Below are 144,179 nucleotides of genomic sequence, written 5' to 3'. Positions count from 1 at the left end.
TAATTGCTAAGTGTGGAGCAGTATTTTAAAATGGCATTTCTGATTAAAGACTTTTTAGAATTTAATGAAAATGAAGGTCAACATACCCAAACTTAAGGGAAACAATGAAAGCTGTGCTAAGAGGAAAACTCATAGCGCTGAGTGCCTGCAGAAAGAAACAGGAAAGAGCATATGTCAGCAGCTTGACCGCACACCTAAAAGCTCTAGAACAAAAAGAAGCAAATACACCCAGGAGGAGTAGAAGGCAGGAAATAATCAAACTCAGAGCGGAAATCAACCAAGTAGAAACAAAAAGGACCATAGAAAGAATCAACAGAACCAAAAGTTGGTACTTTGAGAAAATCAAAAGGATAGATAAACCCTTAGCCAGACTAACGAGAGGACACAGAGAGTGTGTCCAAATTAACAAAATCAGAAATGAAAAGGGAAACATAACTACAGATTCAGAGGAAATTCAAAAAATCATCAGATCTTATTATAAAAGTCTATATTCAACAAAACTTGAAAATCTGCAGGAAATGGACAATTTCCTAGACAGATACCAGGTATCGAAGTTAAATCAGGAACAGATAAACCATTTAAACAACCCCATAACTCCTAAGGAAACAGAAACAGTCATTAAAGGTCTCCGAACCAAAAAGAGCCCAGGTCCAGACAGGTTTAGTGCAGAATTCTATCAGAACTTCATAAAAGACCTCATACCAATATTATCCAAACTATTCCACAAAACTGAAACAAATGGAGCACTACCGAATTCCTTCTATGAAGCCACAATTACTCTTATACGTAAACCACACAAAGACCCAACAAAGAAAGAGAACTTCAGACCAATTTCCCTTATGAATATCGACGCAAAAATACTCAATAAAATTCTGGCAAACCGAATCCAAGAGCACATCAAAACAATCATCCACCATGATCAAGTAGGCTTAATCCCAGGCATGCAGGGATGGTTTAATATACGGAAAACCATCAACGTGATCCATTATATAAACAAACTGAAAGAACAAAACCACATGATCATTTCATTAGATGCTGAGAAAGCATTTGACAAAATTCAACACCCCTTCATGATAAAAGTCCTGGAAAGAATAGGAATTCAAGGCCCATACCTAAACATAGTAAAAGCCATATACAGCAAACCAGTTGCTAACATTAAACTAAATGGAGAGAAACTTGAAGCAATCTCACTAAAATCAGGGACTAGACAAGGCTGCCCACTCTCTCCCTACTTATTCAATATAGTTATTGAAGTTCTAGCCAGAGCAATAAGACAACAAGAGGAGTTCAAGGGGATACAGATCGGAAAAGAAGAAGTGAAAATATCACTATTTGCAGATGATATGATAGTATATTTAAGTGATCCCAAAAGTTGCACCAGAGAACTACTAAAGCTGATAAACAACTTCAGCAAAGTGGCTGGGTATAAAATTAACTCAAATAAATCAGTAGGCTTCCTCTACACAAAAGAGAAACAAGCCGAGAAAGAAATTAGGGAAACGACACCCTTCACAATAGACCCAAATAATATAAAGTACCTCGGTGTGACTTTAACCAAGCAAGTAAAAGATCTGTACAATAAGAACTTCAAGACACTGAAGAAAGAAATTGAAGAAGACCTCAGAAGATGGAATGATCTCCCATGCTCATGGATTGGCAGGATTAATATAGTAAAAATGTCCATTTTACCAAAAGCGATCTAAAGATTCAATGCAATCCCCCTCAAAATACCAATCCAATTCTTCAAAGAGTTAGACAGAACAATTTGCAAATTCATCTGGAATAAAAAAAAACCCAGGATAGCTAAAACTATCCTCAACAATAAAAGGACTTCAGGGGGAATCACTATCCCTCAACTCAAGCAGTATTACAGAGCAATAGTGATAAAAGCTGCATGGTATTGGAACAGAGACAGAAAGATACACCAAAGGAATAGAATTGAAGACCCAGAAATGAACCCACACACCTATGGTCACTTGATTTTGACAAAGGAGCCAAAACCATCCAATGGAAAAAAGATATCATTTTCAGCAAATGGTGCTGTTTCAACTGGAGGTCAATATGTAGAAGAATGCAGATCGATCCATGCTTATCACCCTGTACAAAGCTTAAGTCCAAGTGGATCAAGGACCTCCACATCAAACCAGACACACTCAAACTAATAGAAGAATAACTAGGGAAGCATCTGGAACACATGGGCACTGGAAAAAATTTCCTGAACAAAACACCAATGGCTTATACTCTAAGATCAAGAATCAACAAATGGGATCTCATAAAACTGCAAAGCTTCTGTAAGGCAAAGAACACTGTGGTTAGGACAAAACGGCAGCCACCAGATTGGGAAAAGATCTTTACCAATCCTACAACAGATAGAGGCCTTATATCCAAAATATACAAAGAACTCAAGAAGTTAGACCGCAGGGAAACAAATAACCCTATTAAAAAATGGGGTTCAGAGCTAAACAAAGAATTCACAGCTGAGGAATGCCGAATGGCTGAGAAACACCTAAAGAAATGTTCAACATCTTTAGTCATAAGGGAAATGCAAATCAAAACAACCCTGAGATTTCACCTCACACCAGTGGGATTGGCTAAGATCAAAAACTCAGGTGACAGCAGATGCTGGCGAGGATGTGGAGAAAGAGGAACACTCCTCCATTGTTGGTGGGATTGCAGACTGGTAAAACCATTCTGGAAATCAGTCTGGAGGTTCTTCAGAAAATTGGACATTGAACTGCCTGAGGATCCAGCTATACCTCTCTTGGGCATATACCCAAAAGATGCCTCAACATATAAAAGAGACACGTGCTCCACTATGTTCATCGCAGCCTTATTTATAATAGCCAGAAAATGGAAAGAACCCAGATGCCCTTCAACAGAGGAATGGATACAGAAATTGTGGTACATCTACACAATGGAATATTACTCAGCTATCAAAAACAACGAGTTTATGAAATTCGTAGGCAAATGGTTGGAACTGGAAAATATCATCCTGAGTGAGCTAACCCAATCACAGAAAGACATACATGGTATGCACTCATTGATAAGTGGCTATTAGCCCAAATGCTTGAATTACCCTAGATCCCTAGAACAAAGGAAACTCAAGACGGATGATCAAAATGTGAATGCTTCACTCCTTCTTTAAATGAGGAAAAAGAATACCCTTGGCAGGGAAGGGAGAGGCAAAGATTAAAACAGAGACTGAAGGAACACCCATTCAGAGCCTGCCCCACATGTGGCCCATACATATACAGCCACCCAATTAGACAAGATGGATGAAGCAAAGAAGTGCAGGCTGACAGGAACCAGATGTAGATCTCTCCTGAGAGATACAGCCAGAATACAGCAAATATAGAGGCGAATGCCAGCAGCAAACCACTGAACTGAGAATAGGTCCCCTATTGAAGGAATCAGAGAAAGAACTGGAAGAGCTTGAAGGGGCTCGAGACCCCAAAAGTACAACAATGCCAAGCAACCAGAGCTTCCAGGGACTAAGCCACTACCTAAAGACTATACATGGACTGACCCTGGACTCTGACCCCATAGGTAGCAATGAATATCCTAGTAAGAGCACCAGTGGAAGGGGAAGCCCTGGGTCCTGCTAAGACTGAACCCCCAGTGAACTAGTCTATGGGGGGAGGGCGGCAATGGGGGGATGGTTGGGAGGGGAACACCCATAAGGAAGGGGAGGGGGGAGGGGGATGTTTGCCCGGAAACCGGGAAAGGGAATAACACTCGATATGTATATAAGACATACTCAAGTTAATAAAAAAAAAATACAAAGTACCAACTAAAAAAAAAAAAAAACAAAGAGTTAATGAAATTCGTAGGCAAATGGTTGGAACTGGAAAATATCATTCTGAGTGAGCTAATCCAATCACAGAAAGACATACATGGTATGCACTCATTGATAAGTGGCTATTAGCCCAAATGCTTGAATTACCCTAGATGCCTAGAACAAATGAAACTCAAGACTCATGATCAAAATGTGAATGCTTCACTCCTTCTTTAAAAGGGGAACAAGAATACCCTTGGGAGGGAAAAGAGAGGCAAAGATTAAAACAGAGACTGAAGGAACACCCATTCAGAGCCTGCCCCACATGTGGCCCATACATGTACAGCCACCCAATTAGACAAGATTGATGAAGCAAAGAAGTGCAGACCGACAGGAGCCGGATGTAGATCGCTCCTGAGAGACACAGCCAGAATACAGCAAATACAGAGGCGAATACCAGCAGCAAACCACTGAACTGAGAATAGGACCCCCATTGAAGGAATCAGAGAAAGAACTGGAAGAGCTTGAAGGGGCTCGAGACCCCATATGTACAACAATGCCAAGCAACCAGAGCTTCCAGGGACTAAGCCACTACCTAAAGACTATACATGGACTGACCCTGGACTCTGACCTCATAGGTAGCAATGAATATCCTAGTAAGAGCACCAGTGGAAGGGGAAGCCCTGGGTCCTGCTAAGACTGAACCCCCAGTGAACTAGACTGTTGGGGGGAGGGCGGCAATGGGGGGAGGGTTGGGAGGGGAATACACATAAGGAAGGGGAGGGGGAGGGGGATGTTTGCCCGGAAACTGGGAAAGGGAATAACACTCGAAATGTATATAAGAAATACTCAAGTTAATAAAAAAAATAAAAAATGGCATTTCTGTCTTCCACCCCTACTATATTTTAATAAGATAGATAGATAAAAATATATTATAGAGTGTGATAATTGAAGCATATATTAATATCATTGGGGAAAATAGTCACAAGAAGAGAACAAAGAGACAGCAGCCAGCTGCACTTCATACCCTAGAGTCATAATCAGAACAGTTCAAAGAGAAACAGAAGTTTTCTTTTTTTTCTAGATAGGCACACTATAATCCTAAGTACCCCCTGGCATTTTAAGCCCCCATCATCCTTTGTTGGTATTCTGTATTGTTAATTGAAGCAAGAGCTTGGGGTAAATTATGCTTTTTGTTTTGTGCTGTTTTCCTGACTTCCTTTTTCACTTTCTTTGCTTCTGCAGCAACACAGAGGGTGGAGGCAGAGATAAATGAATCAGCAGCTCTAATGGAGATCTCCAAGGTTACTGCAGGCTCTGCTTTGTATTCTCACACTTGAAATCTCTCTGCTCATTGGTTCTTAATCCATTCTGTATTTGCATGTACACACTCTTGTAAACAGAAGCAAAGGGAGTAATAAAATCACCCCCACCCTCTGACTGCACGGCTTTTTTTCCTGTTGGGCTTCTGGCTAGAGTCCACTAATCGGCTTGTACCTAATCTGGCCAAAGCCTGACTATAACCTGCTCCAGAGATGAAGACTGCTCCTGCAGGAGACTCAGACAGTGGAGATGTAGCATAAGCAGGGACTTCTTGAGATTCCTCCTCTCCGGCTCTGACTTACTGGCTCCTGTTTCTTATCCAGATCATATGTTTCTCCCAGTGAAGCTACCTTTTCTCCTTTAAAATTTTCAACTTTTTTTCACTCTTGGGGTCCTTCATCACCTGAAAGGAGGATTATAAACTTTGCTAGTCAGTCTTTGACAGATACTGGGTGTGTTCTGTTCCTACACTCCCTTTGAGGACCCGCTGTGAAGAACTGCTCTCAGAAGGATAGTTCTTACAGGACCCACTCATGTAGCCTGAGAGACCAACCTTTAGCATTTCCAGACCACTATCTTACCTGTCTTTCAAAGCCTTTTTGGAAAAAATATATAACATTAGATATATATTATATTGAAAAATCCCACGCAGAGAGACCCTTACTCAAGTCTTGGGAAATCGCGGATCCCAGACACAGAGAGACCATTTTGGATGTAATAAGCAAAGGCGAGGTTTATTACAGAGACTTATTACAGAGATCTCCGGGCTGACACGTATCCCGCGCAGGAGACAGAGGTGTCGGCCCCAAAACTCAAAAGTCAGAGGGTTATATAGAGAAGGCTAGGGGGTTTTGGCGTGGTTACATACAATTGGCTCATTCAAACATAGCAGTGAGAACAAAGCAGAAAGAGTACGTGTTAGAAGTCAGGGGCTTATCAGGGTCTGGAGGATGGCCCTGAGTGATCTGGGGGGAGATGTCTTCCTGCTAGACGTCCCATGAATCAGTCCCATTAACTCAGGCTGGTTCTTGCATTCCTTTTCTTTATGGCTTGCCAGTCCTGCCTGGACAGTGTTTCCTGTGCTCCTTTATCTTTATGGCCTGCTAGTCCGGGCTGCAGGGCTTAGCCCTGGGTCTGTGGCCTTCTGGGGTTTATTCTTTTAATTTTATATTTCTAAACCTAGAATTCGTATAATTCTCTTTTCAATATCATCTCTCTGCCTTTAAGATTCTCAGAGGTTCAGAGTTCCATTGGTGTAGTACAGTAGGGATTATATTGTCATGACACTTTGGCAGATAATAGTAGAGTTTGTTCTTGTTTTTCCAGCTTTCCATTCTTTCTATGATGTCAGTCAAAATATTACACAATTGTCTGTCGTATCAAATTAGGATTTTGTATTCCCCTCAAAACAAAATTATCTACCAGATTTTCTTGTCAATCTTTGCAGTGAATCTCCACTGTCTGACCAGTATCTCTTCATGACCGTTCTCCTCTCCCCAATCACATCTCTATGATACTTCTGGTATGTTTATGCAGTTATACTGTTTGTTTAAAGTAGTTCCTTGCAATCACAAAATTTTTCCAATTCATATATTATACATTATTTGGATGTTTGTATGTCCTATGCAGTTTCATCCTCTCCATATTAAACTTCCCATGGACCACTTGAGAGGGAAAGAATTTAGGATTTTACCTGATGGTCAACTGAGATATAATAGAAAAAATCTGCAAGTATTACACACATAGAAGTAGATATTTACTTGACTCACAGAGTGATACATGGATAGCCAATTTTGGTAAAGTTTATTCTGTTTTGCTATAGAGGTAGATATAGAGATGGATATAAGAAAAATAGAAAGAAAAAAGAAAAAATCAGGAAAAAGCAATATCTTTATTAGTCAGTACAGCCTTTCTCAAAGGCTTTTGTTATACAGTAGCTTTCAATAAAGAAATCACTATGCCCATTTTTAATATATATGAGGGACAAGGTTAACCAGAACAACTGAAAGGTTGAATCTAATTTCTGATGTGAGCTGAACACTGTGTTAAAATCCCATGGGTTCAGTGCCTGAATCACTTTGATGAATGTGGTGTAGGTAGAGACCTTGAAATTGTCAAATGTTCAGATGTTAACATTCTGATTTTGAGTATTGCTTTTCCTGGAAGGTATTTCTAGGCGGAATTAAGAGAAGGTCTATCAAGAAGTTTCTGAACAGGGATACTAGTGCATATGGGTGGGCCAAAGGAAGTATTGAAACGTCTCACCAATGGTCACTCAGCAGATTTAAGGATTCATAGCAATTCTATCCTTTACTAACACTCCAAAAGACTTGCTAATTTTGCTTTCTCCAAGATTAATAATCTGGATTTACCAGGAAATTACCTCAGCAAATATCTAATTGACCAACACACCATGAGTTAGCATCTTTAGCAATTCATATCCATAATATTAGAGAATTTATAGTCATGTTTCTACTCCTTAGTGACAACTATGCAGATAGATATGGATGTGGTTATCGCTGTCATGCAATCATGAGGGCCATGAGGGCTTTTTCTGAGTGAGCAGAGATAGCACCATGACTAATACACTGAAACCCCTTGTGAGTTTCTAACTCTGTATTCCGACTCTGTAAAGGTTAAGAGAGTAGGGATATTCTGCTTCACTGTTGGATATCTGTGACTTGGTATCCTGTGTACTACCATATAAGATTTATGGAGCAGGGGTTAAAAGCAGGTTCGAATCAGCTTGCCTGTTTGGCAGGTAATAGCTGGGTTTTCAAGATTACTTGTCTATACATGTGATCCTTCTGTGTTGTAGGTTTTGTCTGTCCCATAATAAAGGCAAATACCTCTCCTAGCCTTGCCAATGTTACTAGGCTCACCTGATAGTAGGGGATAAGACAAGAATATGTTAAGAAAAATAACTGTAGTGACTATTTGGCTCAGTGGTAGACTGCTCTACTGCACACATGAAACTGTGGCTTTTCTCTGCAGCATTCAGTCAGTATTGAGGGAACATAAATTTAATTTTGCTAGTGGAGACTTACCAGTTTTCCCAGGCCTGTGACTCTAATACTAATTTGACCAAAATTCCAAAGCTCAGTGAATTTGCAGTGGCTCAGGACTAAGTGGTAAATAACTGGTACCAGTAATGTCCAAAAATTAAGAGGATCTTATAGCCTGAGTTGGCTGTTGGAAAAACTAGAGCTTCATTGAATCTTAATACTAACTTTTTCTCTATAACAATATCAACCACTCCACATGTTGGGGTCCAAAATATCAGAATAACCCAAGCAGGCACAAGAGTCCCACAAAGCAATATCTCTATTTCAGTTAGGCAACAAAACCTGTCCACTCAGGAACAACAGCATAGACTCTGGAGGGAGCTAACTATATCTTTGAAAGTTCATTTTAATACATATTTAAGATGAGATACTCAGGCCACTGTTATTAATCCAAGAAACAGAACAGAATCAGAAGTTGGACTGTGACCCTGAAGAGACATTACACAGCCTTTTTAAAGACAAGAACGCAAAGCAAGTTGGGTTGTAGTATTGTCCATTCTTATTGGCACAATGGTGCAGTAATGAATTAAATGCAGGGGAGTGGGTATTACCTAGGTTATCAGGTTTCAAAACTTTGAATCAGAACCTTGGATCAGTCCTAAACATTTTGAACATAAATCAAAACGGTATGGGAGCAAAGGGGTGATCCAGTTGCACATAGGTATTTACAGCACTATAGGTAATGCCTTTACAAATTATGTACCTTAGTTTAGATAACAGACATATTCTTTCTTTATATTCACTTGTAGCTTATGATCAACAGTCAAACAAGGCACATCAAGTGAAAGTTGGTTCCATGGACTCAGTTTCACCCTGTAAGAGGATGGAGTTATCCCTGAGATGGCTTCTTTCAGACTATTTTCTCTTTCTTCCCATTTTTAAAATCTCTGAGATGGAATACTCTTTTTTTCTCCATACAGCCTCTTTGATTTCTAATCACCCCTGCCTTGTGATGATACACCATTTTTCATTTTCCAATTGATGTTCAACCAAAATCCAACCATTTAATTATCAAGGCAATATAGGTATATAATATAAATTGTTGATTGACCCATCCATTATTTGCTTGCTTACAAATTATTAGTTTGAGGAAAAAGGCATCAAAATGAAAACATATTGCACGTGTTTTCATAGTTGCTCTTAAACAGGTCAGAAAATATTGTTATTTTATAAGGTTATTGGCATTAGAATGAGAAATAATTTTTAAGGTGTCCAACAAGTTCAACAGAGAAATGAATAGATCTAGGTCTAGTCACACAGTCTCCAGGGGGAAAAGAACAGGAATAGGTTAATTTATTGAGAACTGAAATCAGACAGCTTTGTTTTGAGCACTTGGGTTTCTCCTTCTAAATCCTAGTTACACCAAGTTAATGACTGAGATTTAGTGTCTAACCTCACTTTCTTCCTTTTTCACACAGTGTGTTTCTACCCATGATACCATTGGTGAGCATATATCTTGTCTTATTTTTATAACTTGGGCTTCTCCTGCAATAAGAAATCATAGTATCATAATGCTAAGCAGTATCCTTACAGATATGCACATAAGCCATGGATTCTTCATTCCACATGATTCTTGAGTTTATTACATCCATCCCAAAATTTATATACGCCATCCCAGTATGACTTTAGAAGAAGTACCCTATTTGAATTTCACCCTCTCTGTGACTTCTATCATTTGAGGAACTACTTTATCAAAACTTGAATACTTCATCTCATGGTTCTGTACAAAAATATAATGAGAGAGGCAGATGTTAATAGCCAATTCATTGTCTTTTAAAAATATTATTTTTATTTATTTACACTTATACTGTTGCCCCTGTATCTCCTTTTAGAGTTCTTTATGTCATTCCCACACCCATTTGCCTCTAAGAGGTTGCTCCCCCAGGCATTCCCATACCTGGGACTTCAAGTCTCCACAGGATTAGGTGAATCCCCTTCCACTGTGGCCAGACAAGGCAGTCCTCTGCTACATAAGTGCTAGGGGGGCATGGGCCAGCCCATGAACGCTCTTTGGTTAGTAGTTTAGTCTCTGGGAGCTCCCAGGCATCCAGCTTAGTTGACGCTGTTGTTATTTCTATTGCGTTGTCATCCCCTTCACTTCCTTCAAGCCTTCACATAACTCTACCATAAGGGTCCCCAATTTCAGTCCTATGCTTAACTATAAATATCTGCGTCTGTCTCAGTATATTGTTGGTACATCCTAAGAGAGGATAGTCATGCTAGGCTCCTGTCTGCGAGCACAACATGGCATCATTTATAGTATCAGGGTTTGTTGTCTGCCAATGGAATAAATCCCAAGTTGGGTCAATCACTGGATGGCTCTTTCTTCAGTTTTTGCTCCAGTTTTTTTCCTTAATTTTTTTTAGAAGGAACAATTCTTGCTCAAAAATGTTGAAGGTAGGTTAATGACTCCATCCCTCTATTGGGGCCTCTATCTACTGGAGGCTGTCACTTCAGTTTCCATTTTCCCACTGTTGGGCATTGTCGAAAAGACATCCCCACTGAGTCCTGGAAGCCTTTCACATTCCAGGTCTCTGGGGGATTCTAGAGGTTCTCCCAATTCCCAACATTGCCAGCTGAATATTTCCATTCCTTCTCCTGTCTCCCGAACCCCTACCCAATCCTGTACCTTTCCCCTCCTCTACATTCTCCCAGTCAAGTCCCTCCCTTCCTCTGGCATCCATGATTATTTCCCTGCTTCTGAGTGACATTGAAGAATCCTTGCTTGGGTCTTACTTCTTGTTAAACATCTTATGGTCGGTGGGTTTTATCATGGGTATTCTGACATTTTGGGTAATATACATTTACCAGGGATTGCAAACCATGCCTGTAATTTTGGGTCTGGATTACTTCTCTCAGATTGATATTTTTTAGCCCCACCTATTTGCCAAAAATGCATCATGTCCTTTTTTTTAAATAGCTGAATATTATTTTATTGCATAAATGAGCCACATTTTCTGGATCCATTCTTTGGCTGAGAGACATCTAGGTTGCTTCAAGCTTCTCCTTAATAGTAGACTGCTATGGACATAGTGGAGCTTGTTTCCTTTTTGGATGATGGACTCTTTTTTGGGGTATATGCACAGAAGTACTACAACTGGGTCTTCAATTTGAACTATTTCCTATTTTCTGCAGTACAGGCAGATTGATTTGCAGAGTGGTTGTACCAGTGTATAATCCCACTCCCTGTAGAGGAGTGTTCCTCTTTCTCCACATCCTTGCCTGCAGGTGCTATAACGTGAATTTAGACATCACTTATATTTCACACAAAAAAAATGGAATTTTAGGAGCACTTACAGTAAGTGGTAGGGAATGACAAACTTGATAATGAGTGTGAGAAGAGAATTGATATTGTCCTTGAGGTAGGAAATGTGTCATGGAGCTGAAGAAATGTTGAATGTGGAGCTGATATGGACAGGACATTTTTATATTGTTCTTTGTCTCTATTCTTTTGAGAGAAAATTTATGTTAATGCTAAGTATGTTGCGTTGTGATACCTGCCAATAATGTGGGGCACTGGTCATCTCTAGGAAAAGTCCCAGGACAGCTGTATTTTTTTTCGTGTACTATGCACTGCCTTTTCTTACTGAGGGATGTTTACCATCTGTTCGGGGGGTCATATATATTAATATAGAAGTATCACTGATAATCTACAGAGTCATTATGGCTCCTGCTGTATGTACTAAGAGATCATTTTCTGGGTAAGTAGAAAAACCTGGGAGATAGTACTTCTTTCTATGTTAGTAATTGTGGGAAAGTGGAGTACAGCACAGAAATTTCAAAGAAAGGATAAACCTAGGTATTTTCTGATTTTTTTTCAAGAAAAACAAAAATACAACACAGATCAAATTTGATAAATGATAAAAATCACAGCTTTGTTTCCCAAATCTTGAATCTTAGTACTCTACTATTGAGATGTTGTATATTAGTAGGGGAGGAAATGACCTAGAAAAGGTAAATACTCATTGATACTCAAGTTTACACACATAAACGAATATCAATGTAGATATCAATCTTAATTATGGTTAATATGCAGAGGTAAATATAATCAAAATACAATTAAGCACTGAAATTTCTGGATTTATGGAAAACTTTTACCATAGCAAAAAATGTTCTCTCACCGACTGGCTCTTTATATTGTGGAACATGGGGAAAGAAATGCCCGGACTGGAGTCTGTGGAAGCAGAGAAACTGAAACAAGATTTGTGCTCAGCACTGTTTTCTAAGTAAAAGGTGAAAGAATGTTAATTCTGTGCTAGTTGTGCTCATAGTATTATAGAAAGTTTTAAAGAGGGACAAAGTTTATATAGGAGATCGAGGAAAATTCAATATAGGTGAATATGATTTTGAAATGCATGCAATGATTTTGTTCAATAAGTAACTCATTTTTTAAACATGAACTGGTGATTAATGTCTACCTTCCCTCTTACATTATATTTAATAGACCTTAGTTCAAAGTTCATGGTTTGAAGAAATAAGACCTGTAAATATTAAGGAGAGGAATTAAGCAGTTTTTAATCAAGGGTTGTGTCTAATGAGTAGAGGAAGATTTATTAGTTTCAAGATTAGTCTTAGATATGTCTGTCATATTAGGTGTATATCACGGTATCACTGTGAAGAGATAAAATGGTCTTTTCCAAAAATTAAAACAAAACCAATAACTATCCAACACTGAATGTACAAATGTTCCACCACTTGTTAAATTGTTTCACTCAAAGTATTTAGAGGTATTTTTCATTTATTTGGACTGGCAAAGACAAAGAAATTTCTTTCTTTTTTTTATTAACTTGAGTATTTCTTATATACATTTCGAGTGTTATTCCCTTTCCCTGTTTCCAGGCAAACAGTCCCCTAATCCCTCCCCCTCCCCTTCTTTATGTGTGTTCCCCTCCCCATCCTCCCCCCATTGCCGCCCTCCCCCCAACAATCTAGTTTCCTGGGGGTTCAGTCTTAGCAGGACCCATGGATTCCCCTCCCACTGGTGCTCTTACTAGGATATTCATTGCTACCTATAAGGTCAGAGTCCAGGGTCAGTCCATGTATAGTCTTTAGGTAGTGGCTTAGTCCCTGGAAGCTCTGGTTGCTTGGCATTGTTGTACATATGGGGTCTCGAGCCCCTTCAAGCTCTTCCAATTCTTACTCTGATTCCTTCAACGGGGGTCCTATTCTCAGTTCAGAGGTTTGCTGCTGGCATTCGCCTCTGTATTTGCTGTATTCTGGCTGTGTTTCTCAGGAGCGATCCACATCCGGCTCCTGTCTGCCTGCACTTCTTTACTTCATCCATCTTGTTTAATTGGGTGGCTGTATATGTATGGGCCACATGTGGGGCAGGCTCTGAATGGGTGTTACTTCAGTCTCTGTTTTAATCTTTGCCTCTCTATTCCCTGTCAAGTGTATGCTTGTTCCCCTTTTAAAGAAGGAGTGACGCATTCACATTTTGATCATCAGTCTTGAGTTTCGTTTGTTCTAGGCATCTAGGGTAATTCAAGTATTTGGGATAATAGCCACTTATCAATGAGTGCATACCATGTGTGTTTTTCTGTGATTGCGTTACCTCACTCAGGATATTTTCTAGTTCCAACTATTTGCCTACGTATTTCATGAAGTCATTGTTTTTAAAAGCTGAGTAATATTCCATTGTGTAGATGTACCACATTTTCTGTATCCATTCCTCTGTTGAAGGGCATATGGGTTCTTTCCAGCTTCTGGCTATTATAAATAAGGCTGCAATGAACGTAGTGGAGCACGTGTCTTTTTTCTATGTTGCGGCATCTTGTGGGTATATGCCTAAAAGAGGTGTAGCTGGATCCTCAGGCAGTTCAATGTCCAATTTTCTGAGGAACCTCCAGACTGATTTCAAGAATGGTTGTACCAGTTTGCAATCCCACCAACAATGGAGGAGTGTTCCTCTTTCTCCACATCCTCGCCAGCATCTGTTGTCACCTGAGTTTTTGATCATAGCCATTCTCACTGGTGTGAGGTGAAATGTCAGGGTTGTTTTGATTTGCATTTCCCTTATGACTAAAGATGTTGAACATTTCTTTAGGTGTTTCTCAGCCATTCGGCATTCCTCAGCTGTGAATTCTTTGTTTAGCTCTGAACCCCATTTTTTAATAGGGTTATTTGTCTCCTTGCGGTCTAACTTCATGAGTTCTTTGTATATTTTGGATATAAGGCCTCTATCTGTTGTAGGATTGGTAAAGATCTTTTCCCAATCTGTTGGTTGCCGTTTTGTCCTAACCACAGTGTCCTTTGCCTTACAGAAGCTTTGCAGTTTTATGACATCCCATTTGTCGATTCTTGATCTTAGAGCGCAAGCCATTGGTGTTTTGTTTAGGAAATTTTTTCCAGTGCCCATGTGTTCCAGATGCTTCCCTAGTTTTTCTTCTATTAGTTTGAGTGTGTCTGGTTTGATGTGGAGGTCCTTGATCCACTTGGACTTAAGCTGTGTACAGGGTGATAAGCATGGATCGATCTGCATTCTTCTACATGTTGACCTCCAGTTGAACCAGCACCATTTGCTGAAAATGCTGTCTTTTTTCCATTTGATGGTTTTGGCTCCTTTGTCAAACATCAGGTGCCCATAGGTGTGTGGGTTCATTTCTGGTCTTCAATTCTGTTCCATTGGTCTATCTGTCTGTTTCTGTACCAATACCATGCAGTTTTTATCATTATTGCTCTGTAATACTGCTTGAGTTGAGGGATAGTGATTCCCCCTGAAGTCCTTTTATTGTTGAGGATAGTTTTAGCTATCCTGGGTTTTTTTTTTTATTCCAGATGAATTTGCAAATTGTTCTGTCTAACTCTTTGAAGAATTGGATTGGTACTTTGATGGGGATTGCATTGAATCTGTAGATTGCTTTTGGTAAAATGGCCATTTTTACTATATTAATCCTGCCAATCCATGAGCATGGGAGATCTTTCCATCTTCTGAGGTCTTCTTCAATTTCCTTCTTCAGTGTCTTGAAGTTCTTATTGTACAGATCTTTTACTTGCTTTGTTAAAGTCACACCGAGGTACTTTATATTATTTGGGTCTATTTTGAAGGGTGTCGTTTCCCTAATTTCTTTCTCGGCTTGTTTCTCTTTTGTATAGAGGAAGGCAACTGATTTATTTGAGTTAATTTTATACCCAGCCACTTTGCTGAAGTTGTCTATCAGCTTTAGTAGTTCTCTGGTGGAACTTTCGGGATCACTTAAATATACTATATCATATCATCTGCAAATAGTGATATTTTGACTTCTTCTTTTCTGATCTGTATCCCCTTGACCTCCTTTTGTTGTCTGATTGCTCTGGCTAGAACTTCAAGAACTATATTGAATAAGTAGGGAGAGAGTGGGCAGCCTTGTCTAGTCCCTGATTTTAGTGGGATTGCTTCAAGTTTCTCTCCATTTAGTTTAATGATAGCAACTGGTTTGCTGTATATGGCTTTTACTATGTTTAGGTATGGGCCTTGAATTCCTATTCTTTCCAGGACTTTTATCATGAAGGGGTGTTGAATTTTGTCAAATGCTTTCTCAGCATCTAATGAAATGATCATGTGGTTTTGTTCTTTCAGTTTGTTTATATAATGGATCACGTTGATGGTTTTCCGAATGTTAAACCATCCCTGCATGCCTGGGATGAAGCCTACTTGATCATGGTGGATGATTGTTTGGATGTGCTCTTGGATTCGGTTTGCCAGAATTTTGTTGAGTATTTTTGCATCGATATTCATAAGGGAAATTGGTCTGAAGTTCTCTTTCTTTGTTGTGTCTTTGTGTGGTTTAGGTATAAGAGTAATTTTGGCTTCGTAGAAGGTATTTGGTAGTGATCCATCTGTTTCAATTTTGTGGAATAGTTTGGTTAATATTGGTATGAGGTCTTCTATGACGGTTTGATAGAGTTCTGCACTACACCCGTCTGGACCTGGGCTCTTTTTGGTTGTGAGACCTTTAATGACTGCTTCTATTTCCTTAGGAGTTATGGGGTTGTTTAACTGGTTTATCTGTTCCTGATTTAACTTTGGTACCTGGTATCTGTCTAGGAAATTATCCATTTCCTGCAGATTTTCATGTTTTTTTTGAATATAGGTTTTTATACTAAGATCTGATGATTTTTTGAATTTCCTCTGAATCTGTTGTTATGTCTCCCTTTTCATTTCAGATTTTGTTAATTTGGACGCACTCTCTGTGTCCTCTCATTAGTCTGGCTAAGGGTTTATCTATCTTGTTGATTTTCTCAAAGAACCAATTTTGGTTCTGTTGATTCTTTCTATGGTCCTTTTTGTTTCTACTTGGTTGATTTCCGCTCTGAGTTTGATTATTTCCTGCCTTCCTCTTCTCCTGGGTGTATTTGCTTCTTTTTGTTCTAGAGCTTTTAGGTGTGCTGTCAAGCTGCTGACATATGCTCTTTCCGGTTTCTTTCTGCAGGCACTCAGCGCTATGAGTTTTCCTCTTAGCACAGCTTTCATTGTGTCCCATAAGTTTGGGTATGTTGTACCTTTATTTTCATTAAATTCTAAAAAGTTTTTAATTTCCTTCTTTATTTCTTCCTTGACCAGGTTATCATTGAGTAGAGCATTGTTCAATTTCCAAGTATATGTGGGCATTCTTCCTTGATTGTTATTGAAGACCAGTTTTAGGCCGTGGTGGTCCGATAGCACGCATGGGATTATTTCTATGTTTCTGTACCTGTTGAGGCCCGTTTTTTGACCAATTATATGGTCAATTTTGGAGAAAGTACCATGAGGAGCTGAGAAGAAGGTATATCCTTTTGCTTTAGGATAGAATGTTCTATAAATATCCGTTAAGTCCATTTGGCTCATGACTTCTCTTAGTCTGTCTACATCTCTGTTTAATTTCTGTTTCCATGATCTGTCCATTGATGAGAGTGGGTTGTTGAAATCTCCCACTATTATTGTGTGAGGTGCAATATGTGTTTTGAGCTTTAGTAAGGTTTCTTTTACATATGTAGGTGCCCTTGTATTTGGGGCATAGATATTTAGGATTGAGAGTTCATCTTGATGGATTTTTCCTTTGATGAATATGAAGTGTCCTTCCTTATCTTTTTTGATGACTTTTATTTGAAAATTGATTTTATTTGATAATAGAATGGCTACTCCAGCTTGCTTCTTCTGACCATTTGCTTGGAAAATTGTTTTCCAGCCTTTCACTCTGAGGTAATGTCTGTCCTTGTCTCTGAGCTGTGTTTCCTCTAGGCAGCAGAATGCAGGGTCCTCGTTGCGTATCCAGTTTGTTAATCTATGTCTTTTTATTGGGGAGTTGAGGCCATTGATGTTGAGAGATATTAAGGAATAGTGATTATTGCTTCCCGTTATATTCATATTTGGACGTGAGGTTATGTTTGTGTGCTTTCATTCTCTTTGTTTTGTTGACAAGACGATTAGTTTCTTGCTTCTTCTAGGGTATAGCTTGCCTCCTTATGTTGGGCTTTACCATTTATTATCCTTTGTAGTGCTGGATTTGTAGAAAGATATTGTGTAAATTTGGTTTTGTCATGGAATATCTTGGTTTCTCCATCTATGTTAATTGAGAGTTTTGCAGGATACAGTAACCTGGGCTGGCATTTGTGTTCTCTTAGGGTCTGTATGACATCAGTCCAGGATCTTCTGGCCTTCATAGTTTCTGGCGAGAAGTCTGGTGTGATTCTGATAGGTCTGCCTTTATATGTTACTTGACCTTTTTCCCTTACTGCTTTTAATATTCTTTCTTTATTTTGTGCGTTTGGTGTTTTGACTATTATGCGACGGGATGTGTTTCTTTTCTGGTCCAATCTATTTGGAGTTCTGTAGGCTTCTTGTATGCCTATAGGTATCTCTTTTTTTAGGTTAGGGGAAGTTTTGTTCTATGATTTTGTTGAAGATATTTACTGGTCCTTTGAGCTGGGAGTCTTCACTCTCTTCTATACCTATTATGCTTAGGTGTGATCTTCTCATTGAGTCCTGGATTCCTGTATGTTTTGGACCAGTAGCTTTTTCTGCTTTACATTATCTTTGACAGTTGAGTCAATGATTTCTATGGAATCTTCTGCTCCTGATATTCTCTCTTCCATCTCTTGTATTCTGTTGGTGAAGCTTGTATCTACAGCTCCTTGTCTCTTCTTTTGGTTTTCTATATCCAGGGTTGTTTCCATGTGTTCTTTCTTGATTGCTTCTATTTCCATTTTTAATTCCTTAAACTGTTTGATTGTTTTTTCCTGGAGTTCTTTCAGGGATTTTTGCGGTTCCTCTCTGTAGGCTTCTACTTGTTCTCTAAGGGAGTTCTTCACGTCTTTCTTGAAGTCCTCCAGCATCATGATCAAATATGATTTTGAAACTAGATCTTGCTTTTCTTGTGTGTTTGGATATTCCATGTTTGTTTTGGTGGGAGAATTGGGCTCCAATGATGCCATGTAGTCTTGGTTTCTGTTGCTTGGGTTCCTGTGCTTGCCTCTCGCCATCAGCTTATCTCTAGTGTTACTTTGTTCTGCTATTTCTGACAGTGGCTAGACTGTCCTATAAGCCTGTGTGTCAGGAGTGCTGTAGACCTGTTTTCCTCTCTTTCAGTCAAATATGGGGACAGAGTGTTCTGCTTTCGGGCATGTAGTTTTTCCTCTCTACAGGTCTTCAGCTGTTCCTGTGGGCCTGTGTCTTGAGTTCACCAGGCAGCTTTCTTGCAGCAGAAAAGTTGGTCTTACCTGTGGTCCCGAGGCTCAAGTTCACTCGTGGGGTGCTGCCCACGGGCTCTCTGCAGCGGCAGCAACCAGGAAGACCTGTGCCGCCCCTTCCGGGAGCTTCCGTGCAGCAGGGTTCCAGATGGCCTTTGGTGTTTTCCTCTGGCGTCCGAGATGTGTGCACAGAGAGCAGTCTCTTCTGGTTTCCCAGGCTTGTCTGCCTCTCTGAAGGTTTAGCTCTCCCTCCCACGGGATTTGGGTGCAGAGAACTGTTTATCCAGTCTGTTTCCGTCAGGTTCAGGCAGTGTCTCAGGCAGGGGTCCTGCCGCTCCTGGGCCCTCCCCCACGGGAGCCCAGAGGCCTTATACAGTTTCCTCTTGGGCCAGGGATGTGGGCAGGGCTGGGCAGTGTTGGTGGTCTCTTCTGCTCTGCAGCCTCAGGAGTGCCCACCTGACCAGGCGGTGAGGCCTCTTTCCCAAGGGGTCTGGGAGCAGAGAGCTGCTGCGGGCCGGGATCTGCGGGCGTGGGACCGCCGGCAAACACAGGATGTGCCCGGTCCTAGATGAACTCTGCCTCTGTGTGTCCTGATCTCACCAGGCAGCTCTCTTGCAGCAGACAAGTTGGTCTTACCTATGGTCCCGAGGCTCAAGTTTGCTCGCGGGGTGCTGCCCACGGGCTCTCTGTGGCAGCAGCAACCAGGAAGACCTGTGCCGCCCCTTCAGGGAGCTTCAGTGCACCAGGGTTCCAGATGGCCTTTGGTGTTTTCCTCTGGCGTCCGAGATGTATGTACAGAGAGCAGTCTCTTCTGGTTTCCCAGGCTTGTCTGCCTCTCTGAAGGTTCAGCTCTCCCTCCCATGGGATTTGGGTGCAGAGAACTGTATATCCGGTCTGTTTCCCTCAGGTTCCGGTGGTGTCTCAGGCAGGGGTCCTGCCGCTCCTGGGCCCTCCCCCACGGGAGCCCAGGGCCTTATACAGTTTCCTCTTGGGCCAGGGATGTGGGCAGGGCTGGGCAGTGTTGGCGGTCTCTTCCGCTCTGCAGCCTCAGGAGTGCCACCTGACCAGGCGGTGAGGCCTCTTTCCCAAGGGGTCTGGGAGCAGAGAGCTGCTGCGGGCCGGGATCTGCGGGCATGGGACCTCCGGCAAACACAGGACGTGCCCGGTCCTAGATGAACTCTGCCTCTGTGTCGAGAATCATTTCATGTCGGGCGTTCTGAGCTCCTCTCACAGCACCCTGAAGAGTGACTCAGAAAGTACCACACGCAGCCTATTTTAATTTTAAGTTAATAGTTGTGATACCTTTTGTGTAGAAATACATCTGAATATATAATTTGATTATATGCATCAAAGCAGTATCAAGCATGCCTTATATTGTAAAAAGAGGTTTGTGAGTTTCTTAGGATTTTTATATTTATGAGGTTGTATCATTTTCACAAAGGTGTACTATGATATGTGTATCATTAATTAATGTCTACAATAAGTAAAGGATATTTTTATTATTACGTCACCTAGTACACCTGACAGTAGATTTAGAATACATATTAAATAGAAATGTAAAAGGAATTCACAACATTTTTTCCTTCAAACTTTAAAACTGGCCTTTTGCAGATAAAATGATGTGTGAGAATTTTTGTTATTAAGATTAACATATTCACTTGTCTACATATTTTTCTGTGTTTTATTTTAGATCAGTTTTGAATCTGAGAATATTTTCTGTTTTCTTTAATATCACCATTTAATAAAATTTATGTGTATAATGAAACTTTTCTTTGAATATTAGGCACATACTTGTGGCTTTCTCCTCCCAAAAGTAGTTTGGTTTGAACCTATGCAAATCTTATATGTGCTGCCCCAGTCTCTGTGACTGCCTACATGTACCTCTAATGTTGTATAAAGAAAACATATCTAAGACTGAACCCCCAGTGAACTAGACTGTTGGGGGGAGGGCGGCAAAGGGGGGAGGGTTGGGAGGGTAACACCCATAAGGAAGGGGAGAGGGGAGGGGGGAGGGGGATGTTTGCCCGGATACCGGGAAAGGGAATAACACTCGAAATGTATATAAGAAATACTCAAGTTAATAAAAAAAAAAAAAAGAAAGAAAACATTGGTTCCTTGGAGTTATCCACCACCTCAGAACCTTTACAATCTTTCTTCCTCTATTTCCACACAAATCCATGAAACATGAAGGGAGACATTTGCCAAAGTGATTCCACTAAGGATTTAGTACTCCAAGGTCTCTCTTTCAGTATACATACCCCACTGAATATCCTTCTATTATTTCACATGTAGTGCAAGAAGAATATTTGATATGATTTAAGGAATCACTGATATATGGGTGTAGTGTTTTGTCATCAATAGTCATTTTATTTCGATGTTGCCTTTAAATAATGATAGAAGTGGGTTTTTAGCCTGTGACCTATCTAATCTATGGTTCTTAATTAGATTGTAGTGTCCAGTAGAGCTTTCCTTCCCTGGAGCAAAGCTTATATCCAATAAATGTAGGTGTTAGAGCCCATAATATTTGTGCCAGGTTGTAGCTTATGATCTTGTTATTTTTCCCAACTCAAATAACATGCAGCATACCTTCATGTGCAGTCTATAATGGGAAAATTCTGTTTGGACAACAGACTGGTTTTTCCCATTCAATAATTTGAATATATAGTTTCTTCAGTAATTTTTAGCTTAACATCAGGTAATTCAGATTTAAAAATAGATTTGTGTATGGTTTGTGGTGTTTCAGTCAGGTAATAGAGTTCCACATTAGCAAATTACTCAACAAAGCAACCTATTCCTGTCAGGAAACATTATGTATGAAGAGATAATTTATCTCTCAATATATCTACCCCTGTATTTTTGTTAACCTTCAATACAATATTTCAAACTCTAGAGCATTGGTACAGAAAGTTATGTTTCCAAAATTACTGTAGTGGCCAAGCAAACACTGAGATCCTTTGTTTTCTATAATTGAATTATAGCATGCTGTCTCTTTTCTATCATCTAGCACTTGTATCCTTAGGAAATTTTAAAAAATCCACCACCTCAGAACCTTTACAATCTTTCTTCCTCTATTTCCACACAAATCCATGAAACATGAAGGGAGACATTTGCCAAAGTGATTCCACTAAGGATTTAGTACTCCAAGGTCTCTCTTTCAGTATACATACCCCACTGAATATCCTTCTATTATTTCACATGTAGTGCAAGAAGAATATTTGATATGATTTAAGGAATCACTGATATATGGGTGTAGTGTTTTGTCATCAATAGTCATTTTATTTCGATGTTGCCTTTAAATAATGATAGAAGTGGGTTTTTAGCCTGTGACCTATCTAATCTATGGTTCTTAATTAGATTGTAGTGTCCAGTAGAGCTTTCCTTCCCTGGAGCAAAGCTTATATCCAATAAATGTAGGTGTTAGAGCCCATAATATTTGTGCCAGGTTGTAGCTTATGATCTTGTTATTTTTCCCAACTCAAATAACATGCAGCATACCTTCATGTGCAGTCTATAATGGGAAAATTCTGTTTGGACAACAGACTGGTTTTTCCCATTCAATAATTTGAATATATAGTTTCTTCAGTAATTTTTAGCTTAACATCAGGTAATTCAGATTTAAAAATAGATTTGTGTATGGTTTGTGGTGTTTCAGTCAGGTAATAGAGTTCCACATTAGCAAATTACTCAACAAAGCAACCTATTCCTGTCAGGAAACATTATGTATGAAGAGATAATTTATCTCTCAATATATCTACCCCTGTATTTTTGTTAACCTTCAATACAATATTTCAAACTCTAGAGCATTGGTACAGAAAGTTATGTTTCCAAAATTACTGTAGTGGCCAAGCAAACACTGAGATCCTTTGTTTTCTATAATTGAATTATAGCATGCTGTCTCTTTTCTATCATCTAGCACTTGTATCCTTAGGAAATTTTAAAAAATCAGTTTTAAATTATATATTTAGTTTCATTGATAATCTATTTTGTGTGCAACTAATTTTTTAACTATGAGTTTAATTACACAATTTCCTTTAATAGTCATTACAAGCACACACACACACAAACCCACACACACACACACAAAACACACCAACACACACACACACACCCTCACTATATATATATATATATATATATATATATATACACATATCCATATATTGATGATTGCCTGTGTGTACAAATATTCCTAAATGCAAAAACAAAATATGTATGTCATGTAAACTAAGAAGTTGATTTTATTTTGTTATGTACTTCATCCCTTCTTCCTGATCTTTTGAGAAGTATTTTACCTATTTTATCTTTGAGTAAACAGTCAATAAAATGCATTCAAGTTTCAGGACTAAAAGCCTCATTGACCTTTTGGGACCATTTGGATCATTTGGTATACTTTCATATATATAGGGAATTTCTTCTATGCAAGAAAGCTGTAGTACAGTAGTTTTATATTGGATCTCCCCCTCACACATGTCTTAATTTTCCAAGGATCAAATAGTATATTTTACTATTAGTCCATTAGTATTCTCCCCATTTAGTCCCACATTCTCTGTTAAGATTCTTTTCATATAACATTACCAGGCATTATAGCAAACTTCTAGTGTCATTCTAAGAAAATTGCCTTTCTACTATACAGTTTGTGTAGTGGATTTGAGTAGTCAATCTGAAGTTTCTTTCAATTTGTATTTCAGTATGTCTTAAATATTTAAGAAATAGGTTTTCCTCTTTATTAAGAGGATTAGTTTGGAAATTGTCTTTGAATATAATTTTCCTTTTAGTTAAGATATTCTTTTGAAAACTTTACGTGGTTTATTACATATGCTGGACAGTGGATGCTCATCCATAATCATAATATGGTTTACAAATATGTTACTCCACTGATTCATCTATATGCTTACATATGATGATTTCTTACTTTCTTTCTCAAGAATAATTTTAGTCCCACAACATGGCTTCTCAGGCATGGGATCATATCCAAAGACCTTCTGGGTCTATGTACCAGCTGGAAGGCAGACAGATATTTAATACACTCTTTTAATCAGTAACATTGAAAATAATTTAATTTGTACAAAGGAGCAACCATGTTTCAAAGTGATATCTAACTAAGGGTCATAGTGACAAATCAGATGAAGATTCAACAGAAGAATGCACAGGAGAAACGTATAGAAACAGGCTATTTAAGGAGAGCACGTGGAGAGAAAGGGTATGTGCAATTTTACATGATGGTTTTATAGACAACTTGCAGAGAGAACCAGCTAGACCCTGAAGAGAAGTGAGATAGAGAATGAGAGTGAGCCAAAAGATTAGAACATACTAACACATTTAATAAGATGTTGTACAGAGCAATTCAGTCAGAAGCCTAAATAGCCAGAGTAAATGAATCAACTTGGAATATTAGATTATATGGAGGCTTCAACTTTCAAGACATAGGTCTAGGGATAGAACAGAGAAAGAAGTGCTGTGGGCTCAACCCAAGTCATGTGTTTGTACAGGATGGGTAGGGCTCGATTCTAATCCCTTCATCTGAGGAAATAAAAGTGACATTTACATTTTTTATTATTGTCAATGTACTTTTGGTCTTTGTGCAACTTGTGGGCGTTGATAATTTAGAGGTAGGATTTTACTGGTATTCATGAGTTGGAGAATGAGGTTAAGGTTTAGTAGTCACCAGAAACTTGTGAGTACACCTGGTAAAATATATATTTTTTGATGGGATATCTCTGCAGTGTTTGTGCAGGATAGTGTCACCTATGTGATTGCTTTCTTCTCTGTAATCTGTGTTGAATAAATAAAAATTGGTGTAATACACAGGCTTCTTACACTTGTAAGTCATATCACAACTATATCTTTTTACGTGCTTTGCCTTGAAGCAAATGGTGGACCAAGTGAATGAGGAAGAGACAGACATATGAATATACAAGTTGGGATTGAGAGGGCTATACTTCTGAAGGAGAATTGTATGCTGTTGCTATCCTAATGAGTTTATCTTAAACATCTGGTGTAAGGAAAGGATATACTGTTTACAGCAGAACAAGGATACACATTTATAAAAATCTAGAAAGGAATACTGTTCTGGGGAGCATTCTGAGGTAGCAGGTATCCTCCTAAGAGGAGGCTGTAGTTGACAGTTTTTGGAGTATACTATCAGCCCTCAAACTACTAACATTTCAAGCCTTTATTATCCTACTGTTCTTCAGCCAAGGAAAGCTTTTGAAATCTATGGGATTTGACGCAATGTAATGTTTTCCTTTATAAGACATTTACTTAGTACTTTACATCTCTCCACAATTTGTAATTCTCTTTGGTTTAGTTTATTCAATGTGCGTTAGTATTTCTGTTTATATCTGTAGTTTCCTATATTGTCCAGATTTGGTCACATTTCTGAATAGGGGTCTTGTCGTTAAGTGTAGTCACATGGTTTAAACTGCCAAATAGGCATAGGAATATGTGAGGTGGACATGCTTGAATATTAGGAATCTCAGAAATCTTAGATGATCAGAATGGAGCTACCCCTTCCCTGCTCTCCATGCCTACTCTATGATGCATAACCATGATCCCCAACTGAGAACAACATGGGAAGTCAGTCAAAAATGCAGCACCTATAATACCTCTCCATGCTAATGAAATATTTCAATAGTCTTATCTTTCAGCCAGTAATTTTCCCTTCATATATATTTCTCACACTCATCTCCAAAATTATAAAATCTTTGGTTCACCAAAAACAAAGTGTGTTGATTTGTAACTACTCCTCACTAAAGACATATCGATAAGCTAAGATCATTACAGAGAGCTTCTTCGTTAGAGGTTGCTACAGGGAAGGCCTTTGCCTCAAACAGCCATGGCATTATGATTCCCAAAGTCAGGGTTCTCTCATCTGTCCACAACCTCTCAAACTCTCGGCATAAATTCCCAACTGGACTGGATTCTACTCATCTCTGGCCCCATTTTACTCTTCATGTTTCCTGTGCCGCAGTACTCTCATGGTGTGAAGGAAAACACAGACCATGGACCAGGTAAATGTGTGGCCCCTGGACACCTCAAGAGAAGCTGTGGGAATTATAGCATTTGTCCCAGATGCTTCCTTCCCCTTCCATTCTGGAGTATAGCAGGATTATCATGCCACAAAGTTAAAAGCTCTTTGTCTCAGATTTTACCCTGCTGGTGTATTGGTGGTGTCCAAACACCCGTGTAGGGAGTCAGAATCCAGATCCCACAGCTAAGGGACATGTGAGCTCTCTTTCTATATTGGACTCCATATTCCTTTTTATATGATTGAATTTCTGACCAAAATTTCTTTCATTGTGTGTCTAGATCAGCTATGCAATAACACCTGAAGTAAAACTTAACTCTTTTCAATGCCAGAGTAGTCTTGGAACACTCATATGCTTGATTTTTTCATTCCTGTATTCCCTATGTGTGATACTTATATGGTATTCATATGCCAATGGCAATATCAATCTCTGATTGGGAAGCTATTGTATTACCTCTAAAATGAAATGTTTTCAATTATTTGAGACTTGTTATTTTGCATGTATGTATAAAATATTTGTGTTAATTCTTTAACTCATTTTTTAATAAAATTCATTTTTAATGATCAGGAATGAAAAAAGAACAAGCACATTAACATTGAACGACCTGTATACTGATACTAAAATTCACACCTCAGCCTTGTTCATGATTCATATCTGCCTTCTGACCTAGAAGGACTAGCAGATGATTTAAAACATGAAGAGCAGACATGTTTATTTTTTAATGTACAATCTGGGAACAATAAAGCTGCTAATAAGACTTACTTAGTATGATTTTTATAAATGGGTGTAAATATGCTCAAACTAGAGGGGAAGTTTTAACATTAGTGCATATTAGTGATTTCACAATAGTTTTTGAACCCTGACCTCAGCAACTTTCATTAAAAAAAAAAACTATGCATACATTAGGGTTTTCTAGAAGACCAAATCTGTCATAATGCATATAATAATCAGATTCACTTATTTGACCTCTCCATATCATTTATCCATCTTTTATAGAACCTGTTTTTGTTTTTGTTTTGTTTTGTTTTTTTCAGAGCTGGGGACCGAACCCAGGGCCTTGTGCTTGCTAGGGAAGCGCTCTACCACTGAGCTAAATACCCAACTCTGAACCTGTTTTTTTTTTTAACATATGTTATATTACCACTCTTCCACTGATATATATCTAAAGCCCTTTCCTGCTCTAAGCCATGGAGACACCATCCAAAATACTTCCATGAGCAGTAGGCTCGGATTTAATATTTAATTACTCATTAATTTGATTTTAACCCATAATGTTCCATAAATATTCTGTCTTTAGAAATGGTTGTGGAATCATTCACTGGCATATTGGCATCCTATGAAGAACAACCCAAACTCCAACAAATGTGACTTTCTTTCCTGTATTTATAAACTAGTCAATCAGCATTTATAAAAAAAAAACTGTATATATAACTACTCTACCTTGCATTGTTGGAATTTTTAACCCACTTGTTTTTGCAAACGTTCTATCTAAGATTTCTTTTGGCCTTATATTGCAACAGCCATGCTAGCTAAATCAAAAGGACAGTATTTCCTACCTGTATTTTAAGGTTCTTGCTCTAACATAGTTCCTATTTTAGTAATTCTACTTTCTTTCTCCTTCCCTTTTGTTGATATATCTATATCTATAACCATATCTATATCTCTATCTATTTATCTTTAACTCTATCTATCTCTATCTATCTATCTCTATCTATCTATATATATGTATATATACATATACATATATATGTATATGTATATTACATCAATGACAGAGTGAGGCAGACATGGAAAGACATAAGAGTATAGATAAAGCAGAAATGAACAGTGTGAAATGAGACAATTCTATTAGTAAAACATTTCTAGAAGAAATAAAGAGAATACCCAGAGTCAGAGTTCAAAAGAGTAGCGATATGGGAACTAGGAGATTCCACGGTGCTTTTCAACATCTATTCGAAAAGCCACTTAGAATCTTGCATGAAATAATTATTGACTTATTGCTTATATTATTCCGAACAGTTTAAGAATTTGGAAAAATAGTTGAGGAGAACACTATTACTGAGGGATTTTTGAATGGTGGCTCTTCAATAGGCAAGGCAAGATTATGAATTATTCAAGATTATTGAGCTTGGATTAAGTAATCAATTTCATAGCATCAACTACAAGAAATCAACAGGTGTAGGAGGTGTAGATGCTAGTCATTCAGTCCTGTAGAGGCAGGAGCACCAGCAGAGTTTAAGAAATGGGGATGTAAAATCAGACTGCCCTGTACCAAGCACTTGGAGTGATTCTTCTTCCAAAGTCTTGTTTTCTTAAACTATGGAGTATGTATCCTGTCTAGTTTTACCTCTTTTCAGCTCCCCAAGAACCAATATCAATTCAGACATTATGGCTTAGCAAAACTCTAGTGTGATTTGTATCAGTATTGCCACTCCAGATGTGAGAAATCATTATTACCCTCATGCTAAATAGTGCCAGTTAAGAGTTATCTACACATCATGGCATGGGTCACTATCGTGTTGATCTTTCTGACTATTATCTCTTTTCCCCAATTAGATTCTCCTTGCCATTGTGGCTCTAGAAATCTCCTTGTGGATAATGCACCATCTCTAGGACTGCATCCTCTGCAGGCACTACTTGATTCAGGATTTTCTCTTCCTATCATGGTTGTGTAGTAAAATATGATATGGAAGTGAACATTGACATATCACATATTTTTCTTTTTTCTTTTTTTTTTCTTTTCTTTTTTTCGGAGCTGGGACTGAACCCAGGGCCTTGCGCTTGCTAGGCAAGTGCTCTACCACTGAGCTAAATCCCCAAACCCCATAGCACATCTTTTTAAAAATAATAGTCATCATCAAATTAGCTATGAGTGCATGTCAATGATGTATGTGAAAGCTCACTACATATGTAAGGATCAGTTCGTTATATATCTGTTTATGTTGCTTGTTTCTAACTCCATGGAAAGTTATAATAAGAAGGAAGAATCAGTAGCTGTTGACTCTCAGAGAGACCGTCAGCCTAGTCTTCTGGAAATCAGATAGGAATATGATGGACTCCAAAAATACAATAATTGTGTGGGAATATCTAACCTCATCTATTAGCTGTAGTTCATAATTCTAATGATTTCTTTGGATTTCTACAAATAACTATTTTTTATACTGAACTATACTTGAACTATACTCTCAGCCACACAACTAATATCTTGGGGAGGGTAGATGTTACAGCTTGTAAAAGATTTTCCAAGCATGGTTCCATAACTGTTTCTGTTCCCACGAAAAATCAGGAGACACTTAGATGAGTATCCAGGCTCTCACATACAACTGTTACATACAGCTCTGTCCTAAATTAACATGTCCTCAGACAGATGAAGCATAATTATAAAGACTAATAGAGAAAAGATACATATATGTAGATATGTTTCTATACAACTATGGACCCTGATTTTGATACATTTTTGTAATGTAAAAGGGGCATTGTGAAAGGGGTAGTGAGGGGAAAGGTATGCCTGCAAACCTTAGATACATATATGTAGATATGTTACTATAGAACTATTGATCCTGATTTTGACCCATTTCTGTAATGTAGAAGGGGCATTGTGAAAGGGGTAGTGAATAGAAAGGTATGCCTGGGATAAGTACCTTAAAGGAAAAAAAAAGTCTGAAGATAGTGAAGAAAAGGTGCTTTGGCAACTAGCTGATCTTGAACCTTATATTTAACCCCCTTGAAAGCTTTTTTTTTTAAATCTTTATTAACTTGAGTATTTCTTATTTACATTTCAATTGTTATTCCCCTTCCTGGTTTCCAGGCCAACATCCCTATAGCCCCTGCCCCACCCCTTCCCTATTGGTGTTCCCCCTCCCCATCCTCCCTCCATTACCGCCCTCCCCTCAACAATCATGATCCCTGGGGGTTCAGTCTTGGGAGGACCAAGGGCTTCCCCTTCCACTGGTGCTCTTACTAGGATATTCATTGCTACCTATGAGGTCAAAGTCCAGGGTCAGTCCATGTATAGTCTTTGTGTAGTGGCTTAGTCCCTGAATGCTCTGGTTGGTTGGCATTGTTGTCAGGGTCCGGCGGTCTCTGGCAGGGGTCCTGCCGCTCCTGGGCCCTCCCCCACGGGAGCCCAGAGGCCTTATACAGTTTCCTCTTGGGCCAGGGATGTGGGCAGGGGTGAGCAGTGTTGGTGGTCTCTTCCGCTCTGCAGCCTCAGGAGTGCCCACCTGACCAGGCGGTTGGGTCTCTCTCTCACAGGGTCAAGTCGGGCATTCAGATCTCCTCTCACAGCCGTTCTTCAACTTTTAACCTTGATGTTCAGGACTCATCATGGAAATTTGGTCTGTAACTCAAAATGACAATGAAAGAGAGGTGTGGGCCAATTGCATGAAGTCAATTAAACATTATGAGAAATAATTTTACAACATGTATATCTTAGATTAAATAATAGATAACTTCCTTCTTTACATTCTAATTCTCTGGTTAACAGACAAGAGGAAATAGCAGCAGAACCAAGAGAGGAGTTGTTTCCCTGAGCTTGGTTTACCTTCCAGCTAGATGGAGAAATTATTCCTGAGATGTCTAGATTCAGACAACTCTTGGACTGAATTATTCCTAAGGTTTTGAATACAAAGTCAGCAGTGCCAGCAAATAAATATAATGTAGAAAATGACTTGAGTGTGTAAGAAGGGAAGGTTCTGTTTCTTCGTAGATGGCATTTGTTGTGGACATAGGGATTTGACTTTTCTGGAACAATAACAGACGCTGGTACAAGCTAATCATTTTTCTCCCATAGAAAGTCAGAAAGAGAAGCATGAATATGCTGGTTCAAATGTTCTAACCACAGTGCTGATGTGTAGATGAAGATCTGGGTTTTAATTTTCTGTCAGCTTCATCTGGGATAAAAAATATGACATCTAAGGTAGGAAATGGTAACCAGGACCAGGGTCTGAGGGATTGGACTGTCTGGCAGATAACAGCTATATAGATTCACCCTCAATTCGTTTGCTATTGCAGTCTTCCTACTTCACTTTCATGTGGGAGAAGAACTTTGCTGTCCTTGGGAAGGACAATAGATAATAGTTCCCAACGCTGATCTGGGACAAAGAAATGGCAAGAAAGAAAAGCTTTAAGGCTGAAGGATGTTGTTTCATTGTAGAAATTGACTGGATACATTAAGACTCATGTTCTCTACACAGTACAACAAGAATTGGAGTCTGAGTTACCTGTAATAGAATATTTTCCCAGATCAATAAATCAGCCTGCACATTTTATGATTCTATCGCTTTTAATGGTTGAGTAATATGTAATTGTGTTAGAGTATTGAATTTATCAATTTTCAGTTGAGGATCATCTTGATTGCCTGTAATTTATGTCTCTTTGGAAGAGAAAAACGATGAACATAGTTGATCAAGTTGTCTCTGTGTTGGGATGAATCACAATTTGGGTTTCTTGCTAAGCTGGTTCAAACTGGAGCATAAAGACTGAGTTTTGTCTTCCTGATGAACTGCCACACTGATTTTCATAGTAGCAGTGTAAGTTTCCATTCCCACAAACAATTTATGAGAGATTTTCTTACTCTACATAACAGGTAGCATGTGATTTCACATATTTTGTTGTTCTTAGCCATTCTCAACATGGAAAATGAAACCACAAACTAGTTTTCTTTTGATTTACCTGATTTCAAAGTGTATTAAACATTTCTTTAAATGTTTATCAGATTTTCATGTTTTCTTATTGAGAATTCTTGGTTTTGATCTGCACTATAATTTTTTTAAAAAATCTGCTTCTTTAGTCTGTATTATTTCTGTAATATAGAAGAAGGGTTACTGTAAAAAGGGAGATTGTAGGAAAGCTGTGTCTGAAAATAGTTACCTTCAAGAATAAAAATGTTTGAAAAAAAGGTTGCCTAAGAAACAGGCTGATGAACTAAGGAGTCAGACTGCAGGGAGATAAATAACCCAGTTAAAAATGGGTTTCAGAGCTAAACAAAGAACTCACAGCTGAGGAATGCCGAATAGCTGAGAAACACCTAAAGAAATGTTCAACATCTTTAGTCATAAGGGAAATGCAAACCAAAAGAACCCTGAGATTTCACTTCACACCAGTGAGAATGGCTCAGATCAAAAACTCAGGTGACAACAAATGCTGGCGAGGATGTGGAGAAAGAGCAACACTCCTCCATTGTTGGTGGGCTTGCAGACTGGTACAACCATTCTGGAAATCAGTCTGGAGGTTCTTCAGAAAATTGGACAATGAACTACATGAGGTCCAAGCTATACCTCTCTTGGGCATATACCCAAAAGATGCCCCAACATATAACAAAGACACATACTCCACTATGTTCATAGCAGCCTTATTTATGATAGCAGAAGCTGGAAAGAAACCAGATGCGCTTCAACAGAAGAATGGATACAGAAAATGTGGTAGATCTACACAATGGAATATTACTCAGGTATTAAAAACAGTGACTTTATGATATTCATAGACAAAGGATGTAACTGGAAAATATCATGCTGAGTGAGGTAACCCAATCACAGAAAAACACCAGTGGTATGCGCTCATTGATAAGTGCATATTAGCCCAAATGCTTGAATTACACTAGATGCACAGAACACATGAAACTCAAGAAGGATGACCAAAATGAGAATGCTTCACTCCTTCTTTAAAAGGGGAACAAGAATACCCTTGGCAGGGAATAGTGAGGCAAAGTTTAGAACAGAGGCAGCCCCACATGTGGCTCATATATATACATCCACGCAATTAGATAAGATGGGTGAAGCAAAGAAGTGCAGTCCAACCTGAACCAGATGTAGATCTCTCCTGAGAGACACAGCCAGAATACAGAAAATACATAGGCGAATGCCAGCAGCAAACCACTGAACTGAGATTGGGACCCTCGTTGAAGGATTCTTAGGAAGGATTGAAAGAGCTTGAGGGGCTTGAGACCCCATATGAACAACAATGCCAACGAACCATAGCTTCCAGGTAATAAGACACTACCCAAAGACTATACATGGACTGACCCTAGGCTCCATCTGCATAGGTAATAGTGAATAGCCTAGTAAGGGCACCAGTGGAAGGGGAAGCCCATTGTCCTGCCAAGACTGAAACTCAAGTGTAAGGGTATGTTGCAGGGAGGGTGGTAATGCGAAGAGGATGGGGATGGGTTAGGAGGATGTCGGCCTGTAAACCGAGAAATTTAATAACAATTGAAATATAAATAAGAAATACCCATTTTAGTAAAGATGGAGAAAAAAAGATATATTACAAATTTTTAACAGACAATGGTCTGAGGGGAAAGTCTTTAAAAACCTTGTTGGTAGAATTTGCAAATTCCCATGGTGTAAAAATTTCCTTTGTGGTTTATCTCATGTTTTGAGATTGGGGGATGCATAGATGTGGATACCTCCTACGCCCTGTTACCCAACTTATCAGGCTCCAGCACACAGCCAATAGTGCCCCATCTCTCAAAAAAGTTTCTGGTGAAGTTTTAGATACAAATCCCACATTCTACAATTTACTTTTCATGAAGAGACAGTTATGAAGGCAGAGCTGTGTATCAAATTAAACTAAGGTACATTTACATGCCATCTGTGTGCACTGTGCCCTAGATAGTACAACAGTCTGTGGGAACTCCAGATCAGGTAATGCTGTGTGATAAAACATTGAGGGAATCAAAAGAAAAAAAATGTTTTCTATCTGTATGAATTAATAGCACCAAACTGAAGAGGAAAAAAGCTTGAACTTCACTTTTGATATTGTAAGCCTGTTGAATTTATGTGGCTAATAGGATGGCTGTAAACATACATTGCGGATTATCTTTCTGTACATAAATACCCCATGACTTTCTGTTGTTCAAGCCCAAAACCTCAGCTATTCTCTGGAGAAAAATGTTATGCTATTCACTTGCTCATCTAAATCGTGCTCAGACCTTAGCAGCAAACTGTCACGACAGTCCTATCATCAAGGCTGACCAGGCTTAGGTTGTATTCTTGGTAACAAAAAAATTATATCTGAACTTCATTAACTTTACGGTGAAGTGAAATTTCCTTCCTCGTTAGGAAATAACTAAAAACCATGAAATGTAGAGAGTACAAATACAAAATGTATTAGACATAGTTTCTCGAAATTCAGTATTGCTCTTTTTGTTTAAATAAAATCAACTAAGGGACTGATTACACCTTAACTCCAGGAGCCATTTGTGACACCCTGAGTCTAGCTTATTGTACCAATTAATGTTAGCGTAAGAGTAATGAAGGCTGGCAATTGCCCACGTATGTCTGACAGCAAATTGAGGAAATAATTTGCAGAAGCTATATGCACTAATTCATGTCTTTGAGTTCCTTGGCTCAAAAAACTTTGGATACTTATGCCAGTAGCCAAGCCCACTTATACACCCTCTGTCTCAGGTATGTTTCAGGAATGTCAAGTCCACTTACACCCTCTGAGAAACCTAACCAGTTAGATGTTCTCATCAGTACACCTGCAATTTATGGTTTAGGGTTACAGGAACCAAAGAACAATGGGGGAGTTTGGGGTGATGGTGACCATCATGAATTGGTCTTGGGCCCTGCATGGCCTTCCTGCTTGCTTGCTTGTCTTTGTAAGCCCCTTCCCAGAAATGAAGTTTGAGAGCTTGATCTGAAAAAAAAGCCATCTTTTCTCAGGATGAAAAGGATATACTCTCTTTTGATGACCAATGCAGACACCAAATGCATGAGGTACACAAACCAACCTATAGGCAAAACTAAACCAAACCAAAAAAAAAAAAAAAAAACACGAACATACACATAAAATTAAAATTCATAGATCACTGTATGCCTTTTTCCCATCTTTATTAGATGGGCAATTCTTATTTACATTTCAAATGTTATTCCCTTTCCCGGGTTTGTTAATCTGTGTCTTTTTATTGGGGAACTGAGTCCATTGATATTGAAAGATATTAAGGAATAGTGATTGTTGCTTCCTGTTATCTTCCAATTTGAGGTGAGATTATGGTTGTGTGCTTGTCTTCTCTTTGTTTTGTTGCAAAGTGATTGGTTTCTTGCTTTTTCTACGGTGTAGCTTGCCTACTTGTGTTGGGCTTTACCATTTATTATCCTTTGTAGGGCTGGGTTTGTAAAAGATATTGTGTAAATTTGGTTTTGTCATGGAATATCTTGGTTTCTCCATCTATGTTAATTGAGAGTTTTGCTGGATACAGTAACCTGGGCTGGCATTTGTGTTCTCTTATGGTCTGTATGACATCTTTCCAGGATCTTCTAGCTTTCATAGTCTCTGGTGAGAAGTCTGGTGTGATTCTGATAGGTCTGCCTTTATATGTTACTTGACCTTTTCCCCTTACTGCTTTTAATACTTTTTCTTTATTTTGTGCATTTGGTTCTTTGACTATTATGTGACAAGAGGAATTTCTTTTCTGGTCCAGTCTATTTGGAGTTCTGTAGTCTTCTTGGATGTTTATGGTCATCTCTTTCTTTAGGTTAGGGCAGTGTTCTTCTATGTTTTGTTGAAGATATTTACTGGTCCTTTGAGTTGGGAGACTTCACTGTCTTCTATACTTATTATCTGTAGGTTTGATCTTTTCATTGTGTCCTGGATTTCCTGTAGGTTTTGGGCCAGTAGCTTTTTCTGTTTTACATTATCTTTGACTGTTGTGTCAATGATTTCTATGGAATCTTCTGCTCCTGAGATTCTCTCTTCTATCTCTTTATTGTTTCGATTTCAATTTTCAATTTCTTCACCTTTTTGATTGTGTTCTCCTGTAATTCTTTCGGGGATTTTTGTGTTTCCTCTCTAAGGGCTTCTACTTGTTTACTTGTGTTTTCCTACATTTCTTTAAGGGAGTTCTTTATGCCTTTTTTAAAGTTCTCCATTATTATCAAAAATGTGATTTTAAATAGAAATCTTGCTTTTCTGGTGTGTTTGGATATCCAGTATTTTCTTTGGTGGGAGAATTGGGCTCTGATGATGCCATGTAGTCTTGGTTCCTGTTGCTTGGGTTCCTGTGCTTGCCTCTCACCATCAGGTTGTCTCTGGTGTTACTTTGTTCAGCTATTTCTGACAGTGGCTTGACTGTCCCTGTAGGCCTGTGTGTCAGCAGTGCTGTAGACCTGTATTCCTGTTTTCTTTCAGCCAGTAATGGGAACAGAGTGTTCTGCTTTCAGATGTGTAGTCATTCCTGTCCACTGGCTTTCAGCTGTTCCTGTGGGCATGTATCCTGAGTCAACCAGACAGGTCACTTGGAGCAGAAACTTTGGTCTTAGGCCTGAAGTCCCTCCTCCAGACTCTGTTTCAGCTCTTCATGTGGGCAGCAACCAGAAGGCCCTTTTGCTTCTTCTGGGTCCCTGTGTAGAGGGGCCCTTGATGGTACTAGCTGTTTTCCCCTCATGTCAGAAATGTGGGCAGATAGTAGTCTCCTCTGGTTTCCCAGGCGTGACTGCCCCTCTGAAAGTCTAGCTCTCTCTCCCACAGGATTTGGTTGCAGGGAGCTGTTTGACCAGGTCCCTTCATATCCGGGTGCAGTCTGGACCAAAGGCCTCCTGCAGCTTTACTGTCCCTATCTTCCTGTGCCTAGAGTCCCTATACAGTTTCCTCTTTGGCCAGGGATGTGGGCAAAGGTGAGCAGAAGTGGCAGTCTCTCCTGCCCTGCAGTCTCCTTTGGTCACATGTCTGGGTAAAGTGCTCTCTCTCTCTCCCATAGGGTTTGGGAACAGGGAGTTGTGAGCCTGGATCAGCTAGGTTCAGGCACTAGCTAGAAAGTGGAAGTGTCAGGTCCCAGAGGTATATTGCCATTTTGTGCCCTGAGTCCACCAGGCAGGTCACTTGGAGCAGAAAAGTTGGTCTTACCTCTGGTCTCAGACCTGAAGTTGCTTCTTGGGGCTGGGTTTCTGCTCTGTGAGGGCAGCAACCAGAAGGGCCTCCCCCTCCTCCTGGATCCCTGTGAGCAGGGGGGGCAGACAGCGCTAGGCATTTTCCGTTAGAGTCAGAGGAAAGAGTCTAGGGGAGAGAGTAGTCTCATCTGGTTTCCTAGGCATGTCTGCCCCTCTGAAGCTAAAATTCATAAAACTTATGAAAAAGAAACAATAAACCATCTGAGGATATTACATAGGAATCAAGTTAACAGTCTAAGCTGAATTTGAAGGCATTTCTGCTAGGATGAGAATAAGATTGAAGCCTGAATATATAATTTCAAATGGTCAAACTGAAGCAATAGATGTCAACCAAGTGATTTTAGGAAAAGAAAGAAAGAAAGAAAGAAAGAAAGAAAGAAAGAAAGAAAGAAAGAAAGAGAGAAAGAAAGAGAGAAAGAGAAAGAAAGAGAGAAAGAAAGAAATAGAGAAAGAGAGAAAGAAAGAGAGAAAGAAAGAAAGAAAGAAAGAAAGAAAGAAAGAAAGAAAGAAGGAAAGGAGAGAAAAACATTTTATAAACCATAGTCGCCTTGCTGAAATCCTCAAAGATTTGGTCAATGTTACGGAGCTGTGGTAAATTCCAACAAAGTGTTCATTATTTTTCACAAAGGGTTATATAATACAAAATTACATTTTATAAAAATAGGACGAGACCAATTGGCAGAGAACAACATTCTTCTAGGGTCATTACTTCTTCAAATATATGCTCAGATTTTATTTTCCCTAAAAACTGTTTAACTATGTATTAGTCAAACTGGCCTTAGATCAGATTGAGAGGACAACTTCATTTCAGGAAAGTGATGGCCATTTCCTTATTTACGTTTCAATAGCAGTGGTTTTGGCCATTCTTCTGTTTCTGTGCATTGCTGTAACAAACCTGCTTGATTTTCTCATGACCATTGTAGTACATTTTTTTTTCTCTCCTGTTATCTTGGATTCAATTGGCTCATATCCCGTTGTAAAGTTTGTTAAGATGTGATGGTGGCATCATATTTTATGTTTGTTAGAATAAACTAAAAGATTTTTAAAGCATACACATAATCATGTCACATAATGACATTTTAAATGTAAATAAGAAATCCTGAATTTATTAAAGATGGAGGAAAAATAAGAGAAAGATCTGTTCATTTGTAGACAACTTCATTGGGACTGATAGACCTGAAGTCATTTAATGAGTTTTTCAGAAATCAAAGAAGATAGTTCTTGAACTAACTTATGGATCTCAGGAGAACATGCATGAACTTTTTCCCCACAAAAGAATTATCACCAGAATACTGATGCATAGATGGATATCTGTACCATTAGTTTCCTGTAGCCTCCATAAGGAATGTAATGTATGAATTATGAGGGAGAGAAACAGTTTACCATGAGTAGCATTTTTTTAAACGGACTGTTAAAACAATGACTACTATGAATGAGCAGATAGTACTCTGCTGATCTTGTTACCCATTATTACACGCGAGAAGTTAAAAATGTAAGAAAAAATATTTCTAGGGACCCAGGATATTGTTCAGGTTAGAAAAATTGACTGAATTGACTAAGTTCTGTTTCACTCTGTAATAGTAGAAATTTCAGTATAATTAAAAAATATATTGACTCGGTCAAAAGGAGACAACGTGTGTGTGTGTGTGTGTGTGTGTGTGTGTGTGTGTGTGTGTGTGTGTGTGTTTGTGTGTGTGTGTTCAAAAACATCAAATTTCTCTTAGACAGAACTCTTTTCCACAATCAGGGGACAGGTGGATAGCATATGAAAATTGGATTCCATACTTCACATAATTGATTATAACCACACACATTTACCTAACATTAGAAACTTTCAAAAGACAACAGTAATATATGAGTTAATCACTCACAATGAAATCAAATTATAACTAATACAGGATCAAAATAGCCAAAGAAAATGTATATAATAGCAATTTATATAAGTATGCACTTTTTTTTTTGGTTCTTTTTTTCGGAGCTGGGGACATAAGTATGCACTTTTAAAGTGTGGCTTAGACATTCAAATGGGTGGTATAACACAAATAAGGGACTTTGCTAGAATGACATTTGCCAATGAGATGGTAAGGTGATGAGGCTCAGAACCAGACAGACTGAGATGCACATATACCCCATACAATGAGGTACTTCAACAACTGTATCTTTAAAACTTTCCCTCAATTAAACTGTGCTCACATTTACAACTGGAGATTTTTCATATTTGTTTGTTGCTTTTTAGAAGAGAATGAAAAGTTCCTATTTGTAAGAAGGTTGATTGGGTATGGTATTTGGTAATTAAACTTAGTAGTGGAACAAAATATCTACTTTATATGAGCTAGCTCCTCCATAGTAGCGCTAATGATGCTTTAGAGCAGTAAACCTGAGGACCATGCTCAGCTGTGGATTCTGCATGTTTATTAATAAATTTGAGAATCAAGATGTCTTACCTAGTTTAATAATGGCATGCATTATATACATAAATTCAAAGTTCCTGTTGGAGTCAATGCCAGTTCCAGGAAGGAAAAAGTCACATGTAATATGGGTAACATAAACATATATTTGAGGCAGAGGGAGCCATGGCATCCTCTAAAGAACCAATAGCTATTGATTATTTAAATGAAGCGCTAGGTAAAATTCTTCCATTAAAATGTGTTTGCTATCACAGGTTATTGCTATACTATGTGTCCATTTCTTAATTTTCATCATTTCTCTCACTTGTACTTCTTAGCAGTAAATAATCCTCAAGACACCTCAATACCCCTCTTCTAGAGAGAGAATTAATTGGAAAATTCTGTAGAGTTCAGCAACCTGCTGGAACTTACAAATTGTCAAACAGCCAAGTGAGACCATCCTACTCTTAGGGACTCTTGAGGAAAAAGTGCTGGAAAGAATGGAAGTGCTCTCAAATGTTTGTATAGTGCCAGTCTCCAAGAGAAATTTTTGACATTTTCAGGCAATCTTCCCCATGAAACATGACAAAGAAATATCTTAGATTGGATTTGGACTTTTTACATTTCCTCTTTAAATATCACGAAGGATAGGATACTTAATTGAGTAACATATGCTCCAAAAACTCTTTGTACTAAATCTACTGTGACTGAATGTGTCCAAGGAAGTCCTGATTGTGATTCTATCAGTGGATCCCTGAACAAGTCATCATTCTTACAGAGTACAAACATTTTGTTGTATATTTTGGGTCAGACTCAAACACAGGTGTAAGCAGCCAATCACCAAAGTTTTGTAAGTTAATCTAATAAACTTAACTGTTCCCTAGAAAGGACAGTGTTGGAATTCTCTCAGTATGTTGTTAGAATGCTATGTGGTTGCTGGACACTACTTCACCTCCATTAATTGGAGAACGAAATTCATGTATGTATGCATATCAAATATATTGTACACATTGGGTTTATATTTTTAGAATAAATTAAATTATATTTCACATATTCTTTTCTCCCTCCATGTCTCCTTTATTCCATTCTTGCTTGTTTTTAAAATTTCTTTCTTCATTTTTTCATACATGTATATATATATACATATATACATATATGTATATATATATGTATGAATGTTTATCATGTTTATTCTAAGACATAAATATAACCTTTTAGTCAACATAATATTATATATGTATGGTGGTTTTGGGGTAGACCTTTGTGTGTTTGAAATGAAATGGCATGTTCTTCCTTGTGTAGGAAATAACTACTGCTTTTACCCTTCCTTGAGTACTTGAAATATTCTATAGGGTTCAAAGTACCCTAAGATTTTTGGGTCCACTTTAGTATCCTAATATTGCCTCTGTCTCGATCAGGTGCTTGCCCAGACTCTTGGAGGATAACCATGCTTGTCTCTCAAGTTAGGCCATTCAATGGGTCTTCCTTCCTTTGATCTCTTCTCTACGTTTGTCTCCGTAGTTCGTTTAGACAGGAAGAATTATGGGTCAAAGTTTTTGACTGTGGCATGGCGACCTCACCCCTCCACTTGATGCTCTGGCTTTCTACTGTAGGTCAATTTTCTATAAATTCCCTCTCCCCATTGTTGGGCATTTCATCTAATGTCCCGCTTCTTGATTCCTGAGAGCCTCTCACTTCCCCAGTCTCTAGTACACTCTAGAGAGTCCCCCACCTCCTACAACCTGAGGTTGCCTGTCCCCATTAATTCTGCTGGTCTTCATTGCTTCTCTTCTGATCCCGGCTATTACCGTGTCATGTTCCCCTTTTACCCTGTTCCTCCCCTCTCCTTCCCAGTTCCTTCCTTCCCTCAGCAGCCCATGATTGCTTACTTCTCCCTCACAAGTGGGATTGAGGCATTCTCACTTGGGCCCTTCAGCTTGTTAACCTTCTTGAGTTCTGTGGATTTTGTCCTGGGTATTCCGTTTACTTTTGGCTACCCTCCACATATTAGTGAGTACATACCCTGCATCTTCTTTTGAGTGTGATTTGCCTTACTACGAATATTTTTTTTGATTCTTTTTTTTTTTTCGGAGCTGGGGACCGAACCCAGGGCCTTGCGCTTCCTAGGTAAGCGCTCTAACCACTGAGCTAAATTCCCAGCCCCCACTACGAATATTTTTTAGTCCCATCCCTTTGCCTGCAAAACTCATGATGTCCTTGTTCTTAATAACTGCATAGTATTCCATTGTTTAAATGAACCACTTTTTCTATAGTATATTTATCTCTTTTCATCTTCTACAATTAAAGCCCTCCTGATTTCCCATTGTCCACATCTTATCATTTGTAACTCCTATGTTCTGTCCACTCTGATAACAATTTAGGCAGATAAGTTACTCATCACTCCCATAACTATTGATTTTGATCTCTGAGAAGAAAATAAAGACAAATAAAGGCCACACAGCTCAATGAGGCAAATAATATCTGACTTATGAAGATGTAACTATAATGGTTTGCAAGGAGAAAATACTAGGCTTGAGGCTTGCATCAAAACTCTAATAATAAGGAGAAGAGAAGGATACACAGCCCCAGAAATAATCTTTGAATTTTAGTCTTTGCATGAGCATATGTTCGATTTTTGTTCATGGCAGGGAATAAACTCAGTGATCCTGTAGGTAAGCATATCTAGTGTAGAAGGTAATAGTATGTGCTTTTAATATCAGATAAAACTGCATAACTGAGAATTTCAACTCTAATAATGCATATATAGAAATACCTTGTATACATGTGAAAACACACACACACACAGCGATAGAGGCGATAGAGGCACACATTCACACACATGTATTAAGGAATCAGAGCTTTAATTGACTTTAAAAAAGAATTATGCTACAAGTAACTATTTTAATATAGACTCAGTTGTAGACTCTTTGTACCATATTATAAATCCTTCTGCTATATTTTTTCGAGATTAAGCCTGTGTGAAAAGTATATTGCATTGATGAAAAGCTAGATGATTTTCCTGAAAAAGTAATACTTAGTAACTTAACATGTAATCATGGTCATATCATCTATCAGCAACACTATGGTGTATGAACATTTAGATACCATTGATTTAATAGATTAATGAATATAATGATTTAGAATCCATTGGTGTATAAAGAGATCCTTTAAGAAGGAAAGAAATAAGGACACAGACATCAAGCAACCCCATTTATAGAGGCAGAAATGAAGGAACTAAGCACAGAGTAACTAAAGCATTGACTTACACAAACTAGATGCTTAGAGGAACCATCAATTATGTGGACCTGTCACTGTAATCATATAGGCTCTGTTTGCACCCAGTGCTCTCTGTTGGGGAGTACATGGCCAGGAACCATGTTAACAGAAAAAGTTTTAAATCCATGAGGTTTCACTGTGTAGACAACTACTATCTACAGAGCTAGTACCCTTGTTTGGATAATGTCAAATCACTGGATACATTCCACACACGTTATTCATAGGATTAATGAATACCCTATGTTCTAAAAACCACAGAACAGTGGTGATATAAATATTAGTGATCATGATTGCAGGTAGAATATATTTCCTTTGTACATAATAATGTCCTTTTAACTGGGAATGCATGCAGGAATACATTGCTATTTTAATCGCCTTAAAGTCCAAACTGAATTTTAAAAATTTCAGAAAACCATCCTTGTATTTTAGTACAAAATCAACAGACAATTTTCAGAACTGTACTTCCATGATTGTCAGTATCCACAGTAGGTAACTTATGTGACCTTTATGTATTAGTGTGACATGTGCATACTTTGCTTTTAAATTTCCAGTCATAGCTGTAGCTCAATCCTTCATCGTTGATTAACTTGTAAATCTGAGATATTATAGGGACTGTACTAAGCACTTATTACAGCTATTTACTCTGTGTTACTCCCAGGCAGAAATATTTCTATATCTAGTTGAAAAGTATACAAAAGGAAATGTTGAGAGTAAGCTTTATACTTTAAAAAATGGCAAAAGAAAAGACCACTCTTATAGGAAGTTAGGCAGCTAGTGCTTAGCACATAAAAAAAACCAAACAATTTGACCCCTGATTATGAATATGAAGATAATAATTGGAAGGGTGTTCTACACAGGTGAAGGAAAGACTAGGTAATATAAAGGAACAAGATAATTCTACTCTGTAAAAAGTATGTTAATACTCTATAAGAAGTACACCATTCCATTAACCTCTTATTAATGCTTATGAGGCTTACTATAACAAACAGCCTGAATGAGTTCTTACATTAGATACTTCACAACAAAGCATGGTTAGGTAGAATGTCAGAAATGAACCACAAGTAGATGAGGAAAAGAAGGAGAATATGTCTGCAACAAGTAGGAGTTAGTTGGTCATACATGTTCAAAATTATATATTATGTGAAAATAGGACAAATCATGGTGCTAGTTTGATATCAAAATAAACAAAATAGAAAAAGTTTTGCATTTAACCAATATTTCTATGTCTACCTCATGTCCAGAATAATTACATGCTTATTTATTTATGAATTATGACCTAGGCCTTAAACTACGTTTCTTTCTGGTCTAGCCTATAACTCAACCAATTTATATTTTATTTGCCTGCACATGGCTGGTTACATCTCTATAGTTTCCTAGTCCGACTTCTGCATCTCAGTGGCTAATCTCCTATGGCTCTCTTCCTTTCTCTCTCTCTCCCTCCCTCTTTCCCTCTTCCCCCCCCCCTCTCTCTTTCGCTCTTGCTCTCGCTCTAGCTCTTGCTCTCACTTTCTCTCTGTCTGGATGTCACACCTTCTTCCTACATTTGCTATAGACCATCCATTTTCTAATAAAGCTATCAGAAAGTGAGAAAAGAGTGTTTATGAGATCTGATGTAGCCATGTATCTGTCCTTCAGCAAGAGACTTCTATGTATTATTCCACTACAAATTTAGAGATGACAGGGGAATAGCACAGACACTCGTGCATTTCCTAATATTTAAGTCAAGAAACTATAGTGGAAATGGAAGAAACACTTAAGACAGCATCAAGCTAGGAAGTAAGCATAGATGATTCCATACAGTAAGTAGAAGTATTACCCTCATGGTTTATTAAACTTTATCATGATTATTTAGAAAGACTGGATGAGTTAGACATCAAATGTTTGTATTGCAGATAGTATCCTGTCCAATTTATTTCTTGAATTTACATATTAATATGTAATATATATGTATATATGCATACTACATATATGTATATGCATATATGTGTGTCTGTGCATATGAATATGCATATAATGTACGTATATGAGTGTATATACACAAATATATGTCTGTGTTTCTATGTGTGTTTAAATGGAATTAATTGGATTTTCTTATAAACTGGTACTAATTCCTATTAATCCAAAAAACGCTGGCAGTGAATGAAAAGTTCAGTTATCTAGGGGTTGGTCAGTACCATAAGTCTGTGTGTCTCAACTGTTCTTCTGTATATGCTATATTCCCAAACAGGATCTAATGAGGGTTAAGGGCTGGATGTGCTAGCAAGCTGTCTTAGTTAGTGTTTTACTGCTGTGAACAGATGGATGCCATGACCAAGGGAATTCTTGAAAGGAAAACATTCAATTGGTCTACCTTACAGGTTCAGAGGTTCAGTCCATTATCTTCACGGTGGGAGATTGGCAGTGTCCAGGCACTCATGGTGAAAGAGGATCTGAGAGTTCTACATTGTCATATGAATACTGCTAGCAGAATCTGACTTCCAGGGAGCTAGGATCAGGTCTTAAAGCCTGTGCTCACAGTGTCACACTTATCCCAACAAGGCCACAGCTCTAAATTGTACCACTCCCTGAGTAAAGCATATTCAAGCCATGACACAAGTGATTCCAAGTAGGCAAAGTGCTTCCTTCTTCTGTGTTACCACATAAGCTTCCAGCAGAATGCATGATTTAGATTAAGGGCATCTCTTCTCAACTCTAGATCCAGAATAATGGTTTGTAACTTCCTACTTTCATATCTGAATTAAAGACATATATCTTCCTTCCTCAAGATCCAGATCAAATGTATGCATCCATACCTCAATAGTTCAGATTAGAAGTGGGTTCACACATTTCAAACAAAGTAGAAAGGTATTCACACGTATGCCCACCATCTCTACATTGTAGCTTTTCAATATATATGATACAATTAATTGAAAAGTAAATTGACACTATGTATAAAATAAAAAGATAAAAATTCCACTTATTCACTTTCCTTAATGAATGCCCAGAGAATGCCTTCTATGACAATGTACAAAGAAAAGAAAAACAAACAAACAATCAAATCAAAAAATAAACAATAAAACCAACAACTGATACCCTTTAATTTTTTTATTACAGGCATAGTGAATCATTTAAAAACTATATATGCAGTATTTCCACTTAACATTATAGGAATTCATTTTTCTAAGAAATACTTGAATAATTTTCCTCAAAACAAAAGTGGTTAAAAATTCTTAGATATTTTTCCTTTGTACTTTGAGATGATCATGTATCCTGTTGGTCTTTGGTCTTTGGTTGCCTGCCCCTTTCTGAACAGGAAATTGACGGGTAGTGAAACTGGAGGAGAAGGGAATTGGCAGATGGAGCTAAGAGGAGTGGAGGGAGGAGAACATGGTTTAGATGAATTGTATGCTAGAAGGACCTATTTTCACTAAAAACGAGACGATGTGGTAGATTTGTCACTCCGTGTATTCATGTAGTTCACTACATGGACTCTTTATATATGTTAAAATTAAACTAATCCTACATATAAAGGTCATATTTGCTTTATCATAATATAAAAGCATTGTATGTAAATAGTGTTTTTATCTCACACATATATATGTCACAGATATATATGTCACATATATATATATATATATATATCTTCACATGTGAATGTATTGCACCATTTTCAAATAAATATTTTCATCAGATTTTTTTCCTTTTTCAGCCTAGCTAACTCCCTGATAATACTTCCACTTTTCTGCAAAGTCCCTTTCTCCCACTCTCTGTCCGTGTACTCTCCCAGAACAATAAAAAAAGTAAAAAGAAAGAAGAAAAGAGATAAAGAATAAAAGGAAATAAAGAAAGAGAGGAGGAAAAATACTGTCACCACCACCACTACCTCCACCACAAAAGCAACTACTCTACTTAACAATAAAACAGTTATTAATGAACTCCAAAATAAAATAAAATTCTAACCACCACACATATACAAAAAACATGAAAGAAAATGTAGAACTTTTGTCTCTGCAAATATGTACTGCTTTGTAGTGTGGTTGTTATAACCAGTGACATTCGGCAGATATCAACTGTATATAACTTCTTCTTAGGGATGACAAATTTGTCTAATTTCCCTCCTCAGTGCTTGTATTTCTGTCTATTTTGAACCACTTTCTTTAGATCTCATGTTTGTTGCCACAGAATCTGTGAGTACCTATACTGCTAGGAAGTTATATTTGATAAACATTTTTTTCATTGGACATATCAACCGCTTCAGGCCTTTTAAAATTTTCCTACCTCCTTTGCAATACAGATATACCAGGTTTGAGTGGAAAGGTTGGATGATCACATCACACTTAGGACTTAGTACTTTACAGTCTCATTTTCTACACACAATACACCAGGACATCTCTTTTTCTATTTCCTATCTAGTCCAAGCAGAAAACCTCTGATGAGTTTCAAGTTATGCAGTTTTATGGATAAAATAATATGTAATTAGGATTTTTATTTTTATTTTTTGTCAGAATAAGACGTTTTGATTTTTTTGTTTTTTGTTTTGTTTTTACCTAGTTATTTTACCTATTAGACTCAGGTTTGTGTCCATATTAGCACTGTGAGGTATGGCTTCTATCTCATGGAAATGGAAGCCAGCTCCTTACTTGATAGCAAGTAGAGGAACTAGACCTAACAGTGATGGAGAGAGGGAAAAGTGGATTGCAAGTATTAAGTTTTTAAGAATCAAAAGTAGTAAATTAAGTCAGACTGCATGTCTGACTCTCTGCTGGTATGCCAGAGTGCAGCCATGCGACTCAGAGAAGGTAGAACAAAGTCCAAGATAGGGGGTCCCAGCCTGTTTCTCCACGGGAGAGAAACAGAGTGTTCAGGGAGTGGTGCTCTGATTCTCAAAATCCTGTATACCCAAAAGCTGCTGGGGAACAAAGAGTTGAGAACAATGGTCAAGGTATCTCTCCTCCCATAAGCAGGCAGTAAGGAGATTGCTGACCCTAGGTCAGGGTAAAATTGTGTCTGGTTCCCATCGAGTGAATAAAGATGTGCTGACAGAGATACAGTCTTCTCAGGGAGAATTAGGTGTGGCTGTTTCTGAGGACAGGTCTCCCCACACACTCTCACCCCCACTCCTCCACAGTCATCCTTGATGAATGAGATAGCCTTGCTCATCCAATCTGCCTTATTTATGGCAAGTGTGATTGTTTATGTCTTACTTAGGGTGAATTGGGAATTAAAAACATTTTATAGGAGTGGAGGCCCAGGAAAGGAAGATCATTGAACAAACACTTGGGGCCTATCTAGATTCCTAATTAGAATGGAGAATTTAGTTTTTTAAGCTATATTGTCAGATATCATGGTCATCTCATTGATAGTCATGGTTATATGTGCCAGGATAAGGAGGGCTTGGCCAGGTGCTGATTACAAAACTTGCCATTCTCAATTATAAGTTTCCCTGGGATTTTTTTAATCTACTTCAACCTTACCGGTTCTTTTGTCTGGTGTCAGGGTCCACTTGATCAACAGATTTCTCTCATAACAAGTAAGTATGGCAACAATGTATTTTGAATACTTCTTACTAGTGGATATTGAAGACCTTTTAGATTATATTGATTTGTTTTCTCCTCTAGTAACATGCAGCTTCCCTTTCATCCATATTAAATGGAGTCAGTAGCAGTGAAGCTTCAAATCTGGTACTGGATATATTTCTTCTTTTTCATGATAAAGTCAGTAGTATCTTATACAATAGAGTCTTACAATGTGGAGATTTAACCATAGCTTTGACAATACTGGGTGATGCTTGGTTGGCAAATGATGAAACCCATTTTGTCAACAATTCATCAAAACAATTAGTTGCTTTCCCTGGAGATTTCACTTCATGATATATGATACATATTTGCGTAAATATATCTCTCCAAATATAGGGCATTTCCATTAATTTACACACACACACATACACACACACACAAACACAGAGAGAAAGAGAAAGAGAGTGAGGGAGAGAGAGAGAGAGAGAGACAGAGAGACAGAGAGACAGAGAGACAGAGAGACTGAGAGACAGAGACGAGAGACAGGGACAGAGATAGAGACAGAGTAGGTGCTTCTTTTATTTATGTTTGAGTTTCATACAAGAATACTCTGCACTTTACTTCCACATTTCCTTCTCCTAACATCTGCCCATTATATTTCTTTCCCATTCATTATCAAAAAGATTTCCACTTCTTATTAATGACTATGTTTCTTAAAGATATAAATGTACACAAATCAACTTCAAGCTGGGTAAAATATGTGGCTATCATATCTATGTATAATGCAGATTTATTGGGAATGAATGGCCTATCAGATATCATATCCTTGAAAAAAGAAGAATTCACTCTCTTTTAGCATATATCATTTGCCATCAGATTTTTCAGCTAAATGGGAGCTCTTGAGAAAATTTTCCATCAGATTTAGAAAAATGATTTATAGACAAATGATTTTTAAAAATCAGTTTCTTCCAGCTTTCCCTAATTTAAACACAGGCTTCAGCAGCTTCTGTCCATTTGTTTCGTCTAAACATTTGCTTTTGACTCTTTTAGCAGCTTCTTGTGTCTTTGGGAGCACTGTCATAATAGACTCATTTTTGTGAGCATATCATATCCTCAGATATAATGTCAGGCCTTGAGGCCTCTCTTTGACCTGAGTCCTAATTTGGGCCTGTTGCTGGACCCCCTTTTCCTAAAGCTCTTCTCCATTTTTTTTCCTGAAGTATTTTCAGAGAGGAACAATTCTGGGTCAGAGTTTTGACAGTAGGATGGCAATCCCATCCTTCCCATGAGGCCTAGTATTTCTACTGGAGGTTGGCTCTACTAGTTCTGTTTCCCAACTGTAGGATATTTTACCAAAGGTGACTCGCTTTGAGTCCTTAGAGTCTCTCACCTCCCAGATTTTTGGTATTCTAGAACCACCCCCCACCTCCTGTGGTTGCCTGTTTCCATTCTTTCTGATGGAATTCAGTACTTCAGTCCTGTTCTCCCCATCCAGTACCTGATCATGTTCCCCTCTTCCCTCCCTTTCCTCTTTCCCACCAAGATCCCTCACTCCCTGTCCTGGGTTTGTTTTGTTCTACCTCTCATGTGGAATTGAGGCATCTTCACTTGGGTTCTTCAGCTGTTAAACTTTTTGAGTTATATGGATTGTATTATGGGTATTCTGTACTTTTTTTGGCTAATATCTATTTTGCAGCTTGCTTATAGTATCAGATACCTATTTTACTCTGGGTCTTATAATCTATGTATGCATTTTCTGAACTGCTGTCACATTCTTGAAATAATCATGAGTTTTTAGAATTCATGAATCAGGTTAGAAACAGCACTATCAGTTGGTCCTTGAAACTCTACAAGTCATGCAATACTGTAATGGTATTTGTGTGATTCAAACTGAAGATTTTGCTAAGGTCGATAACGAGGCTTGTTTGTGAGTGTAAGGCTAGATATTTAAAACATATTTAATATTATGCTGTATCAGTAAATTTAGCTGTAGAAGAGTTTCTTGAAGGACTTCTCATCTCAAAAGACATGTGCAATAGCTAGATTTGCTGCATAGGGCACACATCAATTTTCTTCCTGGCCATAATATAGGTCTGTATTACTCACCAAGGATATAATGAAAAATTGATATTTTCTTTGAGAACTATGGCACTAATACTTTTGCAAGAACTCAGATTTGACAAAATTTAAGACTTGAAAACATAAGTAAAAATATGAAGTTTACATTGAAATTTTGAAGTACTTTTTTGGGGGGTAATGATAATCTTTATTTTAATATACCATTGTGGTCTGGAATAGAAAGATAACAGTATGAGTGACATTGCAAACAGTCTTAAAGACCATGGAATTATAAAATATACTTAAATAGAATTTATAGGAAAATACAATTAAAAATGTGAGGATTTTGAATAAGTCTGAGATGGAATATACAGGAGAACACAGTGTGCTACTCTTGTACCATCATATGTGTGGGGATCAAAGGGAAACAGCACAGTCACTTGCCTGTTACATAAAATTTCCATCCAGTATTTAGAAATAAGTTAAACTGGTGGAGTACAAATGACAGAATCAGAACTAGGAAAGAAGAATAATATATTGTCCCATAGCATGGACAGCAACGTGTGTTGAGAGTGAAAATCTTGGCCCATGTCCAGACAGAACACACAAAACTAACATGGTTCCACGTGTAGAGGTTTGATGAGACAAGGAGAATAGAAGAGGGGACAAGTAAGAGAACGTGGAGGGAGGTGGGGAGATGGGGAGAGGAAGAACCGGGACAAAGGGGGGGACATAAGCACAGAAGAGCAAGAGCAAGAGAAGGAGAGATCAAGACATAGAGGAAAAGGAGGGGTCAAGCAAACCCATTTATAGTCAGGGACAGCTGGCTGTTGCCAGGCAACTCTGGGGTGGAGCATAAATGGCTGTTTTCAGGTTGCTGTGGGGATGGAGTTTAGACAGAATACCAAAATTCCCCCATTTTTTTTTTAAAGAAAAATTAGAAAGGCAATGGTGGAGCAGGAATAGGGCAGTTGTGATCTCTATTTCCTGCTAGAAAAATGAGTATGTGATGTTTGTCCTATCTTAAGAGTTGGCTGTTTTCTTGTTGTCAAGCATCTGTGGAATGATCTGAGGTTAGGTCAGAAGGAACAGGACCAATAAGGGTGTCTGTCTCTGTGACAGGAGATTGGGACTTCTAGAGGTGGCTTCTCTGGAGATATCCTGGGTGTAGTAAACACCTGGACTTGACCAGATGCTGGAACACACAAACACACACACACACACACACACACACACACACACACACACACACACACACACACACACACATATATATATATATATATATATATATATTTATAGGTGAAGAATAAAATTAAGTGTGTTTGGAAGAAAATAAATATTTTCATACATGTACATTTGAAACCCAGAGCAATCTCACCTTTTGGAATAGGTTATAAATGGGAACTTGAGGCAGATATACTAATTTGTATATGAGAGGTAGGTCTGAGTGGGGTTCCTGTAGTTTATAACGTTACAAAAGAGATAATATAAGTTAATAACATGGATAGTCTTTAAGATAAGTTTTCTGTGAAGAAGAAGGAACAATTTGTCTTACAGAACATGTCCTGGATGTCTTAAAACAGTTAGCCATGACAAAGAGACCGAGAAAACAGAGGACGAGAAACCACGTCCTATTTTGAAAGACTTTAGCAACAAAGGGGTTCCGGATCGTCCCAGATTTGGGGCCTACTTGAGAAGCTGGTAAGGGAAGCAACATGCTCATGTTAGTAGGTTGGCTGACTAGAAGGAGCAGAGGAGCTTTTGACAAGCTTGGGTTTAGGCAAATGTGTGGAACAAAGGAAATAAAGACTCAGAACATAGCTAGAAGATCCCTTCCCAAAAAGGAGACAGGGCTTGTTGGCACTACCAGAGAGGAAAGGTTGAGAGGTACATTCCTAAAATTGTAAGTAACCAGTGGGGTTTGGTGAGGAAGGCAAGGTTGCCTCCTACCCTGACAGTGGGGGAACATGAGAGATACATGGATCTACAAAACTCCATTAGGAAAGAGTAAATGGCCCCTGTGTCCAAAAGGAAGGAGTTATGACACCCACATAGCATGAGAGTTACCCAGGGCTCCTTGGTGGTGATGGCAGTCCAGGGATCTCAGGCCCCTTCGGAGTCCATAGCCAAACCTAGGAGTTCCACTGTAGGGTTATTTGCATGTGTTGTCCCCCTGTGCTGTACAATATGAGGGTAATTGACAGCCTAATGTCCATCTTGATGGAACCTAAAACATAGCCCCTTGGCTTGCAGAAGTTAGGGCAAGCCTTTGACCAGTGACTTTGTTGACCACATCTGTAGCCGAAGCCTGGTGGTCTCTTAGTCTTAGAAGACCAGGAGTCCCACAGCAATAGCTGAGGCTGGCCAGACAGCCTTTCCTAGCATATGGTATTAGTGTGCAAGCCTTCTTATCACTCTCATGGTACACCCAAAAGGCCAACACAAAATCTTCTGTAGAGTTTGAAGCCCCCTCTCTAGCTTTTTAAGTTTGCCTCTCATGTTGGTGTAGCTCTGGGAGAAGAAACGTTATCAGAAGTTGCTTACCTTCTGAGTTGTCAGGGTCCAAATAAATGTACTGTAATAAAGCCTTTGTAAGTCATTCTAAACTTGGGATGGGTTTTCCTGTTTTTTCTAGATGACCTCTTGCAATTTTTAAAAATGCACTGGTTTTAAGACTGTCCTGTAAAGACTGGCCAGGAGAGAGGTTGTGAAACTACCTGTGGAAGTATAATTCCTTTGGGGATCATGCTCAGTTACTACCCCAGATCCAATTGGGGGGCAGTGTGAGCATGCTGGAAAAGACAATGTGAAAGCTGTTTTTCTTGAGGCTGTGGCAGGCTAAGCACAGGAGCAAAGGCCCTGACAGTAAGATAGCTTGCTTGCACATAGGTCTTAGCAAGAAGAATTCTTATCAGATGCAAGGGACAGGACCAGACTTGCTTATCCTCCTGCTGTGATCCAGGGTCTGCAGTAGGCAGAGCATAGAAGCAAGTGTGCAAAGTGTAGGGGTTGCACATATGTGGGAATGCAGGTCTCACAGACAGAGTCCTTGGCAGACACAAAGTATGCGGCCACATCTGATTTTCATGGGGCAACAAAGATCGCTAGACCTGTGAATGTGACTAGTATAATTAATTGCCTATGACAGTGCTGGGGCTACACTCAGAGCTGGTGCTCTTGAGCCAGAAAGCAGTTTATCCAGGCCCAGCCTGCCATTTTCATCAGAGAGAAACTGTCTCAAAAAAATGGAGGAATAATCTCACCAAAGGGAAAAGGTCCTAGAATGAGAGTCAGTGTAAGGATCCATCCCCAGGGTCAGCACAGGTAGCTCCAAGCTCAAGAACACTCCCCTGATATCACATGTACATCATGGAAAGTCAAGCTCTCAGATAAAGAAAGCACACAGAGGTCGAGTTAGTCACCACTCACCAGCATGTGCTTGAAGAAAGGGCTTTCCTTAGCAGGATTGCATGCAGGGTATCACAGTGATGGGGAGGCCTGCTGGACTGACCAGCCAGTACCCAGAGAACAGATTAACTCAGCGGGATGCCACCGGAACTGAAAAACAGAGAGGGGTTAGACCAAATGTGTATCAATGTTTCGGCATAAGGAACCTTCCATTTACCAGACTGCTAGCAGTGATTGTGAATATCCTCTAAAATTGAGGAATTTAGCATGCTATTATGTGGCCATTTTGAACCATTACCTAATGAATACTAGATCATTCTAGTATTTTGATGTCCTCAGGAGAGGTATTAGTTTTAGAGTTTTGAAATTCTCTAGAAATCAAAATCTTGAAGGGATGTTCAAAGACAATGAATAGCTCACTAGGGAAAGTTACTGAGTAATCCTGACTGGCATCCCAGGAGGATTTACTGGTGGTAACAGTAGCACTATGTGAGGCCAGGCATCTGAGTCATTACTTAGAATCCTATAGGCCATTAACGGCAGGTCCCAGACACACCAGAAAGCATTCCTCCCCAGGCCTGGGATTTTATGATCGTCTGCAAGAGTCTGGAGTAGGAGGGAAGCTAGGAACCGCTTTCAGGGGAATCTCCACCCAATGATTGAAGTCCTATCTTGTATTTTAGCTAAGGGTGTTTCCTTTACCCGAGAAAGGATGGCCAAGGCATATTTTGGGAATTTGGGGTTCTCCTTGTCAACTGAAATAGATCTACCAATGTGCTAGTATTTGTGCAGAAATTGTAGCTACAGTCTGGTAGCAGGAGAAGAGGGACTGAGTGGTTGATGAGGGCTTGTCTAAGTGATGCATGTGACAAGAGCAGGCAACACGTGGTGAAACATAGAGGGCAGTGGCTAAGGCAGGAGTCTGCATGTGCACTAGCTGCAGCAGGAACTCAAGTGGTGGAAGTCCTGAGTCCCACATCAGCCAACAGGTGGTGGTGTCCAATGGTGAAGCAGACACATGAGATTTATTTCTAGAATACTCATATTAAAAAAAAAACAAGCATAAACCTAGTAGCATGTAATTCCATGTCATGAGCTAGAGACACAAAAATCTTTGAGTTTTGAGGGCCAGCTAGGTTAGAATGTTTGGCAAAATCCATTCCTTGGTTAAATATTATCTCAAAATATGCACACTGACATTAAACCAGTATATGGTCAATATGTATACTCAATAGCAAGCAAGAATTTCCATCATTTGAGACTGTATGCATAATTCCTCTATTATGTACATCCAGGCAAAATCCCAGTATGCTAGAAGCAGAACTTATGAATCCCCACTGGTATAAGTCTGTCTTTTGTTATTTAATAAGATGGTGGAGGAAAAGAGGCAGAATTTTCTCAGGGATCCTTACTTGAGAGACTACAAATTTCCCAGTAGATGGTGCCATATCCATGTACAGGCAAGTGCCTTAAATGAACTCAGATTTATTAAAGAGACAGAACACATATTACCTTTGATGCAATAGGAATAGCTGTGATTGGAAATGAAATGTAGTGTAGGGAAATGGAGTGCTTTTACAATATACAATTTCATATAACAATTCCAAATAAAAAATTTTTAATTGTCATCTGTATCTAAGAAAGAAAAAATGATAGAAAGACACCTGCATTCAAACCTAATGTACAATCACAGAGACAGCAGCCAGCTGCACTTCATACCCTAGAGTCATAATCAGAACAGTTCAAAAAGAAACAGAGGTTTTCTTTTTTCTAGATAGGTACACTGCATTCCAAAGTACCCCCTGGCATTATAAGCCCCCAGAGTCATTTGCTGGTATTCTATATTGTTAATTTGAGCAAGAGCTTGGGGTAAATTATGCTTTTCATTTTGTTTTGTTTTCCTGACTTCCTTTTTCACTTTCTTTGCTTCTACAGTAACACAGAGGGAAGAGGCAGAGATAAATGTATCAGCAGCTCTAATGGAGATCTCCAAGGTTACTGCAGGCTCTGCTTTGTATTCTCACACTTCAAATCTCTCTCCTGATTGGTTCTTAATCCATTCTCTATTTGTATGTACACACTCCACTAAACAGAAGCAAAGGGAGTAATAAAATAACCCACACCCTCCAGCCTGAGGGCTTTTTTTTCCTGTTAGGCTTCTGTCTAGAGTCCACTAATTGTCTGGACTCTAATTGTACCTGATCTGGCCAAAGCCTGTCTTTAAACCGTTTGATTAAAGTAGTTCCTTGCAATCACAACTATTTTCAATATCATATATTATACATTATTTGGATGTTTGTATGTCCTATGTAGTTTTATCCTCTACGTATTACCCTTCTCATGGACCACTTGAAAGGGAAAGAATTTAGGATTTTACCTGATGGCCAACTGAGATATATTAGAAAAATTCTTCAAGTATTACATACATAGAGGTATCAGAGGAAGATATTTACTTGACTCACAGAATACATTGATAGCCAATTTTGGTAAAGTTTACCGTGTGTTGTTATAAAGGTACATATAGAGATGGGTATGAGAAAAATAAAAAGAAAAAAGAAAAAATCAGGAAAGAGCAATATCTTTATTATTCAGCACAGCCTTACTCAAAGGCTTTTGTTATACAATAACTTTCAATAAAGAAATCACTATGCCCATTTTTAATATATATGAGGGACAAGGTTAGCCACAACAACTCAAAGGTTGAATCTACTGTGAACTGAATACTATGTTAAAAGGCCATGGGTTTAGTGCCTGAATCACTTTGATGAATGTGGAGTAGGTAGAGACCTTGAAATTGTCAAATGTTCAGATGTTAACATTCTGATATTGAGTATTGCTTTTCCTGGAAGATATTTCTAGGTGGAATTAAGAGAAGGTCTATCAGGAAGTTTCTGAACAGGGATTCTAGTGAATATGGGTGGGCTAAAGGAATATTGAAAAGTCTCACCAATGGTCACTCAGAAGATTTAAGGATTCATATCAATTCTCTCCTTTACTAACACTCCAAAATCTTGTTAATTTTAGTTCTCCAAGATTAATAATCTGGACATCCTAGGAAATGACCTCAGCAAATATCTAATTGACCAACACCCCATGAATTACTATCTTTAGCAATTCATATCCATAATATTAGAGAATTTATATTCCTGTTACTACTCCTAAGTGACAATTATGCAGAAAGACTTGGATGTGGTTATGGCTGTCATGCAATCATGACGGCCATGAGGGCTTTGTCTCATTGAGCAGAGAGATAGCACCATGACTAATACAGTGAAACCCCTTGTGAGTTTCTACCTCTGTATTCCACCTCTGTAAAGGTTAAGAGAGTAGGGATACTCTGCTTCATTGTTGGATATGTGTGACTTGTTATCCTGTGTAGTACCATATAAGATTTATGTAGCAGGGGTTAAAAGCACGTTCTAATCACCTTGCCTGTTTGGCAGGTAATAGCTGTGTTTTCGAGGTTACTTATCTATACATGTGATCTTTCTGTGTTGTAGGCTTTGTCTGTCCCATAATAAAGGCAAATACCTCTCCTAGCCTTGCCAATGTTACTAGGCTCACCTGATAGTAGGGGATAAGATAAGAATATGTTAAGAAAAATAACTGTAGTGACAATTTGGCTCAGTGGTAGACTGCTTTACTGCACACATGAATCCCTGGCTTTTCTCTGCAGTATCCAGTCAGTATTGAGGAAACATAAATTTACTTTGGCTAGTGGAGACTGAGCAGTTTTCCCAGGCTTGTGATTCTAATACTGATTTGACCAAAATTCCAAAGCTCAGTGAATTTGCAGTAGATCAGGACTGAGTGTTGGTAACTACTACCAGTAATGACCAAAAATAAAGAGAATCTGATAGCCTGAGTGGGCTCTTGGAAAAGCTAGGTCTTCATTGAATCTTAATACTAACTTTTTCTCTATAACAATAACAAGCACTCCACATGTTGGGGTCCAAAATATCAGAATAACCCAAGCAGACACAAGAGTCCCACAAAGCAATATCTCTATTTCAGTTAGGCAACAAAAACTGTCCACTCCGGAACAACAGCAAAGATTCTGGAGGGAGCTAACTACATCTTTGGAATTTCATTTTAATACATATTTAAGATGAGATAGGCCACTGCTATTAATAAGAGAAACAGAACAGAATCAGAAGTTGAACTATGACCCTGAAGAGAAATTACACAGCCTTTTTAAAGACAAGAACGCAAAAAAGTTGGGTTGTAGTATTGTCCATTCTTATTGACACAATTGTGCAGTAATGAGTTAATTGCAGGGGAGTGGGTATTTCCTAGGTTTCAAAACATCAAATCAGAGCCTTGGGTCAGGCCTAAACATTTTGAACATAAATCAAAATGGTATGGGAGCAAATTAGTGATCCAGTTGCACATAGGTAATTACAGCACTATAGGTAATGCCTTTACAAATTATATACCTTAGTTTAGATAACAGACATCTTTTTGCTTTATATTCACGTTTAGTTTATGACCAACAGTCCAACAAGGCACATCAATTGAAAGTTGGTTCCATGGATTCAGTTTGATCCTGTGAAGAAGATGGAGTTTTCCCTGACATGGATTGTTTCAGACTATTTTCTATTATTCCCCTTTTTAAATTTCTGAGATTGAATACTCTTTTTTCTCCATGCTGCCTCTTTGATTTCTAATCATCCCTGCTATGTCTTCACATAGCACATAGCACATAGTACACCGTTTTTCATTTTCAAATTGATGTTCAGCAAAAAGCCGAGCATTTATTTATCAAGGCAATATAGGTATATGATAAAAATTATTGATTGACCCATCCATTATTTGCTTGCTTACAAATTATGAGTTTGAGGAAAAAAGCATAAAAATGAAAACATATTGCATATGTTTTCATAGTTGTTCTTACACAGGCCAGAAAATATTAGGATTTTTAAAGGTTATTGACATTATAATCAGAAATAATTTTTAAGGCGTCCAACACATAAAACAGAGAAATGAATAGATCTAGGTCTAGCCACACAGTCTACAGGGGGAAAAGAACAGGAATAGGTTAATTTATTGAGAGCTGGAATCAGACAGCTTTGTTTTGAGCACTTGCATTTCTCCTTCTAAATTCTTGCTACACCAAGTTAATGAATGAGACCTAGTGTCTAACCTCACTTTCTTCCTTTTTCACACAGTGTGTTTCTACCCATGATACCATTGGTGAGCATATCTCTTGTCTTATTTTTATAACTTGGGCTTCTCCTGCATTAAGAATTCATAGTATCATAATGCTAAGCAGTATCCTTACAGATATGCACATATGCCATGGATTCTTCATTCCACATGATTCTTGAGTTCATTACATCCATCCCAAAATTTATATATGTCATCCCAGTATGACTTTAGAAGTAGTATCCTAGTTGAGTTTTCACCCTCCCTGTGACTTCTATCATTTGAGAAACTACTTTATCAAAACTTGAATACTTCATCTCATGGTTCTGTACAAAAAAATAATAAGATAGGCAGATGTTAATAGCCAATTCATTGTCTTTTAAAAATACTATTTTTATTTATTTACACTTAAACTGTTGCCCCTGTATCTCCTTTTAGAATTCTTTATATAATTCCCACATCCATTTGCCTCTAAGAAGGTGCTCCCCCAGGCATCCCCTTCCCTGGAGCATCAAGTCTCTACAGGATTAGGTGAATCCCCTTCCACTGTGGCCAGACAAGGCAGTCCTCTGCTACATAAGTGATGGGGGGGGGGGCATGTGCCAGCTCATGTATGCTCTTTGGTTGGTAGTTTAGTCTCTGGGTCCTCCCAGGCATCCAGCTTAGTTGATGCTGTTGTAATTTCTTTGGCGTTGTCATCCCCTTCACTTCCTTCAAGCCTTCCCCTAACTCTTCCATAGGGGTCCCCAATCTCAGTTCTATGCTTAACTATAAATATCTGCGTCTGGCTCAGTATGTTGTTGGTGCATCCTAACAGATGATAGTTATGCTAGGCTCCTGTCTGCAAGCACAACATAGCATCATTAATAGTGTCAGGGTTTGTTGTCTGCAAATGGAATAAATCCCAAGTTGGGCCAGTTATTGGATGGCTCTTTCTTCAGTCTTTGCTCCATTTTTCTTCATTTTTTTAGAAGGAACAATTCTTGCTCAAAAATGTTGAAGGTAGGTTAATGTTTCCATCCCTCTATTGGGGCTCTATCTACTGGAGGTTGTCTCTTCAGTTTTCCATTTTTCTACTGTTGGGCATTGTCAATAAGACATCCCCACTGAGTCCTGGAAGCCTTTCACATCCCAGTTCTCTCTCTGGGGCATTCTAGAGGTTCTCCCAATTCCCAACATTGCCAGCAGAATATTTCCATTCATTCTCCTGTCTCCCCAACCCCTACCCAATCCTGCCCTTTTCCCCTCCTCTATATTCTCCCAGTCAAGTCCCTCCCTTCCTCTGCAACCCATGATTATTTTTCCTGTTTCTGAGTGAGACTGAAGAATCCTTGCTTGGGTCTTAAGTCTTGTTAAACATCCTATGGTCAGTGGGTTTTATCATGGGTATTCTGACATTCTGGCTAATATACATTTACCAGGGAGTGCAAACCATGCCTGTAATTTTGGGTCTGCATTACTTCTCTCAGATTGATATTTTTAGCCCCACCCATTTGCCAACAAAATGCATCATGTCCTTGTTTTTAATAGCTGAAAACTATTATATTGCATAAATAAGCCACATTTTCTGGATCCATTCTTTTGCTGAGAGACATCTAGGTTGTTTCAAGATTCTCCTTAATATTAGGCTGCTATGAACATAGCTGGAGCATGTTTCCTTTTTGGATGATGGACTCTTTTGGGGGGTATATGCCCAGGAACACTACAACTGGGTCTTCAGTTTGAGCTATTTCCTATTTTTGAGGAACCGGCAGATTGATTTGCAGAGTGGTTGTACCAGTTTATAATCACACTCCCTGTAGAGGAGTGTTCTTCTTTCTCCACATCCTTGCCTGCAGGTGCTATAACGTGAATTTAGACATCATTTATATTTCACACAAAGAAAGTGGAATTTAAGGAGCACTTACAGTAATTGGTAGGGAATGACAAACTTGAAAATGAGTGTGAGAAAAGAATTGATATTGTCCTTGAGGTAGGAAATGTGTCATGCAGCTGAAGAAATGTTGAATGTGGAGCTGATATGGACAGGACATTTTTATATTGTTCTTTGTCTCTATTCTTTTGAGAGAGAATTTATGTTAATGCTAAGTATGTTGCGTTGTGATACCTGCCAAAAGTGGGAGGCACTGGTCATCTCTAGGAAAAGTCCCAGGACAGCTGTATTTTTTTTTCGTGTACTATGCACTGCCTTTTCTTACTGAGAGATGTTTACCATCTGTCCGGGGGATCATATATATTAATATAGAAGTATCACTGATAATCTACTGAGTCATTATGGCTCCTGCTGTGTGTACTAAGCGATCATTTTCTGGGTAAGTAGAAAAACCTGGGAGATAGTACTTCTTTCTATGTTAGTAATTGTGAGAAAGTGGAGTACAGCATAGAAATTTCAGAGAAAGGATAAACTTAGGTATTTTATAATTTTTTTTATTCAAGAAAAACAAAAATACAACACAGATCAAATTTGATAAATGATAAAAATCACAGCTTTGTTTCCCAAATCTTGAATCTTAGTACTCTACTATTGAGATGTTGTATATTAGTACGGGAGGAAATGACCTAGAAAAGGTAAATACTCATTGATACTCAAGTTTACACACATAAACGAATATCAATGTAGATATATATCTTAATTATGGTTAATATGCAGAGGTAAATATAATCAAAATACAAGTAAACACTCACATTTCTGGATTTATGTAAAACTTTTACCATAGCAAAAAATAATCTCTAACCGACTGGCTCTTTATATTGTGGAACATGGGGAAAGAAATGTCCAGACTGAAATCTGTGAAAGCAGAGAAACTGAAGCAAGATTTGTGCTCAGCACTGTTTTCTAAGTAAAAGGTGATAGAATGTTAATTCTGTGCTAATTGTGCTCATAGCATTATAGGAATTTTTAAAGAGGGACAAAGATTATATAGGACATCTAGGAAAATACGATATAGGTGAATATGGTTTTGAAATTCGTGCAATGTTTTTGTTCAATAAGCGACTCACTTTTTAAACATGAACTGGTGTTTAATATCTACCTTCCTCTTACATTATATTTCATACAACTTAGTTCAAAAGTTCATGGTTTGAACAGACCTGTAAATATTAAGGAGAAGAATTAAGCAGTTTTTAATCAAGCGTTGTAGCTAATGGGTGGAGGAAGATGTATTAGTGTAAAGGTTAGTCTTAGATACGTCTGACATATAAGGTGTATATCACCGTATCGCTCTTAAGAGATAAAATTGTCCTTTCCAAAAATTAAAACAAAACCAATAACTATCCAACACTGAATGTACAAATGTTGAACCACTTGTTAAATTGTTTCACTAAAAGTATTTAGAGGTTTTTTTCATTTATTTGGACTGGCAAAGTCAAAGAAATTTCTATTGGTAAAATCCATATTACACTGTTCCCATACATATTTGATGTACTACGCCCTGGTATGCCTGGGAAGAAATAATCTAAAACTCAATACCTCTTCATTATTCTAGTATTACCAATATAAAAGGTTTATAATGAAAAGTTTATCAATTCTAATAAAATGAGATGCTTAGAGAAATATTGAAGGAAAAAAAGCCTGTACTCTAAATCTGAAAGAACTCAATAAAAGATATCTGTTTTTTCACAGCCCCACTATAACCCAGAAATATATCCTTTAAGGGTTCCTTTCCTATTATCTGGGATGAATAACTATTAGACTCTTCCAACTCCAATCACAAATTAAATAGAACAGTCACTGCTACATCCCATAACACTCGCTGGTGTGTTTCTCTGAGAAGAAATTAAGGACAATTAGAAGGGCATACCGAAATATAGGAAGTAATATCTGACTCCTGAAAGGCAGACTCTTGTACTTTAAAATTTGCCAGGAGAAACTGAGGGAAGACATGAGGCTGACATAAAAATCAGATTAATATGAGGAACAAAAGAACACCCAGGGGCCAAGAAAATAAATGCCAAACTTCAGTATTCTGATTTCCAAACATTCAATTATTTATCTAGTATAGGAAATGAACTTGCTAATCCTGAAGATGGTGCTGTCTAGCATAAAAATATTTCATGGTATTCTCTTTAAATTTCAGATATAATTGTATCATTAATTATATGTATGCACAACATTTTTGTGGCTATATGAACACATACACACACATAAAAACAAACACAAACACAAACACAAATACACAAGTGCATACATTTTGAAGCATCATCACATTAATATATAAAGTATACTATTGTCCTCAATTTTAATCTGTAACCTATAGATAAACATTGAGGTGTCTGATTTGTTTCAAATCATACAATTACATTTTGCAAGGATGAACCTTAATAAAATAAATTTTACTGTTAAAAAACTGCAAATTTCAACTATAAAAAAGTCAAATAAAATTAAAATGAGTTTGTGGCCATTTTTTCCATCAACAGTGCAAAGAGTGACCATTTACACTGCATGATTTTCATAAATTATTGATTTACAATGTGTTGTAAACGGGCAAGGTCATTGGATTGCATGAGTAAAGAAATAAGGAGACAAGGAACAATTTGTCCTTTTTAGGGAACTGTGAGGGTTACTGAAAGTAGAGTCTGTACATGAGCTGGAAAACAAAATTCTGCAGATGTACAAATGGTCATCATTGTTTCAGTCTGTTCATACTCACTGCATCCTTCTGGGGAGCATATGTGCTATGTCTAGGGACAATGCTAGAAAAGCTTGGAAAGTCACTTAATTTACTCTGTGAAACATGGTCATCCATGAAGAAAGGTTCATTGGTTTAGTGGTGTCATATCATGTGCTACATCACCATACTACAGCAGTAATGAATATTCTAGATTCTAGGACCACATATCTGTAATGATGGAAAGGAATAGTGTTACGATTGCAAACAGCTGTGTTGTGTTATTAGTTTGCACATTTGGAACACAGTGCACCATAGAAAAATACACAAAGAACATGCTAACTTAATGAACACAAAATTTAAACAGTGCTTAAAAAGTTCAGGATCCTATTATATCTTTACATTGTAGTGGGGCTGCAAAGACAATTATGATCAAAATGTTGCTATTGTGATTGCCAATCATCACAATAGGGAAAAGAAGTCAACTTTATGCTTTAGTGAGTTCTCAGTGTATAATTCTTTAAAGATATAAGACATATCTACTGTAGCTTAATCTGTATAATTAACTAAGTAATTTTATTATGCAGAATGTACTAATTATTTACTAATGCTATTCACTCTGTTGCATTACATGTAGATATTGTATTTTCCATACCCAATACTAAATGCATGGAAAGGAAGTGTTGGGAAGTTGTTTTTAACGCTATAAAAATCATCAGATAAAAACAATATAAACAATTTATTTCATCATATAAAACACATATTTGCATATCATATGTTTAACATGGAAAATTTAACGCTTTATTTTTATTGGGTATATGTTAAACTGTATAACATGAGTATATTCCTATGTACATCTCACAAAATTATGGCAAGTGGACTCTCAGAAAAGAGCTACACATCATCACAAGGAATCATAATCTGTTAGTTACAAAGAATCAGTGAGTTACACTTTCACAGAATTAAGAGAACCATATGACATATACTTGTCATGATGTGATACCATTGGCAAAAGTGATCCTGTGCTATGCAGTCTCCAAATAAGGTTTACTGAGAAAATTGTGTTTAAAGCTACCTGATAAACTATCTGTGAAGTATCACAGAAGCTGGATCCAATAATTCAGAGAAAAAACATTAAAATAATTTAAATCATTACCACATGATATGGTAAGATACCTTCACCCTTCACAGACCTAACTATACCTGAATATATATTTGATACCTAAATAAAAATATAAGCACACGATTGGGAAATATGAAATAATGAAAACTATATGTTCCATTTTTGCCAGGAAACAAAAACCTACTTTGTTTGCCAAGTATTCAAATAGAGAAGGATAGCACCATAAATGAACTGAGAACACTCTCGACTGAATGTTATTTTCTCCCTATATAACTATTAAACTAATATTTAAATAATTGTCAACCCATCATAAATAGCAAGAATTAATGAAGTCATTCACATTGTTGCCTTGATCATCTTAAAACTGTTTAAATGTACTAATCAGTATATGAGGGAAAATTTCTTTCCTTTTTTCTCAATAATTTATTTTCCATTCAGTTGACATCCTGATTGCAGCCCTGTCCTCTTCTCCTGGTTAAGGAATATGGCCACTGATCAATCTCAAACATAATAGTCCAGTATCCTCCTGTCAAAAGGAAATGCAGGGGAAAGAATGGAGCAGAGATGGAAGGAAAGGCCATCCAGAGGCTGCCCCACGTAGGGACCATTCCATCTGCACACACCAAACCTAGACACTATTGCTGACAAAGTGCTTGCTGACAGGAGCCTGATATAGATGTCTCCTGTAAGGTTCTGCCAGAGCCTTACCGACACAGATGCAGATGCTAAGCACAGGGCTTCAATGGGGGAATTAGGAGAAGGACTGAAGGAGACAAGGCGTTTGCAATCCCATAGGAAGAAGAACAATATCAAACAACCAGTCCCTTCCAAGGTTCCCAGGGACTAAATCACCAACCAAATTACACATATGGATGGACCCACGGCTCCATTTCCATATGTAACAGAAGATTGACTTATCTGACACTTAGTCCTTTTGTGGCTCTGTGATCTAGCAAAGGTGAATGCTAGAGCTCTCATGTAGGAGAGGGTGGTTGAGGGAGGAGGAAAGGGATATGGATTTTGTGGAGGGGAAATTGAGAAGTGGGATAAAATATAAAATAAAAAATATGTCCACTGAAACCTTATTTCTCTGAACTGCTTTGGCACTTCAATAATTGTCATCAAACAGACAATATACCATTCAAGAGACAAAAAAATTATGGATATTATTATGTCTATGATACATACAAAAACAGGTAAACAGAAAAAAATATAGCATTACCTTTTTTTGCTATCTGATATTTACATACACTTAAAAACAGAAAACTATTTTATTACTCTATGCTTGATGAAAGCGTTGCCTTCATAAGTGAAGTGAATCATCAAAATGCCACAATTTCTAAGACTAATAATTTCCACATGTATGCTTCATGTAATCCCTTGTTGCCTCCCTACTCAAAGGATTTACTGAAACTAAGCTTTATTAAATGTGTCCTATATATACTCTTAACCTTTAAATTTGTCAGTATTATTGTTCCTGCAAGAAAACAAATCCAGATCTCAGAGACCTATGAGGAATTTACTTACATACTGAGAGACAATTTTGAGATAGTCCTCTCCTATGTGGAGGTCATAATGCATTCACAGGTCTTTGAGTTCCTGTCTCATATTTCTATTGTAAATAATTTTGTCCTTTGTCTGATTTTTTCTATTTTATTTTCCAAAAGCCTTTACAATGAATGGAAGGACTAAAAGAGGAAGAGCACAGGATCCGAATGTTGGTAATCTAAGAAGCAGAATATCTGACCAAAGCAGGAGACTATTAACTATGACTTAGAAACAAAAGAACCGTGTATGAAGCTAAATGACAGTGTTATGGAGTAGTAGATTAGATACAAGCAGCTGACAAAAGATAGTGACATGGTCCCCTGTCAATTCTACTATAGCTGAGTCTCTGAGAATAATTATTTCCACTCTGGTCTTATAAGAAAAAATTTTAAAAGACATATTATAAAAGAGTTCATAATATGCATGCCAGTGGTTAGTCTTATCTGGAACTTGGAGATATTGTGAAAAGTAGACATATGCTATCCTTGCTATAATGGAAACTTGGTATTATAGACATTTATGAAGTCCCTGCTACAGCTGAAACTCAGTTTGGTAAGGTTAAATGGGTGGAAGTGTGTGTGTGTGTGTGTGTGTGTGTGTGTGTGTGTGTGTGTGTGTGTGTGTGAAGGGAAATGTTTGAGATATAGCAGAGAAGACGATGGAAAAGGAGAGCAGGTAGAAGAGAATGACCCTAAAAATTGAATGTATTGGGAGAGAATGTTGGTTTGGTATTATCAACCTCATGAAAATGGGTGAATGGGGTAGATGGTTCCTAAATTAATGAACAGCCTTTATCTGACCATCCTCTATAAATGACTGATGAATTTGGTTTGATCATAGATATGGGAGAGCCAGCAGTGTGTAAGGTGGTCCCCTTGAGGATATCAATATAGGTTTTATAATAAAGTAAGCTATAGGAAAGATAGCATGGTCTCTACTTCAGTTCCTGCTCCCACGTGCATGTCTTGAATTGAAAGTTTGCTTCTCAAGCATGATAAATTTGAAACTTTAGTTTATACTTCTCACGTTGCTGTTGCTTAGAACTTTATGGAACATTAATAAAGCCATCGAGGACACAGAGACAGTTTCTCTACTGACTGAATAGTAGAGCTTTTTTTAGGGTGCTTACCCCTTGTATTAAACATGTGTTTTAAGTAATAACAAATTCTAGAAGTTTACACTGTAACAAAGAAGCTGATTTATATAAATTTATTCATGAAGTGTCTCGTTAAGAGAAATGACTCAAATCTTATATTGCATACATTTTTATGTGCTTATCTCAAGGCAAATATTGAAAAACCTGAACAGCTGAGTGGACATCTTCAAGGAAGTTGTAGGAGCCAGAGGTCTGCAAACAGTAAGGGATTACTGTACTGTTCTTCATGTGTCACTATTAAACTGATATTTCAATGGGTACCCACACAATGTCAGATTGCAAAATTTCACAATATTAGTCATAATTACTTTTTGTGATACCACGATAATTTTATTTAGTATACTACCACTGGATAGGAGTAAATCAGATTTCTTAATTTAATGATGTATCTATTGGCATGAAAGTAGCTGACATTTTGTACTTTTTATGTGGATTTATATATGACGTAGGATAATATTGTGTTCCACTAATGACCCTTTATTTTTTCATCAATGGTGATATATATTACCTAGACAGTAGTCTCAATGTAACTATGTTTAAATGCTCCAGTAAATATTTGTATAAAATCTTTCTATCAGATACTTTTACTTTCCAAATCCCAAGTCGCAGAGGGACTACCATAGCAGAATGTATTAGGGAGCAGTAGCTTTGCTAATGTTGCATTAGCTATTCACTCTATTTGCATGCCTAGATATTTTAATTTTTCAAATTTTATGAAAATAATAAACCATTAAGTAGCCACAGACTATTAGGTGAGTTAGCTGTCTTCACAATGGTTAAGGAGGTATAAGTCTGCAGTTTTCAGGTGATTTCTCCATATTACTGTAGGCTTTTAGATAATCCAGCTGTAATTGTGTAATACACACTTACCCATGGTTCAATAAATAATCCCTTAACTATTGCTTCACTAGCATGGACATTATGTACCCTTTATACTTTCTGATCTGACATTACATCCTATGTAGGCCAAACAGACTGTTCCTTGTGAATCTTTCAGAAAAGACAAACAGCATGAATGTATTCCCAGGCATAGTTTAATAATTATCACTTAACAGTAGTCTATGAGTATTCAAATTATATTAAGTTAAATTTTTATTGAAATTTCTTCAGCTGTCACTGAATGTCTCTGTGTTGACCAGGGAGGTTTTCATCTCAAACTCTCATACAAACCTTCTGTATCAGGATGTACTAAGTTGTAAATAGAGGATATCACCAAGCTTGACAGATAATTCTTTTAGCATATTTACATTTTAAGTTAATAGTTGTGATACCTTTTGTGTAGAAATACATCTGAATATATACTTTGATTATATGCATCAAAGCAGTATCAGGCATGCCTTATATTATAAAAAGAGGTTTGTGAGTTTCTTAGGATTTTTATATTTATGAGATTGTATCATTTTCACAAAGGTGTTCTATGACATATGTATCATTAACTAAGGTCTACAATAAGTAAAGGATTTCTTTTATTATTACTTCACCTAGTACACCTGACATTAGACTTAGAACACATATTAAATAGAAATGTGAAAGGAATTCACAACATTTTTTCCTTCAATCTTTAAAAATGGCCCTTTGCAGATAAAATGATGTGCGAGAATTTTTGTTATTAAGATTTACATATTCACTTGTCTACATATATTTCTCACTGTTTTATTTTAGATCAATTTTGAATCTGAGAATATTTTCTGTTTTCTTTAATATAACCAATTAATAAAATTTATGTGTGTAATGAACCTTTTTTTTAATATTGGGTGCATACTTGTGGCTTTCTCCTCCCAAAAGTAGTTTGGTTTAAACCTATGTAAATCTTATATGTACTGCCCCACTCTCTGTGATTGCCTACATGTACCTCTAATGTTTTATAAAGAAAACATTGGTTCCATATTGATGTTTGCCTGTGTTTATAAATATTCCTAAATGCAAAAACATATTATGTATGTCATGTGAGTTAAGAAGTTGATTTTATTTTGCTATGTACTTCTTCCCTTCTTCCTGATCTTTTGAGAAGTATTTTACCTATTTTATCTTTAAGTAAACAGTCAATAAAATGCAACCAAGTCTCAGGACTGAAATTTGATTTGGTTACTAGAGATGACCTTTTGGGACCATTTGGATCATTTGGAATACTTTCATATATGTGTATATATATATATATATATATATATATATATATATATATATATATATGTGTGTGTGTGTGTGTGTGTGTGTGTGTGTGTGTGTGTGTGTGTGTGTGTGTGTGTGTGTGTAAGTACAGGAGATTATACTGAATTAAGTTTCTATAGTACTCCTCAAATGCCCCTTAGTTTTAGTTCTCTATTTATTCCTTCAATTATTTTGCTCTCCCATCCCCATTCCAATTTATTCCTCTGTTCACAGGTTCCTTATATATCCATAACTATATAATACTTTTCTTTTCGTTTTCTAACATAATCTCTCTCTAGTATCTAGTCAATTAAATACTTATCATTTGTATTTCTCTTGGCGGTATATTAATTATGCTTGACTTTACAGATAATATCCACATATAAGTGAATATATATATATATATATATATATATATATATATATATATATATATATATACTTTCTGGATATGGCATAACTCATAGATTTATCCCATCCCATGCACCCAACAACTCCCTCATGTAGCATGTAAAAGTAGGTATTTTATTAAATACAAGGTTACTGTATGTCTGTCGATTTACGTCTGTATCTTCAACTTGATGCATTGATCAGCCTGTGTGCTCTGTTTTATGATTAAAGAGAGAGGAATAAGCCTACTTTTGACAGTCTTCCTACTGCCTATTTTCTAATTCCTGCTCATAGGTGTCTGTGATACTTTTCTTACATGACTGTCCCTTTTGAAGGCAATTCAGTTGTTTGGAAAATAAATGTGTCAATATTCAGGTTAGTTTTGGTCATAAAACTAACTAAGAAAGAAAACTATGATAGAAAATCCTAGAAATATGTCATGTAAATGAATGGAAGAAAATCATGTCATGGCTCAGAGTGTTCTGGTGTAGTGAAAGGCAGAAGATATTAATAAATATTAGTATATGGGGAGCTTAGGACCAGGTGTTGAATGTTGTCTACTTACACATAATATTGGCATTAACTGGAAGGTAGAATTTAATGTGATCTGCTAACTGCCTCTCATAAGATTATTTCTCAAAGATTGTGTGTACTCTGAGATTCCCAAAAAGAATCTATTGGAAATATGTAAGTGAGGTTACAGTGTGAACTAAAGGATACTACCTGGTCAATTAAATATTCTACATAGAATATTTGTATCCAATGCTAGTATCATCCAATACCTTTAGTAATATCTTGCTGTGGAGTTTATTCACTCCACATAACCTGAATTTATATGTGTTTGTTTTATCATACCCAGCTAATTAGAGAGAACCAGAAAAGTAGTTAAAATTATAGAAAGAGTTAATTGTGGTAGGATGAGTAGTCTGAATTTGCATATCAGGAAAAGTCATTTATGTTTCCAATATTGTTAAAATATTTCAAGGAACTACTCTTCTTGAAAAAATCCTATGTTCTTTAGAAAGCAGTTGCCTGGGTCATGTTAATCACTTATATGTCACCTTTCTTATATACCTTTACCATAAGCTCTCCTTCTCTCTCTCCTCTTTCCTCCTGTATTCATTCCTACATTCTTTCACCTTTTTTACTTCTGTATTTTTGTTTATCTGCCTGTGAAATTTAGAGTTAATGTTATGGAATCAGAGACCTCCTTCTACCACGTGGTTCTCAAGATAGAGATCACACCATCACCAGCAGTCTTAATCTAAGCTCCAATTACTTAGAGCCACTTAATAGTTGACTTTCAATGTTATTATTTAATATTTTTTTCTCAGAGCTGAGGACTGAACCCAGGGCCTAGCACTTGCTAGGCAAGTGCTCTACCACTGAGCTAAATACCCAACCCTATTTAATAATTTTTATTTATGACATATATAGATTCACGTCTATCTATTACAATTATTAATTAAATATGATTTTAACAATGATGTTTATAATTGGCAATCCTTAACTATATAGGAACTGAATCTCTCTAATTTACTAGAAGTAATATTTTATTTTATCTTTCATACAATAATATATTAATTTTCATGCTTCTCTTTACTCTCTGCAACTATTCCTATATTTCACTTCTCTTAACTTTAAATTAATTTCATCTCTTTTTATTGTTATTACATGACTGTACATTTAGTACATACATATATTACCATTCATTTCAACAGAAGAACACAGGCCTATATTCTCAGTTACCCAAACACACACAGAAGCTTAGGGTACATGAATTGAAGCTTTATTTTAATATAGAAAACTTCGTTGTGTATGTTTATTATCACTAAGTAAGACTTTGATTGCTCTGGTGTTTATCTCACTTAAAATCACCACTAGTTAATGTTGATGGAGATAATAACAAGTAAATATCTGGTGAAACGGAAGATTCAGAACAAGAGCTTCAAATAAGACTGTATCGACTTTCCCGAAGATTACATCCCCTGCACTATATAAAGGCCACTTATACACTATTTGTTTAATACAATAGATCTGGTGGTTATTGATATACATTTAGTAAACCTTCCAGTGACAACACATAGTAATTTTAGTAAGTATGTACAACATCTATTCACATAAATTTTACTTTTAAATGTATTCAAGAAATTAAATATGATTGCAATATTTTTTTATTTCCCTGTTAAATTTAGGTTACTGAAATGGTTGCATTGGCTATGGTTGAAGTAAGAAGTCTAATGATTTTCTACATTCTCTGGAATTTCTTCTATGCAAGAAAGCTGTAGTACAGTAGTTTTATATTGGATCCCCCCCTCACACATGTCTTACTTTTCCAAGGATCAAATAGTATATTTTACTATTAGTCCATTAGTACTCTCCCCATTTAGTCCCAAATTCTCTGTTGAGATTCTTTTCATATAACATTAGCAGGCACTATTGCAAACTTCTGGTGTCATTCTAAGGAAATTGCCCTTCCTACTATACAGTTTGTGTGGTGGATTTGAGTAGTCAATCTCAAAAGTTTCTTTCAATTTGTATTTCAGTATGTCTTAAATATTGAAGAAATAGGTTTTCCTCTATATAGAGATGATTAGTTTGGAAATTGTCGTTGAATATAATTTTCCTTTTAGTTAAGATATTCTTTTGAAAACTTTACATAGTTTATTGCATATTCTGGACAGTAGATGCTCATCCATAATCATAATATGGTTTGAAAATATGTTACTCCACTGATTCATCTATATGCATACATATCATGATTTCTTACTTTCTTTCTCAAGAATAATTTTAGTCCCACAACATGGCTTCTCAGGCATGGGATATTATCCAAAGACTTTCTGGGTCTATGTACCAGCTGGAAGGCAGACAGATATTTAATACACTCTTTTAATCAGTAACATTGAAAATAATTTAATTTGTAGAAAGAAGCAACTATGTTTCAAAGTGATATCGAACTAAGGGTCATAGTGACAAATCAGATGAAGATTCAACAGAAGAATGCACTGGAGAAACGTACAGAAACAGGCTATTTAAGGACAGCACGTGGAGAGAAAGGGTATGTGCAATTTTACTTCGACAGTTTTATAGACAGGTTGCAGAGAGAACCAGCTAGACCCTGGTGAAGAGAAGTGAGAAAGAGAATGAGAATGAGACAAAAGATTAGAACATACTAACACATTTAATATGAGGTTGTATAGAACAATTCAGTCAGAAGCCCAAAGAGCCAGAGTAAATGAATCAACTTGGAGATTAGATTATATGGAGGCTACAACTTTCTAGACATAGGTCTAGGGATAGTTAGAACAGAGAACGAAATGGTGTGCGCTCAACCCAAGTCTTGTATTTGTACAGGACGGGTAGGGTTCTATTCTAATCCCTTCATCTGAGGAAATAAAAGTGACATTTACATTTTCTATTATTGTCAATGTACTTCTTGTCTTTGTGCAACTTGTGGTCATTGATATTTTTGAGGTAGGATTTTACTGGTATTCATGAGTAGGAGGATGAGGGGAAGGTATAGAAGTCACCAGAATCTTGTGAGTACACAAGGTAAAATATATATTTTTTTGATGGGGAATCTCTGCTGTGTTTGTGCACGATAGTGTCACCTATATGATTGCTTTCTTCCATGGAATCTGTGTTGAATAAATAAATTTGGTGTAATACACATGCTTCTTACACTTGTAAGTCACATCGCAACTGTATCTTTTTACCTGCTTTGCCTTGAAGCAGCTAGTGGACCAAGTGAATGAGGAAGAGACAGACATATGAATATTCAAGTTGGGGTTGAGAAGGTTATACGTCTGAAGGAGAATTGTATGCTCTTGGTATCCTAATGAGTTTATCTTAAATATCTGGTTTAAGGAAACAATATACTGTTTACAGCAGAAGAAGGATACACATTTATAAAAATCTAGAAAGGAGTACTGTTCTGGGGAACATTCTGAGGTAGAAGGTATCCTCCTAAGAGGAGGCTGTAGTTGACAGTTTTTGGAGTATACTATCAGCCCTCAAACTACTACCATTTCAAGCCTTTATTATCCTACTGTTCTTCAGCCAAGGAAAGCTTTTGAAATCTATGGGATTTGACTCAATGTAATGTTTTCCTTCATATGACATTTACTTAGTACTTTACATCTCTCCATAATTTTTAAATCTCTTTTGTTTAGTTTATTCAATATGAGTTAGTATTTCTGTTTATATCTGTAGTTTCCTATATTGTCCAGATTTGGTCACATTTCTGAATAGGGGTCTTGTGGCTAAGTGAAGTCACATGGTTTAAACTGCCAGATAGGCATAGGAATATGTGAGGTGGGCATGCTCGAATCTTAGAAATCTTAGATGATCAGAATGGAGCTACCCCTTCCCTGCTCTCCATGCCTACTCTATTATCCACAACCATGATCCCCAACTGAGAACAATATGGGAAGGCAATCATAAAATGCAGCACCTATAAAACCCCTCCACGCTAATGGTCTTAGCCTTCAGCCAGTAATTTTCCCTTCATATACATACATATATATATATATATTTATCTATTTATTTCTCTATTTATTTATTTTTGGAGCTGAGGACAGAACCCAGGGCCTTGTGCTTGCTAGGCAAGCGCTCTACCACTGAGCTAAATCCCCCACCCCTTTCATGTATATTTCTAACACTCATCTCCAAAATTATATAATCTTAGGTTCACCAAAAACTAAGTGTGTGGATTTATAAGTACTCCCCAGTAAGGAAATATCGATAAGCTAAGATCATTGCAGAGAGCTTCTTCGTTAGAGGTTGCTACAGGGAAGGCCTTTGCCTATAAGAGCCATGGCATTATGATTCCCAAAGAAGGGCTTCTCTCATCTGTCTACAACCTCTCCACCTCTTGGCATAAATTCCCAACTGGACTGGATCCTACTCATCTCTGGCCCCATTCTACTCTTCATGTTTCCTGTGCAGCAGTACTCTCATGCAATGAAGAAAAACACAGACCATGGACCCGGTTAATGTGTGGCCCTTGGACACCTCAAGAGAAGCTGTGGGAAATATAGCTTTTGTCCCAGATGCTTCCTTCCCCTTCCATTCTGGAGTATAACAGGATTATCACCCCACAAAGTTAAAAGCCCTTTGTCTCAGATTTTGCCCTGCTGGTGTATTGGTGGTGTCCATACACCCGTGTAGGGAGTCAGAACCCAGTTCCCACAGCTAAGGGACATGTGAGCTCTCTTTCTATATTGGACTCCATATTCTTTTTTATATGATTGAATTTCTGACCAAAATTCGGTTCATTGAATGTCTAGATCAGGTATGCAATAACCCCTGAAGTAAAACTTAACTCTTTTGAATGCCAGAGTAGTCTTGGAACACTCATATGCTTCATTTTCCATCCCTGTATTCCATATGTGTTTATTTATATGTTATTCATAAGCCAATGGCAATATCAATCTCCGATTTGGAGGCTATTGCATTACCTCTAAAAAGAAATGTTTTCAATTATTGGAGACTTGTTATTTTGCATGTATGTATAAAATATTTGTATTAATTCTTTAACTCATTTTTAATAAAATTCATTTTTAATGATCAGGAATGAAAAAAGAACAAGCACATTAACTTTGCAAGACCTGTATGCTGATACTTAAATTCACTCCTCAGCCTTGTTCCTGATTCATATCTGCCTTCTTACCTAGAAGGACTGGCAGGTAATTTAAAACGTGAAGAGGAGACATGTTTATTTTTTTAATGTGCAACCTGGGAATAATAAAGGTGCTAATAAGACTTACTTAGTATGATTTATGTTTTTTATAAATAAGTGTAAATATGCTCAAACTAGAGGGGAAGTTTTAACATTAGTGCATATTAGTGATTTCACAATAGTTTTTTAACACTGACCACAGCAACTTTCATTAAAATACTATGCATACATTAGGGTTTTGTAGAAGACCAAACTGTCATAATGTATATAGTAATCAGATTCACTTATTTGTCCTCTCCATATCATTTATCCATATTTTATAGAACCTGTTTTTGTTTTTGTTTTGTTTTGGTTTTTTCAGAGCTGGGGACCGACCCCAGGGCCTTGTGCTTGCTAGGGATGCGCTCTACCACTGAGCTAAATACCCAACTCTGAACCTGTTCTTTTTTTTTTTAACATATGCTAAATTACCACTCTTCCACTAATATATATCTAAAGCCCTCTCCTGCTCTAAGCCATGGAGACACCATCCAAAATATTTCCATGAGAAATAGGCTCAGTTTTAATATTTAACTACTTATTAATTTGATTGTAACCCATAGTGTCCCATAAATATTCTGTCTTTAGAAATGGTTGTGGAATCATTCACTGGTATATTGGCATCCTACGAAGAACAATCCAGACTCAAACAAATGTGACTTTCTTCCCTGTATTTATAAACTAGTCAATCAGCATTTAAAAAAAACTGTATATATACCTCCTATACCTTGCCTTCTTGGAATTTTTAACTCACTTGTTTTTTCAAAGGTTCTATCCAAGATTTCTTATACCCTTAAATATCAACAGACATGCTAAATCAAAAGGACAGTATTTCCTACCTGAATTCTAAATGTTCTTGCTTTAACATAGTTCCTATTTTAGTAATTCTACTTTCTTTCTCCTTCACTTTTGTTGATATATCTATATTTATAACCATATCTATATCTATTTATCTTTATCTCTATCTATCTATCTATCTATCTATCTATCTATCTATCTATCTATCTATCTCTATCTCTATCTATCTATAGCTGTATATATATATATATATATATATATATGTATGTATGTATATTACATCAATGGCAGAGTGAAGCAGACATGCAAAGGCATAAGAGTATAGATAAAGCAGAAATGAACAGTGTGAAATGATCCAATTCTATTAGTGGAAAACATTTCTAGACGAAAGAAAGAGAATACCCAGGGTCAAAGTTCAAAAGAGTAGCGATATGGGAACTAGTAGATTCCAGGGTGCTTTTCAACAGCTATTCGAAAAACCATTTAGAATCTTGCATGAGATAATTATTGACGTATTGCTCATATTATTCCTTACAGTTTAAGAATTTGGAAAAATAGTTAAGGAGAACACTATTACTGAGGGATTTTTGAATGGTGGCTCTTCAATAGGCAAGGCAAGATTATGAATTATTCAAGATTACTGAGCTTGGATTAAGTAATCAATTTCATAGCATCAACTACAAGAAATCAACAGGTGTAGGAGGTGTAGATGCTAGTCATTCAGTCCTGTAGAGGCAGGAGCACTAGCGGAGTTTAAGAAATGGGGATGTAAAATCAGACTGCCCTGTACCAAACACTTGGAGTAATTCTTCTTCCAATGTCTTGTTTTCTTAAACTATGGAGTATGTATCCTGTCTAGTTTTACCTCTCTTCATTTCCCCAAGAAACAATATCAATTCAGATATTATTACTTAGCAACACTCTAGTGTGATTTGTATCAGTATTGCCACTCCAGATGTGAGAAATCAGTATTACCATCATGCTAAACAGTGCCAGTTAACAGTTATCTACACATCATGGCATAGGTCACTATCGTGTTGATCTTTCTGACTATTATCTCATTTCCCCAATTAGATTCTCCTTGCCATTGTGGCTCTAGAAATCTCCTTGTGGATAATGCACGCTCTCTGGGTCTGCATCATCTGCAGGCACTTCTTGATTTTAGATTTTCTCTTGCTATCATGGTTGTGTAGTAAAATATGATATGGAAGTGGACATTAACATAGCAATCTTTTTAAAAATAATAGTCATTATCAAATTAGCAATGAGTACATATCAAGGATGTATGTGGAAGTTCACTAAATATGGAAGCATCAGTTAGCTATATATCTATTTGATGTTGGTGGTTTCTAACTCCATGGAAAGTTATAATAAGAAGGAAGAATCAGTAGCTGTTGACTCTCAGAGAGACCGTCAGCCTAGACATCTGGAAATCAGATAGGACTATGATGGACACCAAAAATACAATAATTGTGTGGGAATATCTAACCTCATCTATTAGCTGTAGTTCATAATTCGAATGATTTCCTTGGATTTCTACAAATGACTATTTTTTATACTGAACTATACTTGAACTATACTCTCAGTCATACAACTAATATCTTGGTTAGGGTAGATGTTACAGCTTGTAAAAGATTATCCAAGCATGGTTTCATAACTGTTTCTGTTCCCACAAAAAAACCAAGAGACACTTAGATGGGTATCCAGGCTCTCACATACAACTGTTACATACAGCTCTTTCCTAAATTAACATGTCCTCAGAGAGATGAAGCATAATTATAACGACTAATAGAGAAAAGATACATATATGTAGATATGTTACTATACAACTATGGATCCTGATTTTGATACATTCCTGTAATGTAGAAGGAGCATTGTGAAAGGGGTAGTGAGGGGAAAGGTATGCCTGCAAACCTTTGATACATATATGTAGGTGTTACTATACTATTGATTCTGATTTTGATACATTTCTGTAATGTAGAAGGAGCATTGTGAAAGGGCTAGTGAGTAGAAAGGTATGCCAGGGAAATGTACTTTAAAGCGAAAAAAAAGTCTGAAGAAAGTGAAGAAAGGGTGCTTTGGCAACTAGCTGATCTTGAACCTTATATTTAACCCACTTGAAAATCTTTTTTTTTATCTTTATTAACTTGAGTATCTCTTATTTACATTTTGATTGTTGTTCCTCTCCCTCCCCCTCCCCTACTATATGCGCTTCCCCTCCCCATCATCTCCCCATTACCACCCTCCCCCCAACAATGGCGTTCACTGGGGGTTTAGTCTTGGCAGGACCAAGGGCTTCCCCTTCCACTGGTGCTCTTACTAGGCTATTCATTGATACCTATGAGGTTGGAGCCCAGGGTCAGTCCATGTATAGTCTTTTGGTAGTGGCTTAGCCCCTGGAAGCTCTGGTTGGTTGGCATTGTTTTTCATATGGAGTCTCGAGCCCATAAACCTCTTCCCGTCCTTTCTATGATTCCCCTTGAAAGGCTTTTTAAAATTATCAGGGGACTTGGTGCCACCTATAGTAACTTGCAGTTTAATAGAATGCTGTCATAAACGTAAGAAGAGTATTAATCTTTCAGCTCAAATGGTTTAGTAAGACAAAATTCCACTAAAACAAATTTTAGGGAATCCACCATACTCAGACAATATTGCTGATGTGAAGAAGTGCATGCTAACTGGAGCCTGAGATAGCTGCCTCCTGAGAGGCTCTACCAGAGCATGACAAATAAAAAAGCAGATTCTCACAGCCAACCATTGCACTGAGAATGGAGTCCTTTTTGGGAGAGTTAGAGAAAGGATTGAAGGGGCAGAAGGGGTTTGCAACCTCATAAGCATAATAATACCAACAAACTAGATCTCCCAGGGACTAAACCCCCATCTGAAGAGTACACATGGACAGGGTCATGGCTCCAGCTGCATATGTCTTGTTCCACACTAATGGGAGGAGAAGCCCTTGGTCCTGCCAAGGCTTGACACCCCCCCATTGTAAGGGAATGTCAGGGCAGAGAGACAGAAAGGGGTTGGTGTATGTGTGTGGGAGCACCTTCAAAGAAGAATGGAGAGGGGGCATGGGACAAAGTGTTTATGGAAGGGAAAGCAGAAAAGGGGATAACATTTGAAATGGAAATAAAAATATCCAATAAAATATAATGAAAAGATTGAATAACATCTGTCCAACATGGTGCTCATCCTCCATAACATCACATGATCCTGAATGGAGACCATATATGCCTCCAAGTAGACAACCTTTGCATACCTCAGTCTGCATTCCTGAATAGGTACAAGTAAATGATGCAAGGGTTAAGTTTTTGAAATCCAGTATTGCTTTTAACTACATTAATATATTATAAAACTAAAAAAGGTAATTGCATGTGTTTGAGTGAGACTAGATAGAAAGGGAGTAATTTGAAGGGTGAGAGAGAGGGTTAGAAATTATGTAAATAAGTAGCTCATGAATATATTTGTAATAAAATAAATGAAAAATATCAAAAAGCCTTCAGGAAACTATAAATGCACATTTCAGTATACATTGTAAAATAGGATCCTAAGATTTATTTATTGTTCCATTGAAATATATTCACAACATATTTCTTCTCCTTTTAGATGCATATTCTGAATTTCCTACTGTCTCAGGACTAGAGGTATATAGAGTCTATAATGAAAAATTCAAGTATAGTGCCTTTGTACTTATCACTATATGACTTGACCACATATTTTTAAATATAATGTTTTGTGAAGCCACTAATTAGATTATAAAATCATTTTACTATATAATTCTGTGTTCAAGGTGAGGTAGATTACATAGTCTATGATCTATACATTGTGAAGCACTTGTGTTTACAATCCTTGACTCTGCATACAAAGAAACAATAAAGCAGTCTCATATGGGCTACTCATCTATACTTACGGAGGCTCTATGATATTAATTATATAGTTATCTCAAAAAGCTTGGGATCTGCTGAAGAATATATGTGAAATTTCCATCACAACCTTACATGTCTGTGCAGCTGCCACATCTCCACATATGCATGAACAACTACATGGATATCTACCTCTGCACATATGAAATGGAATAAGTCTCCCCATTTTTAAGGATAGGAGGACCTAATAGTGCAGGCTTGATTTGTTAGACACTTCCAATTTATAAAAGTTTTGCTTCAAATTGACATACATCTACCTGAGTCTGTCTCCATTATGCAAACATTACAGAAACACACCACTAAGCCTGGTTAACTGCTCATTTAAGAAAACTAATTTTTTTCATCCATGTATACTTTAACATACAATGGTAAGATTATATATTTGCTAAAACTAATTGAATACAAAACTATGTGCCAAAATCTTAATCTTCATTATTATATTCTGGTTGTTGGGGTCTCTTGTATATTTTACATGGGATTGACCATGAGAGAACAGAAAAAATATTGATGCTTTGGATGTGAATTGTTCTAATATCTAATGCTTTGGGGAACTTGTGGTTCTTCATATTAACAAGATTCACATCAATGAATCAGAAAATGTATGAATGTGTTATTATTAGTTTAAAAATATCTGTGGCTACTCAAAGAATATACCGGGACTGACCATGGGCTCCAACCTCATAGGTAGCAATGAATAGCCTAGTAGGAGCACCAGTGTAAGGGGAAGTCCTTGGTCCTGCCAAGACTGAACCCCCAGTGAACATGATTGTTGGGGAGAGCGCGGTAATGGGGGGAGGATGGGGAGGGCAACACCCATATAGAAGTGGAGGGGAAGGGTTATTGGGATGTTGGCCCGGAAAAGAGGAAAGGGAATAACAATCGAAATGTAAATAAGAAATACTCAAGTTAATAAAAAAAAACACAAAAAAATCTGTGGCTATTCTGCAGACAAGTTCCTGTAATTTACATTTTAACAATTTCTTATACTTTTAAAGTGTACACATTGAAAAATATGTGAATAATATTACATTAAATTTTGTTTGTTTACAATGCTCATGCTTTAGATGGTGGTAAAATGTTAATTAATTATAGAGCTTTCAATAATTGGAATGGATTGCAGTTTTAGGGCAGTGTTTGTTGCCAGCAATATCCAAGAGTTTTTTCTCCTGCAGTCACACAAAATGAAACCTCCTAAAGAAGCACAACAAACATGACACAGTATAGGAAAAGTTTATTGGGAGGCGTGTGTTCAAAATTTTCTTTATGATGACAGGAGTAAGAATATACTCAGGACCGGAAGTCCCACACCCGCGGATCCCGGCCCGCAGCAGCTCTCTGCTCCCAGACCCCGTGAGAGAGAGAGACCCAACCGCCTGGTCAGGTGGGCACTCCTGAGGCTGCAGAGCAGAAGAGACCACCAACACTGCTCACCCCTGCCCACATCCCTGGCCCAAGAGGAAACTGTATAAGGCCTCTGGGCTCCCGTGGGGGAGGGCCCAGGAGCGGCAGGACCCCTGCCTGAGACACTGCCAGAACCTGAAGGAAACTGACCGGATAAACAGCTCTCTGCACCCAAATCCCGTGGGAGGGAGAGCTAAACCTTCAGAGAGGCAGACAAGCCTGGGAAACCAGAAGAGACTGCTCTCTGCACACACATCCCAGACGCCAGAGGAAAAAGCCAAAGACCATCTGGAACCCTGGTGCACTGAAGCTCCCGGAAACGGCGGCACAGGTCTTCCTTGGTGCTGCCGCTGCAGAGAGCCCCTGGGCAGCACCCCACGAGCGAACTTGAGCCTCGGGACCACAGGTAAGACCAAATTTTCTGCTGCAAGAAAGCTGCATGGTGAACTCAAAACACAGGCCCACAGGAACAGCTGAAGACCTGTAGAGAGGAAAAACTACACGCCCGAAAGCAGAACACTCTGTCCCCATAACTGACTGAAAGAGAGGAAAACAGGTCTACAGCACTCCTGACACACAGGCTTATAGGACAGTCTAGCCACTGTCAGAAATAGCAGAACAAAGTAACACTAGAGATAATCTGATGGTGAGAGGCAAGCACAGGAACCCAAGCAACAGAAACCAAGACTACCTGGCACCATCGGAGCCCAATTCTCCCATTAAAACAAACATGGAATATCCAAACACACCAGAAAAGCAAGATCTAGTTTCAAAATCATTTTTGATCATGATGCTGGAGGACTTCAAGAAAGACGTGAAGAACTCCCTTAGAGAACAAGTAGAAGCCTACAGAGAGAAATCGCAAAAATGCCGGAAAGAATTCCAGGAAAACATAAATAAACAAGTAGAAGCCCATAGAGAGGAGACACAAAAATCCTTGAAAGAATTCCAGGAAACCACAAGCAAACAGTTGAGGGAATTAAAAATGGAAATAGAAGCAATCAAGAAAGAACACATGGAAACAACCTTGGATATAGAAAACCAAAAGAAGAGACAAGGAGCTGTAGATACAAGCTTCACCAACAGAATACAAGAGATGGAAGAGAGAATCTCAGGAGCAGAAGACTCCATAGAAATCATTGACTCAACTGTCAAAGATAATGTAAAGCGGGAAAAAGCTACTGGTCCAAAACATACAGGAAATTCAGGACTCAATGAGAAGATCAAACCTAAGGATAATAGGTATAGAAGAGAGTGAAGACTCCCAGCTCAAAGGACCAGTAAATATCTTCAACAAAATCATAGAAGAAAACTTCCCTAACCTAAAAAAAGAGATACCCATAGACATACAAGAAGCCTACAGAACTCCAAATAGATTGGACCAGAAAAGAAACACCTCCTGTCACATAATAGTCAAAACACCAAACGCACAAAATAAAGAAAGAATATTAAAAGCAGTAAGGGAAAAAGTCAAGTAACATATAAAGGCAGACCTATCAGAATCACACCAGACTTCTAGCCAGAAACTATGAAGGCCAGAAGATCCTGGACTGATGTCATACAGACCCTAAGAGAACACAAATGCCAGCCCAGGTTACTGTATCCTGCAAAACTCTCAATTAACATTGATGGAGAAACCAAGATATTCCATGACATAACCAAATTTACACAATATCTTTCTACAAATCCAGTACTACAAAGGATAATAAATGGTAAAGCCCAACATAAGGAGGCAAGCTATACCCTAGAAGAAGCAAGAAACTAATCGTCTTGGCAACAAAACAAAGAGAATGAAAGCACACAAACATAACCTCACATCCAAATATGAATATAACGGGAAGCAATAATCACTATTCATTAATATCTCAATATATCAATGGTCTCAACTCCCCAATAAAAAGACATAGATTAACAAACTGGATACGCAACGAGGACCCTGCATTCTGCTGCCTAGAGGAAACACACCTCAGAGACAAAGACAGACACTACCTCAGAGTGAAAGGCTGGAAAACATTTCCAAGCATATGGTCAGAAGAAGCAAGCTGGAGTAGCCATTCTAATATCAAATAAAATCAATTTCCAACTAAAAGTCATCAAAAAAGATAAGGAAGGACACTTCATATTCATCAAAGGAAAAATCCACCAAGATGAACTCTCAATCCTAAATATCTATGCCCCAAATACAAGGGCACCTACATACATAAAAGAAACCTTACTAAAGCTCAAAACACACATTGCACCTCACACAATAATAGTGGGAGATTTCAACACCCCACTCTCATCAATGGACAGATCATGGAAACAGAAATTAAACAGTGATGTCGACAGACTAAGAGAAGTCATGAGCCAAATGGACTTAACAGATATTTATAGAACATTCTATCCTAAAGCAAAAGGATATACCTTCTTCTCAGCTCCTCATGGTACTTTCTCCAAAATTGACCATATAATTGGTCAAAAAAACGGGCCTCAACAGGTACAGAAAGATAGACATAATCCCATGCGTGCTATCGGACCACCACGGCCTAAAAGTGGTCTTCAATAACAATAAGGGAAGAATGCCCACATATACGTGGAAATTGAACAATGCTCTACTCAATGATAACCTGGTCAAGGAAGAAATAAAGAAAGAAATTAAAAACTTTCTAGAATTTAATGAAAATGAAGGTACAACATACCCAAACTTATGGGACACAATGAAAGCTGTGCTAAGAGGAAAACTCATAGCGCTGAGTGCCTGCAGAAAGAAACAGGAAAGAGCATATGTCAGCAGCTTGACAGCACACCTAAAGCACTAGAAGAAAAAGAAGCAAATACACCCAGGAGGAGTAGAAGGCAGGAAATAATCAAACTCAGAGCTGAAATCAACCAAGTAGAAACAAAAAGGACCATAGAAAGAATCAACAGAACCAAAAGTTGGTTCTTTGAGAAAATCAACAAGATAGATAAACCCTTAGCCAGACTAACGAGAGGACACAGAGAGTGCGTCCAAATGAACAAAATCAGAAAAGAAAAGGGAGACATAACTACAGATTCAGAGGAAATTCAAAAAATCATCAGATCTTACTATAAAAACCTATATTCAACAAAACATGAAAATCTTCAGGAAATGGACAATTTCCTAGACAGATACCAGGTATCGAGGTTAAATCAGGAACAGATAATCCAGTTAAACAACCCCATAAATCCTAAGGAAATAGAAGCAGTCATTAAAGGTCTCCCAACCAAAAAGAGCCCAGGTCCAGACGGGTTTAGTGCAGAATTCTATCAAACCTTCATAGAAGACCTCATACCAATATTATCCAAACTATTCCACAAAATTGAAACAGATGGAGCCCTACCGAATTCCTTCTACGAACCCACAATTACTCTTATACCTAAACCACACAAAGACCCAACAAAGAAAGAGAACTTCAGACCAATTACCCTTATGAATATCGACACAAAAATACTCAATAAAATTCTGGCAAACCGAATTCAAGAGCACATCAAAACAATCATCCACCATGATCAAGTAGGCTTCATCCCAGGCATGCAGGGATGGTTTAATATACGGAAAACCATCAACGTGATCCATCATATAAACAAACTGAAAGAACAGAACCACATGATCATTTCATTAGATGCTGAGAAAGCATTTGTCAAAATTCAACACCCCTTCATGATAAAAGTCCTGGAAAGAATAGGAATTCAAGGCCCATACCTAAACATAGTAAAAGCCATATACAGCAAACCAGTTGCTAACATTAAACTAAATGGAGAGAAACTTGAAGCAATCCCACTAAAATCAGGGACTAGACAAGGCTGCCCACTCTCTCCCTACTTATTCAATATAGTTCTTGAAGTTCTAGGCAGAGCAATCAGACAACAAAAGGAGATCTAGGGGATACAGAACGGAAAAGAAGAGGTCAAAATATCACTATTTGCAGACGACATGATAGTATATTTAAGTGATCCCAAAAGTTCCACCAGAGAACTACTAAAGCTGATATACAACTTCAGCAAAGTGGCTGGGTATAAAATTAACTCAAATAAATCAGTTGCCTTCCTCTATACAAAAGAGAAACAAGCCGAGAAAGAAATTAGGGAAACGACACCCTTCATAATAGACACAAATAATATAAAGTACCTCGGTGTGACTTTAACCAAGCAAGTAAAAGATCTGTACAATAAGAACTTCAAGACACTGAGGAAAGAAATTGAAGAAGACCTCAGAAGATGGAAAGATCTCCCATGCTCATGGATTGGCAGGATTAATATAGTAAAAATGGCCATTTTACCAAAAGCAATCTACAGATTCAATGCAATCCCCATCAAAATACCAATCCAATTCTTCAAAGAGTTAGACAGAACAATTTGCAAATTCATCTGGAATAACAAAAAACCCAGGATAGCTAAAGCTATCCTCAACAATAAAAGGACTTCAGGGGGAATCACTATCCCTGAACTCAAGCAGTATTACAGAGCAATAGTGATAAAAACTTCATGGTATTGGTACAGAGACCGACAGATAGACCAATGGAATAGAATTGAAGACCCAGAAATGAACCCACACACCTATGGTCACTTGATTTTTGACAAAGGAGCCAAAACCATCCAATGGAAAAAAGATAGCATTTTCAGCAAATGGTGCTGGTTCAACTAGAGGGCAACATGTAGAAGAATGCAGATCGATCCATCCTTATCACCCTGTACAAAACTTAAGTCCAAGTGGATCAAGGACCTCCACATCAAACCAGACACACTCAAACTAATAGAAGAATAACTAGGGAAGCATCTGGAACACATGGGCACTGGAAAAAATTTCCTGAACAAAACACCAATGGCTTATGCTCTAAGATCAAGAATCGACAAATGGGATCTCATAAAACTGCAAAGCTTCTGTAAGGCAAAGGACACTGTGGTTAGGACAAAACGGCAACCAATAGATTGGGAAAAGATCTTTACCAATCCTACAACAGATAGAGGCCTTATATCCAAAATATACAAAGAACTCAAGAAGTTAGACCGCAGGGAAACAAATAACCCTATTAAAAAATGGGGTTCAGAGCTAAACAAAGAATTCACAGCTGAGGAATGCCGAATGGCTGAGAAACACCTAAAGAAATGTTCAACATCTTTAGTCATAAGGGAAATGCAAATCAAAACAACCCTGAGATTTCACCTCACACCAGTGAGAATGGCTAAGATCAAAAACTCAGGTGACAGCAGATGCTGGGGAGGATGGGGAGAAAGAGGAACACTCCTCCATTGTTGGTGGGATTGCAGACTGGTAAAACCACTCTGGAAATCAGTCTGGAGGTTCCTCAGAAAATTGGACATTGAACTGCCTGAGGATCCAGCTATACCTCTCTTGGGCATACACCCAAAAGATGCCTCAACATATAAAAGAGACACGTGCTCCAATATGTTCATCGCAGCCTTATTTATAATAGCCAGAAACTGGAAAGAACCCAGATCCCCTTCAACAGAGGAATGGATACAGAAAATGTGGTACATCTACACAATGGAATATTACTCAGCCATCAAAAAAACGAGTTTATGAAATTCGTAGGCAAATGGTTGGAACTGGAAAATATCATCCTGAGTGAGCTAACCCAATCACAGAAAGAAATACATGGTATGCACTCATTGATAAGTGGCTATTAGCCCAAATGCTTGAATTACCCTAGATCCCTAGAACAAAGGAAACTCAAGACGGATGATCAAAATGTGAATGCTTCACTCCTTCTTTAAATGAGGAAAAAGAATACCCTTGGCAGGGAAGGGAGAGGCAAAGATTAAAACAGAGACTGAAGGAACACCCATTCAGAGCCTGCCCCACATGTGGCCCATACATATACAGCCACCCAATTAGACAAGATGGATGAAGCAAAGAAGTGCAGACCGACAGGAGCCGGATGTAGATCGCTCCTGAGAGACACAGCCAGAATTCAGCAAATACAGAGGCAAATGCCAGCAGCAAACCACTGAACTGAGAATAGGTCCCCCGTTGAAGGAATCAGAGAAAGAACTGGAAGAGCTTGAAGGTGCTCAAGACCCCAAAAGTACAACAATGTCAAGCAACCAGAGCTTCCAGGGACTAAGCCACTACCTAAAGACTATACATGGACTGACCCTGGACTCTGACCCCATAGGTAGCAATGAATATCCTAGTAAGAGCACCAGTGGAAGGGGAAGCCCTGGGTCCTGCTAAGACTGAACCCCCAGTGAACTAGACTATGGGGGGAGGGCGGCAATGGGGGGAGGGTTGGGAGGGGAACACCCATAAGGAAGGGGAGGGGGGAGGGAGATGTTTGTCCGGAAACCTGGAAAGGGAATAACACTTGAAATGTATATAAGAAATACTCAAGTTAATAAAAAAAAAGGAATATACTCAGAAATTGGGCTGCTTGTTGTTATTAAACCATAACTTTCTATAGGCTTATGGTATACATGTGTAGGACTGTAGGACAGCTTTGGCAATGACTTGATAAGAAGCCTATGTGAAATATGATTTCTACCTTGGACATTGTCCCACCAAATATTTGATGAATTCATGCACATTTTTTTCACACCCCCCCACACATGTATGTGTGTGTGTGTGTGTGTGTGTGTGTATATATATATATATATATATATATATATATATATATATATAATTTATTTGACGACCACTTGGGTTAAAGTTGACACTCTAAGTATCATTACCACTTTTTAATGAATATTATTGTTACTCATAGATACAAATGTACATGTAACTACATATTGTTATATAAATTAGATACTGTTATAAATTTTCTGTTGTATTTCTGCAATGTTCTTTGACTTTTGGCTATATGGTAAATTGTTAGACTCATCAATTAAGTTGAGTAGGACATATTATTTTTGGTTAAGCTTTGTGTTTTGATCTTTACATTGTGGAGTTATTTAATGGTTTCTCTCTATTGAAAAATGAAGCTTGTTTCCTGAAGGTGACAGGTAAACTCATCTGCGATTAAAATGAACATATTTAGAAAACAGTTCAAAGTTGAGCTGTTTCAGGATATTGTCAAGTAATGTTCTCCAGGGTCCATGATTATGCCAATCATGGGTAGTTGGCCAGGCTTAGATATCTAGAAAACAATCTTTGTGATAGATTTTTTTATTACTCCTCCAGAGATATGATAAACATGTGTAATTTTGTGATCTCAAACCACTATTATGATAATAATGGCTAAGATATGGAAAAGTCTGACTTGAGATAGTTCATAACATCATAAAAATTTTGTAGGAACTTTGTAGCACTTTTCTTTGCAATATTATCATCAATATACCATAGTAATAAGGAGTTGACCAAACACAAATTTGAATAAAATGGGAGATTCTCTCTACTTGGCCAATTCCAGTTGAGAGAGAAACCCATATCCAGTTGAGACGGAGATTTTGGGCATCTATATCAAAAATATTTATTTGATGGATATATCATTACAGTTTTATGTGAAAACTGGTTTTTTGGATATTTTTTTTAATTTACATTTAAAATGTTATCCTCTTTCCTTGTTTCCCCTCAGATACCAACTATCTCATTCTTCGTCCCCCTGCTTCTACGAGGGTGCTCCCCCCCATACCCACCCACTCTAGCCTCTCTGCCCTAGCATTTCCCTACACTGGGGCATCAAACCATCCCAGGACCAGAGGCTTCTTCTTCCATTCATGTCCAACTAGGCCATCTTCTGCTATGTATGGTACTGGAGCCATGGGCCCCTCCATGTGTACTCTTTGGTTGGTGGTTTAGTCCCTGGGAGTTCTGGGGGCAGTTCTTGTTGGTTGATATTGTTGTTTTCCCTATGTGTTGCAAACCCCTTAAGCTCCTTCAGTTCTTTCTCTAATTCCTTCACTGGGAACCCTGTGCTCAATCCAGTGGTTGGCTGGGATTTTCTGCCTCTGTATTTGTCAGGCTCTGCCATAGCTTCTCAATGAGACAACTATATTAGGCTCCTGATACAAGCACTTTTTGTCATCTGCAGTAGTGTCTGGGCTTGGTGTCTGTATATGGGATGCATCCCCACATGGGGCAGTCTCTGAATGGCCTTTCCTTCAATCTCTGTTCCACACTTTGTCTCTGTATTTTCTCCTGTGAGTATTTTGTTCCCCATTCTAAGAAGGACTGAAGCATCCATGCGTTGGTCTTTCTTCTTCTTGAGCTTCATGTGGTTTGTAAATTGTAACTTTTGTATTCTGAGCCTTAACAGCTGAGCTGAAGTTGTGCGCACAATTTTTATTACATTTCAAGACAGCTAATATTAATAAGCAACTGGAGGCAGGACTCCTGAATCATTCTCATTATCTGAGTAGCTATTGGGTTTTGATGAGGTGATAGAGAATGGAGGGTCAGGTTACTTCAGGGATTCATTCTGATTCTACTCTAGTTCTATTAGACCATTCTATATCCATTCATAGACAAATGTTTTAAACAAACATGATTAGCTTTAAAGAGATAGAATATCCAAGAAACTGGGAGGAGCACAGCTAGTTCAGATAGGGGATCAATTCTAACATCGGGAATGCAGTATATATTTTTTTTAAATTCACAATATTTATTAGAATTTTGAGAATATGTACATTTATTTTAACCATTTACATTCTAAAATGCGTGTCTCTTAAATTTCCTTTGTTATTTTGACACAGTAATGCACAGTATGCTCTTGGATTTGTTTGAAGAGTGATCAGACCCTTCATTTCTTTATATAATTAGAATAGCATGTGTAATGGATTATAACATTTGAAAATATCATATCTAGAATGATGGCTCAAACTTATAGTGTTAGACACAGTGAGATCTGCCACAGTCAGATCAAAAATATAAGCAGGATGCTCTACATGCTTTGCTTGGAAACATGAAATCACACTCAGAAGAGCCCAATCAGCAATAACAGTGTTCTTGCAGATAGTAAGCTTCATGTCCAGGCAGACAGATACATTTTGACAGTGCCTATGCTCTCCTGGCTGTATTTGCCTATTGTGTGTTGGAGGCAGAGGTCAGCGTACATTACATTTTCCCATTTTCTCTTTTCAATTTTCTATTTCTACCAAAATGTAAATGGCAATGTGTGATTTGGATGAAGTAACAGCTCTAATAAAAATCTGGAAGGTTCGGGTTGGGGATTTAGCTCAGTAGTAGAGCGCTTGCCTAACAAGCACAAGGCCCTGGGTTCGGTCACCAGCTCTGGAAAAAATCTGGAAGGTTATTTTAATTTTGATTTTTCATTTCTATGTTTGAGATCTATTTCATGACTTATTCTAATCTACTCTTTATTTTATTTCCCATACATTCATGCTGAGTTAGCTGCTCCTATTTCTTGTGCAGAAGATTTTTTTCTGCCTATGAAACTAATGCTTCTGTTTTAAGATCTGTCATTCCTGTCTCAGTCTTTTGTTGCTATTGTTTATGTAATTATATCCAAAATTCTGCCCCCTCTAGGTTTCCTCTCCCAGGGTTCTTCCCCAAATCCTGCCTCCTTTTGTGTACGAGAGGGTACCACCCTGTAGGTATTTCCCACACTGGAGCATCAAGTTTTAACTTTAGCACAAAAGTGTCACTGCCTGCCTCAGTCTTAGAGTCATGCATTAATCTGAAAAGAAGATGATTCACTTCAGGAATCAGCATCTGAAATATGTCATTTAGTTTTGATTTTTACACTGTCTTTGGGATCAACTGTGAAGAATACTTTTAGCAATGTTAGTTTTCACATGGTATGCTGAGACTCCCTGAGAGCCTAACGCTGAAACATTTGAAGACACTGTCCTACATGGGACTCAAGGCCCTTTGATGGCAAAGATCTAACACTGCCAGACTGAATTGTTATGATCTTGTTCCTGAGTACCAGAAGTTTAACTTTCATTTTTATTTTCAGCAGTCAGATTGAAATTGATATTGTGCTTTGGCAAATAATACTTTTTATAGTTTCTACTCTCTTTCTTCTCTGCACATTCCTTCTATGAAGTCAAGCAAATTATGATCACTTCTAGTCAACTATCTATTGATGTTTTCAGGATGGTATTATATGTATCTAAGGAAATTTACACAAGATATCTACTTGTCTCTCTTTGAGATTGAACTTCTACTGAGTGATCAAGGCCTTTTCATCAGCACTGTTTCCAACAGTCACTGCTGTGTGGTTTGTTATTTTTTTTATTCTTTTTTTTTTTTATTAACTTGAGTATTTCTTATATACATTTCGAGTGTTATTCCCTTTCCCGGTTTCCGGGCAAACATCCCCCTCCCCCCTCCCCTTCCTTATGGGTGTTCCCCTCCCAACCCTCCCCCCATTGCTGCCCTCCCCCCATAGACTAGTTCACTGGGGGTTCAGTCTTAGCAGGACCCAGGGCTTCCCCTTCCACTGGTGCTCTTACTAGGATATTCATTGCTACCTATGGGGTCAGAGTCCAGGGTCAGTCCATGAATAGTCTTTAGGTAGTGGCTTAGTCCCTGGAAGCTCTGGTTGCTTGGCATTGTTGTACTTTTGGGGTCTCGAGCCCCTTCAAGCTCTTCCAGTTCATTCTCTGATTCCTTCAATAGAGGACCTATTCTCAGTTCAGTGGTTTGCTGCTGGCATTCGCCTCTGTATTTGCTGTATTCTGGCTGTGTCTCTCAGGAGAGATCTACATCCGGCTCCTGTCGGTCTGCACTTCTTTGCTTCATCCATCTTGTCTAATTGGGTGGCTGTATATGTATGGGCCACATGTGAGGCAGGCTCTGAATGGGTGTTCCTTAAGTCTCTGTTTTAATCTTTGCCTCTCCCTTCCCTGCCAAGGGTATTCTTTTTCCTCATTTAAAGAAGGAGTGAAGCATTCACATTTTGATCATCCGTCTTGAGTTTCCTTTGTTCTAGGGATCTAGGGTAATTCAAGCATTTGGGCTAATAGCCACTTATCAATGAGTGCATACCATGTATGTCTTTCTGTGATTTGGTTAGCTCACTCAGGATGATATTTTCCAGTTCCAACCATTTGCCTACGAATTTCATAAACTCGTTGTTTTTGATAGCTGAGTAATATTCCATTGTGTAGATGTACCACATTTTCTGTATCCATTCCTCTGTTTAAGGGCATCTGGGTTCTTTCCATTTTCTGGCTATTATAAATAAGGCTGCGATGAACGTAGTGGAGCACGTGTCTCTTTTATATGTTGAGGCATCTTTTGGGTATATTATTTATATTTCTATAATTATACTGCTTTGCCTGACATGGTCAATACAATGAGAAATCATTTTCAATTGTATACATTAGATATTACCTAGAGGTCTAGGTCCATTCCTTGAGATTCTCCTTTCTTCATAGAGTATATGAGAGTAAACAAATGTAGGGTCAGAACTGATGTTCAGTTAAGATAGAATAGAGAAAAATGAGCCAATCACAGCAGCAGTGCAAGTATTGCATTACTGAGATACATGAGAGGAGAAGTTTTGTGATGATTATAATGATGTATCAAGAGTAAAAGCTGATAATATTGAGTATACAATGGTATAGACATAGATATCAAGCTGAAAGTGACAAGTAGAGAGAAGGCAAAGGAGAAAACTAAGGATTTGATGGTTTTACCATGTACGGTGAGTACAGACAGCATTAATCAAAGTCTTAGTAATTTCATAATAGCCTTGACAAATAGAGCACATGAAAATAAATTAATTAATGGCTCATAATAATGTTTCAGCCTGTTAATAATCTACCTGCTTTAAAGAGTGTGGTTTAAAATATTAATATTCCATACTGCACTCATAAAATATTTACCTGAGTTAAAATATTAGTATACTGAAGACAGATATTGTACAGATAGGGTATGATGATGATGTTATTTTGCTCAGGGCAATAAATAAGAGGTGAGGTAAAGGTTACTAGGAGTCCAGTAGGTAAGGCCATGAATCATGGTCATGTGTTTAACTAGGAGGGCAAACAACCAGCATTGTTGAAAGAAGCCAGGCAGAATATTATTCCACAGCTGATGTGCAATTATGAAAACCCAGATTATTCTCAATGCATATGGGCAAATATCTTTAATGTTCTTGCCACTATTATAATAATATTCCTTTAGGACCCAATGACCATTGGGAAAACAGCCCTTGACATCCTGAAATAGTAATATTTTCTGACCATTTTAGGAAGGGCTATTGGTTAGAAGTTGAGGTTCTTTGAATTTTAGACATCCATATCCTCTCTCTCTCTCTCTCTCTCTCTCTCTCTCTCTCTCTCACTCTTTCTCTCTCTTTCTCTCCTATCTATCTATCATCTATCTATCTATCATTTATCTATATGTATGAAGATAGAGCATGTTTAGATATAAAATATTTATGGATCACTCATGAAGTTGCAGTGGTTGTCATCATTGAAAATAAAGCATCAGTTTAATTACTTTGATTCATATATAACCAAACAGGCTATAGCTAGTGTGCATTCTTGTATATGAATGCATGGAAATATAATACCTTGTTTTAAGACAGCATTTTAAATGCTATCTCTTTAACCTGAATTCAGTGACCAGAAAGAGCAAGTATAAATTCTGACCTCTGGCCATCGAAACAGCAATAGCAAGCAGTATTTGCTTGCAAGTGGATGGTGCCTGGCAGAGGAGAAAAAAACAAGAACAAAACCAATAAACACAAGATACAGGAACCTCACAGACTCAAAGAAGCCCAGTCAAAAACAAAATAATTGGTGCCTACCAGCATTCATACATTCAACTATCCTCACTGCTTTCCATCTAGACACCCAAGTATAGAAAGGAACCTATGGATAGACCTGATACCATGGAGTCATCTGCACATAGAAGACAGAAAAACTATTCCAAATAATTAAATTCAAGAAGCAGGTTGTCTTGCCCTTTAACATAATGGGGATGGACATATTTTATTAAATAAGTGGTGGAATGATGGTGGGTTAGGGGCTGGGGCAGATTTTGGGTGTTCTATATCCAGTGATCCACTGGGAAATTTCATAAGAAAAAAAAAGGTGTGGTTTGGAGGAAAAGGAAGAAGGTGATGATCTGCCATGCTGGAGTCAAGTGCATTTGGGGAGAGAAAGAAATAGGGATTACTATTTTAGCTAGAGTATCCCTTCCTATAAATTGTACAGGACAGTTTAATTCTACTAGAAATAGGTTGAATAAGAGGATATCCCTAAAACAACTGATAAGTGGTGGAGTCTGATGAAATTGTTACTACTATTTCCTTATGTTAACAATAAAAAAATCTAGAGGAGAATTGAATCTCCAAAACTTTTATCAGGACTGAAAATGTGGTGACAGTATGTAGAAGGAAGGAGCTGGATCACTCTAATGCTGTGATTACTACCTGAGGCTTCCTCTCAGAGATGATGTCGGTTAGGACAGGAGAACCTGAGCAACCTCAGTCATCTATGGCCAGACCTAGAAGGTTAGCTAGAAAGTGATCTGGTCTTGATGTCCTCATGCTGAGGAGGACAGGAGGACAATAGGGAAGGGTTGGACACAACCAAAAGTGCCACAAATGACCAGAGAAATGGTGGGATTATAGGCACATTGAATAGAAGGCAAAAGAACAGAGTGGGAAGGCGCACAAAAGTCCTGTTAGATTAAGAAACTACAGGATTTCAGCTCCCATGGTGGGAGGCTGAATGGAGTCAAGTGAAGAGAGGGCCAGCATAAACTTGAAGTCCATGTCTAGAGATATTTTCACATCCAAAAGTACCAGAGGTGTGCTGGACCCTCACCAGTCATTTCCTTGGACTCAGGAATATATTGTCACTGAGGAAAGAGGAAACTTACCTAATTTCCACCACTGGATGGTGGTCTAAGTGACTGATGGATTGGAAGTTATGTTTGTTGCAGGTAGCCTGCAGTCAACAACTCCAGTGCAGAATGGACCCTGAAGAGGAATTCAAGCACCAACAGAGCCTATGCAACCACATCTTGTATGTAAGTGTTACAGCTCTGAAGGCAAAAGTAAACTGGTTTGGAAGTCAAGGCATACCTCAATGTAACAACACATACTAACATGCACATACATCATAGGGGTAGTTAGAGAAATACAGGAACATGTATACTATTGCTTGGGTCAGAAGCTGTAGTAATCTAAGCAGAAAACAGCTTTATATAGGATTTCATGAGGATGCGGCAGAGCTCTCTAGGGTAGAGTTTTCTGATGTGTTGATTGGTGAGGTTTCAATTCCAGAGTTTTGTGTGAGTCCAGGTATTGTTTAGATTCCAAGTTCTGAGTTTAGACTTGTATGCTGGAAGTTGAGGAGTGGGAACAGTCTTTAGATAAGTGAGGATATTATATGGGTGGAACTAGGCAGGATGGAGGGCCGGAGAATTCTGAACCTTAAGGAAGGCCTAATTTTTTTTTTTTTTTTACATATCAGGATCAGGGAAATGGTTTTCTGAGTACAGATGAACAAGGGGCTTTGTTTATGGTATATTGAAGGATGAAAAATAAGTCATTTGTTATAAATTATAGTAAGTTAATATAATGACAAGTTAATGTAGGAAGGAGATACCTGTAGAGAAACATCCGTAGGTTGCAATTATCCTGGGTAAAGAAGCTGTGGTTGATGGACACTACATATACAAACAACTCATAAACTCATAGCACTGTAAGTTTTAGTAATCCCACTGAGAAAGCTTTGCAAATCCTATGGGCTTGAGCTTTTAGTTGTATTGACATGGTTGTGCTTATGAGAAACATGTACACTCAGGACTTTACTATCTCACTTTAATTTAAAATTTCTTTTGTTCTTTATTTTGTGAGGTATGAATCAATGTTTTCTTGTATACTTATAGTTATGCACATTATGACATTTAATGGACTTTTGAAAACTAGAGTCTAGAGGTTAAAATCTATGTCACCTGTCTACCTGTAGTTTTCTTCATATTAATTTTGTGAGACTGAGTTCTCTTAGTATAATTAAGATAATTATTTTGGGTAGATTAATAGTGTAATAAATTAAAAAAAACTGAAATTTCTGCAAATGCTAGAATAAGTCTGGGCTACCCCCATTTTTACCTTTTTCCTGTATAGCACATTTATGATTGTGTAACATTTTATTCATATACCTATGGAGAAATAAATTTCTCTTCAGTTATTTGACACATTTATTACCAAAACCCTTCTAGAAATATTGTCTAATATTATTTTATTCCTTTGTTTATTGTAAAAAATTGTTGTAATCCTCTAAATATTTCACGTATTAACCAGATAATTCATCTGCATGGTCACAAATAGAAAGTGAAGATCAACCACAATGACTTCAAATGGGACTCTATTCTGCAGATGCTTATCTTCAGATCTCAGCCTGGACATGATTTGCAATAGTGCAGACAAAGACTGTGAGTAGTTGCCATATGTGTTTAAGATCAAAGCAAATTTGTAAAATTGGTAGGTACAATGAGGTGTATGTCTTATCATCTATAGAACCAATCTACATAAAATGATGAGACCAGTGGAAAATTGATAAAATTAGCAGATACTGTGATTTTATTTTAAAAGTTTTGAAAGAATGAGCATGGCTGTTTATACAAATACACTGTGTCATAGTCAGGGTTCTCTAGTGGGAGAGAATTAATGGAATGTGTGTGTGCCATAATTATATCTCCTTGTGATGTTATATCTAAATAATGTTTTTTATGTTTAAATGGAACCCATTTTCATGTATATACTAAGGCACTAGTCCTCCATAAATCTATATCTGCTACCAACCTCATATTACTTCCTCAAATTTTAACTCAATTAATTAGCTAATTAGTTAATTCCAAACCCACTGAGACCAGTTAATGTTCTTCACATGCACAGGTGTGTGAGTGGACTAACTTGGAATTGTAAGTATAAAAGCAGTGGTTCCAAGAACTGTGACTCTCATTCCACTGCATGTATTCATTGGAAAAATCCCCTCAACATGTAATGGAAACCCCATATACTATTTCCATTCTTCCTGAATATTTTAACTTATTGAATTCTGTATAATCCTTAAGCAGATTTCTCAGTGACTTTACTGTGCAATAGACATGGCAATACTAGAAGAGAAATTTCCTACTTCCTCGAATTTTGAAGCCTTTATATTCTTCCCATGTTTCTTCTCTGACTTTCTTTTTCCATCTCTTCCATTGATTCATATAGATATTTAAACAATTTTAGAGTTATGGAGGTTTGCTGTGACGTATGGAGGTTGATAAAGCAGAACTGAGTTCCCTGACCTGGGTGATACTTCTTTCTGAAAGAAATTTCTAAGAAAAAAATGGAGAAAAGAACCTGGGTAAGTATCTAAAAAAGAAGCAATATGTCAAACGAAAGGATCCAAGGTGGTTTTGAAACATCTAATCCAAAGATCATTTAGCAGAAAACTAAATTGGGGCCATTCCATCCCTGGTTATTGCTAGAAAACCTTGTAATTCTGTTTTTCAAGTTCCATTTCCTGTCATTACCAGAACATCAGCTGAGGGTTTACAGAGATAACACACTATATCACATTACTTGTTTTAAGGGCCCTATATATAGTGTTCTAGAAGACCATTCCTCATGCTAAATTCCGGAAAGAAAAAAATTGGTCAAATACTGGATGTGCCTATTATTCTTATGCATTCCACAGTGTCCGACACCCTCAGAGTGAGCAGAATGATAGCATTATGGCTATTAAAGTTGGAAACCCCAGTATGTTTCCAATTCCAGGTATAGACACATAGAGTAGGAGGATTATATCCCTTGGAAATATCCATTTTGATATTGTATGTCGGTGTGGACGTTTCCCTTCATAAAACTGGGAAGAGGGATATGGCTAGAAGGAGAATCTGTGGAAGTAAAACATTTCCTGAATAATGTAACAGATAGTAAATTTCTCCTCCATACACCTGTGAATGGTATATCACTCCTCTGCTCAGCCCCTTCTTGTCATACACTTAGATCTTGAGCCCTTGACCTTTCAATAGATGAGGACAAGTTGTTTCGCAAATATGCACATTTTTGGGGTCCTAAAAATTAGAAGAATTTCACCAGTCATAGAAGTTCAGCAAACCAAAGTCTTTATTTGAATTAGGCAGCAAAACCTGACCATCCAGAGACAACAGCTCAGACTCTAGGGTTGACTATGTCTTTGTTTATCTTAGTAAGTATTTAAGCAGATGATTAATTTTTATTTTACTCAAACTACTGCTGATTAATCTGGGCCTCAGGTCAGAGTCAGAATTTGAACTGTGAGAAATAGGAAAGTATGCAATGCTTTTTAAAGAGGATAATACAAATTGAAGAGGAGTGAGATTGGTTGTGGTGTTGATCAATTATATTTTGACAGAAGAATTTGAGCAACGGTGTATCAGTGACTGGGTCTTATATGGGCCACTTGATTTCAAGGTCTTCCACCCAGAGCTTTGGTGATCAGATCTTATACTGGATATTTGGCCTGTTACTCAATCAATATAAAGCAGGAACATAGGAATGGGCCAAGTGCCTGGTGTTAATTAAGGCATTATAGCTAATACTTTTACAATTGTGTACCTCAGTTTAGGTATTAAGTAACATTTTCTTTTACCTTCTTTTGTGAAATACTGGTTAACAAACAAGAAAGACTAGACATATGAGTTGCTACTCTATACTTATTTCCAGCATGATAGAGATGCTGGGAGACCACTGTCTTTTTACACACCCTATACACAATCTTCATGTACCTGAATCAAATCTTTGATGGTAATTCTCCTGGCCCTTAAATAAACTTGCAGCATTAATGTGATATTGACCAAAACATAAAAAATGTTTATCATGGAAGTGCCATAAATCTTAACCAGGAAAAACAAAACTTGTTTTTTGGTATGTGAATTCGCATTATAGGTAGCCATTTTCCTCTTATGGTAGAGCATTTCCTTTTGACTTAGTATTTCAGCCTATTAGGTAAGAAAATGTTTGCTGTATTCTCATCTTTAACTACTTCCAACTGACTTTAGGACATTACTATTAGGGCTCTGGATGACTGAAAGTGTAATCAAAGGCTATTGATGGGGAATTTATCAGAAGCAATCACATATTTTGTAATAGTTTAAATCAGCTTTTAGCAATTCCAGTGCTTAAGAGCTTTCAGTGATTGTCAGTCAAGAAGATACTGAGACAAATATGGATTATGGACAGAAGTTAAAATTTTCCAGCAATTGGGAAAGGTGAGGAATACCAAGACCAAATGGACAATCCCATTTTCAGGAACAGACAAGTGTATCTAAAGTCTCTTTGATGTGTGACAGGTAGATCAAGTCTTATGATTTCCTAAACCATGTGCAAATATTAGTTTACAAAAGGAGGTATATTAGTATTATGATTGTATTTACATCTCTATTTAAAAATAGTGAACAGATATCTGTCAGACATCAAGTATAGATTCATGCCTTTGTGACCTAGAAAAAGCTATAGCTATGGTTTAAAAGCCTGATGAGAAGCACTGTTAAGTTTATATTCAGAAGACAACTCAAGGGGGTTTAAAAACTTGAGCTTGTGACTAGAAAATAAGCACCCAGTACTCTACAATGTTATCAGAATGCCATTGATCAATGGTAACATTCTGATCTTTGGAAATCTTAGTATAATGATATCATAGAAAGCGGTATTAATATGAATCATTTCTCATTTTTCTTATAACTTATATCACTGTCTTGCACCTCTGCTGCCTGATGCTAATTGCTCTTGTGAGTTGGAGATGAGGAGACACAGAATCAATGGCACAGATCCTGGAATGGATTGGAACATCCCAGCAGCCTTATATGAATACTGCTACAAGCTCATTTAATTAGTCACAGAAGGGTGCTCTTTATAAAGTGCACCTGCATTTTATTGGTCAATGCAAGCTTCTCTTCTAAGCATAATTCCCAACAACCTGGATGATCTGCATCAGCAATCCTTAGTCTTTCTGGCAGTCTCCAAGTAGGTCCTTCTGCAGGGGTTGCCTTTGTCTCTTTGCTCTGTGCTACAACATTTATGGAGAGGCAGCCACTTCCATTTCTTCTACATTTCCACACATTTGTTTTTAGACTTTGACAGCCTAGTGCAAGCCAGGGTGCCATTTCCTCCACATTGTTGTCTCCACGTTGGAGTGTTCCCAGTATACTAGACTGTGACTGTCTCTAATTTTCCTGTCTTCCAGGATCTTACCCATCATTGAATATCAGCCCTCAAAGTGACATCACTACCGAGGCATGTAACACAAGGGAGAGATGAGAAAGAGCCTATGGTGGTCTCACCCATCTCAGACATCCAGGCTTTGCTCACTTCCTTAGGGGTTGCACAATCAGGATTTTCAGGGCTTTCAGGATTTTCAAGAACCATCAGCAACTGGAGGGTCATCTTATTTGTGGAGTATTGCCTGGAAATATGATGTGTGAGGTACTTAAAATAATTATCAGTAGGACAATTCTTCCCATCATAGCATAAATGGCTATTCATGAGGGGACAAACACCCTCTTAAAATTGTCCTACACTTTTCTCAAGAATATGACATCTAGGAAAAGCAAAGAGAACATGATTAGTTTGGCTATGTTCTTCTTTAGCAGCACATAGTAGCTAAGGGGTTTGTTTGACTAGGTGCCTTAAATATATTGAACCACATGTGGTTGAGCTTCAGTAACATTATGTACCTGGAAAATGGTTAGGAATATTTAGTGAGACCTGGAATCACAGGTCAATATAGAAATGTTAGTAACAATGCCAACTCTGCTGTCATTAAGTCAATCTGTTATAAAATGTGAATGGCTTCATAAAGTTGATGATCTATTACCTCCTGTGCCTGTAGTGCTTCAGATGACTTAGAGATTATGACATTGACATTCTCTGCCATAATGTCCGTCTGAGTCAATGCAATAATATCTGGTGTCAACCATGCAGTGCCTGCAGTGATGGCTGGTCCATTGTTGAATACCACATCCAGCAAGTTGTCAGGAGAAGTTTTCATTAAAACAGTTAAGACTGATCTGATAATAATGACCATAAATAAAAAAGGGAGGTCAGACACAGACTACTGTGATTTTTCAGCCAACCTGGCTGCCAGGAGTCACATTCACAAGGGTTGTCCATTTTATGCTTAAGACAATCACTTTATATGGAAATATATCCCATTAACAAGATGGCCACATTTTAGGAGAGCAAGGGGGCATAAATCAAGACTGTTAGAGGGGTCACATAAATACCAATAGTTATAATGGACTCATGTCAGAATTGAATAGAATCCCTGTTAACAAAGGGAATAATATTGGAAGGATCATGTGAGGTAAACATTCACATGAAATTTTTGAGGTTAGATGACAGTATCAGGTAGTCCCTGGTAAATCTTACACCTAGTGCAGCTTGGCAGTGCTCCAAAAAGATAGGAAGTCACACAAAAAATAGGCATTTGAGGAATCCTTGCACAGTGAGGTGAACATAATGTGCTTGGGGAAACTTTTGGTATTTGTAATCAATACGGGGAAATGTGAAGTTTCATACCTAACATGATGCTATAGGTTAGCTTACCATGAAAGTTCCCCATGGTTACATTATACAGTTAAATACAAGAGCCAATGGTTGAGAAATTGATGGTAAAGCAGAAAGTTTCCTCTGTGGGATGCTTGCCTTTTAATCACCATTTTGTAGTGACTACATCCACAAAGGGCAAACTGAAATTCACATTGCAAGAAAAAACAACAAGGTAGTGCTGGAAATTAACTGCAGCCAGCAAAATAATTGGCCACTGGTCCACCCAGATATCAGTTTCAGATAGCCAGGACAATTTTACAGGGTCAGGTACCTTGATGTCGATTGGCACTGGGTGGGCAGTGGCCATTATAATTGGGGTTGATCCACAATTTTTGATCCACTTGGTCATGTTGTATTATGTCTTCAAAAAAGCCAAGTATTTGTAGTAAGGACATCACTCATGTCTTCTAGAATATCTCTTGCCCAGATGTTGCAGGGAATATCAGCCATAACAGGTGTAAAAGACCCCTATTTGCAATCTAAGTCCTGCCAAGAAACAGGGTCGTAGTCACTCTTGTGCCTTGTTGGGCTCCCACTCCTGTAATGGAGGGAACAGGCTGCAATCTCCAATGTGGTAACCTCAATGAATCATTTTATGTTATTATTGTGACATCTGCCCCTGTGTGAAGCAATCTTTTAACAATCTAAATGTATACTCATCATTTTGAAATGAGCAAACACAGGCAAGGTCCAAATACTCCTGGACAAGAAGGGTTCCCTCTTACTGGCAGGGCTAAAGAGTGTCCCCTTTGAAATTTACATTGTCTTCCTGCTTTTGAGAACAGCAATCCTTAGCCCATTGGAAATCTTTTTTACACCTGAGACAACTGGTCTTGGACCTAGTTGAAGAACAATACTGTCTGAGTTGACAAGGCTTGCCACAACCTCAACAGGTGCAATCAGGTGGCCTTTCAGGAGGAAGGTTTCTCTTCTGTACACACTCCATGACCAAAGCAGCAATGAAAGCAGTCAGTACTGTAATGGGGCCTGCACCAGGGTCCAAATCATGAGGGTGAACAACCTTTATATGGATAACATCATTGCTTCAGTCTGCCATAGCATTTCCAGTAGCAATGTTAAGGCCCTGCCATTCAAGCTGCTTGATGATCATGTCTCTGGGGACATCACTGACCATCCTTTTCTCTGCCTCAGTCACACAGGCCAGAAGACTCTGAAGGACTCCCAAGACTGCTGGTTAATTCTAGCCTGATTCTCAGCAAAGTCACAATATTCAGACTTCCAATTAAGAAACATGGGTGGTTTTAACACCACCTTCTGAAGATTATACCTATATAACATGTCTGCAGGTACATGGCACATTGCTTCAGTACCTGTTCAAGTTATGTTGAGTCTGGGTCAGAATCATTGGCACCTTTTCTGACTAATGACAAGTCTGCCATAGGAGTGGGAATTCAGGTTCTAGTCACTCCATCAGGGCCAAGATTGACAGGGTAATCTCATGATATACCTGAAGAAAAGGAGGTTCCTGGGAGAGGCAATCCGGCATGAAGAATTGGCATAATAGGTGTGACCTCAATAGGAGTGACCACCGGAAGGAAAGTTCCCCCTAAATCACACCAGGGGTAAAATGGGGATATGAGTAGAAGGAATTGTGAGTGAGGAACCTGACACAACAGGGCTATAAGACAGTTTGTAGCCTGATGGCTGGAAGGCTGGAGGCCTAGAGGGCTGGCACAGAGGCCCCTCCTCCTAATCACTGAGATCATTCTGTTTGCCAGGTAAGGCTGAATTTTGTTAGTAGTGGAAAGGTGAATATTAGTCTGATCCTGTGATCCTAGTGATTGTTATGGGGGGGGGGGCACCACAGCCTCTTGGGAAGAATGCCAAAGACTGGCAATGACTACAGGGAGGACAAAGAACCAGGGACAGGTGATCCCAGACCTCTTGCTTGCAGGTAAGGGAGAGAGCACCCATCCAGAGGTCAGGGTCCTATATGTACTCCAGGGAAATCCAGGAGGCTAAAATAGCAGCCTATTCTCGAATTCCAGGTCATGGACTTTGACATTGAGACCATGTAGAACCAGAACTGTTTTCAGTCCTCTATCTAGGATGCCTTGATGGTTGAGGGAAGGGAATCCATAGGGATGAGTACAAAGGAAACAAACAATAAACACAAGGCAGAAGTGTTGAAATTCCTCTACTTCTGCGGGGATTCGCTCGGGGATAGTTCAAAGGCTGTAGCCTCCAAGCTGTTCCTAGGATGGAAAAGGAATTCAGGAGCCTATACTACCAAAACTTTCTTTGAAGATGTTTAAATCTTTCAATTTTTCTTTGTAATATCAAAATAAAACACAGTTTTGAAGAGTGCAGACACAGAGCCCAATTACGTTCTTTCGGAAGCCAAAATACAATTTCAACATTATAAAAAGTTAGTGTTTCTATAATCAATAATAATTAGGTTATTTTTATATTACAATGATTGGCTGTCAGGAAGAAACGTTTTGTATGGAAATACATGGAGGTACAGCTTTGATACCTCATTAAATAAATGACTTTTAAATTCTAGTCTGACTTTTAAGACAGGGCAGGTATTACATAAAAACTTTTTTCCAATTTTAAACTATTTCTAAAACCTCATGTCGTGTTTTGTCTACAATGGGTCCCATCCTGAGTTACTTATTTTAAGCTAACTTTTTATAACAGACGATACAAATTTTTAGTCAGCCCCTATAATTTATAAGCCAATAATTGATAACAAAGATGTACAGAATGTAGTAAATATATACATTTAAGATCAGTCAAAAGTTAATATGTAGTGGCCGCATTTTAATATATACATTTCAGGGAAAGAATATTTTCCTTACTTCCTCGATCCATAATTTCAAGAGAGGAAACTCTTGCTACCTACTGAATTTATTTCTCATGGGCATGGCAGTTCTGTAGCTGTACTAGTCACCAGCTTACTTACTAGTGAAAGCTGAGAACCTGCTGCCCCCTTTAAGAGCACTTGTACAGATCAGGCAGCCTCAGGACTGCTGTCAGCCTGGTTCAGGTAGGAGGTAGGCTTTTCCAGCAGTGCTCAGCTCCTAGCTGTGTGTGCAGGGCTCAAAGAGCAGCACCAGATTACCAGTTCTTGTAGTCTTGATTTAGCTGTTTTTGTTTATTTGTTTGTTTCCTTGTTTTGTTTTTGATTCTAAAAATCCTTGAGATGGGTTAAGATTAAAGTAAGGGTCAACTGGCCTCTAGGTTAATTTTGGCCAGTTTTCTGAATATGAAACACAAAGCAATATTCAAACTAAAGGAAACTATAGACACAAAATGACAGAAAGGAACAGTTTAGCTTGCTCAGAAATACAAATAGAAGTTCCTCCAAGTGGAAATCATTGTCCCCTGGAGCATCTCAGCACAACTCTGATCCCAGGAGCAATACTGTATCCAGGTTCTTCTTTTTTAACACAACAATCAATGAACAGAATACAAGTCTGTCTACAGAAGTCAAGATGACTGAAAAACAGTCTTGGGTCCTGCTAAGTTAGCATTGGAATTCAAATTCTTGGGTGATTCATTCCCATACAAAGCACCAATGTTGAGCTTCATAAAACCAAACCACCCGAGCAGTTAGAAAGAGTCCAGCAAAGCAAGATCTTGATTTGAATTAGGCAGCAATTCTGACGAGTTGGGAACAAGAGCATAGATTTGGTAGGTGAGAGTGTCTTTGAAAGTTTATATTAGTAAATATTTAAGCATTTGACAAATTTTTATTGTACTCAGGTCTTTATTGATATATCAGAGTCACTGAATGGATTTGGGAGAACTCTGACTCTAAAAAGAAATTGTTCAGCACGTTTTAAAGGATGAGACCACGAAGTGAGGAGGAGTAAGTTGGGCTAAAGTGTTGTTCAATCATATTTTGAACAACAAGGTTGAGCAAAGGAGGAAACTTTGGTGACTGGGTCTTATACGGAACACCTGATTTCATGTTCTTCAACTTTCAACCTTGATGTTCAGGACTCATCCTAGAAATTTGGTCTGTAACTCAAAATGACAATGAAAGAGAGGTGTGGGGCAATTGCATTAATAATTAAGGCATTATAAGAAATAATTTTACAACTTGTGTATCTTTGATTAAATAATAGATAACTTCTTTCTTTACATTCTAATTCTCTGGTTAGCAGACAAGAGGAAATAGTGGCAGAACCAAGAGAGGAGTTGTTTCCCTGAACTTGTTTTACCTGCCCGCTAGATGGAGAAATTATTCCTGAGATGTCTAGATTCAGACAACTCTTGGGCTGAAGTATGCCTAAGGTTTTCTGACATATTGACTATAAATATTATGAAGAGTATTTTGAATACAAATTCAGCAGTGCCCGCAATTATAGAGAAAGTGTAGAAAATAACTTCAGTGTGTAAGAAGGGAAGGTTCTGTAGATGGCATTTGTTGTGGGCATGGTGATTTGACTTTTCTGGAACAATAACAGATACTGGTACAAGTTAATCATTTTTCTCCCATAGAGACCTCAGAAAGATAAACATGAATATGCTGCCTCAAATCTTTTCACCACAGTGCTGATGTGTAGATGAAGATCTGGGTTTTAATTTTCTGTCAGCTTCATCAGGGATAAAAAAATATGACATCCAAGGTAGGAAATGGTAATCAAACCGGGATCTGAGGGGTTGGACTGTCTGGCAGATAACAGCTGTATAGATGCACTTACAATTCATTTGCTATTGCAATCTTCCTACTTCAGTTTCATGTGGGAGAAGAACTTGGCTGTCCTTGGGAAGGATAATAGATAATAGTTCCCCATGCTGATCTGGGAGAATGAAATCACAAGAAAGAAAAGCTTTAAGGCAGAAGGATGGTGTTTCATTGTAGAAAAGTTACTGGATACATTAAGATTCATGTTCTCTACACAGTACAACAAGAGTCTGTCCATAGGAAAAAAATGAATGTACTTTTTCTATAGGAGATTTTCAATTTGCCCAGCCTTTTGCCTGTAGCTCTGAGATGACTATAACTAGTAAATTCATGTTATCTGGAGTAGTCTAGGGGAAAGTGCTATACAAACCAATCATATTAACAACCAGAGGAAAAGAAACATCAGTCTTATGCAGTGGGAAATGCAAAAGTTAGGGACTCTCTGGGTCTTATTATTTGTCTGCTTTCTAATAACTCCAACAACTATATCTTTTTTATAAAATGTAAAGATTTCCTGCTTTGCTTTGGGAGCGATCTTGCACCAAATTTTCCACTTTTGTTTTTATTTTCAATTTGCCACAACAAAAAAGTAGCTAGACATGCCCCAGTAAGGCTTCTATTGAAAACTGAGGTAAATGAGGTGACTTTCGAGACATTGCTTATATTCTTCCTTACAGAATATGAATTTGAAAGAAAAGCAAATGTCCTCTCCAAAGAAACACTTACTCCATGCTTTTTTTAATGTTAGATGATCTACCGGCAAGACAACTTTGTCAATTATTTATTTATGATTAATAGAATTGTATGAAAGGAAGCATTTTCAGAGGATCCCTTTCATATAATAGAGGGATGCACTAGGAATAACCATGTGGTCATACATGGTCAGGAAAATAAGAAGATGTTAAATGCTGTGACTCTAAATATGTACTGCTCTGGTAAACACCTGGGGAATTTCTGCTCTTTAATTCTTAATTTTCATTTTTAAGGGCAATGGGTACATAGTTTTGCTAGTCACCTGTAATTATCACTGCATTTCTAACATAGATAACATCTTTTAACATACCCCTAGTGTGGTCTCTACAGGCATAGCTTCTCCAGTAGTTAGAATTCACTGTTATACCAATGGTGATAAGAATTCTTGCCAATATAACCATGCTATGGCTCCTTTAATTCTAATGATCTTTGGGAGAATCACCAATTTCCCTCAGAATTAGAACACCTACCACCCCGACTATATCTCTCCTTGTTGAAGTGCCCCAACCCCTCTCTGTGAATGCTTCATGTCCATCATTTGACTCAACCTTGAATACTCATTGTTTTTTTTTAACTTTAATTTTATTGGATATTTTATGTATATATATTTCAAATGTTATCCCCTTTCAATCCCTCTATAACCCCCTACCTGCTGCTTCTATGAGGATGTTCCCACATTCACAATTCAGTGCATTCACCCTAAATTGAGGAAATGATCCTTCACAGAACCAAGTGCATCTCCTCCCATTGATGCCCCACAGGCCCGTTCTTTGCTACATATGTGGCTTGACCCATGGGTCCCTCCATGTGTACTCCTTGGTTGGTGGTTCAGTCTCTTGGAGATCTTAGGTGTCCGCTTGGTTGGTATTGTTGTTATTCCTGTGGGGTTGTAGACTCCTTCAGCTTCTTCATTACTTTAACTCCTCCTTTGTAGAAATCGTTCTCAGACCAATTGTTGGCCACAAGAATCTGCCTCTGTATTTGTAAGGCTCCAGCAAAGCCTCTCAGGAAAAAGCTGAATCTGGCTCCTGGCTGTATGCCCTTCTTGGCATCCCCAATAGTTTCTGGCTTTGGTAACTTTATATGGGATTGATCCCCATGTGGGGCAGTCTAACAATGGCCATTCCTTCAGGCTCTGCTCCACAATTTGTCTGTGTATTTCCTTCTGTGAGTATTCTGTTCCCTCTTCTAAGAAGGACTGAAGCATCCACACTTTGGCCTTCCTTCTTCTTGAGCTTTATGTGCTCTGTGAATTGTATCATGGGTACACTGAGCGCTTGGGCTAATATTTACTTATCAGTGTGTTCATACCATATGTGTTCTTTTGCATTACCTCATTTAGGGTTATATTTTCTAATTTTATCCATTTACCTAAGAATTTCATATAGTTCTTAATAGCTGAGTAGTACTCCATTGTGTAAATGTGCAACAATTTCTTTATCCATTCTTCTGTTGAAGGACATCTTGGTTGTTTCTAGCTTCTGGCTATTAGTAATAAGGTGCTGTGAACGTAGTGGAGCATGTGTCCTTGTTATATCTTGGAGAATGTTTTGGGTACATGCCCAGGAGTGGTATATCTGGGTCTTTTGGTAGTCCTATGTCCAATTTTCTGAGGAACATCCAAACTGATTTCCATAGTGGTTGTACCAGCTTGCAATCCCACCAAAAATGGAGGAGTGTGCCTATTTCTCCACATTCTCACCAGCATCTGCTTTCACCAGAGTTTTTTTTTTTTTATTATCTTGAGTATTTCTTATATACATTTCAAGTGTTATTCCCTTTCCCGGTTTCCGGACAGACATCACCCTCTCCCCTCCCCTTCCTTGTGGGTATTCCCCTCCCAAACCTCCCCCCATTGCCACCCTCCCCGCATAGTCTAGTTCACTGGGGGTTCAGTCTTAGCAGGACCCAGGGCTTCCCCTTCCACTGGTGCTCTTACTAGGATATTCATTGCTACCTATGGGGACAGAGTCCAGGGTCAGTCCATGTATAGTCTTTAGGTAGTGGCTTAGTCCCTGGAAGCTCTGGTTGCTTGACATTGTTGTACTTTTGGGGTCTCGAGCACCTTCAAGCTCTTCCAGTTCTTTCTCTGATTCCTTCAACGGGGGACCTATTCTCAGTTCAGTGGTTTGCTGCTGGCATTCGCCTCTGTATTTGCTGTATTCTGGCTGTGTCTCTCAGGAGCGATCTACATCCGGCTCCTGTCGGTCTGCACTTCTTTGCTTCATCCATCTTGTCTAATGGGGTGGCTGTATATGTATGGGCCACCTGTGGGGCAGGCTCTGAATGGGTGTTCCTTCAGTCTCTGTTTTAATCTTTGCCTCTCCCTTCCCTGCCAAGGGTATTCTTTTTCCTCATTTAAAGAAGGAGTGAAGCATTCACATTTTGATCATCCGTCTTGAGTTTCCTTTGTTCTAGGGATCTAGGGTAATTCAAGCATTTGGGCTAATAGCCACTTATCAATGAGTGCATACCATGTATGTCTTTCTGTGAGTGGGTTAGCTCACTCAGGATGATATTTTCCAGTTCCAACCATTTGCCTACGAATTTCATAAACTCGTTGTTTTTGATGGCTGAGTAATATTCCATTGTGTAGATGTACCACATTTTCTGTATCCATTCCTCTGTTGAAGGGCATCTGGGTTCTTTCCAGTTTCTGGCTATTATAAATAAGGCTGCGATGAACATAGTGGAGCACGTGTCTCTTTTATATGTTGAGGCATCTTTTGGGTATATGCCCAAGAGAGGTATGGCTGGATCCTCAGGCAGTTCAATGTCCAATTTTCTGAGGAACCTCCAGACTGATTTCCATCACCAGAGTTTTTTATCTTAGCCTTTCTGACTGATGTGAGGTGGAATATTAGGGTTGTTTTGATTTACATTTTCCTGATGACTAAGGATGTTCAACGTTTCTTTAGGAAATTCTCAGCCATTAAATATGCCTCAGCTCAGAATTCTTTGTTTTGCTCTGTACTGCATTTTTAACAGGATTAATTGACTCTCTGGAATCCAACTACTTGATTTCTTTGTATATATTAGATATTAGCTCTCTATTGGATGTAGGATTGATAAAGTCCTTTTCCTAATCCATTGGTTGATGTTTTGTCCTTTGAGACTGTCCTTTGCCTTAAAGAACCTTTGCAATTTTATGAGGTTCCATTTGGTGATTTTTGATCTTAGAAAATAAACTACTATTGTTCTCTTCAGGAAAAATTTACCTGCACCTATGTCTTCGAGGTTCTTCCCCAATTTCTTTTCTATACTCATGTGTAAAGGTAGGTGTAGTAAAGGATAGTAGGGGGTGCAGGTGTTAATTCGAATTTGCTTTGAAACCTGGGAACTTGTGGACAAATTGCAGTCACCCAAATGCACATCATTTCTGTGATACCTTGCTATTTAAATTTGAAGAAACCACTGAGCTGCATGTAAATAGTTTCCCTTGTCTAGTACCACAGCTCAGGCTAGGATACAGGTGTGAAGTTTGAAATATTAGCTGTTGTCTTCCATAAAGACCTCCAACTTGCTCACCTGGGGATAAGATAAAAATGTGATGAGCACTAAATTCAAACTAGTGCATGAAGAACAGCATTAACTCTCAGCTATGTCTTTGAATTTTATTTTAAAGGAATATCTGAAAATGACCCTCTCTAAAGAATTCAACTTATATCATGAGATCTGTAGTTTGAGCAACTTGTAAATATCTTAGTATATCTTGGTTCTTATTATTGTTTTTCTTCCGAAAGAGTAGAGCAAGTAGAGCCAAGATGACCTTACCTGAGTATCCAGCCTCTCCCTCCAACCTGCTATATGCAATTCTATTTTAAATTAACATGTACTCTGAGAGGTGTTATATATGAATATGATGTATGATGTATATGTATATGTGTATATGTATGAATGTGTGTGTGTGTGTGCGTGTGTGCGTGTGTGTGTGTGTGTGTGTAGAATAGCAGAGGATGGCTCCATATATGCAGATATTAGAAAGCCACTATTTCTGCTGAGACATTCCAGTGAAACGTTTTTGATTGAGCTCCCATTGTGTAGTAAATAGCTGATCACTTATGGTTTGCAAACCTGGAATTGTCATTTACTCCTCCAAGAAAATTTTGGTGGAACCATCTGTTAGTTTGCTAATAGTGACTTAAATGAAGTTTCAACATTATTTACTTTACTCAGTAAGGTAATGGCTTTTAGCAACACTTGGGGTGATTGGGAGGTTGATAAAGCATAGCATGAGTTTGGGAAGAAACCACTGAACAATTATTGAGGAGAAATCTCCATAGAGCCATAGAAAAACAAGTCACATAGTTCCAGGAACCACAATCCTTTTCCTCTTTACTTCTCCCAGAAGTGGAAACCTAATGTGGATTCCAACTATATTAGCCATGGTGTTGTCAGGTCCCTTGCTCAGAGTGGGCCTTTGAGCACTCATGTCAGTAATGCCCACATCCATATTTTTGCCACGATTGACACTGAGATTTATTAATTCGAACAGAGATCTTTCAAAACCATGGATGAAGAAGTCTTAAAAAAATAAATTTGAGGGACTATAGTCATCTGAATAAAACCTGATGTTAAAAGCTGTCTGTCAGATGTGGAGTTGGACAACTAAAACAATGTTGAATTAGGGCATAGGGTTTTAATAAAACCATTTGCATTTTCCCTGTATTTTTTTTGGGGGGGGAATAGTGCAGGGGCATTGTTAATATGATGGATAATGACAGATGTTGATACTTTGAAGCCACCAAGCCAGGATATATGATATTTCTCCATAGAAAATCACGGGATGGCAGTCTTTTTCCATGTTGTATGTAGCCATATTCCTTCCTGAAGTGTAGATAATTTCAATTTTCTAAGAGAGTCACACTTTAGAGAAGGGACATGTGGTTTATATTCTCTGAACTAAGAGATTTGTCATTGGTTAAGATGACAGTCCTGGGAGAGACTGCTGTTTTAAGTTGGAAATTGCATGAGAAACTAAAACTATGCTGAGATCTTTCATATTGGCCTCTGGCATAAGTGGGTAAATTGGATAAAATGTGGGAAATGGAGATTTGGGGTATTTATTAATTTATTTTTTAACCTTATGGTAGACAAAAATAAAGGAAAACCAGATGAAACTAATAATGAAGAATACAAATTGGTACCCAAATCATGGAACTCTAGGTAGGTGTTTCATACCAGCAAAGAAGACAATGAAGAGAAAGATAGGGATAGAAATAGAGAGACAGAGACAGAAACACAGAGAGAGACAGAGACAGACAGAAAGAGGAAAAGACAGAAGAAAAGACAGACAGAGCAACAGAGACATAGAGAATCAGTGAAGCCACCATGTAGATTCTATTCTTAATTTTGGTCAGATTCCAAAGATAACTGTAATAAATGAAAAGTAAACATTGTATTTGCTGGAAACTCAGAAATGTTTTAACCAATAGAGAATCTTTTACAGACTTTTTGCTTTGGATGCAGGACATGGGAGAAGAAAGAAACAGTCAAAAATCTACAGAAATTGTTAAAATGAGCAATATGACCACAGTACTCAGCTTGAGACAAATGCTGTACAAGCTGAAATAGTACAAGGGAAATTAGTCCATTATGAACTGTTTCACACGTGCCATTAATATGTTTGGGATTCACCAGAGAAGGCTCTGTTGGGTGGCTGAGTCTAGATAAGAGTAAAGATGAAATTGGTAAAACTGAGAAAACCAGGAATGAGGAAATCAATACATGAAGCCAAGATCACTCAGAAACAAATATTTAAAAACAAATGAGATTCATCCTGTATCTTAAGACTATCATGGAAATCAAATTGACATTTATAAAAATATTTTGTTAGAACTGACAAAGACAGCCAAACAAAACGTGTGTGTCAATTCATATTGTAATCTGTGCAAGAACAAACACAGGAAGAGGTGTATGTTTGGTAATATAATTAAATGTGTCAACATTTGTATTGAATCTGTTTCTAAGTGAAAATGAATAAATTCTGAATTCTTCCATGTATATAGAAGCCTCATATGATAAAGCAATATTAGCAAAGACAGGTAAACGCTCAGTCAGGAACATTTTCACTTAGAAATAAAAGAATCTGGGATTTATTTGTATAAAGTACATAGCAAAAGCCAGACATATAGGTACTAGGATGCAATGTTAGGAAATGATGGAGGGTTGATGAACATAAAGATTTATGGATTTTTAGTGACCAGTGAACTAGAAGCTTTGGAAAGTTCCATTCCTGAAAGAAACAATATTTTAAGTTAGCCAGTGGTAAAATCCAACTGAGTTGAAACAGTATTTGATGGATATTTAAGTACAGCTGCACAAATGAATCCCATCAACTAAAATTGCACCCACAATTTTTGTACTATATCAAACCAACAAAATTCTCAGCAAGTGCTCATTTTAATTGATGAAGGAACAGGAACAAATTTTATCAGCAATGCTTGCCCTTAGTGGCTATACATGTTCGAAGAGAGTCCCATATCTATGTACACATAGTTGTACTAAAAGTACTCATTTGCTGTGAAAGGGAGAGTGAGAATATGAACTTCAGGTGTGTTTTATATATACATTAAATTGATATCTGCTGTTTGAATGCAGATGGAAGATATATCAAAAAGAATCTCCCACTAATGACTTGCTATCAAATTATTTGTCTCAAAATTTTCCTTGAAGCCTTCTTTTCTCTGTAAGGCTTCCAAATGTGAATCTCAAAGAGGAAGCCATCAGGTGGTACAACTTTCAAATATTTATGAAATTGTGAATATTATTACGTCTATTAAATACACAAAATCAAGTAACAGGAAAATCTGCTACCACGTTCTTTGTAGTTCTGCTACTTACATTAAATTAAAATCAAAAGAAATGTTAAATAACTCTATGTTTTATGAATACATTGCTTTTGTTTTTGTGGCAGAAAATGTCACAATTTTAAAGATTTTACTAAGATTCCCTGTGGTGTACCTTTCAGGAGATCCCTTTTTATTTTCCTATTTAATGACTGTGTTGAATTTTTTCTCTATTAAATGTGTCCTCTAAATATATTTTACACTTTAACATTTATCTATCATTGTCTCTTCAAGCAATCAAACCCAGATCTCATAGTTCTTTAAGGAATTTGCTTGTGTTTATTTAGAAGAATTCTTCTTTGCCTTAGTAGATGTCATAATACATTGTTGGAATTTGAAATGGTGTCTATGTATTTATCTTGTTAAATATTGTGGATCTTTTCTCATGATCATCCATTTTTTTGTTTTCATCAAATTTAATTGTTAAAGAGAGCACAGAGAAAGTGGAACACAGAATCAGAGTGTTGGTAATATAGGCAGGGAAATAACAACTCATCAAGGAAGCAGTATTTTAAATACTTTATTAGTAAGATACATTGAAGTCACATGTGAAACAACGATGATAGATCTATGGAATAAGGTCATGATAGAAGAGTTGACAAAGAATACTCTTTACCTGATTATAAAAGAGTGGAGATGTGTGTGTGTGTGTGTGTGTGTGTGTGTGTGTGTGTGTGTGTGTGTGTGTTTATAGAAATATCAGAGTTATGGGGGAGAGGGTAATTGAAAGTGAGAGATGGAAGAGAGGAAGGATTACAGCAATGATTGGGCATGCTTCTTAGGTTTTATCAATTTTATATAAAATGGAGTGAACAGGATAGTGACTTATTTAGTGGGTTGTTTTTATCTGATTGTCCTGTAGAAATGACTGGTGGATTTCTGGATTTATGATTGGTGTGGGTTGGCTAATCTTGTGTGGGCGATGCTAGTATTGAAGAAGTGGTTGTTATGGACTCTGCTTTTGTTCCTCCCTTCAGGTATTTGCCTTTAGAACAAGCATTGATTTTTGTTGATGATGGAATCTAGATTGTAAGAAGAATTTAATGTCTATTTTTCAGAACACAAGCCAGGGCAGAGAGGAAAAAATAGGAAAAGAATGTGTGTGCAGTAGCTAAGCACCAAATTGATGAGGTCTTATAGCACTTCTTTGTAGACATGTGCTTGAAGGAAGAGAAAAGTTTAAGAGATCACACTATAACTAAGAAAATGATGGTTTTGTGTATATTACTTCATGGATGGGTGTGATTAGGAGAAAAACTCAATTGTTTCATTTTATAGTGCTTATTTGGGACAATTATTGAATAATCTGAATAGCTGTATGAGTGCCTTTGTAAATGTTGCAGGAGATAGAGACCTGTAAATAGTCAGGAGTGACTCCACTATCCTTATTTTAACACAGTTAAAATTCATATTAAAATGGATATTCATTTAATACAAAATGGCAAGAATTCCTTATGACATTCACATTTTTATTGTGATTCCCTAATAATTATTTTATCGTAACAATAACTTCATAAGGAATAGGTCAATTTTATTTCATATTTTTAAAAAATGCTAGCTGCAAACCACCCAGGTGAGAATAGAACCCCCTTGGGGGAAATTAGAGGGAGTATTTAAAGAGGTGAAGGAGCTTGCAACCCCATAAAAGCAACAATGCCAACCAACCAGAGCTTCCAGAGACTAAACCACTATGAAAAAACTATACATGGACTGACCCAGGGCTCCAAGAGCATATGTAGCAGAGAATAGCCTTGTTGGGGCAACAGGGGAAGGAGAAGCCCTTCGTCCTGCCAACGTTGGACCCCCAGTGAAGGGGAATATTGGGGAGGGATAAGGGGGATGTGTAGGGGGAATACCTGTATGGGGGAGGGGGAGGGGAGGGAATGGGGGCTTATGGACCGAAAACAGGGAAGGGCAATAACGTTTGAAATGTAAGTAAAAAGTATATCTAATAAAAAATTTAAAAAATGTTATTTGACAAGCTAATAGCTGAAGATACTTAGTTTTTCATTTGAAATTGGATACCACAGAAAAATTTTATTCCACTAATGACAAAATATTTTCTGTCAATAGTAATGATAAATTGTACAAATAGTAATTATTGTGTAACTACATTTAATTACTTCAACACATCCTTGCTTAAAATACTTTCATCAGACCCATAGAGAGATACTATCCTTATTGAAATTGGCAGGGGATCTGTTATAGCTTAGAAATTATATTCCTAAATATTATGTACTATTCTTTATTATTGGTTACTTAATTTCTTTATTTACATTTCAAAATAGTACCTTCCTTCCAATTTTCCTCTCTGCAAACCCCCAAACTGTCCTCTTACCCCCAACTTTTCTGAGGTTGCTTCACCCACTTACCCACTGACTCCTGACTCACAGCCCTGAACATTCCCCTACTGAGGCATTGAGCTTCCATTTGTCTAAAGGCTTCCTCTCATATTGATACCATATAAGGAAATCATTTTTAGAGAAATACTTTGCTTCTACATCATTATACATTCACAATGACATTGTGCTAAATTTATGGACAGTAGTTTAGGAAAACCTTTTACAGAGGTGAAACTGATGGGAATAAAATTACCATACATAACCTGATAATTGTATGCATTAATCATTAAGTACTATCAAAAGTATTACTATAGTTAACTATAATTATACTATATCTTTCTAGAAATGAAAGTGATGCATGGAGACATTGATCAGCTGTTGAGAACATGTGTTGCTGTCCAAGAGGATGTGCTTTATATGTACATCATACTTTAAGCAAACTACTGTGTATTATTAGCATCATTTATCTGATGCCTTCTCTTTTTTCCCTTTTATTTTTCTCAGAATCAATTTTTATTATGACTTACAAGCACATCGGTGCACCACAGTTTTTAAATTAAATAAAAATCTGTTTTTCACTTTAAATTTGATAAGCAGTAGTCCTACATCTGAGCGATGTCTGAAAGGAAGGCAGGGACTTTTTAAGTATTCTTTGAATAAATGCCTCGAATAAAAATATGGATAACAGAATAACCTCTCCTGTAAAGAATGGCTTCTGGTTGAAACCAGTTTAAGATGTGTTCTGAAGGGAGACAGTTCAGGGACGCAGTGAGAAACATGGACACTGGTGAAGCTCACCTTCTTACTCTTCTGTCCGCCAGTGAGCATGCAGGATGCTCCAAATCTGAAATATTGCAAAAAACACTAGCATTTTCTTGGGTGCCCAAATGTCTCTTCTAGGATCTGTTTTCAAATATCTTTCATCCATTTCCAAAACTGGGCTCAGCGGATCACCTGGTAATTCCATTTTTGAGGAATCTCAATGCCATTTCCTGGATCACCTGGTTTATTTTACACTTCCAAGAATGATGATTGGGATTCAAGAATTCTCTATACTGCATTCTCAGACACACTTGTTTTCTGACGTTGATCATGAACACTTAAACAGGTGCTTAGTCCCGTGCCTTTGCAATGATGTTGGGACACTTCTGAGAGTGTCCCCAGCACATGCCTAGAGCCTAGTACAAGTTAGATGCTCAGCAAAGTTCTGATGCCTTCATAAGGCCTTCTTGAGCACCAGGCATAAACATAGAACATAAAGATGTACATGTTTCCAAAGAACTCATGCACATAGCATAAAATTATGGAGTGCATTAAAATGTAAGAAATATAAATTGTAAGTAAGTTTAATACTATACTGTGAAAGTGTCTGTTATTTTTCATAAGATCTAAAGATTACCTAATTGATGTATATGAAATATAGCTTAGAAGATCAGTGTATTAGAGAAAATTAACTTTAGTAAAGCCACACTAATTGGTTAACTGTGCATTTGTATAATTACATATTTCTTTCTCACAATATTTCAGGGATTCATAAAGGACAGATTCTTTAGGAGTGTTAACTTTACAATGACTATGGGGCTGCACCATTGCAGTTTTCAGGAATTTTCTCTCATTCTATTTTTGAAGTTTTGGTACTACAGCTGCTGTTGTGTCACATATGCACACTCATTGTATGAAAGACAGCCAAACACATGACTTCTCCTTTCTCCAGACTGAATTTAATGGGAACATTTTTTATGTTTTTTCCATATTTTATGTACTTACATTTCAAATGCTCTTTTGCCCCCTCTCCCATTTCCCCTCCACCTGCTTCTATGAAGATGCTCTCATTCCCATCCATGCACTCTCGTCACAACACTCTGGCATTGCCCTATGCTGAGGAAATGAGCCAAGGGCTTCTTCTCCTATTGATGCCGGACAATGCTATCCTCTGCTACACATGAAGGTTGGAAAAATGGGACCCTCCATGTGTATTCATTGGTTGGTGACTTAGTCCCTGGGAGCTATGGGGAGATCTGGTTGGTTGATATTTTTGTTCTTCTTATGGGTTTGCAACTTCTGCAGCTCCTTAAGTCCTTTCTCTAACTCCTCTATTACAGTACCAGTGCTCTGTCTGATGGTTAGTTGCAAGCATCCTCATCTATATCAGTAAGTCTCTGGCAGAGCCTCTCAGGGGACATCAATATCAGGCTCATACCAGAAAGTACTTTTTGGCATCAGCAATAGTAACTGGATTAGTGACTGAATATGGGATAGATCCCAGGTGGGGAATCTCTGGATGATCTTTTCTTTACTTCCTGATCCACTCTTTTTCCAGGTATTCCCTCCCATGAGCATTTTGTTCCTTCTTCTCAGAAGGATGGAAGCATCCACATTTTGGTCTTACATCTTCTTGACCTTCATATAGTCTCTGAATTGTTTCTTGGGTATTCTGAGCTTTTGGGCAAATATCCACTTATCAGTGAGTGCATACCATGTGTGATTTTTGTGTTTGGGTTATCTCACTTAGGTTGATATTTTCTAGTTCCATCCATTTTCCTATGAATTTCATGTAGTCATTGTTTTTAATAGCTGAGTAGTACTCCATTGTGTAAATGAACCACACTTTCTGTATCCACTTATCTGTTGAAGGACATCTGGATGCTTTCTAGATTGGGCCAATTATAAATAATGGTGTTATGAACTTAGTGGAGCATGTGTCGTTCTTATATCTTGGAGCATATTTGTGTGTATTCCCCGAAGTGCTATAGCTGGATCCTCAGGACCCAGCTATGCCCAATTTTCTGTGGAACCACCAGACTTATTTCCACAGTAGTTGTACCAATTTGCAATCCCACCAAAAATGAAAAAAAATGTTATTTATCCACCTCATCAGCAGCATCTGCTGTCACCTGAGTTTTTATCTTAGCCATTCTGACTGCTGTGAGGCAGAATCTTAGAGTTGCTTTGATTTGAATTTGCCTGCTGACTAAGAATGTTAAACTTATGTTTCGGTGCTTCTCATCCATTTGGTATTTCTCAATAGAGAAACCTTTGTTTAGCTCTGTACCGCATTTATAATAGGATTATTTGACTCACTGCAGTCTAACTTCTTGAGTTCTTGGGAGGTAGGAGGTGGGGGGACCCTCCTAGGAGGTGAGAGACACTCAGAACTCAAAGGGAGGGTCCTGAGATGAAACTTTCTATAATGGGAGAAGAAATTTGTAGCATCCACCTCCAGCAGAAAGACCAGGTATCAAATGAGAGGTAGGATTGCCATCTCACAGTCAGAATTCTGACCCGTCATTGTTTGTGTGTGAAAGAACTACAAGGACAAAAAGTGGAAAAGAGCCTGAGGAAAAGGAGGTCCAGCAAAAGGCCCAAAATGGTATCCAGCTCAAGGGGAGGCCCCAAGGTCTGACAATATTACTGAGGCCATGGAGTGCTCCCAAAAAGGATCTATCAAGACTGCCCTCCGAAATATCCAACAAGCAGCCAAAAAGTCAGATGCAGAGATTTACACCCAACTAATGAACAGAAGATAATGACCCCTCTGGTTGAATTAGGAAAAAGCTGGAAGAAGCTGAGGAGGAGGGCAACCCTGAAGAAGGACCAGCAGTCTCAGTTAACCTAGTTCTCTGAGAGCTCCCAGACATTGGACTACCAATCAGGCAGCATACATGAGCTAATATGATGCCCGCACACATATAGAACAGAGGACTCCTAGATCTGGGTACAGACCCAGAAGAGGCACCTAACCCTCAAGAGACCACAGGCCCCAGGGAGTGGGGAGGTTTGGTGGGGTGGGGACTGGGGGTTGTGGGTTGTGGGGTTAGGGTGGGGGGGTGGAGACGGGTAGTTGTGGGATGTGGAACAGTCATAGGGTGGAACAGGAGGCAGATAAAATCTGAAGTGTAAAAAAAGATTATTAAATTTAAAAATAAATAAATAAATAAATAAATAAATAAATAAATAAATAAATCTCAAGTGAATATTTGTTGCTTTCTCTTCTCAGTGCTAGTATTTTTGTCTGGTTTTAGTCTAAACAGCTCAGCTTGTGTGTTATACCGTTAATGTTGGATGAGGAAAATACAGTGTTTTTGGAGGCATACAACACCTCAAACTCTTTACATGCTTTCTGGCAATTTTTTTCACAATGACTCATGAAAATTGACAGAACTGGATTGATGAAGAAATGTCAGGCCCAGTGTTCCAAAGTTTTTCTGTGTCTATATACAGCCCATTGAATATTTCTCCATTATTTTCCATCTAGTGAAGAAAAAAAAATCATGGAAAAGTGTTGAATAATTCACTGACATGAATATAGCAGTATTTTTATTGGAAGTCATTTAATTATGTATTCCTTACCAAAATGATAGTAGCTTTTTTTCTTTCCTGTCATGTGACTTTCTAGTCTCAGATTCTTGGTAACTAGAGCAGTGTGAGTTATAGATTCTGTCACATGGGGTGGGTAATAAATCCAAGGAAAATATAGTTGATTACTCCCATAGTATTTGTGACACTCTGGCACCAATATATCTTGAAGAAAGGTCATAATTTCAAATTGGAGAGTTTATACATGCTAATCTGGATGTTGCTTTTTTGTCTAGTAACATGAAGCATAATAAGTTTTAGCCATATGAATATAGTCGGTATTGGTCAATCTTCTATTCAGCTTTCATCTTTTATGGCATAAGCAAGGACTATTACAAGTAATGGGACATTAAATCAGGACTTTGAAGTTCAACTATACCTTTGGAAATGATCTGTAATGTTTGAGTCAGGGACTATGGAGTCACTTTATCAGACCATTAAAAAGTAACATATTCCTATAACCAGACAGATTACATAGATGGGGCAATATCTTTCCAAATGTATAGTCACTATATTTCAATTCCTTCAATATGTAGGGGTATATGTGTATCTTTTTATACATATATATGCAAGCTTTTTACTCATTTTTTGAAAATTTTTACAGTCATATTGTATTACATTTTTAGCTTTCTTTCTCCTACATCCAGCATATACATGTTAGCTCTATTCACCACTAGAACGATTATCATTTCTCACTAATTATTATGTATATGAATAACTACTCAGTGCTGTGTACACTCGTTATTGAATATATACATATATAGATCGATGTTTACTGATATGAATAGATATAGATACAGATACTGACACTGACACAGATATAGATACCAATATAGGCACACGTATATTTGGGGAGTAGTGTGTATGCAAATGTGTATTTGCATAGGACTGACATCTTGGTATTACATAGCCTACTAAGGTTCTTGTCTATACAATAGTGATCTTGACTCCCCTAGTATCACTTAATTTTGTATAGCTTTTTTTTAAGTTTGGGATTTCCTAGAAATTTCCACTTTGTACTGACATAACAACTGTGTGATAATTGTTCCAATTTTATTTAGATATCTGTGCCATTGACATTTCATATATCCATATTCCCTATTGTATATGGAAGACATTTTAGTCATAGCAGACATTCTGAAAGTATGTTGGCTACATATGAGCCAGGAGTGGGGGTGGGGTAGGTTGCTCCAGGCAATGTATCCATTTTGGTTGGTGGCTTAGTCTCAGAGAGATTCGAGGGGTGTAGGATAGTTTACTCCGTTGGTCATCCTGTGAAGGGTAAAGGGAATTTCTAGGATGCATTTCAGACCAGGGATGGGCAAGGCTCCCATGGATCAATGCAGGTCACCTTGGACATGATGCCTAATATTAAGGAAATGGAACCAAAGGAGGCCAACTCCTGTAGCCAGGTAAGTGCCCCAGTAGAAAGATAAGGGTACAAACCTACCCACAAATTTTTAAACACAAAATTTGTCCTGTCTAAGAAAAATTCAGGGAAAAAATGGAGCAGAAACGGAAGGGACCATTAAGTTGCCCAAATTGAGGCCCATCCCATGGGCAAGCTACAATCTCTGACACTATTAATGATAAGTCCTTATCCTTGAAGACAGTAGTTCAGCATAACTGACCTCTGAGAGGCTTTACTCAGCTGCCGACTGAAAGAAATGCAGATATCAGTGTGGTTTTGCATACTCTTGTCATTCATTCGTTGTATTTTGACAAGTGTGGAATTCTGTCATGTTCTCTGTCACTGTAAAATTAAGCTTCTCTCCTGGGGAGGGGGCGCAGGTAAAAATGTCTATTTTATAGGCATTGGCATTTATAGCATAGTTAGAAATCGTACTGTTTCAGGAGATTAGCAGAAATAGATTCTTCTCTGGGGTCTATGGATTCACAAACCATGGGTAGGTGTCTACATTTACATTAGCTGACATGAAGTCCCTCATAAATCATGAGATAGGTCTACAATACTGATCACAAATGTTGTGAAAAGTTAAGGTGTGCTTTCAAGCATACAAACAACTCATAACCTTGTAAGGGTTAAGATTTTGAAAATTGTAACACTTCAAATAATAGGAAAACTCATGAAGTTTACCTAGAACCTTTGAGTCTGTTAGCTGCAATTTTTAAAACAATATACTATAGTGCTATGGCAAAGAACTAATACTGACTTGAATAACTCAGTTGACTGAATAACTCTTAGTATTGTGATAAATTCTAAAACCAACTTTACTGGAAAATAGATCAGCATGTTTAAACAGCAGCCTGGATGGAATATATTGGTGAGTCCTCTGGATCGTGTTGTTCTTGAATTTGTGTGGAACCAAAGTGGAATAGCACAGATATTTGCCAGTTTTCAAGGAAATCCTTCCAATATTCCAAAACAATAGTTGTGACTTGAATGCTGCAGAAGATGTCATCAGAACAAAGAAGAATAGATGGTTCTTTAGAGTGAGCAGCAGTTGCTTCAGTGTACTACTTTTGGTATTGATGTCATCATATTCTTGAGAAGAGAGAAGGCTCAGAAAGCAACTTGCTTGCTTGGGAATATGAGCATCTCAGAATTTTCTAGGATATAAGTATTAAGAATAAGGGATATTGGTGTTAGAATACAGTCCCATGTATGGTGACAGGTGGGTGAAAGAAATATCTTTTGTGTTTTTCTGTCTAGACAGCAAAGGATTTGAACAATTTCACTACTGTGAGAAACACAATACCAAATGAGACAGAGGTAAAATACATCTGCATCAAACTAGTTTTTGATGGATTTTTAATGTGCATTTGTACTCTTGAGTTCCAAACATTTGAAATTTAATGGTCAATTCTTAGACCAGATTAAGTCAGATAAAAATCCAAGTATGGCTTTGGCAGGATTAATGAAAAACAGTTATTGGCACTTAAGTAGTTGATGGAGGAAACAGAGTAAGATTTATTCTGAGATGCATGCTCTAAGATGTATATTCCAGTAGATGGTGCAATAGACATGCACACACAGAGATGATGTGAATGATGTCAGTTGTTAGAAAGAACATAAAAAGAATGCATGTAGAATTGATAGTGGTGTTAGAAAAATTCTAGTACAAAGAATACAGTATTAAAATATTGGTGTAGGGGAGTTAGCTCAGTGGTTGAGCACTTGCCTAGCAAGCACAAGGCCCTGGGTTTGGTCCTAGCTCTGAAAAAATATTATTGTATTGAATACAATGTTTAATGATTATCAATTATACCTGATGGAGAGGAATAGAAAATATGGTAAAGTGGCCATGTTTATACAACACCACATAAGAAAGTGTATATATACAAACAGTGCTGAGAATATTTATACTTTAAATATTTGATTTCTCAAGTAAACACCTCCATAATTATTTCTATATCATTATGATATTATGAAATACACTATGCCAACGAATATTTCTGGAATAAGGCTTGAATACATAATTTCTTTTTACAATTGAGATGCCTTATAATGGCACTCAAATAGACATAATTATATTATGCAAAGTTAGAATTAGTTTATATTAGGATGTGGGATAAAATAAATGACACAGGACATGTTTGGAGAAAACTGGAATGGGCAGCCTAGTGTCAGTAGGTCCCAGATAGAAAAGGAGTTTCGTGGACATATCCAGTGTCTAAGTCCAAGCATCTAGATAGATGCTATGCCCACAGTACCACTGTCTCATTTAGTCTGTTGTAAACCAGAACTAGTGTCAGAATGTTAGATTTTCCTGTTTTTTTCTCCTTTTTCTTTCACTAGTTTTGCTGCAATAGATTGGAAGCAAAGAGAAATAGATGAATACAAAACAAAACAGCAAAACTGCAAGACCACCAAAAATAAAAACAAACATCAATGACAGCAACAAAAACAGAAAAACAGAAAAACAAAATCAACTCAGTCCTGATTAATATCTCCCAGGTAGCAATAGTCTTTTGACTCCTACTTTTAGGTTTGAGATTTCTCTACTAATTAGTCCTCAATCCATTCTCTCTCTCTTTATTTTTTTTTTTGATGCAGACAGAGATAACAAGAGCTAGTTAAATTACCTGCACATAGGTTTCTACCACTCAGGCTCCTGGCTGGAATCCAGCTCTCAGCTGATTCCAGGCTCTAGCCATGGATTAACTATAAGCTTCTCAGCCCAGAATGAAGGCTTTCTTTCAAACATGATGATAAAGAAGAAACCCAGCATATGCAGGACCTTTTTGGCCTTCTCCATGATAGTACTGACTCACCTGCTCCTGTAATCTCTGCAAAACATGTTCTTGTATCTGAAAACACTGATTATACTTAGAATTCTATCATTCATGCCTCAGTCTTGAAGTCCTCCATCATCTGCCTGGAGTGTCATTCACCTGGGGCTTCACTCTCTGACAATGACCAGAAAGGTGCTGTTAGGGAAAATTTCTAGCATCAACAGTTGGAATTCAGATTCTTCATTATTGTACAAGATACAGGAATCTCATAAATTTGCTCTTCTGAAGTGTCTTCAAACTCTTGCTTTGTTTCCAAAAGTATTAAATTTGTATTGGGTACAATGTGACTGTATATATTCTTTTACTGATATCCTCTCCTAGATGTCTTCTCTTCGTGACAGTCTAGGAAAAGACACACAGCAAAAAAGCCTGTCTAGTTTCATATGAAATTTCTACTTGCTATCTTTGTATACAAGTTGCATTTTACCATCATTACCTTGTTGAACTGGAATTGAGACACAAATTTCTATTTTTTTTTTAGAGTCTTATGTCTGCCAAGTATTTATGCAGCCCAAACAACCTCCGGTAGCTCTCTTATTTTCAGATACTTAATACAGTAGTCCTCCTCTTTTCTCTCCTATATTGCCTGTATCCTTGGGAAATTCAATTTATCAAGCATGAGACTCAGCTGATGATAACAAGCAAGTGAGATAAAGGAAAAAGAATCTAGTTCTTAGGACTACTGGCTAAATTACTACTGATAGTGGCTAGTTGAACTACTACTGATGGTGACTGTCCATTAAAGAAAAAAATGGAGAAAAAAATCACACACACACACACACACACACACACACACACACACACACACACACACACACAATTTGGTGGATGGAGAAAACTCCAACCAAGTATTTCCAACAATTTTAGTTTTTCCTTTAGTTTGTTTCTATGCCCTAAGACAAAGTTCTATGTGTAAGCAGAAGAATTATCTCATTCAAGAACAGATAAACTATTACACAAGAGAGTGTTGCAGCAGGGTTTCCATGTTGTAATAAGTCACCATGGCCAAGGCAATTCTTATGAAGGACAACGTTTAATTGGGGCTGGCTCACAGCATCTGACGTTCAGTCCATTATCATCTGGCAGGAAGCATGGCACCATCCAGGCAGGCATGTTGCTGAAGGAGCTGAGAGTTCTATATCTTTATCCAAAGGCAAACAGGAGATGACTGCCTTCCAGGCAGCTGGGAGGAGAGGATCGAAGCCCAACCTGAAAGTGACATATTTCTTCCAACAAGGCCACACTTCCTAATAGTGCCACTTACTCCCTGGGCCATGCGTATCCAACCCACTGAAAACAGCATTGTTAATTATAAGTTCAAAGCTGATCTTTTTCTACCTTTCATTCCATAAACTGCTTAGAAGTTCAAACCAATAATTTTATCTATATTTTCTTTCATATATTTATTTTAGATTTTTAAGTAATAGATATTTGTGTTCATGGTCTTACTTTTCATGATGTGCAGCTCTGGCCTCATTCTTGGGCCTGAATTAGAGGAATGTTTTTTCTTAGTCATTTATTTGTTTCAAGCCTATTTTTCTTCCTAGTGCTACTTAGGTCTTGTAGTGTATGAAAACTCACTCTACTATTTTATGAAGTATTTGCTTACTATTCTATGAGGAGTAGTACATTCTATTCTTGATGTAACTTTTTATATTTTTGGCAAAGCAAGTTAAATCATTTCCTTATATTATCTATCAAATATTTTAATCAGAACTTCTTAAAATTATTTGAATCAAATCAGGAATTCTATAAAATCATCAAACTAGGTTATTTAATGAAAATTCATTTTCATTTTAATCTGCAGGAAATTTGCCCAGTAGGATAGGCTAGCGCACAATAATCAATAATAAAAGACTATAGGTAAAACGGTTTTCTTTGGCCAAGCACACAATATCAGAAAAATGAGTAATACTACAATGGCAATGAGAAAGCACACCAGAAGCAAGAAACAGTTCTGGGATATAGGTTGGAACTATGCTGTCCCAGGATTCAACCATCTGAGCCATGCAACCTACTGGGTCATCTCAGGAAGCTCACTATCCCACTACGGCTCCTCATGTATAGCGCCTTCCAGTTTAAAATCAGAAATCCCACAGAAACAATTAGCCTGAAGGTATGATATATACACTAAGGACCTCATGCTGACTCATCTAAGCACTGTACATGCTGCCTTTGTCTCTGTGAGTTCCTATGTACTTGTATCATTTGGATTTAGAGGACCTACCTTACTTGGTTCCCTCCCTCCATTCTTGTTTTATAATGTTTTTATATTTTCTTCCACCATGTTTCTCAACCCTGAGGAAATGGAGAAGTCAGACTTCCCTGAGTATTCATTGTCTTCATAATGTCTAGCTATGGGTCTCTGTGTTTGTTGCTCTCTCCTGTAGGAGGAAACTTCTCTAAAAATGGCTGAGCTAAGCAATTATATATGCAGGTAGGAGAATATCATTAGAAGTTATTTTATTTGTGTGTGTGTGTGTGTGTGTGTGTGTGTGTGTGTTTGTGTGTTTCTATTTATAATTTCAGAATAGTACTAGACCTACACCATCTAGTCTCAGGATTTTGGTTGCATAAGCCATGTTGACTGTGAATACCATCTCAGAGGGTGTACCTTAAGTCAAAACAGATATTGGTTGGTTACTTCCACAATAATACTAACACTGTTCCACCATGACACTAGCATATCTTGCAAGCAAGACACCACTATAGATCAATGGCTGGCTTGGTATATTATATATCTTTGGTAGAATGAAAAGAACATTTTTGTACCTAAGACATTTAGTTACAGGCTCTATGTAGTCACCAGCTCCACATCTTCACCTTCATTTGGCCTTATACATATTTTCTTAAAAAATTGGGCCTTGTTGTACTTTTGGGAAGAGAGTGTTATATTCTTGGAAACATCATAGATTGTTTGGGCATGGGCATGGGACTCTTTTGGACAACTAATTAAGATAAACCCAACCCTGTTACTAGAAACTGCCAGTTGAAAAGACATGACCATTTGTGACTCTGTCTCCTCAATTTTATGGCAATTTTATTTTTATTACCAATATGTATGAATATGTGTTAGAAAACTTATTCTGTATTTGTTTCCCTTGCTTTCCCACAAATGGCCCAGAATTTTAGCTGTCTCTTCCCATATTCATTCACTCATCTACATCTTCCTTCCCATTCCTCACTTCATCTTCCATTTTGTGATCCCTTTGCTCATCCAAAGCTATCTACCCTTTCTCTCATTTCTAAGGGGTTTTAGCTCTACCATCTAATCCTTTAGCTTATATCTATCCTCTGCAGCTTAAAGTACTGTATCTTTATAATCATTGACTGAAGAATAATAGTCACATGTAAATATATATCATAATTCTTTTCTGGGTCTGGGACACACCATTGTGATCATGTTTTTGTAGTTCCATCTAAGCAGATGCAAATTTATGATCTTATTGCTTTTAGTAGTTTAATAATATGATGTTGGCCAAATTTACCACATTTATTTGTCTCTTCTTCTAGTCATATACATATACATTGATTTATTTATTTTTTACTCTCAAATAGAGCAGAAATTACCATGGTTGAGCAAGTGTCCTTATGGTAGTATGAATTATCCTATGACTAAACCATCAAAAGTGGTAGAGCTGTATTTTGAGGTAGACTGATCTTCTTGACAAAACAAAAACAAAAAGAAGAAAAGCAACTGGGTTTATACTTGCTTTACAGGACTGCTCTTCTATGACCAATGGATGACTGGTTCTCCCTTTCTTCCAACTGTCATTAAGATGAGCTGTTACTAGTGATATTTAGCCATGATAGCATGTATATGATGAAATCTCAATTTGTTTTGATTTGTATGTACCTTATGTCTAAGGATGTTGGACATTTCTTTCAATATTTCTTATTCATTTGATGACCTGTACTGATATTTCTGTTTGGTTATGGTTGCTATCATAAAAATATGTTATTTTTTGTTCTTGGTGTATAGTGTTTATTTGAGTTCTTCATATACTCAGTATATTTGTCCTCTATTTGATGTATAGATGGTCAACCTCTTCACCCATTCTGTATTGTGTCACTTTTCCTGAAATAAGGTGGCCTTTACTGTGTAGAAACTTTTTGGTTTCATGAGGTTCTATTGGTCTAAGTCTCTGTGTTACTGGTGTTCTCTCTGGAAATTCTTTTTTTTTGTGTCAATGAGTTTAAGGCTCTTTCTCACATTATAGTCCAATAAGTTCAGTGTATTTATCTTTAATGCTGTGGTCTTTGATATATTTAGAGTTGCATTTTCAACACAATTATGAGCATGAGTATATTGAGGAATTTTTTTAAAATTAGATATGGTATCTTTGTCCAGTGACTATATCTATCAATGTTTCTTCTTAAGTAACCAGGTGACCTTGGTTGTCTGGATTTGTATGGGTTTTCAATTGGATTCTATTGATCAATGTGTCGGTTATGATTACTTGCTATTGATATGGGATAACCCATACAACATTTTTCATCTTCGCTCTGAGCAAATAGACTCGATTAGTTTAAAAAGAAAGATACTCAGCCAGTGTTGCTTGCAAAGTTGTGAATAGCAGTGATACATATAGCCGATGCTTTAGTTACTGTCTGCAGGTCATGGCCACAACTTTCTGTAGCAACTTCTTTCTTTAAATTACTATAAGTGTTAAGATGAAATTAACCCTTTAGCCCTCACAGTGCTTTTGGTCACAAAAAGGGAAAGCAGAATAATGGAGATAGAACAGAATATTGTCTTACAATGGTATATAATGTCAATGGAAAAATATCATCATAGGGTAATCTTGTTACTGGCAAAAAGTATTCTGCTGTAAGAGAGAAAAAATGGTACTAAGAAGTTGGAGATCAGGACCAGATACTGGTTATCCTATTTCTACACACAACAGTGTGATAAATTGGACAGTAGGAATCAAGAAATGTCCCTGTCACATTGCTTCTTGAATGCTGACTGTCCATGAGAATTATAAAAACAAAGGTATTGCAAACATTACTATGAAACTACAGTGTTAGGCAGAAATAAACACAATGCCATTTTACAAGTATAAATAGATTATGTTTTCTAGAGTAAGCAAGAGCCAAATATTTTAATAGGACTTTACTGTTTATTTTATACACTCATCCCAGTTTGAATTAATATTTTGCATTTGTTGTCATACCCAGATTGTTAGCAAGAGTCACAGACAAAGTTGAAGGTTAAAAACAGTTGATGGTTGAATGCTGAAATTTATAGAAAGCTCAGAAGTACTGAGCTGAATAGTGTAAATGAACCATATTTTCTGTATCCATTCTTCAGTTGAGGGACATCTGGGTTGCATCCATTTTCTGACTATTATAACTAAGATTCGTGCTAACATAGTGGAGTACATGTTATTATCGTATGGTGGGATATCTTATGGATATATGCTAAGAAGTAATATAGTTGGATCTTCAGGTAAAAGTGTTTCCAATATTATGAGGAACCAACAGATTATTTTGGGAGTGATCATATCAGTTTGCAGTCCCATCAGCTATGGGAGAGTATTCCCATTGCTCCACATACATGCCAACCTGTGCTATATCACTTAAGGTTTTGACATTGGCTATTCTGATTGGTATAAGGTGGAATCTTTTGTGACAGTGAAAAACCCTGGTTCCAGGTTGAGGACGATTGAAAACCCAGTGATCATGAGGGAGGGAAGGAGTTTCATCTGACTCCCAGGAAACTAGACCCAAGCCCTCCATAGATTTGTGACCACCAGTTCAGTAAGGACCATGACCCAAACACCTTCACTGATAGAGGACACAACCGCAGGTCATGTAGTCTCAAGACTGATGAGGAACCTAAAGTCATGGAGGCTTAGCCAATGCATTTCTGTTGCCAGACACTCCTCCCTGCAAAAGCTATTTAATCTCAGGCCCACTCTGAGAAATGGGGTACAGTTTTACTCATTCAATTTCCACCATGACAATAAATGACTTGAAGCCATGGACTGCCTCTTTTATCAGGATCCTCCATGAAGAGCCACCAAGAAAGTCTTCACCTACAGAGCTTCCTTCTACACCCTCATGGAAGGATTCCCTGTGCTCCTAGTAGCACCCACCACTAAACTCAAGCCTACCACCATCCAGAAAGGACTCGCCCAGTGGGACCAGCTGGAGCTCCACCCCATCCCCCATCCCCGGCCTAGATCCAGCCTCTGAGCCTCCATTTCATTCTCAGCTCTTCTGAGGCATTCCAGGGGTGACTGGATGCCCAAGAGCCTGAGAACCAGATGGCTCCGGCGTCTTTGCAGACTTGGGACCTGACCTGAGAGCCAGCTCGGGCTGTTTCCAGTACTCAGACTATGCTTCCCCACACACCCCAGAGGGGTGTCCCACAGCTTTCCACAGCTCAACACCGGCCTGGTGACAGCATGGAGTAGTGTGATCAAACTTCCTGCATCCAGCCTTCCAGAGACTAATCCTACAGCATCTCAGTTGTTTGATTTTCATTTCCCTGATGATTAAGCATGTTGAACATTTCTTTAAGTGCTTCTTGGATATTCAAGATTACTCAGTTGAAAATTTTCTGTTTAATTTTATAACATTTTTTTAAATTCGATTATTTGTTGTTTTGGTGTCTAACCTTTTGATTCTTTATATATATTGGATATTAGCCCTTTGTCAGATAGCGACTTGGTGAAGATCTTTTCTCATGTTTAGGCTACTGTTTTGTCTTCTTTAGAGTATCTATTGCCCTACAGAAGCTTTCAGTTTTATGAAGTTATGATTATCAACTATCAATGTTAGAGCCCTAGCCATTGTTCTCTTCAATAAAATTTCTCCTATGCCAATGTGTTGAAGGATTTTCTCACTTTTTTCTATTAAATTCAGCATGCTTGGCTGCATGTAGAATTCCTAGATCCACTTGGACATTAGTTTTGTGGAGGATAATAAATATGATTTATTTATTTATGAGTTTTTCTATATGCAGACTCAAAAGGACATGAATATGTTATCAATGATAAGTGGATATTAGACAAAAAACTACAGAATACATATTATACACCAAACAGTGCCAAAGAAGTTAAACAAAAAAGAAGATTCAAGTGAGGACGCTTGAATCCCACATAAAAAGGGAAACAAAATAGTCTGGTAGGCAGAGGAAGTCAGAAACCTGGGTGTGAAGGGAAATGTAGGGACAGGATCAGGTATTTGGAGAGAGGCCCAGAGAAGGAATGAAAGAAATGAATGAAAATATGCAGCTTATGGGGATAGGAGTACTATCTGGAAAGTCACAGAAACATGGGTTGGGGGAGACTTCAATTAGTCAATGTGAGTAACCATATCCAAAATGCACAACAGTTGGGATATGGAACTTGGAGAGATCACCACCAGCAGCCAAATAAGACCCCTAATAGAGGGATGGAACAGCAACCCACCTACAAAACTTTAAACTCAAAATTGGTTCTGTTTTACAAAAAAGGTATGGATAGGGATGACGTAATGAAGACTGGAAGAATGACCAAACAGTGACTGGCCCAACTTGAGACTCATCTCAGGGACATGTCTCATTGATCCCATTGGTCCCACGGTACCAATCCTTGATTCTATAAGTGATAATATGTTGTGCTTGTAGACATAGCACATCTGTCCTCTGAGAGCCTCTACCCTGCAGCTGACTGAGGCAGATGAAGATATCCAGAACCATACATTGGATGGAGGTTAGGGCACTTTATAGAAGAGTTACACGACAGGATTTAAGACCCTGGAGATGATGATAACCCCAGAGAAAGACCAATATTGTCAACTAACCTGATCACCTGGTAACTTCCAGATTGTGAGCCACCAACAAAAGCATACATGGGTTGCTCAGAAACTGGGACACCTATGTAACAGACAGCCATTTTGTCTGGCCTCACTGAGAGATGATGTGCCTAATCATTTAGAGACTTGATGCACCAGGGTGTGGGAATACCCAGGGAAGGGCTGTAAGATAATGTCATTATGCAGCAGGCAGGTACAGGACAAACTATCATTGGATGTGAAGGAAGGGTAGGCAGAGAAAGTCTAGGAAGGAGGAGGAAAGAGGAAGGGGTGGAAGATGGAGACAGAGAAAGAGGATGATTCTGATCTAGGTGGTTTAGGTAAAATTTATCTTGTCTAAGTGGACAATTTCAATCTTTATTTACTGGCAGTGAATATATTTTGGATGTATTGTGGATTGAGTATTTAACATAGAAATCGATTGTTGGGTTACAGTACTTTGAGTCTTGATATTACCAGGTAGTTGGAACCAGAGGTCATGGCTGGCCACGGTTGGGCAGGGCAACCAGCAATGGGAATGGAGTGACTGCAGGGGTGAGAAGATAGCTAGGCTAATGTGGCGTGGTGCCACACTGGAACCAGCTGCTGCTGAGATAAATTAATGTTAATTCTATATGGCCTTATGGTGCCATAGCTAATGCCACGGAGCAACCACCTGGGTCAAAGAGAGGATGGAGTGGTGACATGCTTGACCCAGTTGCGTCTATGTTTTTATTTGTACCCCAATAAGTGGAAAATAACATTTTAGGCAAGAATCTACTAAAATTTCAAGGGTTTCTGCCTGAGAAAGCTTTATTTACTAAGTGAAAGAGGGTCTCAGCATCATGTTGATTCATGTGATAGCCCAAGGGCAGGACTCTTAAACAAAGGAACAGAGGAGGAGTTTGCTCATAGACTATAGGTCTCCTGCTTCCTTAGCTGATGTTGATTAGGATATGATTTATTTAAAAGGCTAGTTTATTTACTTTTAGAATGCTTATATACAGAATTTGCCTAAATCATATGGGGAATTTGAATTTGCCCAAATCATATGGGGAATTTCACCCATGATTCAAAATTAGTTAGATATAGATAAAAGTCTGTAGTACCAGGCAGAGTACATAACAGATGTATATTATAGACATTGCTAATGAGTGAAGGTCTAAGGCTCCAAGTAGAGAGCTTTAGAGAGAGATGGTATAAAGATTTAATACTCTAATAAATCTTACAGAATACTCAAACAATTTCTAACATGGGCTCCATGGGAATTTTGGGTGAGAATCCTGGTTTGACAAGGTGCCTGCTTATTAATGACAGGTATTAATGGAAATGTGATTACATTTGTTTTTAGAGTTAGAAAGATCTCCATCACATGAAGATTTTCACCTGTATTTCAGAACTTAAATAGGGAAAATTAATCCCTAAGTTTAAGCAGAGATGTTTACACTCTAGGTAGAGCATTCTCAACAGATGTATTTTGGGCTAAAGTCTCAGTTTGACAAGTTGCTAGCTTATTTGAATTGATATTAATAAAAAGGGACCAAATTGTTTTATGAACTACCCCACTAAGGCCATATGCCTCAATGATGCTGACTACTGAATGGTTTGTGGTTATTTTTGATATTGACCACAACAGGAAGCTCATCTTTTTTAATATGGGCTCCACAGAAATTTTGGGTTAATTTCCCAGCATGGCAGACTAGAAGAGCTTAAACTGAGAGACACAGCCAGAATACAGCAAATACATAGGCGAATGTCAATATCAAACCACTGAACTGAGAACGGGACCCCTGTTGAAGAATCAGAGAAAGGACTGAAAGAGATGAAGGGGCTTGAGACCCCATATGAACAACAATGCCAACCAACCAGATCTTCCAGGGACTAAGCCACTATCCAAAGACTATACATGGACGTCCTTGGGCTCCAACTGCATAGGTAGCAATGAATAGCCTAGTAAGGGCACCAGTGGAATGGGAAGACCTTGGTCCTGCCAAGGCTGGACCCCCAGTGAACGTAATTGTTGGGGGGAGGGTGGTAGTGAGGGGAGGATGTGGAGGGAAACACCCATATACAAGTGGAGGGGGAAGTTTAGGGGGATGTTGGCCTGGAAACCAGGAAAGGGAACAGCATTTGAAATATAAATAAGAAATACCAATTTAATAAAGATGGAGAAAAAAGAAAAGAAAGAACAGCTTAAACAGGCTCATATACCTTTATCCTATTTCTTATTAAAATTGTTTTAATTTTCATAATTTGTGTGGTTTTGAGTTTTATGGTTATATTATTCCTCTGTGAGAGAATACAAGATATAAGCTTGTCTGGCTACAGACTAAAAAACATGTTATTTTGGGAGAAAAGTTTTGTCTTTGTGCTTTTTAAAAGGGTGATTAGGCTCTGGACACCTTCCAGAGTTATACTGATTAGATTTGGTAAAGATAGACCTCCTGAAAAAACAAATTCAAAAGAATGAAACAAAAAGTTATCTAGATACTAAAACATTTTTGTCTTGAGAAATATATTGCAGAGTGTACCTGCTTGAAATCCTGATCTCAAAAACTTTCAGCTGAGTCCAGTCAAGATAGACATCAGGCTCTTGCATTTCTTCAATTTTCCCTACCCACCCCTTCCCAGGATATCTCAACACCCATGTACAGCTTGAAAAATCTATTGAAGAGTATTCAACCTGATTACCTGGATTTGAGGGGAGGGGTTAAGGTTATTATTTTAACATTGTTTTTCTTAGGACTTAAAAAATAGTATTAACAAAATATATACATAATAAATAATAATAATATATTAATGTTACTATCATAGCAATTCTCTTGGAGTTCACATTAAAAGAACATGAGCTTCCTGTTTTAGTAAATATCATAATTAACCAGAAACACTCAACAGCCAACATCATCAAGCCATATGGCCTTAATTGGGTAGTTCATAAAAACAATTTGGTCACCTTTCTATTAATATCAATTCTCATAAGTAAACAACTTGTCAAACTGAGAATTTAGCCCGAAATACATTTTACTATGTATATTTTATACCTTTAAATTACAAAATGATAATAGTTGTGTTGAAAGTCTTTGAAATCAGCAATCCAAGCAGGTACACTCTGCAATATATAATTCTCAAGACAAAAAATGTTTTTGTATCTAGATAACTTTTTGTTTGAGTCTCTTGAATTTAGTTTTTCAGGAGGTCTACCTTTGTCAAATCTAATCAGTATAACTCTGAAAGGTATCCAGAGTCTAATAGGATGACTGTGCAAGTAGAAGATTGTCTCTATAAACTGTCTCAGTTCTAGAACCCATGGTAGGCTTTCGATATTTACAGATATATTGGTCATTCCCAGATTTCTGATGGGGTTGAAGACTGATTATAAACTCACAGCCTATCAGGCTGTTTAACTTTGAGTATATTATGCTAGCCAGGATATAATGTAGGTTTTAAGCCTTTCTTAAGCTAAAATAGACAACTAAATATTCTGTTTAACTGATAAATTTTGGACTGTATGTTAGGTACATTTTATACTGTTAAATTACAAAATGATAAAAATTGTGCTCATCTTATATTTGAGGAAAAAGGTTTCTTTTAAAATTATACAAAAATGTTGATGTGTATGATGATGTCATTATGCAGCAAGGCAAGTCCAGGATAAAGCAAAACCTATCATTGGATGAGGAGGAAGGATAGGCAGAGAAAGTCTAGGAAGGAGGAGGAGGAGAGAGGGGAGGAAGATGGAGAGAGAAGGAGGAGGTTGATTCTATCTACGTCAATTTTATCTTGTCTAGGTGGGCAGTTTCTATCTTTATTAATTGGCAGTGAATTTATTCTGTGTATGTACTTAACATATAAATTGATGTATAAATTTGATTATTGGGTAACAGTTTGTTGAGTGTTGATATTACCAGGTAGCTGGAACTAGAGTTCCTGATTGGCCAGGGCTAGCCAGGGGTGGCCAGGGTGAATAGCAATGGGAGTGGAGAGATTGCTGGAGCTAGAAGATAGCTGGGCTAACATGGCATTGTTCCACACTGGAACAAGCTACTGCTGAGATAAGTTAATGGTAGTTCTATATGGCCTTGTGGTGCCATCCCTAATGCCAGAGAGCAACTTTCTGGGTCCAAGAGAGCATGGAACAGTGACAGGCAGGAACCAGTCGTGGCTATTATTTTTGTACCAGGCCACCCTCTCAGATCTGAAATGGAGGGGGCTGAGAGAAGAACTCTTCAAGTGGAAATTGGAAGTGCAGGTAAACTTTCAGATGTAAGTATATAAATAAATTAATTAAAAGGTGACATTAAAGCTAAAAGGTTAAGGGGTTGGGGATTTAGCTCAGTGGTAGAGCACTTGCCTAGGAAGCGCAAGGCCCTGGGTTCGGTCCCCAGCTCCAAAAAAAAATAAAAAATAAAAAAGAATCAAAAAAAAGCTAAAAGGTTAAATTAGCAGACATCGTTGTTTCAGAATCAGTTGTCTACTGCAATTTTCAAAATACACTGTGTGTATTCATTATTATTCTCTATAGCAATAGAATTGACAAAATGTTTATTATATTCAGATCCACCTCGATGTCCTCTACAAAACTATGTTTTTCTTTAATTCATTGATAGAGCCTGTTGCTTTATATATGTAGTGTACAAGTCTTTCATAAATTTTACATAAATGCATATATCCAACCATCCGCAGTAAATTAAGGAAACACCAATATATTGTTTTCTTAGACTTCAAGCTGATATTTGTTTGTTTATCTTTTAAACCCAGATACATAAAGTAGGGCTGCTCATATAAGTAGGTGTTATATTACATACAATAGTATAAGCACCAAAATATGACTATATATATATATATATATATATATATATATATATATATTCACTGTATAAGTTTCCCTAACATGTAACAAGAACTCCATATACCTCACCATACTTGCTGGAAAATTTTAACATTGGATTTTGTGATGGTCATATGTAGGTTTTTTTCTGAATGTTTAATGTACAATAGCCATTCCAAGCCTGAAAGCCAGTACCTCCTTTGTCTTCAACACATTTTCTTCTTCTTGCATCTTCACTAATTTCTAATTATACTTTCTTTCTCCATCTCATTTTCTGGTTGAGATAGATACAGAGAAACAGAAGTGATCCATGGATACGGCAATAGGACAGGGCAGGGTGTTTATTCCTAAAAAAAAAGTTTCTAGAAAAAAATCAAGAGAAGACTAAGGAACAGATACATTTAGAGGAACATGGAAAGTGGGAGGACCTGGGATCCTTTAGACACATCTAATTCATGCTTTCCTTAGCAGTACTTTATATTTGGGGTGATTCCATCCCTAACTAATAATGGAAAATGATTTTGATTCTATTTTCTCCCACATTTTGTCTTCTATCATTCTGGAACAAAAATCCATCCATGAGTTAGTTTCTGAAAATCTCATTTCAGGTTAGAGAGCACTACTACTCTAGTTAATAAACAAGATAAACAACTCTGTAGAAAGACTTGGATGCGACCATGGCTATTTTGCAGTTTCAAGTGCTCCTTCTGAATGAGTGGACTAAATCCACCATGGGTAGTAGAGTTGAAACCCTAGTAATTTAGCATCAGTAAAGAGAGTAGGGTGATTCTGACCCCATGGAGTTGGGAGGTTTGATCTGGTATTGATATTTGGAGATTTTTTCAAGCCTAGATATTAGATCTATTTCCTGATTGATTCTTATTTAGTTCTTTTTTTTGTTTGTTTGTTTTTCTTATTTAGTTCTTTATGAAAATGCATATATTCCTATAATCAGAAATAATGGAAAAAAAAAGAAATAATGGGACCTAATAAAATTGCCTGAAGCAAAGGATTTTATGTTCAGGGTATTGTCTATATAAACTAGGAATCACCTGGTCCTCTGTATACCCAAAGCCTGACTATAAGCTGTCACAGAGAAAGAAGATTGCTCATGTGGTCAACAAGAGACAGAAGGTTGCAAAGGCATGGATTGTTTGATTCAAGTTATTCCTGCTCTAAGTCACCTGCATCTAATTCCTGTGAAGTAAAATGTAATATTGCCTCAAAAGTTACTCTTTCTATTTTAAGATGTGTCATTCTTACGTCAGTCTTGAAGTGCTTCTTCAATGGAAGTCTAAAATACTATTCATCTGATATATCTATGTGATAAATAATTGCATTGCTACTTTGCTTTGTTGATAGATCTCAACTCTATCTTAAGTTACCATCAGGTAGCACCCTAAACTGTTTCATTCACAAATGCTCCCAAGCAAAGAAAACATTTAGAGAACTCAAATATCCTACGGCACAAAAGACGAGCAAGTACAAGAACTATAATTTGCCAAGGAGCAATGGAAACATAAATCATGATTAAAAATTGAACCTCTGAGAATTTCAGTGTCAACAAGTTGAAAGCAATATTATCTCTGTAGACAGTTTCTACACTGATATCATTTATATCATTGTCCACAGAGAACTTTGAGTAACATAGTGCCTCCATATGTTGCAACTTGAAACTTTTATGGAATCTAAAGCTAACAGTTGAGAACTGTCTTTGCCATATTAGTTCCCACAGTCATTCTCCCAAAGAGAAAGGCTTTCTTTACTTTTTTTTTGTATTTAGTGATAAGATTGATTTTGGAATATTTGTATGTATATTATTTTTGTGTTAATAGTATAATGTACATATGTACATTTATTTCATTGTTTCTCTAAGGTTTGTCCTGTTCTTTTCCAAGATAGTCTCACTGTGTTCCTCGTTGATATTGCAAACTAATTTCTGCGTCACTGCTTACTCTCAGCATCAAGAGAATCTGCCATTATGGATGTAGACATCAATATTCACATGATGTTATTGTAAGGCCACCTCCTTTATGACTTTCATTTTTTTATTGTGAGTACTTGTATATAAAAATGAATGGCAAACATTATTTTCTCATTTACTACAGCTTTGCTAAAATTATATCTATCTGGAAATAAATTGAATAATTAGTGTTCTCTGAAAAAGACCTATAATCCTTACAAAATTTTCAAATTATTTTCTTTGTCTTAAGCATAAAATATTAATAAAACTGAAGTGCCCGGTATTTATTTTCTCTTCTGAATCCTTTGGACACCTACTAGAATAATTTCCATTGGAGTCGGGAAGAGTTGGTGTTCTTAGACTACTTTTAAAATTACAAGTACCATAAGGTCTGTACATGTGACAATTCCTTTTAAAGTTATGGCATTTGTTTGTTTGTTTGGTTGGTTTTTATGCTGATTGTTCATGACATGGGATCTCTGTATAGCTCTGACTATACAAGAAGGAACTTTGTAGATAAGACTGGGCTTCAAAACACATAAATCTGCCTGTCTCTGCTCTTCAAGTATGGACTCTAAAAACATGCCCTACTATGCCCAGTGGAATTTAACTTTTGTAAGTAACATTTGAATGTTTTTCTTCAAATTATGAAGATGGATAGGGATTCTCAAAGATTTTATAATTTTTGTCATCCATTGAATTAATATACTTCTGTACATGAATACTTTATGTATGTTAAACTAGTCCTGCATATTTAAGTCACTTTTTCTCAACCACAGTATAATGAATGTCTCTTTATATACAAGGACCTTCTCTACCTCTGCATTTCATGCTGTTCCCAAAATAATAAAGGACAACACAACCAAATTTGGAAAATCAAATCATCCTTTTTATTGGTTATTTTAACTACCATCACAGCAAAAATTTTGAAGCAAGATTAACAATGACATGTCAAACAAAAGTTCAGAAACACACACAGAATAAATATTTAATATACTCCATAAATACATTTAATATAATATGTATGTATAATCATTACACACAGACACATACACACACAGACACACACACACACACACATATATATATATATATACATATATATATATATATATATATATATATATAAATTTGTTCTGCAAGTGGGCTTACTTTGACGTATGGCTTATATAACTTTAGACACACTCTCAGAAGTATAATCTTATTTTTGCTGTTCTTCAATGTAGATATGAATTGAGCATGTCTTCCTTCTAAGGGCCTGTATTTTTGTTTACTTTCTAGCTTTTGTTCTGGTATTATTTTATGTTTTGAAACTCTGAACATTTTGTGTATGTATTGATACAGGCTCTACTTGCTCCTATGTCTGTCAGTAATGTTGCTTCTGGAAAACATTGTTTCATGTAACCTTCAATGATCCTTGGCTTTTTTAGCCTCTTTCTACCTCCTATTAAACAGATCTATGAGGTTTTGGGAGAGGGATTTGATGAAGATATCCCATATTGGGATCATTTACCAAAGGCTCTGTGTCTCTATTCATATTCTACTTGAATGCCATTATTTTAATCTACTGTAAGAATAATATTCCTGAAGTGAGACAAGTAATTCATGTGTCTGTAGGGACATTAGTATGTAATTAGTACTTACTTTATATTTATAATCCTTTCAGAATAAGAGAAAAAGAAGTTTGTATAGGTCATTGATCTATTAGTCATGTGTTCACAACCATTTTAATAACGTAAGGTATGGCTTCCACCTTATCTAGTTAATCATAATTTTAATAAGTAATTTGCCACTCCCATAATTATGTGATTATGGCAACTGTGTATCTTGAAGACTGATTAGTATTTCATATTCCAGGGTTTATAATTTATGATAGGGAGGAATTGTTTACTATTTATTAAATATTATTCTTTATTTAAGTATAGAAATTTATAAAGAAGTAATCTGGAATGCATACATTTTCTGTTGATCCCATGTAACTCTGCTTAGGGATCCCCTCTTTGTATTGAATAGATTTACATTGGGATTGATCCAGAAGAATACAGGTTCTCCCTTTTTGTGCTATAATTGTTCTAAATTTGTGGTGTCCTTGAACTATTTTTTTGTATTCATGTTTCTTAGTAGAGACTTACCTCAGAAGAGATGTGTCCTATTCCTAGAAATTTACAATGTGTCTGTACAATGTATGCTAGCTATAGTATTTATATTAAAATAATATGGTAGGAAAATAACCAATAAGAACTACCAATAGTGTATTTTGGCTAAGACCTTAATATTGAAAGAAATTCTTAATAAGACCTTATTGTAAAGTAGAATATAGAAAGTTGAAATCTTTGAAAAATTCAGGGACATTATAAGAGGACAATTCTCTTTGTTCCTCTTGTCTCATTATTTATGTGGGGAATGCAATTGAGCAGTATAGACATTGCATATTTCCTTTGATTTACATCCACTATACAGAAAATAAATTTTGAACATGAAAGAACACAAGATAGAATAAAAACTGGGGAGGAAGTAGAAGTATAATATATTGTTATGAAGAATGGGCAATTCTATGGTCCTTGATTTATATTCATTATGTAGATTTTTGCTTATATGATTATATTATGCATTGCCATGTAGTTGGCAAAGTTACCCATGTTGGCTTTGAAACTTGTGTATATGTTATTTATTCCTAGAATTCCAATACTAAAACCATACTGCTATTACCAGACCATCGCAGAACATGTGGGAGAGTTTGTAACAATAAGATTAAATGGATTTAGTAGCCAGCTTGCATACATGTTTTGAAAATTAAGTACCTGGGAGAAACACTATCTTCATCGCAATTTATAATATACATCTGCATGGAAACAGTAATGGTGGTTATTTAAACACCATCAAACACTTGTCTTCCAACAGCCAAGATCGCAATCACAATTTTTAAGCTATTTTAACTGAGCCAAAATCTAGTATGTTCTGAGGCAAAATTCATGAGGCTCAAGTCATTTCATAATGGTTAACATTATTTAATGATCTAATTAAAAAAAGACAGTGACTTTGACAGGTATGTATTACTTAAAATGCCACCCATATTCTTATAGTTAGTTCTATATTGATGAACAGTGAGTTTCCTTAAGTAAACGTATTGTTACTGAATTGAAAATAATTGTTATAAATTGTTCTAGAAGGTGGCTATACATGCCAAGTGCCCATGTGGATGTGCCCCAAACACACTGATGAAAGCAGCCTACCTAAGCTTAGGGATATGGTGTATGCAAGAGCCCAGGAAAGTGGTTACAACTACAGCTTCCAAGAGGGAAGTCACCCAAGTGTCAAAGTCCAATTTGTACGTTGACTGGGAGGCTGGTCATAGAGACTATGAGAAGCCACCCCTAGGCCAGTAGAGTTTCCTCAGACCTCTTTTGGGGAAGGGGCCCTCTCTGTTGTCTGAGTGGAGCAGAAACTGAAGAAAAGGTCATCCAGAGACTGTCCCACATGGGCACCAATATGCTGCCACCAAGACCCAGTCACTATTGCTGATGCCAAGAAGAGCTTGCTGACAGGAACCAGATATGGGTGGATCCTGAGAGACTGCCAGATCCCTACTGATACAGGTGAGGATGACTGCAGCTAACTATTGGACTGAACAAGAGGCCCTCAGTGGAGAAGTTAGAGAAAAAACTGAGGGACCTAAAGGGGTTTGCAATACAATATGAAGAGGAACAATATCAACCAACTAGACCCCACCAGAGTTCCCAGGGATTAAACCACCAACCAATGAGTACACATGGAGAGATCCATAACTCCAGCCACATATGTGTTAGAGGATAGTATTGTCTAGCCTCAAAGGGAGGAAAAGCCCATGGTGCAGTGAAGGCTTGGCCCCTCAATGTAGGTTAATGCCAGGGTCTTGAGATTGGAGCAGGTAGGTGTGCATCGTAGCATCCCCATAGAAGCAGGGGGAGGGGAGCAGGTATAGGAGAGGGAGGAAAGGGGATAACATTTGAAATGTAAATACATAAAATGTCCAAGAAAAATAAAACTATTAAATAATAAAATAAAATAGCAATAAATTTTAATTTATGCAATAACAAGGGGTGGCCAAATACTCACAGGAGGAAATATGGAGACAAAGTGTGAAGCAGACACTGAAGGACAGGCCGCCCAGAACCCCACCTGGGGATCCATTCCTAGTACAGTTTCCAAACTCTGACAAAGTTGCAGATGCCAAGAAGTGCATGCTGACAGGAGAATGATATAGCTATCACCTGAGAGGCTATGCCAGAGCCTTCACAAATTCAGAGTTGGATGCTTGCAGCTAACCATTGCACGGTGAAAAGGATACCCAATGAAGGAGTTAGAGAATGTACTAAAGGAACTGAAGGTATTTGCAACCCCATAGGAAGAACAACAACACCAACCAACCAGACACCTTTGCACTCCCTGGGACTAACCCACCAGCCAAAGAATACACTTGGAGGGACTGATGGCTACAGCTGCATATGAAACAGAAAATGGCCTTGTAGGACCTCAGTGGGGGAGAGGCCCTTGGTCCTGAGAAGGCTTGATGCCCCAGCATAGGGGAATGCCAGGAAAGGGAGGAAGGACAAGTGGGTTGGTTGGTG

At 37.6% G+C, this 144,179-nt stretch overlaps 1 long non-coding RNA gene across 4 annotated transcripts; it reads left to right on the top strand.

The window, feature by feature from the left end:
- The first annotated feature begins 27,733 nt into the window (after window positions 1–27,733).
- LOC102555866 (uncharacterized) lies at window positions 27,734–131,829 on the top strand. Of its 4 annotated transcripts, XR_010060324.1 has the most exons (8): window positions 71,985–72,529; window positions 75,044–75,158; window positions 95,135–95,221; window positions 96,501–96,631; window positions 97,419–97,554; window positions 102,933–103,087; window positions 106,254–106,381; window positions 131,003–131,829. It is a non-coding gene; the product is annotated as an uncharacterized LOC102555866 (long non-coding RNA). The 4 variants fall into 4 exon arrangements; XR_010060327.1 differs by lacking the exons at window positions 71,985–72,529; window positions 75,044–75,158 and adding an exon at window positions 27,734–30,756; XR_010060322.1 differs by lacking the exons at window positions 71,985–72,529; window positions 75,044–75,158 and having other exon boundaries at window positions 93,365–95,221.
- The last annotated feature ends 12,350 nt before the right edge of the window (window positions 131,830–144,179 follow it).

This window comes from Rattus norvegicus, chromosome 1 (assembly GCF_036323735.1).
Source record: "Rattus norvegicus strain BN/NHsdMcwi chromosome 1, GRCr8, whole genome shotgun sequence".
Taxonomy (NCBI): Eukaryota; Metazoa; Chordata; class Mammalia; order Rodentia; family Muridae; genus Rattus; species Rattus norvegicus.
This window is presented reverse-complemented; position numbering and strand designations above follow the sequence as displayed.